The 110,224-nt window shown below is 51.7% G+C and overlaps 9 protein-coding genes and 1 long non-coding RNA gene across 15 annotated transcripts; 6 read left to right on the top strand and 4 right to left on the bottom strand.

Annotated features, from left to right (window-relative positions):
• The first annotated feature begins 7,656 nt into the window (after positions 1 to 7,656).
• Positions 7,657 to 15,220, top strand: NAGLU (N-acetyl-alpha-glucosaminidase). The gene is made up of 6 exons (XM_044247879.1): positions 7,657 to 8,042; positions 10,149 to 10,296; positions 11,182 to 11,328; positions 11,514 to 11,599; positions 12,450 to 12,706; positions 13,778 to 15,220. Exons 1-6 carry the CDS (start codon positions 7,657 to 7,659, stop codon positions 14,986 to 14,988), a joined length of 2,235 nt encoding a protein of 744 aa, XP_044103814.1. The 3' UTR covers positions 14,989 to 15,220.
• Positions 15,221 to 15,290: 70 nt separating this feature from the next.
• On the top strand, positions 15,291 to 17,627 carry HSD17B1 (hydroxysteroid 17-beta dehydrogenase 1). Its single transcript, XM_044247882.1, has 6 exons — positions 15,291 to 15,845; positions 15,951 to 16,118; positions 16,249 to 16,428; positions 16,549 to 16,642; positions 17,105 to 17,282; positions 17,387 to 17,627. Exons 1-6 carry the CDS (start codon positions 15,749 to 15,751, stop codon positions 17,609 to 17,611), a joined length of 942 nt encoding a protein of 313 aa, XP_044103817.1. The 5' UTR covers positions 15,291 to 15,748; the 3' UTR covers positions 17,612 to 17,627.
• A 2,659-nt stretch (positions 17,628 to 20,286) lies between these two features.
• Positions 20,287 to 21,877, bottom strand: LOC122906192. Its single transcript, XR_006384522.1, has 3 exons — positions 21,790 to 21,877; positions 21,026 to 21,156; positions 20,287 to 20,783 (listed from the first exon to the last, which is right to left on the bottom strand). It is a non-coding gene; the product is annotated as an uncharacterized LOC122906192 (long non-coding RNA).
• COASY (Coenzyme A synthase) lies at positions 21,037 to 25,006 on the top strand. Its single transcript, XM_044247880.1, has 10 exons — positions 21,037 to 21,127; positions 21,569 to 22,279; positions 22,904 to 23,118; positions 23,393 to 23,524; positions 23,656 to 23,845; positions 23,930 to 23,994; positions 24,178 to 24,262; positions 24,433 to 24,530; positions 24,625 to 24,771; positions 24,872 to 25,006. The coding sequence occupies exons 2-10, from the start codon at positions 21,580 to 21,582 to the stop codon at positions 24,920 to 24,922; spliced, it is 1,683 nt and encodes a 560-aa protein (XP_044103815.1). The 5' UTR covers positions 21,037 to 21,127; positions 21,569 to 21,579; the 3' UTR covers positions 24,923 to 25,006.
• Positions 25,007 to 25,921: 915 nt separating this feature from the next.
• On the top strand, positions 25,922 to 30,595 carry MLX (MAX dimerization protein MLX). Of its 2 annotated transcripts, XM_044247884.1 has the most exons (8): positions 25,922 to 26,018; positions 26,489 to 26,525; positions 27,014 to 27,103; positions 27,381 to 27,487; positions 27,745 to 27,844; positions 28,045 to 28,144; positions 28,495 to 28,696; positions 29,445 to 30,595. In XM_044247884.1, the coding sequence occupies exons 1-8, from the start codon at positions 25,977 to 25,979 to the stop codon at positions 29,499 to 29,501; spliced, it is 735 nt and encodes a 244-aa protein (XP_044103819.1). In that variant the 5' UTR covers positions 25,922 to 25,976; the 3' UTR covers positions 29,502 to 30,595. The 2 variants fall into 2 exon arrangements, with proteins under 2 accessions (XP_044103819.1, XP_044103818.1); XM_044247883.1 differs by lacking the exon at positions 27,014 to 27,103 and having other exon boundaries at positions 25,944 to 26,018.
• A 225-nt stretch (positions 30,596 to 30,820) lies between these two features.
• Positions 30,821 to 34,581, bottom strand: LOC122906191 (PSMC3 interacting protein). The gene is made up of 8 exons (XM_044247885.1): positions 34,500 to 34,581; positions 34,304 to 34,404; positions 34,039 to 34,128; positions 31,972 to 32,083; positions 31,314 to 31,459; positions 31,157 to 31,210; positions 30,982 to 31,041; positions 30,821 to 30,901 (listed from the first exon to the last, which is right to left on the bottom strand). Exons 1-8 carry the CDS (start codon positions 34,531 to 34,533, stop codon positions 30,845 to 30,847), a joined length of 654 nt encoding a protein of 217 aa, XP_044103820.1. The 5' UTR covers positions 34,534 to 34,581; the 3' UTR covers positions 30,821 to 30,844.
• A 1,634-nt stretch (positions 34,582 to 36,215) lies between these two features.
• On the bottom strand, positions 36,216 to 58,305 carry RETREG3 (reticulophagy regulator family member 3). Its single transcript, XM_044247878.1, has 9 exons — positions 58,037 to 58,305; positions 45,310 to 45,416; positions 43,362 to 43,392; positions 42,302 to 42,428; positions 41,570 to 41,654; positions 40,646 to 40,783; positions 39,503 to 39,585; positions 38,757 to 38,889; positions 36,216 to 38,330 (listed from the first exon to the last, which is right to left on the bottom strand). Exons 1-9 carry the CDS (start codon positions 58,273 to 58,275, stop codon positions 37,873 to 37,875), a joined length of 1,401 nt encoding a protein of 466 aa, XP_044103813.1. The 5' UTR covers positions 58,276 to 58,305; the 3' UTR covers positions 36,216 to 37,872.
• Positions 58,306 to 58,618: 313 nt separating this feature from the next.
• On the top strand, positions 58,619 to 63,505 carry LOC122906184 (tubulin gamma-1 chain). Its single transcript, XM_044247877.1, has 11 exons — positions 58,619 to 58,716; positions 59,035 to 59,147; positions 59,331 to 59,498; positions 60,524 to 60,592; positions 60,866 to 60,945; positions 61,387 to 61,513; positions 61,750 to 61,836; positions 61,956 to 62,105; positions 62,486 to 62,638; positions 62,729 to 62,890; positions 63,079 to 63,505. The coding sequence occupies exons 1-11, from the start codon at positions 58,668 to 58,670 to the stop codon at positions 63,274 to 63,276; spliced, it is 1,356 nt and encodes a 451-aa protein (XP_044103812.1). The 5' UTR covers positions 58,619 to 58,667; the 3' UTR covers positions 63,277 to 63,505.
• Positions 63,506 to 94,026: 30,521 nt separating this feature from the next.
• LOC122906183 (tubulin gamma-2 chain) lies at positions 94,027 to 98,805 on the top strand. Its single transcript, XM_044247876.1, has 11 exons — positions 94,027 to 94,254; positions 94,530 to 94,642; positions 94,826 to 94,993; positions 95,308 to 95,376; positions 95,724 to 95,803; positions 96,210 to 96,336; positions 97,153 to 97,239; positions 97,359 to 97,508; positions 97,889 to 98,041; positions 98,132 to 98,293; positions 98,421 to 98,805. The coding sequence occupies exons 1-11, from the start codon at positions 94,206 to 94,208 to the stop codon at positions 98,616 to 98,618; spliced, it is 1,356 nt and encodes a 451-aa protein (XP_044103811.1). The 5' UTR covers positions 94,027 to 94,205; the 3' UTR covers positions 98,619 to 98,805.
• A 663-nt stretch (positions 98,806 to 99,468) lies between these two features.
• PLEKHH3 (pleckstrin homology, MyTH4 and FERM domain containing H3) lies at positions 99,469 to 108,180 on the bottom strand. Of its 5 annotated transcripts, none has more exons than XM_044247873.1 (13): positions 107,610 to 108,180; positions 105,582 to 105,637; positions 105,142 to 105,221; positions 104,849 to 105,040; positions 104,600 to 104,757; positions 104,369 to 104,489; positions 103,313 to 103,619; positions 102,549 to 102,756; positions 102,200 to 102,336; positions 101,779 to 101,911; positions 101,121 to 101,582; positions 100,634 to 100,825; positions 99,469 to 100,077 (listed from the first exon to the last, which is right to left on the bottom strand). In XM_044247873.1, exons 1-13 carry the CDS (start codon positions 107,769 to 107,771, stop codon positions 99,901 to 99,903), a joined length of 2,385 nt encoding a protein of 794 aa, XP_044103808.1. In that variant the 5' UTR covers positions 107,772 to 108,180; the 3' UTR covers positions 99,469 to 99,900. The 5 variants fall into 5 exon arrangements, 3 of the variants coding, with proteins under 3 accessions (XP_044103808.1, XP_044103809.1, XP_044103810.1); XM_044247874.1 differs by having other exon boundaries at positions 102,209 to 102,336; XR_006384520.1 differs by having other exon boundaries at positions 99,991 to 100,077; positions 101,146 to 101,582; positions 107,610 to 107,834.
• Between the last annotated feature and the right edge of the window lie 2,044 nt (positions 108,181 to 110,224).

Below are 110,224 nucleotides of genomic sequence, written 5' to 3'. Positions count from 1 at the left end.
TGGGCAGGGGAAGAGGGGGCCTGGGCAGCTGCCCACCCGCCTCTGCCTCTTCTGCAAGTGTGCTTTCCAGTACTCAGTAGCCTGGCCCTTCTGATCCCTGATGCCCTTGGCCTTGGTGTAAGTGGAGGCTCTGCGTGGGGTTCCTCAGGGCAGCAGGAGGATGTGAGGTGCTGAAGTCGGCAGGCGGCTGAAGAGGCAGCAGGCGTGGCGGGCAGGGCGGGCGAGGTCTCCCTCCTAACTGCCACGTCAGGCACCCACATTCTTCCTCCCCATTCCTCCTGGGGCCTCCAGGACAGGGCTGCGGAGGAATGTGAGCAGCAGGCAAACAGCTGCTGCTCGGGAGGGGTGAGGCGGGGCGAGGAGGAGCAGGAACACCCTGTTTCATGTTCCCCTTCCTCGAGCCCTCTCCTCCCCGACAGGCCACCTACCCTGGAACAGGCCCGTGAGTGCGGCACCCGCACCTGGCTTCAGGCCCCCTCAGATCGAGCCTTCATGGGGAGGAGTGCTTTCAGCCTCTGCTCCGTTACCGACTCAAAAGGAAAGCGATTTGGAATCAGTGGAATGAGAGTCCAGAAGTAAATAGATTTACTTTGTGGGAGATTGAGCTTCCACAAAGGGGCCAGGACAGTTCAGTGTGGAAAGAACAGTCTTGAACAAGTGGTATTTGTACAACTGGGTATCCTCTTGCGAAAGAACACATTTGGACGGCAGCCCCCACACCATATTTAAAATGAACTCAAAGTAGGCTACATTTTTTTCTCAATGTAGAAGTTAAAAACTAAAATTCCTATGGGGAATTACAGGAGAATGTTTTCGTGAGCTTGCGTTAGGGGATGATTTTTAGATACAACCCTAAAAGCAAAGCGACAAGAGGGGCACCCGGGGGGCCAGTGGGTTAAGTGTCCGACTATTGGTTTCAGCCCAGGTCCTGATCTCCGGGCTGGGAGATCAAGCCTGGCATTGGACTCAGCACTCCCCGCAGCGTCTGCTTGAGTTTATCTCCCACTTTGTCTGCCCCAGCCTCACCTCCCATCTCTCTCTCTCTCTCTCAAATAAATAAATCTTAACAAAAAAGAAAAGATAAGAGCCTTAGGGCCGCCTGGGTGGCTCAGTTGGTTGAGAGTCCCAAATCTTGATTTTGGCTTAGGTCACGATCTTAGAGTCTTGAGATCAAGCCCCACACTGGGTTCTGTGCTCAGCGGAGTCTGCTTCTCCCCTTTCCCCCTCTCCCTCTGCCCCTCCCCACCGCCGCAGTGCACCGGGTCTATCTGTCTCTCTCTCTAAAATAAAATAACTCCTGGGCGCCTGGGTGGCTCAGTGGGTTAAGCCACTGCCTTCGGCTCAGGTCATGATCTCAGGGTCCTGGGATCGAGTCCCGCATCGGGCTCTCTGCTCAGCGGAGAGCCTGCTTCCCTCTCTCTCCGCCTGCCTCTCCGTCTACTTGTGATTTCTCTCTGTTAAATAAATAAAATCTTTAAAAAAATAAAAATAAATAAAATAAAATAACTCCAAAAAAAAAAAAAAAGGATATGGGCCTTAGTCTTAATAAGGTTTTGTACTTTATTTTTTTTTTAAGATTTTGTTTATTTACTTAACAGACACAACCAGAGAGGGAACACAAACAGGGAGTGGGAGAGGGAGAAGCCGGCCTCCCGCTGAGCAGGGAGCCCGATGTGGGGCTCGATCCCAGGACCCTGGGATCAGGACCTGAGCTGAAGGCAGACGTCTAACCACCCAGGCACCCCAAAATAACTTAATTTAAAAGGTAAAATTAGGTGCACCTGGGTGGCTCAGTGGGTTAAAGCCTCTGCCTTCGGCTCAGGTCATGATCCCAGCATCCTAGGATCGAGCCCCACATCGGGCTCTCTGCTCAGCGGCAAGCCTGCTTACTCCTCTCTCTACCTGCCTCTCTGCCTACTTGTGATCTCTGTCTGTCAAATAAAATCTTTTAAAAAAATTTTTTTTAATTAAATTAAAGGTAAAGTTAGAGAAGCCTAGGTGGCTCAGTGGCTTAAATGTCTGCCTTTGGCTCAGGTCATGATCCTAGGGTCCTGGGATGGATCCTAGGCTCCTTGCTAAGCTTGGAATCTCCTTTTCTTTCTCCCTCTTCCTCTGCCCCTCCCCCTGCTTGTGTGCATTCTCTGTCAAATAAATAACAATTTTAAAAAAAAATTTTATAAAAAAAATCTTAAAATAAAAGGTAAAGAAATTAACTTTTTAATTTAAAAAATGAAAGGATTTGAGTAGACATTTCTAGGAAGAAAACTACACAAATGAACAATTAGCCCATGAAAAGATTCTTAGCATCATTAGGGAAACACAAATCAAAACCATAAGAAGATCTGCCACATCAAGTCCGCCATGAAAGGCAGGAATAAAGGGAAAATTGAAATTGTGGACAAGGATGCGGAGGAATTGGAACTGCAGTGTGGGGCGGAGGGATTGGAAATGGTGCAGCTCCTTCAGAAAGCAGCTCCGGCAATTTTTAAAACATTGAATCTAGGGGCTCCTGCGTGACTCAGTTGAGTGGCTGCCTTTGGCTCAGGTCATGATCCCAGGCTCTTGGGATCGAGCCCCATATCGGGCTCCCTGCTCAGCGGGAGGCCTGCTTCTCCCTCTCCCTCTGCTGCTCTCCCTGCTCGTTCTCTCACTCAAATAAATAAATAAAAACTCAAAAAAAAAAAAAAAAAAAGCATCAAGCTAAGAAGCCAGATGCGAGACCAAATAATGTGTGATTCCTTTAATGTGAAATGTCTGGAATGGGTGGCAGATCCGTAGAGACAGAGAGTAGACGGGCAACCGGATGGGGCTGGGGCCCAATTAAAATGACATCAGTGACTGTGAGTAGGTATAGGGTTTCTTTTGGGGAACGATGAAGATGTAAAATTAGATTATAGTGACAGTTGCACAACTCTGAATTTATTAAAAAATTGCTGAATTGAACGTTTATTTTTTTTAAGATTTTTTATTTATTTGACAGCGCACAAGCAGGGGGAGCAGCAGACAAGAGGGAGAGGGAGAAGCAGGCTCCCCGCTGAGCAAGGAGTCTGATGTGGGACTGGATGTGGGCTCAATCCTAGAACCCTGGGATCATGACCTGAGCCAAAGGGAGACACTTAACTGACTGAGCCACCCAGGTGCCCCTGAATTGAACATTTCAGTTGGTAAACTTATGGTATGTATCAATAAAATGGGGCAGGGGGTGAGAGACCTAGGGCTTCCATGGGGAGAAATACCTCCCTTGCCCACTGGAAAAGACCTGGCTTGGCAGGTCATTGCATAAGCGGAACTTCTGGGATCTAGTGGCCTTGGGCTGCCTCCAGCCCAGCCAGCTAAAGATGGACTGAGCAGGCACGGAGCCATGGAAGTGGGGCTGGTGGCGAGTCCCAGGAGCCCTGGCGTATGGGCAGGGAGTAGGATGGAGCCATTGCTCCTATGTTTAAGGGGCACACCATGTATCCTGGTCCCTGATTTTATGGAACCCCTGCACCGCAGACCTCTGCTGAGTGAGTCTGTGCTGTCCAGGGAGTGCCCCACTTTGAGATACTGGAACGAAGGTGGGAGAGGGTGCCTGGGAGTTATAGGAGACAATCCATCAGCATTTTCAGGACCTCCCTCTCATCCTGTCCTTCACTGGGGGCCTGGGTAGGACTGCACCTCTTTCTGCTCCCAGGAGCCCTGGGTAGATGGGGCACTCCTTGGAGCTCCTCTTAGATCTCAGATTCTCCATGACCTGCCTGCTCTCCCAGCTCCTCAGCGGACCCAAGGCATGTCCTGGGTGTGGGCTGTCCCCTGGTGGTGAGACAAGGAAGGAGCCACACATTTCTCCTCACACACAAGGTGGTGGGATCCTACAGGCTCTGATGACAGGCAGAAAGGGGTAAGTGAACCTGAAGGTATTCTGGGGTGTGTAGGCAGAAGGTCAGGCAGGCCAGGAACAAAAGAGGAGACAGGTGGAGAGCAGAGAGCCCAGCTCACTCGTTCCACACATGTTAACTGCAAAAGTGTCATGGTAAAATGATCAGGCAGAACAAAAGGCCCTATTATAAAAGCCCTCCTCCCACCCCGAAAGTCCCAGTGCCCCACCCAGGGCAACCACTGTTTTCATGGCCCTTTAAAAAAAAAAAAAAAGCACAAATGGGAGTTTGCTATACTCACTAGTTTGGCCTTTAAATATAAATATATAGGGGCACCTGGGTGGCTTAGATGTTAATTAAGTGTCTGCCTTCTGCTCAGGTCATGATCCCAGGGTCCTGGGATCAAGCCCTGTATCTGGCTCCCTGCTCTGCAGGAAGCTTGCTGCTTCCTCTCCCACTCCCCCTGCTTGTGTTCTCTCTCTGTCAGGTAAATAAATAAAATCTTAAAACAAAAATTAAAAAATATATAAATATATATATATATAAAATTTGCAGAATATTAACACCACACATTGTCCTCATCCCCCACTTTTTTTAAGCAAATGCTTAAAAATGCTTCATCTAGTTGATGTACCTTAATTTCTTGATCAGCCCCCTACTGTCTGCAGAGAGTTCCCAGCCCGATGGGGAAGATGAGCAGAGACAGTGGGACTTGTCCGGAGTAATCCGCGAAGCTCCTGCCCAAGCATCCATGAGCTCAGGCCTTGAAGGTTCTACCAAACTCGTCCTAATCTTTCGCTGCTGCAGGCAGCCCCCACCACTCTGGATGAAGCCAGATCCCACAGACAGGCCCCCTGAGCCTGACAACCTGCAGCCCAACTCCCCCAACCCTTGTGCACCCTAAAACCCAGAAATGCTGGTCAAGTGTTCCCGGGAGGGAAATCTGACAAGTCTTACTTGGAGCAAAGAGCGTTTGGAGGGGAGACGAGGGGAGTGGAGAGAAGCAGGGGGTGGGGTGGTATAGACTATGGCCCCAGGAGGGCACAGCTCTCTGGGGTAGTCTTGGAGCTGCTCCCAGGGAAACGGTGGGAACCTTCTGGTACCAGAGACTGACAGGGAGCCGGAGCTGCTCACTGACCTGGGAACAAGGCAGAGGGCCTGCAGTTCCTGCCTGTGGCCCGGGAGGGGGCAGAGGAGCAGGGAAAGAGCTCTTTGGACTCCCATGTTCTCTTTGGTTCAGGCTCTGGATTCTCTGCACTGGCAACTCTTCCTCTGACCCCTCCCCTTTCTCTCAGCGGTTCATTCAGGCCCAACACTTTAGAAAAAGCTACATCTGCCTCCAAAAGGACCCAGAATCCTCTTAGGGAGTGTGGTCCTCCCAAAGGGCCCAGCACGCAGCCTGAAAAGTTGCATCATTTGGGAACGGTGGCAAGAATGGTGGGAGTTAGGAGGTCCAGGTTCTAGTCCTAAACATGTTCTCCTACTGGTTAGTGATCTCGGCCACGTCACTTCCTTTCTCTGTCAGTTTCCCAGGAGGTACAATGAAGATATGGGGTCCACCTGTCCTGTTTCGGCTACCCTTTAAGGATCAAACAGAGAGCCTTTAACCACACCCCCCTGGGTGGGTTCCCCCACCCCCCTGCCCTGTCTCACCATAGTCAGTCCAGATTCACATGACCTATCTCCTTCCACTTCCTGATCTTTTAGTTCCTCAAATCTGCCCAGCTCTTTCTTTATCCTTCCCTAGTCTTTTTTAAAAATATTTTATTTATTTATCTGACAGAGAGAAAGATCACAAGTAGGCAGAGAGGCAGGCAGAGAGAGGGGGAAAGCAGGCTCCCCGCTGAGCAGGGATCCCGATTCGGGACTCGATCCCAGGACTCTGAGACCATGACCTGAGCTGAAGGTGGAGGCTTAACCCACTGAGCCCCCCAGGTGCCCCCAGTCTTCATACTGAAAGACTCCGCATATAGACACCCCCCCCCCCCAGCCATTGATTAACTAACTGCTTCTTGGCTTTTCTGTAATCGTTTGGCTTCGCCCTTCCCCTGTTAGACCCTTCCCCCAGTTAATTGTTTAACCGCTCTCTTGCCTTTCTGTAACCGCTTGGCTTTTAGGGGGTGATACTGGTCTCCTGTTTAAACAGGATACCTTATGTGCATAGTCATGTAGGCAAGGGGGGGTCGCCTAAGTATGTGGACCTAGTCACGTAGGCAGGATGTTTCTCTGCTAAGTAATAAGGTCCACTCCCCCTCCTCACTCCGCCTCCCCACCTTTCTCTTCGTGCGCCGGGGTCCTTCAAAGCCAATCTACAAACACCGAGTATGCCTTACATTCAAACCAGCCAATAAGAACCTTGTAACTATGTTTCTGCTTCTGTACGTATGCTTTCGCTTCCCCAAACCCCATAAAAAGGCCCTGAACAAAGGGCTGGCGCGCGAGTCTTCCTAAGACTTGATCGCCCGCAGGTACCTGTGTCAACTCAGTAAACCTCGTGCTGTTTGCATCTGATCAGTGGACTCGGCTTGGTTTTTGGGTCCGGGGGTCTCCTCCTGAGAAGGGGTCCATTCCGGGGTGCTTGGAGCCCCGGGGGGATCTTTCAATACATACATTTTCTCTGCTGGGAATGCTCTCTCCTCCCTCCTTTCCTAGTCAATCCCAATTTAATTCATATTAAATGTTGCTTCCTTTTGGAAGTCTTAGGCCGGGTACCTATTGTGTTTCTTCACAGCATCACAATTTTATTTATGTTACAGTGGCCAGTGTCCAGGGCAAAGAATTGCACAAAGAGCAGAGGAACAGGCAGGACAGAGCTCGTCTATTCTCCCAGGGAGGGAAGGGGCCAGACATCCCAGAGAAGTCACCTGAGTTTCTGACAGGCTGGATCTTTTAAGGGGTTTTGAAGGATGTGAGAGGGTTGCGACACTTGGCCAGGTAGAGCAGGAGATGGCAGTTTCTCTGAGGGGCTCTATCCCGGGCTCATCTAGGATATGGGGAAAGAATATGCTCCGTAGTTGGGGTCTACTTTCCGAGGATGGAAAGCACAGAGAAAAACAAAGAGAGGCAAGTGGACACCTGTGAGTTTTGTCTGTTAGCTTTGCTGGGGTAGGCGGGCAGGCGGACTTTGAATAGATTCCTTTCAATTCTTTTTAGGAGTAAATGTATTTATTTAGAGCACTTGAGCGGAAAGGGGGAGGGGGGCAGAGGGAGAAGGAGAGAGAGAAGCTCAAGCAGACTCCCTACTGAACCCGGTGGGGGGCCAGATCCCACAACCCTGAGATCATGACCTGGGCCAAAATTAAAGAGTCAGAAGCTTAAAGGACTGAACCACCCAGGCGTCCGGATTCCTTTCAATATATGTAAGTATTCAGTTTCTAGGTTTTTCCTAGAGGAGAGTGCCTGTGTCTTGCACAAAATAAAACTCCAAATAAAAATCTGTTGGGCAGTTGCTGGATGGAAGACAGTGTGAAAGCTCTTCAGGTACAACTGTCCCTGAAGGTACAGTTCAGGAACAACTGTACCTGAAGACGCTTCTGAAGGGCACCGGGTCACAGCCCGGGCTTTTGACGACACGGGTCACGAGCTCCCACACCACGAGCCGTCAGGAGACACCAGGAGACACCCCCCGGGACTCGGGTCTGGGACCCGGAAGCGCGGTCTTTCCCCACCAGGCTGGGGCGCTACCTTCTGCGCCACGTGGTCTGAGACCTGCAGCTGATTGGGCGCGGACAGTCCCGCCCCCTAGTCAAGTCGCAATTGATGCCCCGCGGGCCCCGGGCCCGCTCGAGACTGCAGGACCATGGAGGCAGCAGCTGTCGCCGCAGTCCTGGGCTTCCTGGTCCTGGCCGCCGCGGGCGGCTCGGCCGGGGACGAGGCCCGGGAGGCGGCGGCCGTGCGGGAGCTGCTGGCCCGGCTGCTGGGGCCCGGGCCCGCGGCCGCCTTCTCGGTGTCAGTGCAGCGCTCCCTGGCGGCCGAGTCCGGCCTGGACACCTACCGCTTGAGCGGCGGCGGCGCCGGGGCGCGGGTGCGGGTGCTCGGCTCCACCGGCGTGGCCGCCGCCGCGGGGCTGCACCGCTACCTACGCGATTTCTGCGGCTGCCACGTGGCCTGGTCGGGCTCTCAGCTGCGCCTGCCGGAGCCGCTGCCCGCCGTGCCGGAGGAGCTGACCGAGGCCACGCCCAACAGGTACGCGGCGCGCCTGCCCGCCGGGTCCCACACCGCCCCCCGCACGCCCCACCCCCGGCGGCCGCCTGCACCTGCACCTGCCTCCCACCTCCCGCCGCGGGGCGCCCTCCTCTCAGAGGCCCGGCCGCGCCCCGCGCTAGATACGGCACCGAGACGGATCCTAGCGCCGGCCGGCCGTAGGGTCGCTCTGCCTCTAAAAGCCGAGTGTCCTTGAATAAGTCACTTAGCCTCTCAGAGCCTCAGCTGGCTCATCTGAAAAATGGAAACAATTGTTGTTGGTCGTGAGGATCTGCCCCTTGACGGGCGTAGAATGTGTGGTACACAGTTAGTGGCCAGAAAATGCTATTCCTTTCCTTCCCCACCTTCTCTTGGAAGATGCTTACCGAGGAATGGCACCCACCGCCTCACAGCTTCCATGCTGGCGCTTGTCCCACTGCAGGGAGGTGCTCACACTTCTGTCTCCACGTTAGACTGTGGGGAGGGGACCCCTCCCCACAGGGAACAGCGTTGCCCTGGAGCACTTAACCACTATGCAGAGGGGGGGCTCTGGAAGAGTTGACAGGAGATGCAGTGCGCTCTCCCGGACTCCTGCCTGGCTGGGGCTAGGGGCACCTCAGAACAACTGGGTGGCCGAGGCCCTGAATGGGAGGGCGTCAGGCCCCTCATAAGAAAGTTCTTGGCATCTGGGGAGAAAGGTTCAAGAACAAGCCGTTTAGAGAAGGGACAAAGATTTATGAAGTCTAGAAGTCAGAAAGGTGCTACTTCACAAATGAGCCATCTCTCATCCCAGATGAAGCGTTTTTTTTTTCTCAAATTAGCTATCCATGTAGAAAGAGGCTTACTTCTTTTTTTTTTTTTATTTTTTTTATTTTTTATTTATTTATTTTTTTAAAGATTTTATTTATTTATTTGAGAGAGAGAGAGAGACAGTGAGAGAGAGCACGAGCGAGGAGAAGGTCAGAGAGGGAAGCAGACTCCCCATGGAGCTGGGAGCCTGATGCGGGACTCGATCCCGGGACTCCAGGATCACGCCCTGAGCCGAAGGCAGTCGTCCAACCAACTGAGCCACCCAGGCGTCCCCTTTTTTTTTTTTTTAAAGATTTTATTTATTTGTCAGAGAGAGAGAGGGAGAGAGAGCGAGCACAGGCAGACAGAATGGCAGACAGAGGCAGAGGGAGAAGCAGGCTCCCTGCCGAGCAAGGAGCCCGATGTGGGACTCGATCCCAGGATGCTGGGATCATGACCGAGCCAAAGGCAGCTGCTCAACCAACTGAGCCACCCAGGCGTCCCTTGAAAGAGGCTTACTTCTTAACTTTGGGTGTTTTAAAGATTTTATTTATTTGAGAGAGTGACTTGAGTGAGTGTGAGCAAGGGGGCGAGGCAGAGGGAGAGGGAGAAGCAGCCCCCCCCTCCCTGCTGAGCAGGGAGCCCAACATGAGGCTCCATCCCAGGACCCTGAGATCATGACCTGAGCCAAAGACAGATGGTTAGCTGACTGAGCCACCCAGTCGCCCCTAACTTTGGGTTTAACCTTTACTTGGGTGGTTAATTTTTCCATTATTTTAGGGGCACCGGGATGGCTCAGTGGGTTAGAGCCTCTGCCTTTGGCTCAGGTCATGATCCCAGGGTCCTGGGATGGAGCCCCACATCAGGCTCTCTGCTCAGCAGGGGACTTGCACCCCCCCTCTCTCCGCCTGCCTCCTTTGCCTACTTGTGATCTCTGTCTGTCAATTAAATAAAATCTTTTTTAAAAAGGTTGTGATTCGGGTTGTGGAATTACCCATGGGGAGCAATTTTAAGAATGTCCAACTTTCGCACCTTTTACTACTGGAGGGAGTGGGGCGTTGTAGTTTTCCAGAATGGCTTTACTTTGGTCACCTTGTCTCCCGAGCCTCCCATCCCTCCTGCCTCAGTACTGAGTCTCAGTGCCACCCGGGGTGGGTCCCGGAGTGAAGCAGTGGACGGCCACAACTCCTCCCATCTGGGCTCCATCTGGGGTGGGGGGGACTTGTTCTCAGGGCAAGGGACCCTCAGAGGTTGGGGGACCCCCTGCCCTCAGGGTCATGCTGCAGCTCAAACCCACCCTGTCCCCCTCCCCCCTGGCAGGTACCGCTATTACCAGAATGTGTGCACACACAGCTACTCCTTCGTGTGGTGGGACTGGGCCCGCTGGGAGCGGGAGCTGGACTGGATGGCACTGAATGGCATCAACCTGGCACTGGCCTGGAGCGGCCAGGAGGCCATCTGGCAGCGGGTGTGTGTCCCCCTCCCCTCTGTGTCCCTGCCTCCCCACAGCCCAGGGTCTGACACACAGAATAAAGACTTTAGAGGTGTTCGTGGCGTGCGTGATGTCCCGAGCTGTCCAGAAGCAGGTTTCCATCGCTGAGCCGAACACAGAGGAGCACTTGCTCGGGGCTGGACCCCAGCACCCCACTAGAAACGCTAAGGAGTCGGGCTTCCCTCTCTCCCCATCCCCACAGCTGGTCAGGCCGCTGCTTCCATGGGTTCTGTCTTATCAGCAGCCCTTGATCTGACTTATCGTCTTTATCCTTATTCATGGCCCCAGTGCAGGCTGTTGCCCTGTCTCCCTGGATGACCCCCACCCCTAACCCCGCAAGAGCCTCTGAACAGGACTCCTGGCTCTTAAGTTCTACTGGCGTCCTTTCTGAGATGCAAATCTGGGAGAGACCTGCTCCTGTCAATACACGGAGGAGCTCCCCTCCGCTGCAGGCATCCCCCTGGCCTGGGGGCTTCCGTGCCAGGGCCCTGAGGGCTCTGGCTGCAGGCAGTGGGGTCGGGGAGAAGTTGGTGGGTTCTTTAGTCTCCCTGCAGAGCTGGCCTCACCCGTCATTCTGGCCCGCCTCGCTCTGTGAAGGCTTCTAAGACCCCTTCCCCGTTTTGGGGAGAGCCCCTTTGTGCCTCACCTCACTCTTGCAGCAAAACTGACTGATAAGTCAACTCCCCTGTTCACAGGCCTGTTTCTCCTGGACTGTGGACTCCTGGCAAGGGTCACATTTTGTCTTAGTAACTCTAGGGCTCTGCCCAGAGAAGAGATGAGTGAGTGTTGAGCACATGAATTACTGAGCGGAAATGAATGTATTCACCTGTGTTTATGTGCGGGGCTCGTCCTCCTCCTCAGGTGTACCTGGCCTTGGGCCTGACCCAGTCGGAGATTGATGAGTACTTCACTGGCCCTGCCTTCCTGGCCTGGGAGCGCATGGGCAACCTGCACACGTGGAGTGGCCCCCTGCCCCGCTCCTGGCACCTCAAACAGCTGTACCTGCAGGTAAAAGGCCTGGGAAGGAAAGGGGGCAGCATTGGACAGTGCCACGTAGTCCTGGGCCGAGGAGCGGTGGGTATTTGGCCAGCCTTGGGGCTCTTAACTAGGCCTTGGGGACTCAGTGTGCCGTGGGGGAGTGAGGGCCTCCGCCTCAAGGCCATGCCCATCGCCTCCCTCTCCGTTCCCTCCAGCATCGGATCCTGGACCGCATGCGCTCCTTTGGCATGATCCCGGTGTTGCCTGCCTTTGCAGGGCACGTCCCCAAGGCTCTCACCAGGTAATGTCTCCCCCCCACCCTACCCCACCCTTGGACTTGGCTTGAGAGGGAATTTATTTTTTTCCTGCAAAACGTGATTTAAAGAAAACCTGAAGCTCTGGATGTGGGCCTGGGCTTGATTCCTGGCCTTCCTCTCTTGTGGCTGGGAAAAGTCTCTGAGGCCCAGCTGAGACCCCCCCCTTCTTCAGGTAGCCTTGCTGGGGCTCCCAGCCTTGATAGCACCTCCTCCGCGCCCATGAACACCCGCTTCCCACCATTGTTACAGGGCTTAGTGCACTGCTGCCGGCCTGGCTGGCACCTCCCTCCCCTCCCGGCTGGGTAGCAAGAGCCTCATTCTTACATTCAGCAAGTGCTTGTCAGACCAGGCTCTGTGCTGGGTCGTGGGGATGCAGCGATGGAGGTGCATTGAGTTCCACCCCTGCTGTGTGAGAGGTTGGCAGGGGCATACAGTATAGTGATACGGGCATACAGTATAGTGATGTGGGTCCACTTCTCTGTTTAGGCCCCTTCTGCCTGGGGAAGAGGGGCAGCCAGGCCTCAGAGCAGAGGCAGCCCTGGGCCAAGTATTGAAAAATGAGTGTTGCCTGTTTCAGCTGGAGGGAGGGGGAGAGAGAACAGAAGCTTTACAGCTGAGATGAAACTCAAAGGATGTTGAGAAGTAACCAGCTACATAAGCAGGGAGGGAGGAGGAAAGGATTCCAGCCACAGGACACAGTCTGTGCAAAGGCACAGGGGCACGAGAGACTGGGATGTGTTCCAGGAACTGCAGATAAGCCAGGGAGGCTGCTGGTGAAATCTGTATCAGCCTCCAGTAAATGTTTGGATTGCCCCCTGCTCCCTCTCCCACCAGGGTGTTCCCTCAGATCAACATCACCCAGCTGGGCAGCTGGGGACACTTCAACTGCTCGTATTCCTGCTCCTTCCTCTTGGCTCCAGAAGACCCTCTCTTCCCTGTCATTGGGAGCCTCTTCCTGCGCGAGCTGACCAAGGAGTTTGGCACAGATCACATTTATGGGGCCGACACTTTCAACGAGATACTGCCCCCCTCCTCGGAGCCCTCCTACCTTGCCGCAGCCACAGCCTCCGTCTACCAGGCCATGATCACAGGTTCGGTACCAGGGAGAGCCGGGAAGGCGAGCCCCCCACCCCCAACCCTCAGGGACATGGGTGCGGCAGAGGTCAGGGAAAAAAGAGAGCACTTGACCGTTTACCAAGCACTTGCACACATACACCGTCTCAGTTAATCATACTGTGGGTGGGAGATGAGCTCTGGAGCCAGACAGCCTGCTCAAACCTTGGCCTGTGTGACTTGCAACAAGTTATCTCCCACCCAGTGCCTCAGTGGCTTCATCTGTAAAATGGGGCTGCCTCGTAGGCAGAATAATGCCTGGCCCAGAGTGAAGTGCCATTAAGTGCTGGCTATTGCAAATATTTCATTTGGCCTCTGCCTCCGAGCTGAGGTAGGTAGTGCGGGCCAGAGGTTAGGGGATGTGTTCAAAGCCAGTGGGTGCCCTTCCTGGTCCTCCAGGAACCCTCCTTCAGGAACCCAGGGCTCTGTCCTGCCACTTACAGGGTGGGGCAGAGAGGGGTCAGGTCAGCAGTGGCTGGGTGAGGAGGCCTCTGTGTCAGTCAGGAAGGGAGCGCATTGGCTCAGGCTGCCCCAAGAGCACTGTGGTCCAGGCCCCGTGGCCTCAGCCTCGTCCCAGAGCCTGTTGGGTCTGCACATTCTCCTGAATCGGAATGACTTGGGCTTGGGCCCAGGCACCTGTTGTAACTAGCCTTCTGGGTAATTTTTTTTTTAAGATTATTTATTTATTTATTTATTTGACAGAGAGAGAGAGAGAGAGAGAGATCACAAGTAGGCAGAGAGGCAGGCAGAGAGAGAGGGAGAAGCAGGCTCCCTGCTGAGCAGAGAGCCCGATGGAGGGCTGATGCAGGGCTCCATCCCCAGAACCCTGAAATCAGGACCTGAGCTGAGGGCAGAGGCTTAACCCACCGAGCCACCCAGGCGCCCCCTTCTGGTAATTTTGATGCTTCATAAAGCTTGCCAACTGTGATAGAGTCATTTAACTTCTCTGGACCCCGGTCTCCTCATCTATAGAGCGAGGTGAACGGCCCCCTACCCTCTTGCCTCTCATCAGTCCTCTCTCTGTCTCCCTGCCTCTGCCCCAACCACAGTGGACCCTGACGCCGTGTGGCTGCTCCAAGGCTGGCTCTTCCAGCACCAGCCCCAGTTCTGGGGGCCAGCCCAGGTGACAGCCGTGCTGGGGGCCGTGCCCCGGGGCCGCCTCTTGATTCTGGACCTGTTTGCCGAGAGCCAGCCCGTGTACCTCCGCACGGCCTCCTTCCACGGCCAGCCCTTTATCTGGTGCATGTTGCATAACTTTGGGGGTAACCACGGTCTGTTTGGGGCCCTGGAAGCCGTAAACCAGGGCCCTGCCGCAGCCCGCCTCTTCCCCAATTCCACTATGGTAGGCACCGGCATGGCCCCGGAGGGCATCGGCCAGAACGAAGTGGTCTATGCCCTCATGGCAGAGCTGGGCTGGCGGAAGGACCCAGTGGCTGATTTGGAGGCCTGGGTGACTAGCTTTGCGGCACGTCGGTATGGAGTCGACAGCAAGGAGACAGAGGTCGCCTGGAGACTGCTTCTTGGGAGTGTTTACAACTGTTCTGGTGAGGCCTGCACTGGGCACAATCGCAGCCCCCTGGTCAGGAGGCCGTCTCTGCAGATGGTCACCACCGTCTGGTACAACCGATCGGCCGTGTTCGAGGCCTGGCGGCTGCTGCTGGCAGCCGCACCCACCCTAGCCAAGAGCCCCACCTTCCGCTATGATCTGCTGGACGTGACTCGCCAGGCGGCCCAGGAGCTGGTCAGCCTGTACTACACGGAGGCGAGGACCGCCTACCTGAACAAGGAGCTGGTTCCTCTAATGAGGGCGGCCGGCATCCTGGTCTACGAGCTTCTGCCAGCCCTGGATGGAGTGCTGGCTAGTGACAGCCGCTTCCTGCTGGGCACGTGGCTGGAGCAGGCCCGCGCGGTCGCTGTCAGCGAAACCGAGGCCCTTTTCTATGAGCAGAACGGCCGCTACCAGCTGACCCTTTGGGGGCCCGAGGGCAACATCCTAGACTACGCCAACAAGCAGCTGGCGGGGCTGGTGGCTGGTTACTACGCCCCCCGCTGGGAGCTCTTCATGCAGATGCTGGTTGAGAGCCTGGTCCAAGGCCGTCCCTTCCAGCAGCACCATTTTGAAGAGAATGCCTTCCAGCTGGAGCAGAGCTTTGTCTTCAGCACACAGAGGTATCCCAGCCAGCCCCAAGGTGACACTGTGGACCTGGCCAAGAAGCTCTTCCTCAAATATTACCCCCGGTTGGTGGCTGGGACCCTGTGACAGATGAGCCACCCTTGGGTGGTGGTCTTTCCTGAATTCCAGGCCTGGGCAGGCTCCCAGGGCCTGGAGCTAGACGAGCAGGTCCCCAGGCCCCGGCAAAGGAACTCAAAACCTGCCAGAGGATCAGGCATGGGAAGTTGGGGCGGGGGTTGAGCTGCCCTCTTCCTCCTCTCCAAATTTGGGATCAAAGTACTCTTTTAATACAACTTAATAAACTGGTGAGTCCCCTGGGCTTCTCAGAATGTCACTACCATGATGCCTGGGAGGACTTGGGCTATAGGATGGACATTGGCATGAGGCTCTTTCTCCCTGCCCCCTTGCTTTGGCCTCCCCATTTCTGATACTAACACCCGACCTTGGAACCCGGAATGCCCTCCCAAAACGTTTACTTTCACCACTCCCCCTCCCCGCAGCCAACTTTGGAACCTGTAATTGTCTCTATGGGACAGAGGCACACCCAGGGGAAGATGTGCCCAGGGCACTCAGTGCCCACATCTAGTCCCAAAGCTTTGCCTTGCCTCTGACCAGCCACCGAAGAACGGTATTCCCAGCAGGGGCCTCATCTCCACCTTGACCAGGAGCAGGACAAGGAGAGCAGGCCCCATTCCCGAAGGAGGGCTCAGCCTTGAGATTAGGTTGGAGACACAACAAGGGGTGGGGACCCCGAGGGCGGGGGCGGGGCGGAGCAGGTTAGATTAAAGAGCTCAGAGACCCGAGTCTTGAGCGGTGCGCTCCCGGGACCTCTCCCCACGGTCTCCCCATGGACCGCACCGTCGTGCTCATCACCGGCTGTTCCTCCGGCATCGGCCTGCACCTGGCCCTGCGTCTGGCGTCCGACCCCTCCCGGAGCTTCAAAGGTAGTTGAGAGGCTGGGATGCAGAGAAAGGAGCAGCCCCGGGTCCAAGGGGACCAGGTAGCGGTAAGCAGGGAATTTAGAACCTCATCTTCTTCCGAACCTCCAGTGTATGCCACGCTGCGGGACCTGAGGGCGCAGGGCCCGCTGTGGGAGGCAGCCCGGTCCCGAGGGTGCCCTCCTGGCTCCCTGGAGACGTTGCAGCTGGACGTGAGGGACGCGGATTCTGTGGCCGCTGCCCGGGCACGCGTGACCGAGGGCCGCGTGGACGTGCTGGGTGAGCCTCCCCGCAACACGCGTGCAGAAGCCTCCCCCGCACTGTGTCCAAACCAAAATGTCCTGAGGCCCAGGGAGCTGCTGGGTCGGAGGACAGAGAGGCAGGCCTGGTCCTACTTCTCTCCCTTCAGTGTGTAATGCGGGGCGGGGTCTGCTCGGGCCGCTGGAGGCGCATACGGCTGGCGCAGTGGGGTCCGTGCTGGACGTGAACGTAGCCGGGACGGTGCGGACACTGCAGGCCTTCCTGCCCGACATGAAGCGCCGCCGCTCGGGACGCGTGCTGGTGACCGGGAGCATGGGCGGCTTGATGGGTGCGTGGATGGGGCGGGGCCAGCGGGAGGGGCGGGGCCTGTGGCAGTGCCTCGGGCTGCCTGGGGCTCCCGGTGGCGACCCTCCCAGACGCGCCTCGGACGCCTCTTCTCCCCTCCAAGGGCTGCCGTTCAACGCGGTTTACTGCGCCAGCAAGTTCGCGATCGAAGGTCTGTGCGAGAGTCTGGCGGTTCTCCTGCCTCCCTTCGGGGTCCAGTGAGTCAGCGCCCCGCCCCGGGGACCCCTGTCCCCTGACTTTGGGAACTCCAGCCCCCTGTCCTGTTGGAGCCTCTCTCAGGCGTTCTCCCTGGCCCCTCCCCACTGCGGGTCACAATTATCGTGTGCCAGGGCACTTGCCATTCCTTACCGCACCTCTGCTGCCATCCAGCTGGGAAGCCGAAAAGGTTAGGTGACTGGCTCAAGGTCACACAGTAAGGGAGCTTGCCAGGTTCGAATTCCGATGCAAATCTCCCTCACACCCCCGAAATGGCTGTGTGTGGGGGGGGAGGCAGGGGTGCTTTTCGGGCTGTAAGCCGCTTTTCAAAGGCTCTGATTACCTCGGCGGCGCCGGCTCCTGGGCATAGACCGGCATCTCGCTGGTCCTGCCTTGCCCCGCGGCAGGGAGGGGTCCAGCCCGCTGGCTGCGCCCCCCTCCCACTCGCCGCTTTGGACCCACAGCGTGAGCCTCATCGAGTGCGGCCCGGTGCGCACCGCCTTCCTGGAGAAGCTGGAGGGCGTCACGGGCGGTGTGCTGGACGGCGCGGACGCCGAGACCCGCCACCTCTTCTCCCGCTACCAGCGCCATCTGGAGCAGATCTTCCGCGAGGCGGCGCAGGACCCGGAGGAGGTGACCGAGGTAGGGGTCGGGCGCGGTCCCGGGAGAAGGGACGGCGCGGGGCGGCGGTGGGGGGAGGGCGCGGGACCCAGCTCCCGCCAGCGCGCCTCCTCCGGTCGCGGCAGGTCTTCCTCGAGGCACTTCGCGCCCCGCGCCCTGCTCTGCGCTACTTCAGCACCGAGAGCTTCCTGCCACTGGCGCACCTGCGCCTGGCGGACCCCAGCGGCTGCAGCTACGTCGCCGCCATGCACCGCGCGGTGTTCGCCGACGAGCCCGCGGAGGAACCCACCTCCGCGGCCCCGGGCGGCCCCGTGCTCCGCGCTCCTCCCGCCGCCGCCGCCCCGCAATAAAGGCTTGGTCCGCTGCTGTCTGCTGCTCTCTCCTTTGTGCCCCAGGGGCGTGCGGTTCTGCGGGACGGCGCCAGGCTGCCGGCTGCACTGCTCCGGTGGGACAAGTGGCGGGTGCCGCGGGTGGGCGATCTGGAAAGATCCTGGTTAGCCCGGGTTAGCCCGGGTTATAGCTGTGCGGAAACCGAGGCCCAGAAAGAGGAAGAGGCTAGCCCGCGGAAGGGCAGGGCGGCGAGTGGTCCCTGGATTCCCAGGTGGTGTCTACAGCAGGTGTTAGGTGGACCGGGGAAGGGCGAGAGCCAGGTTGTGACTTGGCCCCCCCACTAGTCATGGGAAATCAAGCAAGGGCCTTAACCTTTCTCCGACTGTTCTCTTGCCTCTCCAACCTGTTCTCTTACTCCTATGTCATGGAGTGTATGGGGGATTAATTGAGGTACTGTTTGAAAGTGTTGGGATGGAGATTTGTTGACGTTGTTTTAAGATTTTATTTCTTGGGAATGCCTGAGTGGTTCAGTCAAGTGTCTGCCTTCGGCTCAGGTCATGATCCCAAGGGCCTGGGAGGAAGCCCTGCATCCAGCAGGGAGCCTGCTTCTCCCTCTGCCTGCTGCTCCCCCTGCTTGTGCGCTCGCTTGCTCGCTCTCTCTATCAAATAAATAAAATCTTTTTTTAAAAGGTTTTATTTATTTGTCAGAGAGAGAGAGTGTGTGCACAAGCAGGGGGAGCAGCAGAGGGAGAGGGAGAAACAGGCTACCCCACAAGCAGGGAGCCCAACACTGGGCTCCATCCCAGGGCTCCACTACCCCAGCCTAACGCAGGTGCCAGCTGAGCCACCTGAATGTCCCTGGGATGGAGGTCTTTTTTTTTATTTTTTAAAGATTTTATTTTTTTATTTATTTGACACAGAGAGAGAGAGATCACAAGTAGGCAGAGAGGCAGACTGGGGGTGGGGGAAGCAGGCTCCCTGCTGAGCAGAGAGCCGGATTCGGGGCTCAATCCCAGGACCCAGAAACCATGACCTCAGCCAAAGGCAGAGGCTTAATCCACTGAGCCATCCAGGCACCCCGGGATGGAGGTCTTAATAGCAGGCCCTGATATTCTTTCTACTACTAGTGGTGTTACTATGGTAAAGCAAAGCTAAGTGAGTCAAAAGGATACAGCTCCATTTGTCCTCCTCCTGCCAGGCCCTTGACAAAACACAGCTGGATGGATGCCCACCAGCCCAGAGGCTGCCACTCACTAGGTTCAGCTGAAGCTCCAGACCAAGTGGGTGCCTGAGGGGCTATCCTTCCTGCAGGCGGGGGAAGGCACTGGGGTGGCAGGAACCCGTGAAAGGGCCTGCAGGGTTGTCCAGCCAGTCTCTTTCTAAGGTGCTGGGTGCCAGAGGAGGGTTGGAGGATACATGGAGAATAGGCTGGAGGTTGCAGGCAGAGGAAGGGCAGGGGTGCCCAGAAGATGGGACCAGGGAAGGGACTAGGAGATGCAGAGGGAAATGACCATTTGGAGAGGGCAGGGTCCTGGCTGCAGAGAAATTGGGAAGCTGGAATAGAGAGGAAACTGCTGGGGTTTTGTGTGGAAACTGAGGGGGGCCAGAAGGAGTCACCCCATCTTGGCCTGCTGCTACTTCCAGGTAGTAGTCTTTTTTTTTTTTTTTTAAAGATTTTTATTTATTTGACAGACAGAGACCACAAGTAGGCAGAGGCAGGCAGAGAGAGAGGAGGAAGCAGGCTCCCTGCTGAGCAGAGAGCCCAATGTGGGGCTCGTTCCCAGGACCCTGGGATCATGATCTGAGCCGAAGGCAGAGGCTTTAACCCACTGAGCCACCCAGGTGCCCCTTCCAGGTAGTAGTCTTGCTGGCTGCTTCTGCTCCTAGGACAGGGGACCTCAGCCGGCTCATCCCTATCTATCCCCCTGCCTCGCCGGCCCAGATGGTTCTGCTGTCCCTTCAGGATCCAGGAAGGCCACAGAAGGACCATGCGGCATGAATCTCTGGGACATAGGACCTGCTCTCAGAACCCAGCTTCTGTCCCCCAAGCTGTTCTTTTCTTTTTTTAAAAGATTTTACTTATTTATTTGACAGAGATCACAAGTAGGCAGAGAGGCAGGCAGAGAGAGAGGAAGGGAAACAGGCTCCCTGCTGAGCAGAGAGCCCAACTCAGGACTTGATCCCAGGACCCCGAGACCATGACCCGAGCTGAAGGTGGAGGCTTTAACCCACTGAGCCACCCAGGCACCCCTGGGTTCTCTTTTTAAAAATCCAACCTAAGGGGGCGCCTGGGTGGCTCAGTGGGTTAAGCGTCTGCCTTCAGCTCAAGTCATGATCCCAGGATTCTGGGATCGAGCCCCCATTAGGCTCCCTGCTCTCGGGGAGCCTGCTTCTCCCTCTGCCTTCTGCTCCCCCTGCTTATGCTTTCTATCAATAGGTCCTTACAATTTTTACTTTTTTTAAAAAAAGATTTTATTCACTATTTGACAGAGAGACAGCAAGAGAGGGAACACAAGTAGGGAGAGTGGGAGAGGAAAAAGCAGGCTTCTTGCTGTGCAGGGTGCTCAGTGCTGTGCTGGATCCCAGAACACTGGGATCATGACTCCAGCTGAAGGCCTACGCTTAACAACTGAGCCACCCATGCGCCCTAAATAAATAAAATCTTTTTAAAAAAATACAAAATAAACCCACATAATTATGAAAACAAGCATTGTTTAGTTTGGGAAAATAAACCATAGCACATTACTGGAATCTTGGAAATTGGTTTCCCTCCCTTTTGAGATCTTTATGGACACTTTATCTGAAATATCTCCTGATGGCATCCTAGCTCCCTCCCCCCATGGAGGCTACCAGTTCCAACCTTTCGGGCCCCATTAGCCTCACAGTAAACCCTTTGCACTAGGTCTTCCTCGCTCCTCCCCTTTTCTCCATCCTCTGGCAACCCTACTGAGCTGCCAGGCAGAGCTCTCCTCCTCTCTCTCTCAAACTGGTTCTGGGTGGTGTGGAGAGCTCCGGAGCCACAAGACCTTCCTTATAATGTTCCTGGAACACAGGGTTTCAATTTCCCCAGCTGTGAAATGGGGACTCGGACAGAGTGGTTCTTCCACAGGAGGATCCTCAGACTGGGAGGGCGCCAGGAGGGCTGCGGGGACTCCGAGTCCTGACTTCAGTGCCACCCTGTGACTCCCATCTCTGTAATTTATTAAGAGGAAAGCCAGGTGTTAGTTCTGCCTTTGCCGCTGTCTCCTGGGTAACCTGCCTGAAGCCATTCTCTTCTCTTAATGTCTAAAGAGCATCCACAAAACCCTTTCAGGACCGCCTAGCCCTCCACGGTCCAAACCCCTGGCGGCTGGAATCTGGAAATAAGGCTTCACCGCCTGCCCAACCCCCGAGCCCGGCCCCGCCCCCTCGGCAGGACTCGCCCAACGCCATACAAAGTCTCGCGAGATCCCGAACAGAGCAGACACTTTGGCCTTTTTGCCGTTCCGTAGCTCGGACACGGAGCTGCTGAACTAGTATTTCCGGGTCGCATCCAGGTGAGCCTCCGCGGCGGCGCTCGCGAAACCTAAACCCAGGGGTCTCAGTAAGTAGGGGACCGACCCGAGCCTGAGCGTTTTCCTCTAGTCTCCTCCTTCGAGTCTCTGAAGACCCGGGTACAGCGTGTCAGGAGGGCCCGGGATTTCTGGATCCCCAGCCCTATGACTCAGGGGCTCTTGTCCAGCCTAGTTTCCCCACCCAGGATTTCGATTCAGTTCAGCGACTTCACCGCTGCGTTTGAGAAATGTGGAAAGCGCGGCTTAGCACATAGACCCGAGGCGCCATGTACCAGGCCCCGTGCCTTCCCCGGGTTTCCTCTAGATCAGCACAGACCCCCGTCCCTGCGCCAGGTCCCCTCCCTTGGGTCCAAGGCCCCACTTTTCAGCCTCAGCCACATAACTTCTCAGTCACCCACGCCTCGTCTCCCTGGCTGTCCGCAGGCCTGGGCAGCATGGCCGTATTCCGGTCGGGCCTCCTGGTGCTGACGACGCCCTTGGCCTCCCTGGCCCCTCGCCTGGCCCCCATCCTGACCTCAGCGGCCCGGCTGGTGAATCACACGCTCTATGTACACCTGCAGCCGGGCATGAGTCTGGGGGCCCCAGCTCAGCCCCAATCCAGCCTGGTGCAGGCCACGTTTGAGGTCTTGGATTTCATCACACACCTCTACGCTGGCGCCGACGTCCACAGGCACCTGGACGTCAGAGTCCTGCTGACCAATATCGGAGCCAAGAGCGCCTTTCTACCTCCCCTGTCCGGTTCAGTCCAGAACCTGGCCCACCCACCGGAAGTGGTGCTGACTGACTTCCAGACCCTGGACGGAAGCCAGTACAACCCAGTCAAGCAACAGCTAGAGCGTTATGCCACCAGCTGCTATAGTTGTTGTCCCCAACTGGCTTCAGTGCTGCTATACCCCGATTATGGGCCCGGAGAGCTGCCTGCGGAGTCCCTGGATGTGCCCTTACCCTCCACCATCAGGCCAGCCTCCCCCGTGGCCAGGTCTCCAAAGCAGCCAGTGCGTGGCTACCACCGTGGGGCTGTGGGTGGCACATTTGACCGCCTGCACAATGCTCACAAGGTGTTGCTCAGCGTCGCGTGCATCCTGGCCCAGGAGCAGCTTGTGGTGGGAGTAGCAGACAAAGACCTGTTGAAGAGTGAGTGAGACCGACCCTGGAATAGAGCAGGGAAAGGCCCTCAGAACCCCTTAACCTTGTCCCCAGTTCATAATTGAGGAACAGGGGGGCCCTCCTTTACTTCCCACCCTTCCCAGATGTCACAGTGACTGGCACGCAGTTGGTGCTAAGGAAATTATATTAAATGAGTAAGTGCAGCTTTCTCAGATTGTGGTCTAGTCACCATTCAAATCAGAATTCCCCCAAATGTGGAGCCAAGGAGTCTGCACTTTTAAGAAGTTCTCTGGGTGATGAACCCTACAAGTGGAGACCCTTGCAATAAATGGATGAGTGGGTTGTAGGTAGTTGTGCCGGAGACACAGTAAGAGGGGACTTGTGGTTGGGTGGGTCTTGGAATTCACCATCTGACTCTGATGCTGGCACTGCTGGTTCTCTGGGAACAGGTGCCTGCCATGACTATTGTGCTTGGCGGCTGCCCCCTCTTGGTAGCTCCCCTGACACAGACCACTTCCCAGCTTAGCCCTTTGCTCCTGCCATCCACCTCTATCTGGAGATTGGATGCTTGGGGACAGTTTTCCCCAAACTTGCTTATACTTTTCTTCCCCAATAAAAAGATCTCCCTGTTCTTTTGGGCTCCTTCCCCAGGCAAGTTGCTCCCTGAGCTGCTCCAACCCTACGCAGAGCGTGTGGAACATCTGAGTGAGTTCCTGGTGGACATCAAGCCCTCCTTGACTTTTGATATCATCCCCCTGCTGGACCCCTATGGGCCCGCTGGCTCTGACCCCTCCTTGGAGTTCCTGGTGGTCAGCGAGGAGACCTATCGTGGGGGGATGGCCGTCAACCGCTTCCGCCTTGAGAATGTAACCCCTGGGAGAGACTGGCAGAGGGAGTGGATGGGGATGGGGATGGGGAAGGCCACATGGGGGACTGCTGGAAGTACCACAACCCTAGAGGAGGGAAGAGAGGGTTTAGGGTGGTGAGGAAGAAGCAAGAAGGAACCGGTTCCCAGCTTGCCCTTGGACTCAGGCTCAACCTCTGGAATATGTAGGGGAGGATAAGGGTGGGGGGACAGCTCGATTGTCACTGTCCTCCTGTCCCTCCTTCCCTCTCCTCACCCCTCCTCTTTTACTGCAGGACCTGGAGGAGCTTGCCTTATACCAGATACAGCTGCTGAAGGACCAAAGCCACAAGGAAAATGAAGAAGATAAAGTCAGCTCTTCTAGCTTCCGCCATCGAATGCTGGGAAAATTGCTTCGGCCTCCATATGTATGCCTGCCCTCCCACTCTCTCCCCTCTTGGGTGGGCTGGAAATGCTGGAGAGTCAAGACTGAATAATTCAGTCCCAAGAATGAGTCTGAAGACCCTAGTAACTGGGGTTCCCTCTCCTCCACCTCCAGAAGAGGCCAGAGCTCCCCACACAACTCTACGTGATTGGGCTGACGGGCATCAGTGGCTCTGGGAAAAGCTCAGTAGCTCAACGGCTTAAGGGCCTGGGGGCATATGTCATCGACAGTGACCAGCTGGGCCATCGGGCCTATGCCCCAGGTGGTCCTGCCTACCAGCCTGTTGTGGAGGCCTTTGGAACAGGTAATACCTGGGGAGGGCTGCAAGTGGCCTGAAGGGAGGAGTCAGCCTGGCCTCCTTGCCCAGTCCCCTGTCTCTGTTGTCCAGATATTCTCCATAAAGATGGCATTATCAACAGGAAGGTCCTAGGCAGCCGGGTGTTTGGGAACAAGGTAAACACTCTTCTTCAAGGGTTTGTCAGCTAGTACTAGACGCAGAGGTTGGGACCCAGTGGACCTCTCTGCTCTGGTCCAGAGTGCCACTTTCCACTCATCTGTTCCCACTCCCCTCCTCCCTCAGGCTGGCTCCATCACTGAGGGAAGGTAAACCGTCTACTTCCTCTGTTCTCTCCTCAGAAGCAGCTGAAGATACTCACGGATATCATGTGGCCAGTTATCGCAAGGCTGGCGCGAGAGGAGATGGAGCACGCTATGGCTGAGGGTGAGTGGGAGGGATAAGGGGAACAGCCAAGGGGGACATCAAGCCAGTTCTCCTCCTGGGAGCTTCCCCACCCCAAGGCAGACCCTCCACTTTCCTTGGGACTAGGCCTCACTGGCTCTCTGTTGGTAAGTGGTGGTATGCTGCCACCGGTGACTGCGGTCTCCCCACAGGAAAGCACGTGTGTGTGATCGATGCTGCTATGCTGCTTGAAGCCGGCTGGCAGGACATGGTGCATGAGGTGTGGACCGTTGTCATTCCTGAGACTGAGGTATCCGGACCCCACCTCCCACCCTGTCCCCTCTGCAGATCGCAGCCTGCTCTGAGCCAGTGGGCTGACCTATATAGGCCTTGTCTGTGTCAAGGCCATACGACGCATCGTGGAGAGGGATGGCCTAAGTGAGGCTGCAGCTCAAAGCCGGTTGCAGAGCCAGATGAGTGGGCAGCAGCTCGTGGACCAGAGCCACGTGGTGCTGAGCACCTTATGGGAACCACATGTCACCCAACGCCAGGTTGGTGCTGAGGGAAGGGCTGGGTTGGGGGAAGTGGTCTCCGCTGGGTGCCTGCCTGACCCTGTCCTCTCTTCCTCCAAACTTTCTGGCCTGCTCAAAGGTGGAGAAAGCCTGGGCCCTCCTGCAGAAGCGCATCCCCCAGACGCTGTGAGGCCTGTGGCTGACATTGAGTTCTCTGTGGGGCCAGAGTGGCCCTTGGAGCTGCCCAGAGATTCAATGGTGAGGAGGAATGGGGGCCTCCGTGCTCATCCTGGTTGGGCCTAGAGGGCTCTGAGCCAAACTGGGGAGCGCAGGGCCGGGTCTGGTGGACATGCGGAGCCTTATGGAGCTTGTTGGCTGGCCTTTGGCCATCACTGAGGTTGTGGCACTTGGGGAAGCAGGCCTCTCTGGCATTCTGTGCCTACTCTTGCCCACAGCGTGTGATATCTACAGCCGTCTGTGGCCAGGGCAAACACTGGAACTTGTAACAGAATTAAAGATGAATGTTACCGGGTGCTGCCTGTATGGTGTCTGCTTCCTGCCCCAATGCCTCTGGGTATCTTGGGGAGCCTTGAGCTGGAACCTTGGAGTGCAGTGGTTAAGAGCTTGGCTTTCGAAGCTAGCCAGGCAGAGGTCAGCCTTGGTTCTAACACTGATCGCTGTCTGATTTGCAAGAAGCTACAGATATTCGAGGTTCCTCGGTTTCCCTGTCTGTAAAGTAGCATAACTTGGCAGACTCTCTGACAGTGTTTCTTCCACTGGTCTCCTGCCAGATGTCTGGCTGGTTTTTGAAAACGGGACTTTTAAGAACCCCGGCGGGGTGTCTGCCCTCACGGGACTGGAGCTGGCAGCCACGCAGGGTCGGCCCAGGTGGCCAAGTCTGCACCTTCCCGGCCGCCTGCAGGGCGGGGCTGGGACACGCGCTCCGAGAGCCGCCTGGGCTCGCACAGCCCGTGCACACGACTGTCGGTGACACTGTTCGAGCCTTTTGAGGGGACCCCATTTTACAGAATGATTCACGTCGCGGCAGCAGGAACGCTACCCGTTCCCGCTCCGACGCCACCGTCTGGTCCACCGGTTCGGTGTTTCTAGGCTGCGCATGCGCTCGCTCCGCCCTCCGCCTCCCGTTCTTGGGTTGGTGGGTTTGGGTCACGTGGGTGCGCCTCGCCTCTTCCTCGCAGCGGGGGGCCCGCCCGTGGGCTGGTTTCCGGTTTGGTGGGTCGGAGATGACGGAGCCGGGCGCCTCTCCGGACGACCCCTGGGTCAAGGCAAGCCCCGCGGGCGCGCACGCCGGCGAGGGGAGGGCGGGTCGGGCTCGTGCACGTGGGGGGGCCGGAAGACGAGGGGATTCCTTGCAGTCCCCAAAGGTCCCCCCGCCCTCCGGGCCCCGGGGCTGCAGAGAAGACAGCTCTCACCCCGCGCGTGCCAAGGTGGGGAGACAAGTGACGCGTGTGTACACGAGTGTGGGGGGGCAGGGTTTGGGGGCTGGGGAGGTGCTGGAGCGTGGGTAGGGGCAGACGGGGTCCTGCGGAGGGGAGGCGCTCCCGGGGCAGTCCTGCAGTGGCCTGCGCACCCCAGGGGGAAGAGTGCGTGTGTGTGTGTGTGTGTGTGTGTGTGTGTGTGCGTGCGTGCGTGCGTGCGTGCGTGTGTGTGTATGTATGTGTGCGCGCGCGCGCAGTAGAAGGAGGTGTGGACCCTGGGCCGAGGTCTGATGAGCTTCCTTTGCTTGGTGCTGCAGGTGGAATACGCCTACAGCGACAACAGTCTGGACCCCGGTGAGTGCCTCCCCACTGTCTCCAGTTCCCTCATGACGCTCCCGCTGCAGCCCTATAGATTCCCGTGGTCTTGCCAGCCACACCTGAGCACAGTCCACTGTCCCTGAGCCGAGTTTCTGCCCTGAGACAGGGAGGAGCTGCAGGACCGGGGCAGGAAGCATAAGGGTACACCTGGTTCCCTCTGCTCTGAAGCAGGGAGGTGATGACAGTAGTGATAGCTGGCCGCTCTCTCACCCTCATTGTGCCCAGGTGCCATTTTGTGAACCAGTGGTACCATTACAGGCCCATGGAGCAGTGTGGGCATCAGGGACAGGAGCATTGCAGCATGGCACAAACAGGAAATGGGTGCCCCAGTATGAGTGGCTTTTGGGTTGAAAGGGAGAGGTCAGATTTAAGGATCAGGAAGCCACTGTACCCACAGGTTTCTCAGGGTCTAATATAGTGTTCCCCTGCCTTACCCCTTAGTGATTGGGACCTCTCTTTTCCAGGGCTTTTTGTAGAAAGTACCCGAAAGGGGAGTGTAGTGTCCAGAGCTAATAGCATCGGTTCCACCAGTGCCTCTTCTGTCCCCAATACAGGTAGGCAGCAACATGCCCCAACCTGGGGGGACTCAGTTACACCATCATTTTAGTGTATTTCCCAGACAGGAAGCTCCAGTCACCCACATGGGGGTGCTGGAGGCCTAGTGATAGACACAGGCTCTCACTGTCTCTCACCCCATCTAGGACCTTAGGTTGTTCTGTCCATTTGCTGTCTCTAGGCACCAGTTTTTTCTTACCCACTGGGACATGGTTGGTGAGCTGGGCCCCACTGGGCCTCAAAATGACCTCTTCCCGCCCCCAACTTTGAGCGTAGATGACGAGGACAGCGATTACCACCAGGAGTCCTACAAGGAGTCCTACAAGGACCGGCGGCGGCGAGCACACACACAGGCTGAGCAGAAGAGGAGAGACGCCATCAAGGTGACTGGGGGGCCTGCAGCTCAGCCAGCGCGGGAAGGCCCGTTACATTTGATTTGCTCTGCCCCGACCACATCAGACAGCCCCAGGCATCCTTGCGGGCAGCTAATCTAGTCTCTGGATGAGAACACTCTCCTTCCAGCACCCCCACCTGTTTGAGTTTCGAGCATGGAACTCAGTTCTTGAAGAGAAAGCTTGGTGCGAGTTTGCCTTAATCTGCAGAGTTAAAGGAAGCCTTGTTTCCCCTGATGTCTCCACAGAGAGGCTATGATGACCTTCAGACTATCGTCCCCACTTGCCAGCAGCAGGACTTCTCCATTGGTTCCCAGAAGCTCAGCAAAGCCATCGTTCTACAGAAGAGTAGGACCAGGGAGAGCCCTGGGAGTGGTTGGGGCCAGCAGGGCAGTGAAGAGGCCAGAGCCTTCTACCCACTCTCGGCCTGGCCCTGGTGGGGTGGTGGTTGTGGGGCAGGTGGGGAGTGGGACCGGGGTGGGGGAGAGACAAAGGCAGCCTTGTCCTTCTGGTTGAGACTTCCTCTGTGCCCACCCACCCCACCCCAGCCATTGACTACATCCAGTTTTTGCACAAGGAGAAGAAAAAGCAGGAGGAGGAAGTGTCCATGCTACGCAAGGATGTCACAGCCCTGAAGATCATGAAAGTGTAAGGGCGACACTGAGCTGGGGGAACCAGGGCTTCTGAGGGGACTTGGGCAGACCTCAGTTCATACCTTCCTCTCAAAGGCCACATCAGATACTACAGGCCAGATAATCCTCTCACTCCCTTAGGTGGCTGCTTGGAGGCCGGACTCTGTACCCCCTTGTCCCTAACGCACAGCACGTTCTCCAAGTGCCTGTGGGCTTCATGAAGGGAAGGGTGGGAAGAGGGGGGGGTCACCATTTCTGTCCCAGAGCAGTGTCTGGCTGATGTGAACTACCTCGCAGCAGCTCTCCAGCAGCCCCTTCCTGGGGGAAACCTCGGGCACCTGAGCCCTGTCCACTTCCCGATTTCAGGAACTACGAGCAGATTGTGAAGGCACACCAGGACAACCCCCATGAGGGGGAAGACCAGGTCTCTGACCAGGTCAAGTTCAATGTGTTTCAAGGCATCATGGACTCCCTATTCCAGTCCTTCAATGCCTCCATCTCCGTGGCCAGCTTCCAGGAGCTGTCAGCCTGTGTCTTCAGCTGGATTGAGGAGCACTGTAAGCCTCAGGTACGGGGTAGCCGTGATCAGGGCGGGGCGGGGGTGGGGGTACACTCCTCCGGGCAAAGTGGCCCAAGTGCGAATTTGTCCAGAGGAGGAGGGCAGCAGCTTTCGGGTTTCTTGGGGGTGTCTCCCTCTTCTGCTTCTTAGCCCAGATTTTCCTATAAGGTTTCATTTGGCAGGACTGATCGGGCACTTAAGTCCCATGGGCCTAACCCTGGCTCTTCTCAGCCGGTGTGTGGCTGCATAGTGTGTTGCCCTCACTGCGGCAGCAGATTCACTCGGCCCACGTGGAAGATTGCTGGCCGTCACCCCCAGGCCCACGAGAGTAGTCTGCCCCGGGGCTTGTGTTCTTTGTAAAGGGGCAGCGTGTGATTGCTGTCGCCGGAGGCTTGTGCTCCTGAGGCCTGGTTGCCTTTTCTGAGGCTTGACTTGCATCCTCAGAGTCCCACTCTTTTGTTTCCTGACATTTTCTGGGAACACTTGAAGCATAGTATGTCCCGAACACTCCCAAGCCCACACCTAAATGCTGCCGTTTCCATTTCTTGGATTTGCTTTTCCACATAGCCAGCCATGCCTCCGTCCCTTTCCCTGTGCTCTCGCAGGGACATTTCAGAGTAAATTGCAGATAGCAGTGTGGCCCAGGGGCTTTTTCTGTTGCATTCTAAAGAGCGTGCCTTGTGTAGGCACAGGTCACGAGCCCGTGCTCTGTCCTTGCCTGAGCGTCACCCATGTCTCCCTCTCCTGCCCCCACCAGACCCTCCGGGAGATAGTGATTGGTGTCCTGCACCAGCTGAAGAACCAGCTCTACTGACCAGTGCCCCGAACCCACAGAAGAGCCAGTGAGAGGCCCAGTCTCCTGCTTGGCCACAGAGCCGCTGGCCCTCTGAGATCAGACTCGATGCTGCACACAGGTCCCCTGGTTCCCGGCGTTTGGTTCCCCGACACCCCTCATCCTCAGTGGGGCTGGGGTGTTTATTTTGTGAAAGCTTTAATTTATTATATTGACCACAAAACTCGAGCCTCTTGTCTTTCCCCGCTCCCCGTAAAAATCCTCAGGGTGGGGGTCTGCTCTGGGCATCCCCAAGAGCTCCCGTCCTCTCCCCTTCTAAGCCTCAGATTTTTGCTCCAGATCTACACGTATCTGGGAGCTACTATTTGCATTTGGTTTGGTCTCTTGGACCAGATTTGGGCAACACCTGGCCCGATTTGGCCATTTTGGCAGTAGTTGGACAGAAAGAAAGGAACATGAGGAAATACTCTCACAGCCATGAAGTGTGACAGGCTGCCTTATACCTGGGCTAGGGCTCCCTGGTGGGCCCAAGGTGGGACCCGGGCTCTGCTGGCCAGCTCTGGGCAGGGCTGCCAGGATCCTGCCCTCACCTGCTACTCCATCGCCTCTCTTACCTGCTCCGGGTGCTAGAGGGAAGCAGCCTTCCTGTGTGCTCCTGCTCCCTCTGTGCCCACAGGCAGGAGCACAGCACAGAGAAGTCAAGTGTGACACACAGCACTACGTGGTAATAGTTTTGTTTTGTTTTTAATTTTCTAAATAAACACCAACAGTGCAGTTTTGCTAAACTTACAATTTTGGAAAACAAACTGGGCCTCAGAACCACTCCCACCCTTCCTGTCAAGTATCTGGGTCTCCATCCCGTGCTGCCTGCATCTCTCCCAGGACTTGAGGTCAGAGTGAAGGGATAGAGAAGGTATTTAAAGGCCTCCTGGGGTACAGAGCTCCAAGAAGTCCTGGGTAAGGCCTTGGGCTCCTTGAATGCTATATACAGTTTCCTGTCTCTACTCTGTAGCCTTCTGCAGGGTTATACCTGGGAGGTTTGGTTATCCAAAGGAAATTTAAGTATTTTTATATCAAATTGTATTACAATAAATACTGCCAAATGCTTTCCTTTAGCGTTGTTTCCAGTTGGAGCGTTCAGTTCAAGCAACTGGAATGTAGCCAGTAACACGAACCTGAGCCTGACCATTGGCTGTGGGCTCGCTCACTCCCCGCGCCCCATACTCTGGCTCCTGCCCCTCTCCCAGCTGCTCTGCCCAAAGACAGCAGCAGGAACAAACACAGAAGCCAACCAGGAGGAGCCAACCAGTGCTGGACCTCTCTTTCCATCCCCCCCCCCCCCCCGGCTCTTGCCGGGGGACCCCTCAAGGGTCTGGGAGCTTCACGTTGTGATCCTCGTCTGTCTCTATCCCGACTTCCTCCTGGGGCAGGGAGACAAGTGAGTGAGCGCTCCCTGGACCCAGCACCCAGGGGAGCGGGGACGGGAGAGAGAATCACTTACAAAGAACTGCTTCTTGCTCTTGGGGTATCCTTCCAGAATGGCATCAGACAGCTCTGTTGCCTGACAGGAAACAAAACCACCCCTTTTCAGGCGGGCAGCACCGCCTGGAGGGGCCGCGCTGTTGGGTTCTCCTGCCGTTTCTCCGGCCTGCCCTGCCCGGCGCACGCTCACTCACCATCCTCTTCCGCTTCCTCCACTCCTTGCAGTACTTCTGCCTCTCCCTGTACACCTGGGCGGGGAAACAGCTGCCTCAGGGAAACCCCTCAGCCCCACCGAGGCTGCGAGGCTGCACCGCCTCACCCGGCCCACGACTGCCCGCGCTCCCAGCTCACCTGCTCTTTCTCTTCTGGAGTCACGTGGTTGGTGGCTGCTTTAATATTCTTCAGTCTCTCTCTGTAGCCAGCACACTCCTTCTTCAACTCCTGGATCTCTTTCTGCATCTCCGGTGTGGTCAGGGCACTAGTTAACTCCTTCAGCTCTGAAACCACAGCTCCCCCGGGTCACTCCCCACCCCGAGGCCGGGGCTTTGGAAAGCCCCCAGCGGGTGCTCCCTGAGGTAGTGACTGGGCCCCTACCTTGCTCTCTTGTTCTACACAAGGGGTCCAGAATGAGTTCCACATTCTGGAACTGCTCAGCAGAGATGAAGGCTTACAGAATTACCAGTTTATTCCTGTTTTCTCTCCTCCTCCATCTACCAGCAGTGGGAAAGTGAGGTTGCACAGACTGTTCTTGTAGCCAGTCAGAGCAGCCGGCACCGAGGGAGTGTGGGCCCAGGGCGCTGATGGTGTTAGGGAAAGCAGACGCATGTGCTGCCCACTCACATTCAAAGGCCACTAGCCGTTCTCTCTTTTGATACGATGCCTGTGGCAGCCCAGCAGAGAGCCACTGTCGTGGGACAACACTGCAGCCAGCAAACCGTTCACTCCATAATCCCTGACCTCTAGACCGACCCTGACCCTAGGGGCACCGTTGGGGGCTGCTCAGTCCTACCAGCCTCCATGTGGCGACAGCTCTGCTGTAAGCTCTGCACCTTAGCAGTGAGGGCCACGATTTTGGCATCCAGGCCTTGGAGGTCAGCGTCACTCACCATGGCAAACTGGTCCTGCCAGAGGTGAGGAAAAACAAGGGGGCTGATGTGAGGCACAGGAGGGGAGCCTCACTTGGGGTGGGGGCAGCATCACATACATGCAAGACTGTGGGGTTCCCCAGCCCTCCAGAGGGCCTGTGAGAAACCACTCAGTTTAGTACTGGTCCCAGCTAACAACAAGGTATGATCGAGAAGTGAAACCTCGCGCCTGTCCTCAAGGGGCATCAAGGCTGGCAGGATACTAACAGGGCAGAGATCTCAGTTAGTGCTAAGACCGCTCATTGGGCTAAAGGAGTAAAGGAACATTCTCACCAAGGTAGGTATACCTGAAGTACACGTTCTCACAACAGGAAGAACAGGGATGGGGACAGAGGCGGGGGCAGTACTGAAGGGACAAGCCTGAGCAGCCAGCCCGGAGGGACCAGCTGCTACCATCCTCGGGGATGGGCTCTGTGGGGGGTCTTGTCGGCGACAATGGGGAGCACATTAGGGAGAAGAGGAACGCCAGCCTGCGCGCTGTGGCCTCTACATTAAGGCAAGGCAAAGCCTTAGAGCCGCAGGCAGCAAACTACAGCCTGCACGCCAGATCCTGCCAAACCTGGAGTTCTGAAAACACACACCGACTGAAACACAGCCATGCCTGTGCCTTCACACGGTCTCGGGCGGCTTTTGCTCTCCAGTGGCAGTCACGAGGGCTTGTGACAGCTGTGTACCTGGGACAAGAGACCATCTGGCCCGCAAAACCCTGAAATACTAAGGGTTTGGCTCTTTACAGAAGAAAATCTGCAGAATTCTCCCTTAAGGAATCTAGAGTTATCACATAATGAAACCGGTTTTAGGAAAATTAGCCTTGGTGGTGGTTCGGTTCAGTGGAACTAGTATTCGGTGTCTACTAGATGTTAGCTTCTGAGGTGGGGCTGCTGAGCAAAGGAATATGGGTGAGAACTGGGGCCTGCCCTTGGAAGAGCTGCGGTCCAGCGAGGAGACGCGTAAGACAAGCGCGTCCCTCAAAGAAGCGAGCGCCTGCAGAAGAGGCGATCAGAGAATTCAGGGAAGGTCTCTGGAGGTGATCCCTGAGGGGAATCCTACAGGATGAGCAAGAGTAAGCTGAGCAAAGAGGCAGAAGAGGAAGAAGGGTTTTTTAAACTCCAGGCAAAAGAAGGACACAGGAGTAAAACTCATCTACATGTTCTAGTCCTTGTAAGTGGACCGAGAAGGGACAGTGAGGCACGGGGGCCGGGTCTCCCTAGTACCTTTTCCCTACTCTAGGGAGCGCGAGTTTGAAGTCGGGCAATGGCACTTGCTGGGCACCCAGGCAGACCACTCTGGCTGCAGTGCTGAAGACATCTGAGGCCAGCAGAAGCTTAGGAGGGTATCAGGACATGCAGATGGGAAGGACAGGCCGAGTCAGGAAGGGGGAAAACCAACAGGGCACTGGGGGAGAGAGAAGAGGGGCTCCCCAGTCTCTAGGTTGGGTGAAGCATGACTCCACTGAGGGAGAAGCAGGAAGAGGTGCCCATTTGGGGGGATGAGGCAATCTACCTTAGCAGTAATAATACTGACTCAGAAAGGTCTAGAAGGCATCCAAAGGGTGGGCTGGCCCAGAGATACAAAATCAGCGTTACCTGTGTTGGGAGTGAGGGGTGGGGGCAGAAAGTGAATCGTGTGGCAGATGGTGGTTTCTAATCTAGATGACTGGGAAAAAGAAAACTTCCAAGAGGGAATGGATCTCGGCAGCAGCAATTCAGGATCTTCTGTCATCTATCCTGTCCCGAATATGGAAGTCTCCCTGAGTCTGGGTCACAGCAAGGGGAGTACCCACTCTGATTTAAAGGGTGCCTGAGGCCCTTTTCATGACCCCATGAGTTTCATGGGGTGCCCCAAATTCCCCAGAAGAGAGTTCATTCTAGAGACTGGCTGACCTAATGTCGGGGTGTCACACGGGTGATAATCTACACAGGTTCCCTCACCTGGTCCGCAAAATAGATCTTCTGCTTGCCGTACATCTTCTCTTTGATTTTGCCTTGCTGGGCCAGCTGCTCCAGCGCCTTCACCACCGCCTGGCGGGGGAGGGCGGCGGGCAGTCAGAGCAAGGACTTCGGGGGCCCACGCGGCGGGATTTTCGGCCCGACAAGCCTTAGGAAGCCCGCGGCTGGAATGGCAGCCCCGAGAGGGCAGCACCCCGGACTGATTCGAGGGGCCCCAAAGGGAGGAGTCCCAGGAGAGGGTCCTCACCGCCTTGCCCAGTCCGTGTTCCCGCTGCAGGTTCCCGAACACGTCCTGGGCGCTGTAGGGTCTGTTCTGCTCCTGCAGGTACCTCAGGAGGATCCCAGGGGCTACGAAGACACGCGGCAGGGGTGGGAGTCACCCAGCCAACGCCTCTCCCGTTCCCCTCGCCCACGTCTCCCCCGCGCCCACCGCCCCCGCTCACCTCCCGCCGCAGCCTCCGCCCGTCCTTTACTCATGGCCTTTCCCGCCGCCAACTCGGAAAGCCGGACGTTGTTGTCGCTCGAGGCAACGGCTACTTCCGGCGACGAGAGGGGCGGGCCGCAAGCGGTGATTGGCGGAAGGGGACGTCTTCGCGAGGCACGGAACGACCTTCCCGGGCGCCGTAGTTGGGTCCGACCCGAATAGGGCGTCTGCCCCCGGGGTCGCAGCGGCGGGGACCGGACGCTGGCTCGGGCCCGCTCCTCCCCGCGCCCTCGGGCTCTGGGGGCAGGTCGGGCCAACCACTGCTTGGGGTCTGGAAACCCACTTCCAGGGGCGGCTGAGCTCTCGTGACCGTGAGCTGGGACGCTGTTCCAAGGGGGAGAGAACTTAGGCTCAGCTCCCGCCGGGCTAGCGACTTGCTCAATGTCACAGGGTCAGTTACCCACAGGGACGTGTCCTGTCCCACGGCCCGGTGTTCTTTTCGACCGCCAGTCTCATTTGTAAAACAGGAACAAGAGGTACTAGCAGGAGGGCGGTTGGGAAGACAATGCCTGGGAGCCCTGCGAGCACAGCGCTGCCCACACTTGCCGGCTCCCGAGCCTCGCGCGCAGGGGGCGCTCCACACGCGCTGAGGCTTGGGCTCCCGAGCCTCGCGCGCAGGGGGCGCTCCACACGCGCTGAGGCTTGGACGCCGAGGGAAAGCAGGGTTGGGAGGGGGCTATACTGTTAAGCCGCAAAGCTTGTAGAAAAGTTTCCTGTTGGCGGAGTGGATCTTATGGCAACACCTGGCAGGTGTTTTCCACTCCTGCCCACAGTGGCCAGTGGGACAAAGCCTGAAATAAGTGTTTCTAGTTTCTGAGGTCAGCCGAAGGCCAAAGAGCAGCTGTCCCTGCGGCTCACTCCAGAGGAGGAGCATGGTGCTACTTTAAAAAACCTGTTACCTAAATAAATAAATATTTTAAAAAGGGGGCGCCTGGGAGGCTCAGTGGGTTAAAAGCCTCTGCCTTCGGCTCAGGTCACGATCCCAGGGTCCTGGGTTCTAGCCCCACATCTGGCTCTCTGCTCTGCAGGGATCCTGCTTCCTCTCTCTGCCTGCCTCTCTGCCTACTTGTGATGTCAAATAAATAAAATCTTTTTAAAGAATTAAAAAATAAAATAAAACCTGTTACCTAAAGTCTCATTAGCCTTTGAAGCACCTACTTGTCTTCACACGGCTAGGGAACAATATTAAGAATTAAAAATGGGGATGCCTGGGTGGTCGGTTGGCTGGGTTTCTGCCTTTGGCTCAGGGCCTCAGGCCCAGCTCCTTGTTCAGCAGGGAGCCTGCTTCTCTCCCTCTTGTTTGCCACTCCCTGCTTGTGCACTCTCTTCCCCTCTCTGACAAATACATAAATACAATCTTTAAAAAAAAATTTAAAATGATGGGAGTGCAGGCTAGATGCTAGTCGAGAATGCCAGTTGTGCTGCCTGGGCTCTCCTGGGGAGGGGAAGTGGCCTCGTATGTGGTGATTGTTCTGACCATCACAAAAGTCACAAATAGGGACAGGCAGGTGGGTCCCTCACACCCGGGTTTACTCTTCTGAGGCTGTCACCTCAGATTAATCCCATCTCGGATTACCCAGCTGTCCTTACCAAGGGCAAGACACCATTCAATACCAGTCTCTTAAAGACTGTTCTCATACAAGATTTATTCCCCAGCACCACTCCCCCCCTCCCCCCCGCCGCCCATCCCCACCCCAGTTCACAGTGGAGGACTAAGGAGATTCAGAGCCGGATCCCCCGGGTACAAGAAACACCTTCTGAAGATTTTGCTCTCCTTCCTCCCTCCCTCTTGCCAACTTCCAAGGCCTGAAGCTACCCACACTCCTGCAAACACACCCAAACCCACTCCTCTTCCACACTTCCCGTTTTTTCCCACATCAGAGCTCACCTGTGAGACATCTGGGCTCTGTCCAAAGTCTGAGAACCATAAAGCAGGGAGATGCCATTTACCCCTAAACTTCACACACACAAGTGATTATGAAACAGGCACCTAGCTCTTCTCCCTTAATTTTCACTCCTGGCCTCTACCTTTTCCGTCAACCAAGAGCAAACATGTTAGCACACTCCCACCTGCAGCACACAAAAATGGGCTCTGTCCAACATCCCTTGCCCAGGTATGGGGGTGTTGGGGGAGTGGTCCCTGAGGATCAGCAAAGGGTTAATGCACAGGGCAAAAGGACAGAACAGTTTGGCCTGAGCTCTGACTGGGGAGCCAAAGAGAGGCTGTAGGCTGGCACAGGTCTAGAATGATCATTTTTCGTTTTTGTCTCACATGATTTTTCTAGGGGCAGTAGAACAGAAACCCCTTAGAGAAGTCTCTACTGACTGCAGACACATTCGTGCTAACTGGGTTCTCCTTAAAGGAGGCCCCGCCAAGTTGGGAAGCAGTTAAAAATGAAAGTATTAAAGGAAGGGAACAGGGAGCAGGAAGAGCTGGTGCAGGAAGAGCTGCGCCCTGCGCGAATGCCGGCGGGCCACTGGTAAAGTGCTCCCTGACACGCCGCGCAAGCACTGCCGCTCCAGCCGAGGAGCCGGGGAGGCCACAGGAACACGGATGCGGACGCGGTGTGGTATTGCTTTGCTCGTTGCTCAGGCTGATGGTCAAATGGAGCCGGGGGTAGCAGCACCAGAAGTAACCAGGCAGCTTCAGAAAATTCCATGAGACCAGGAGATACAGAGCACTCGCCTTCTCAGCCAGCTGACCCCACAGCCCAAGGTAATGTTGAAGAAGCCCGCCCCCACAACATGTTCACAGTTCTGAACTTTCACAAGCACTACTTTGGAGCACTGGAGGTTAGGCCTCAAGAAATGAGGATGGGCTGGGGCAGAAGGAACAGGCCTGCTCTGCCCAACCAAAAAACTTGCTTAGAAAAAGACAAATCAAATCATGGCTTCACAAAAGAGGAGGATGGCAGCTGCTGCCTGACTTGGAGCTCCAAGGAGGTGATGGAGGGAGGGAGGAAGGAAAGGGTGCTTCGGTCACAGAGGGCCCCCGAGCACCCATACCTAGAAGCAAACAGCAGCACCCCCTCAAAGGGGAACCAATACCCCTGATTACTCTGTTCCCCAAAAGTGCCATTCTGACGGAGAGACGCCTCCCTCAGGGGAGCACTCTCATTGCAGCGACTGAGCTCAGAACCAGGTGTCCAGCGGGTAGCAGGGGCGTGAGCATCCATCCTCTCGGCAGGCCTGAGCTTCAGCCAGGCCACCAAGCACACATATGTAATTCAGCGGATGGGACCTGGGTTCTTCCCTTGCCCCTTCACCTTAAGTGGGATAAGGAGAAAAAAAAAAAACCTAAACCACAGTGACCCCTAAAAGGAGTCTCTGCTTCAGTGGCTCCTGGAACTGGCAGGGTCCAGCTGATTCAGCTCCGACTGGTCCAGAAGTTCAAAGTCATCCCCCTCAGCATCAGTGTCCAGGTCTGAACTGGGGGCCCGGAGGAAGCCTCTTGTTGTTCTCCGGGGAGGCAGGCCAGAAGGGCCTGGCTGGGAGGTCCCTGACAGGGCCAGATGGATCATGCCCTGGGAGACCAGGCTGGCGAGGTTGCTGGTGAGGTGGGACCCTGCAGGCAGGGCACTGAGCAGGAGCTCCGGCAGCACAGCCTCCTCCTGGCTGGCAGGGGGGTTCTGGAGCTCCTCAGCCCCTGGTGGGGAACGGTACATCAAGCTAGGCATCCCAATGCTGGTATCGTCCTCATCATCCAGGCCAGCGGGATCCACATTAATGGAAGGGAAGTCTGGAAGGTCTCTGGCAAAGGATTCTTCTGGATCACTGTGACCATCTAGGTCTGGGAGAAGAGGGGAGTGTCTGAGACATGGCAACAGTCTGGCACTCCTGTGCCCTAGCCCCCACAAAGCACCATGCCACCAGATTTTTTTTACCTGGAATTTCTCAGGGTAAAGCAAAACCTGGAGCACTGGTGGGTGTTTCCCCTCCACTTATATACTGCTGTGATCTCTGCTGGCCAAAGAATTCCCTCCCCTTCCTCCCTTATGCTCTACAGGAGCCTAGAACCGAGACTACTGAGGATTTTAAGGAGAGCAGCAGCGCAATCCCAGCTGCAGCCATACCCCCCCAACCCCACCCAAGCTGCTCTGCCACCTGTTCCACACCTCTGAAAATAGGGGAGGAGGGGGCAGTATCCTCTCTTCCCAGGGAAGTTGAGCAGCGACAGTCAGAGCCATTATGAATTCACATCCATGGTCCCCCTCACCTTCAGAGCCTTCTGTTAGAGGTGTCTGGCCCCGTGAAAGATTGAACGTGCCATTGTCTGTACAAGAGACCTCAGCATCTGAGTGCTCAGAGTCTGTGATGGCCAATTCCCTGGCAACAGTAGAATCATCCAGCTTAGGAGAGAAAAGATCAACAAGCCTGAAGAACGGATGCCATTAGGAACAGGTGCAGTTCCCCAGTTATAGCTCTACTAATTAGCTGGCCCTAAAGGCTAGCCTATGGCCAGCACTGCAATCAGACACGACTGGGGACTTCAGTCAGTACTTTGATCCTTCTAGGCTGCTCCCCCCAAGAAAAATACCCTTACTTATCGATCTCGAACAGGAAGGAAAGCAGTCGGGGAAGCCAACCAGCCACTTACTCTAAAGCAAGTAGCTGATGCAGAGATTACTTTTCTTGGGGGCTGGGAAGATACACTGCCCAACAAAAGGTGAGCTGGGCTGTTTAAAAGACAATCACACTAGTCCCAGAAGTCCTGCCAAGATGGCAGGGGTTAAAAGGAGACACGGAAGAGGGTGTGCTGGTCACCAGGCTCAAACTGAGATCCACACACACAGTCCCAGTATAACATGAACTGCTTTCCTCACTGTTCGTGGGGCAAGGGGAGGGTGGGGCCCTGGAGCACCGCAAGTTTGAAAGCCTAGTAACAGCCTAAATGTGAGGCGCCATATGGTTAAAGGGAGCTAAAAGAAAACTAGCCAGTGGTGTACTTCCCATCCAAGATACCTGAGGACAGAAGGCCGCGAGCTCCTCTTCACTGTCACTGTGGCTGTCCAAGGCGCGCTCTGGGTGCAAAGCTCTGCGACGCACTGTGTGCAAAGAGCAGAAGGCCTCAGCACCTTCCTTTGAAGGAAAAACCCCACCCACCGGACTTCAAAGGCATAAGATCAGAACACAAGAGAATGAACCCTCTAAATACAGCCAAAACCAAAATTACAATGCCTGAAAAAAAACAACCAAAACAACAATGCCTGGTAGGGGGGTGGCTGCTGACCCTCAGCGGGAAGATAAGCTGATAATAAGCACAGAAAGACTCTCTCCCAGCGCCTCTCCTCCACCAGCCCCTCTCCGGTTTTGTTCTGGTCGGAGGATCAGCAGCTCGCAGGCTACGCTGGGGGCAAACAGGATGTCAAGCAGAAAGGAGATGCCAAGCAGAAAGGAGATGCCACTGCAGAGAAGGCAAGGGAGATGCCCCACCCTGGTTCAATCAGGCTTCTGAGGACTGATAGTATTTGGCTGGTCAAGCTGGGGAGCTGGGCCCACGTGACCACAGGCAAAGTGCTGGGCCTTCATGAAACAGCCCATCTGACCAGCCCACAGAAGGGGGTGGAATGTTCACACGACTGTCATTCCTATGTTGGAGGGTATGGGGCTAGTACCCTTCTGGCTTCTCAGGCAGTATCAAACTATCACCTTTGGAAAGCAGCTTTTAGTGGTGAAAAGAGGCATGGCTTAGTTAAGAGGTACTATTTATAAAGTTCAATTTCTTTTCTCAAGGTTGTCAGGGTTAAATAAGATACACATGAATAAAATAAAAATAGACAATAAAATAAATAAAAATACGCAGAGCTGCCACCACAGTGCTTGGGTATATGGAAAGTGCTTCATAGAAAGCAGCAAACTCTAGGGATAGAGATCTTCACTGTCTGACTTTTATTCAACTTGGGAGTGTCCAAAACTGCAAATGCAAAAACACGTAAGCCTGCACAGATTTCCCTCGAATAAGATTCACTTTTACCTACCATCCTCCTGCACACCACATCCCCCCACTCCCGCTTTTGAGGACCTACCCATTATGTCAGGCCTATGGGCTTTTTCTTCTCTTCCCCAAACTGCCCAAGTGGAAGGAAGCTTCCCCTTGACACTTACACTGTCTCTCTCTCTGCTTGGACATCATGTAGCCACGGACACTAAAGTCTAGCCGCTGCAGAGCTGGCTTCAGCCGTACGTAGGCTCGATCCCACAGTCGGTGGTACACGGCTAGGGGCCACATCAGGACAGTGACAACTGAAAGGAGGAGTAGGAAATAGTCACAAGGGAGAAGCTGGACTGTCCCTCTTCTACTGTGTCCTCTGACCAGAGAGTTGGTGGGCCATAGTTCTGCTTCATTCTCCCGGTAACCTTTACTCGTCTCCCATGCCACATGAGGGGGTTCTGGAGGGCAGAGACTTCTGTGGCCACCGATGTGGCCGCGCATAGCAGAGTGTGCTGCTGATATATCAAGGACAGAACCAGGTGTGGTCACTTGCATCTGGGTGTCGCTGAGCCATAAATAAGGCTAGACCGGCAAGGACTCAGGAACGACTCAACAAATCACGGCAGCTGCTGGCCACAGCCGTAACTGCTCAGTTTCCCGGCCCCACACAAAGTTCATGCCAAAAGGAAGTAATGGAATTTAAAACCTTGCACTCCAGAAGAAAAAGAAGTGCTCTAGGATAAGCAGAATCTAGTAGAGTAACCCCTAAAACTTATGTTCTGCTGTTATACAACATACTGACTCTAAAACTTTCCTCCGAAATAGGGACAGACAGTCCTGTATGACTGGTAATACAATATATGTTAATGGACCGTCATCAATTTCTAAAGCTCGCTTGGTAAGAAAAGGACTTGATGTTGGGGAGCCTGTTATAGGCAAAAGAAAGATATTTTCATGACACTAAACAGGTTACAGAAATATAAAAAGGTTATTTCCTGGTGAACCAAAATATAAAAGTCCTCTCCCTAGACCCAGAGTTAGCTCTGGCTAGAAAAGCTAGGAGGGGGGAAGCGTGGGGAGGTACATGCCATACGTACGTATCAAGTAGGACAGCAGGAGCCCAGGGATGTAGCGGCCCAAGACGGCCAAAAATGTCAGGATCCCACAGCTCAGCAAGCAGAACTAGAGGAGTCAGGAAACAGTATTAAGTTTCTGTTACATGGCAGGAGACTGGGGTGCAGACAAGGGATAAGGTGGAAACGTGGCTGAAATGATTCTTTATGAGTGGGCAGGTCAGAATGAGAGCTGTGTCTAGCCACCGGTGCACCCCGTGGTGATTCTGTTTGAGATGAAAAGGAGCATGTCCATTCTATTCACATTCCTTCTCCCTTGCTAACTCAACAGGGCTGCACTCTTTCCACTGGAAAATTGGTTTGCATAGGCTTAGCCAAAAATTCTCTCTGAAAGCAAGTGTTGGTGGTGGGGTTTTTAAATTTTAAAAAAAAGTAAAAAAAAAAAAAATTTTAAAAACCCAACAACCTACCATATGTTTAATATGACACAGATTACACATAAGCAAGCTCTCTTTCCCATCTTAGGGCAGGAAGATGGCTCAATCTAACAGACAAGCACCCAAAGGAGTCATCAATCAAGCTCTTCCCTTAGTTCTAGTGGCTGGTCAGAAGACCCTTCCCATAACTTCCCTTTTGTCTCCACAATCATCACTGTCTTTCCTTTCTTGAATGAGGCTATGTAGTCAAAGGACTATTTCAGTTAGCATGAACTGAACTAAGAAGCCAGAAATGAAAATGAAAAGGGAAGAGTCTTACCTTGCCTGGGTTTTGCTTTTTGAAAAGCACAAGATTCCTTATGAAAATGGTCCCACTAACCCAGACTTCAGCTACGTGGTGGCAGAGCTCGGGCACGCTGAGCAACCGAGGGTGCACAAAGCCCCAGCTATAGAAGAGAGAAGGGGGAGCTGTGAAAGGAGGGTGTTGAGGGACTCCCCCCATCTTGCTGTGTAGGCAGCCAATGCTTCCAGGTTTCAACTGGAGCTGGGGAGTGGCTGGTTGTAGGTGCTTTGGAGGTGAAGCGGGACTTTTTTCTTGTCTCACCAGGTTGAAACTTGAATTTAGGGACTAGGAGGGCACACTGGTTCTGACAACTCCACCCTATGAGCAAGCCGCCCAATCCACGTGTATAAACCTGCCACCAGCTCCAAGGCACTCCGTGCTGAGAAACATCTTCCCTGCCCTCGGACCATTGCAATTCACTGTGATTGCAATTCAGGGATAAAAGGAGAGCACAGTCTGACACTGCTGCTGCTGAAGGGCAGGCAATGGTAGGTGTGTCCCTCAGAGAGAAAATAAATTCGGCAAAAGCAAAATAAACCATAGCAGAGGAAATTCCTTGGATCCAACATATGGGATGAATGAACTGAGAAATAAAGCAGGAGCTGTAAGACACAAGAGGAATCTTTGGCTTGCTGATGCCAGGAACCAATGTGTTTTCTGACCGGGGACCTTTTAAAAAGCCAGAGGTCACAGAAAACACTAAATGACCTGGTATAAAATCCAGGAGACAAATGAAGTAAGCTTCTTTTACGTTTTTACAGTAGGGCTAAAAAATGCAACTCACTCCCTGGCATACCAGGTCATGGCACTATAATGCTTCTTTTTCAGAAACTTTTCTTGTTAATAGCAGAGGACACTAGCCATCTCAACATACTGCTGCCTAAACTTTAGGACTCGTTAAGACGATTATTTGGAACTGACTAGGTTCTCAGTCATACTCTGTATCCATAACACGGGGTTAACAACATGTAACCAGAATATTACAACAAGAGAATCAATCAGAGCAACAAAAAGGGATTTAATTAGTGTTCCATACCTCTCATTGTCTAATGCGTCGGGTCTTGGCACTACAATATTAAAACAAACACCAGCATTAGTTGGTAGGGAAAACTAAACATAAAAATGTTAGGCTGTTGGTCTGACAGCTCGAGTTTTAATAGGTTTGGGGGGAAAGAAAATAGTAATAGCCAATAAAAAGGAGACACAATGTTACACTGACAGAGTTAGGGAAGTGCAGACACGGGGAGGATGGCTGATGCCTGCTCATTTCTCTGGGAGGGCGGGGCGATAAGGGGATCCAGATGGAGCATCAGGGCCCCTTCTACTTACTACAATCAAGAGCCAAGGTGCACATGAAAAAAATGACCCATCCCGCCCCTCAAGTGTGTCCTGGTTGCTCATACACATCAACGTGCACCAGGTTACCGAGGCAAGTTACAACCACTCCAACCCCGGAAATCTGCCTTTTCTCTTTGAAAAAGTTCCATTAACTACAATGAATGACGTCAAGTCTTTTGACATTCACCAGCCATAAGACCTATGAATGAACTACATGATTGCCTAAAGTCTCTGCAAAATAGGATGGGAATGTATTTAAAAACTGTATACTCTGGTGTAAATATCCTGCCAACACTTCAAAATTAATGTCAAAAACATACGTCAATTTTCCTTGCTCTCAACCCCCACCCCCCTGCCTGACACTATGGATCTGGTACCTGAAGGCCATTCCCCCCACCCTCCTAGCGCTGAACTCCCACAGCTGGCTTTTATTCCTTACCCTCCTTAACCCCCTATTTATCAGTCTTCACGTGTCTTCCTTCTTCCCAGCTAAGTCACCCATGGTTTATTTCCAGGAACACCTCTCTGACTGCTTCTCACACAGATACAGCCATAGTTTCCTACCAGGTCTCCCTCCTTCCCCTTTTTATCCTTCCCTGGGATCCTATAAAATGCTACTGAATTAATCTGTAATATATAGCTCTAATAAAAAAATGTTCAATGACCACAGACTATATATGGGATAAAGTCTAAACTTCTAGATCTAACTTGAAAGGCTTATAAAATCTAATCCCGAAACATTTTCAGTTTTATCTCTTCTAGCACTCCTTTTATAATGACCTCTTCCTCCTGGTAAAAGTGACTAATTCCCTGCTTTCAGGAGATGCTTGGCAGCTTCTGGTTTCTCAGACTAATCAAACTACTCGCCCCTCCAGAAACACACTTTTCACTTCACCTGTTCAAAACTCTTGTTTCATCAAGGCCTGAGCCAGGGCCAAAATACATGACAAACACACCGACCACACGCTGCACAGTAACATCTCCAGTACCATTCTGTTGTCTATGTGTGTATCATCTTTGAGAAAAGGAACCATATCTTAGAAAATACTTTATGTAAGTCACAATGCTTAGCTTAGTGCTTTGCAAATAAACAATTCATAAGAAATCCCTGGGAGGCAAACTGACACTGCCTCAGTAAAGATGCAGGATACAGGGGCGCCTGGGGTGGCTCAGTGGGTTAAAGCCTCTGCCTTCAGCTTGGGTCGTGATCCCAGGGTCCTGGGATGGAGCCCCGCATCGGGCTCTCTGCTCAGCAGGGAGCCTGCTTCCTCCTCTCTCTCTGCCTGCCTCTCTGCCTACTTGTGATCTCTGTCTGTCCCCCCCCCAAAAAAAAGATGCAGTATCCAAAGATAATTTTTTTTTTTTAACTTGAGGACTACTTATACCTCCGGCCAGTTATGAGGTCAAGAATATCTCAGGTGGTGGATACAGATTTCCTGAGCCTGGTAACAGTGGGAAGGGTGGAACAAAGCTCTAAGGAACTACAGATGGGGCCCCAGTTCTTCAAGTGTCTCCTAAAGCAACAATTCAGACATGAAAGGATATCCCAGTTCTAGGTACACCCTCATAAACCCCAAAAACTAATGGTAAAAATTAAAGGAAAAACCATTTCCAGTTCAGATTCTTCTAAATGCTACCAAACTCACCTTTTATTTCAGGCCAGATTTTGTTCTTCCACTGATCTATACATACGATGATCATGGAGCTGAATGCAAGCAGAAACACAAGACGAAGGGATGTCAGCGCAAAGAACCTACAGAGAGGGAAAAACAGATTATTATCCAATTAGCTAATTTCAGAAGGGACCATCTGTGTAGTTCAGGCTCCTGTAAACAGACTTAAGGCCTAGTTATATACCTTAGGAAAATCAATTAAACTTTCTGAATATCAGCTATTTCACCTATGGGACAGAGATAACAATTTGCTTCTGTAAAGGCAGAGGGCTAAATCAAATGACCTCTTAAAGCCCCTTTCGACTTTCAAGTCTGCAATTCTATTAATTTCAGGGAGAAATTCATTCCTGATAACTCATTATGATGAAAGCAAACACCTTTCTACCAAATTAGACTTTAGTGGAGGGCAACAAACTGATAGAGATGTGTTAAAAAGCACAAAATTCAGCTATCTTTTTACAGATGAAGGAACTCAGATCCAAAAAGTACAATGATTTGGTCAAGGTCAACAGAAAGCACTGAAGCTACATCTTAAAATCTTAAAAGGCAACTCTTCAGAATTAACACAAGTATTTCTTAAACAATTCCAAAAAACTGAAAAGGGAATACCTCTTGATTGATTTTTGTGAGGCCAGCATTACTCAGATACCAAAGCCAGACAAAGACACTAGAAGAAAACTACAGCCCTGCATTCCTTATAAACATAGAGGCAAAAATCCTTAATAAAACACTACCAGGGGCGCCTGGGTGGCTCAGTGGGTTAAGCCGCTGCCTTCGGCTCGGGTCATGATCTCAGGGTCCTGGGATCGAGTCCCGCATCGGGCTCTCTGCTCAGCAGGGAGCCTGCTTCCTCCTCTATCTCTGCCTGCCTCTCTGCCTACTTGTGATCTGTCTGTCAAATAAATAAATAAAATCTTTAAAAAAAAAAAAAAAAACACTACCAAACTCGGGGCGCCTGGGTGGCTCAGTGGGTTAAGCCTCTGCCTTCCGCTCAAGTCATGATCTCAGGGTCCTGGGATTGAGCCCCACATTGGGCTCTCTGCTCAGCGGAGAGCCTGCTTCCCTCTCTCTCTGCCTGCCTCTCTGCCTACTTGTGATCTCTCTCTCTGTCAAATAAATAAATAAAATCTTAAAAAAAAAAAACCCACCAAACTGAATTTAGCAGCATAGTCAAAGGATTAATTTCAGGACTACAAGGGTAGTTTACTATATAAAAACCAGTAAATGTAATACATCACAATAAAAGAATGAAGGAAAAGATTGTTCTTTTTTTTTTTTTTTTAAAGATTTTATTTATCTATTTGAGAGACAGAATAAGAGAGCACGAGAGAGGAGGTCAGAGAAAGAAGCAGACTCCCCGTGGAGCTGGGAGCCTGATGAGGAACTCGATCCCACAACTCCCAGATCATGACTTGAGCCGAGTCACCCAAGTGCCCGAAAAGTTAGTTTTTATTTGAAGGAATCAAGCACAAATAGATATTTACAAAAAATCTGGGAAATCTGAATACATACTGAAGGTATTAGGGAGCCATTGCTTATTTTTTAGGTGTGATAATGTTATGGAAAATATGTTGGTAGAGTCCCTATTTTTAAAAGATACATAAAAGATACATACATAATATTCATGAAAAAATGATGAGATAGCTGGGATTTATGTCAAAATAATATTGTCTGGCAAGGGAAAGAATATGAAAGATGAAACAAGGGGCACCTGAATGGCTCAGTCGGTTTAGCATCTGACTTTGCCTCAGGTCACGATTTCAGGGTCTTGGGATCAAGCCCATATGAGGCTCCCTGCTCAGCAGGAGCCTGGGAGCCTGCTTCTCCCTCTGCCTCTGCCTTTCCCCCTGCTCCTGCTCTCTCTCACTGTCAAATAAATCAACAGAATCTTAAAAAAAAAAAAAAAAAGTAAAACCAGACTGACGAGTTGATAAATTCTAATATTTAAAATCTTCCACAAAAAGTGAAAAAAAAAGTAGTTGTTTTTTTTCCCTTAAAGATCTGATTTATTTGTCAGAGAGAAAGCTCTCAAGAAGGGGGAGCAGCAGGCAGAGAAGCAGGCTCCCTGCTGAGCAAGGACTACCCACCCCCCAACATAGGACTGGACCCCAGGACCCTGGGATCATGATCTGAGCTGAAGGCAGAAGTTTAAACAACTGAGCCACCGAGGCGTCCCTAAAAAAACTAGTTCTATGAGTCCTTCTACTACAGCAGCCTACAGCTCTAAAGCAGTGCCTCTCAGTATCTGTAGGCCAGTGCAGGGCCACAAGTTGACGCTGCCCGTCTGCAAGGAAGTCAGTATTAAATTTAGAGTAAACACTGAGAAATTTTTATAGCAATCTGACCAAGTAATTTTGAATCTAAAAACACATTTGGGTTTGTATATTCTGTCCCTTTTTAAACTTTATTTTTCTAGTAAGTCATTTACATTGTATTTTACAAAAGTACTAATTTGCAACATATCCGGGAAAACACCACCACTAGCCTTCCCCACAGACTGGTAAGCAGGGCAGGAAGGATGGCTTTTAAAGTCAGACTTGCTTCAATCTGATTCTCTGAACACCCACTCTTAGTTAGTTATGTGTCCTTGAATGAATTAGCTTAACCTCTTCAGTTTCTTCATCTATTTATAGTGGTAACAATAACAAAACTTGCAGGACTGTTTGTAGTTTTAGATACAACATACTTAATTGCCTATAAAAATATCATACTTTATCTTGCTAGAAAGACAAGAAAATACAAGCCTACCACACAGTTCTATTCAACTTTACAATGTACAAGTGTTACCAGCTATTATCACAGGAACTGATCAAACAAGGGTAAGGATGACCAAGGTTTGGTTACAAATGACCTGTCTCTTCTCCTTTTTTTTTTTTTTTTTTTAAAGATTTTATTTATTTATTTGACAGAGAGAAATCACAAGTAGGCAGAGAGGCAGGCAGAGAGAGAGAGGAGGAAGCAGGCTCCCTGCTGAGCAGAGAGCCCGATGCGGGACTCGATCCTGTCTCTTCTCAACTCAACAGACGACCAAATGGCTTGGTATAACACAATACCAGAACAATACCAATACCAGAGTATGATCCTTATAAAGGAAAAAAAAAGGCTTTGTCTATGTGTATATATCAATACATATACATATGCAGGACTGGCAGAGGAACTTCAATTTTTGCTCCTAGATATTTTTGGACTTGTTTTCTTTTCTTTTCTTTTTTTTTTTTTTAAAGATTTTATTTTTTTATTTGACAGAGAGAAATCACAAGTAGATGGAGAGGCAGGCAGAGAGAGAGAGAGGGAAGCAGGCTCCCTGCTGAGCAGAGAGCCCGATGCGGGACTCGATCCCGTAACCCTGAGATCATGACCTGAGCCGAAGGCAGCGGCTTAACCCACTGAGCCACCCAGGCGCCCCTGGACTTGTTTTCAATAAACATGAATTCATGTTATGTAATTTTAAAAAACTACGCGAAGAATGAAGGATGAAGGAAATAAGAACTTAAAAATCTAGTCACCAAATGATAACCCTATTCCGATTTTTCCACCCCACCACTTAAAGGACACTGTAATTATACATGAGATTAAAGAATGAAAGCAGCTTAGCAAAAATAAGCCTCTAGAGCTGCCTCAGGTCATTAATCTTTTCTCCAAGGCCAGTTCATCATCCCAACAAATAAGCAAATTTAACAAGGCCAAGGATAAGGGCCCTAGAGCTTCCTGCTCCCTAGCACTGCTACTTCTCTGTCCCAGCTGCAGGAGGATAAGGCAGGACCACTGCTCCCTCCAGAGTTCTTGAAAGGGCTCCCCGGGGAGGCAATCCAGACTGTCTGCAATTTCCACTTCCCAGATCATGATTACTAACACCCATATAAAGTGGGGTAGGGAAGGGATATTAAGCTTTCCTAAGAAAGGCCGATTTTACAAAAATGATGGCAGGAAGAATACTGTTTCTCCAAGACCTGAACTACTTTATATTTTGGTAGCCTGTTATAGTCCCCGTCTATGCTTCAATTCAATCCAGCAAATACTTACTGAGTGCCCATTTTATGTGGAGGCTGGAGATACGCAGCCCAGTTACAGAAAACAGTGAGACATGGACCTTACTCTCAAGTGTATTTATGCGTCTATCTGTGTTTGCAATATTAACATGTCAGGGTAAGGATAACAAAGAGGAGGACATCAAGCTGGAATTTAAAAGATGAATGGTAAGAATGGGGTGCCTGGCTGGTTCAGTCAATGGAGCATGTGACTCTTGATCTTGGGTTGTGGGTTTGAGCCCCAAGCTGGGTGTAGAGAGAACTGGGAGGAAAAAAAAAAAAAAAAGATAAATGGAAAGAAAACAAGACAAAAGGGTGTGGGGAAGGAGGAGAGGACACTCCGATAGGGAGAAGCACTAGCTGGCATAACGTATTTAAAGAACGACAAGCAGTTTTGATAGAACTGAAACAAGGAGGAGATGAGTATGGGGAGAGAGGCAGGAGTCAGATGATGAAGGGCCTTTTATCATAAGCATATTAGATTTTACCCTGCAGATAAAGGTGATAAAGTGTTTTACAAAGGCTGAATTTTTTGGATCATGAAGGCTAAAAGTGTGAACATCTTCTTGAACAAGATTAATCCTGGTCCATAAATTAATTTTAGGAAGAGATTTATCTTTTTTCTTGAATAAGCCCATATAGGAACCTCAGAAGAAGTTTTTCTGTGTGGTGTAAAAGAACATTTCTTGGGAAATCAGTTTCTTCCATATAGCTAAAAACTTTCTTTTTTTAAAAGATTTTATTTATTTATTTGGCAGACAGAGATCACAAGTAGGCAGAGAGGCAGGAAGAGAGAGACGGAGAAGCAGGCTCCCTGATGAGCAGAGAGCCCGATGCTGGCTCAATCCCAGGACCCTGGGATCATGACCTGAGCCGAAGGCAGAGGCTTGAACCCACTGAGCCACCCAGGCGCCCCCATATAAGTAAAAACTTAATTAATGTAAAGATCACCTCAGTACATTGCAGTTGACCCCTCCAAGGTAACCAGACAATAGCGTCAGTGTTCTCTTAGAGGGCTGACCAACAAACATAAAATATGGATAAGGGTGTGCTTCTTTTCTTCTGGGCCTCAATGTTAAAACCCTAAACAAAAAGGGAGTATCAATCTCAGATGAGTGTTTTTTCTTAAAAAAAAAGCTCAGAAAGAGTAAGACATGGACCATGTGAAAAGAAGTCACATCGATGCTTATCATTTTACAGATGTAACCTGGAAGCCTACCTGTAAGAAAACTCTGCAACTATGTGCAAAGATAAGACATAAATGGGGGTGCCTGGGTGGCTCAGTCGGTTAAGCATCTGCCTACAGCGCAGGTCATCATCCCAGAGTCCTGGGATGGAGCCCCACATTGGGCTCCCTGCTCAGTGGGGAGCCTGCTTCTCCCTCCCCCCACAACTCCCACGCTCATGCTCACTCTCACGATCTCTCTCTCTCACAAATACAATACATACATAAATAAAATAAAATCTAAAAAAAAATACAAGTCATAACTGAAGATAAAGTATTTCTGAGATTGGTACAGGCAAGGGATGGATGAAAAATCAGGACTCTCCTGGACTTGGTCAAGTCCTGCAATGTCTATTCATCTGGCCAAAAATCCAAAGGCAGATTTAACAGCATAGGAGTTTAATAAGACAATACGCAAAACATTTTTCAGCAACTAAAATCAGCATGAAAACTTCCCAACTTAACAAAAACAAGTCAATTCTGAATCTTCACCTGTGAGTGCTTCAATCTGGGGATTGCCCATAGCCCATTACTCATTTTACCCACTGTGGGCTCACAATCTATTCTTTCTTAATGACGTATTTTTTTCTTATTCGTAAAGGCAACCATGTTTATTGGAGAAAGTTTAGAAAATGAAAGTGATAGGGCGCCTGGGTGGCTCGGTGGGTTAAGCCTCTGCCTTCGGCTCAGGTCATGGTATCAGGGTCCTGGGATTGAGCCCCGCATCAGGCTCTCTGCTCAGCGGGGAACCTGCTTCCTCCTCTCTCTCTCTGCCTGCCTCTCTGACTACTTGTAATCTCTATCAAATAAATAAATAAAATCTTAAAAAAAAAGAAAAAGAAAATGTAAGTGATAATTAGAGATGAAATTAAAAATTGAATTAGTACATCATCTATAAAACAGTCTTACCCGCCCCCTCCCCCAAAATTCTTGAACCTGAATCTAATCAAGTCTCTCGATCCAGCTATCGATGCAGAGGAAATATAGAGCGTGGGGTATTGCACACGGATGCAATAAGAGAAATCCAGTCTGTGGAATACTTTATAGGACAAACTGGTTTCTTCAACCAACAAATGGTAGAGGAAAGAAGACTGAAAAGGAACCAACAAAGTAAAAGAGATGTAAAAAACAGAATGATCAGTCACAATATATGGACTTCATTTGGATCCTACCCAAACAATTTTTTTTTAATTTTTTTTTATTTGACAGAGAGAGATCACAAGTAGGCAGAAAGGCAGGCAGAGAGAGAGAGAGAGAGAGAGAGAAAGAGAGAGGAGGAAGCAGGCTCCCTGCTGAGCAGAGAGCCCGAAGCTGGACTCGATCCCAGGACCCTGAAATCATGACCTGAGCTGAAGGCAGAGGCTTAACCCACTGAGCCACCCAGGCGCCCTCAAACTATTTTATTTTTCATTTTATTTATTTTTTGGGGGGGGTAGAGGGGCAGAGAGAGAGGGATTCCCACGCAGGCTCCACACCCCCCAGCACAAAGCCCAACACAGGGCTTGAACCCATGACCCTGAGATCATAATGTGAACCAAAATCAAGAGTTGGACGCCTGACTGAACCACCCAGGTGCCCCCCAAACAATTTTAAAAAAACAAATAATATTTAAAAATTTTTTTACAGTAAGCTCTACACCCAATGTGGGGCTTGAACTCACCAACCTGAGATCAAGAGTCATATGCTCTGTCGACTAAGCCAGCCAACTCCCCCAAAACACAAATAATATTTATGAAAAAACTGGATATTTGAACACTAACTAGAATCATTAATTTTTTACCTGTGATAATGGCACTGGTATTTTTTTTTTGAAGTCTTTATTTTTCAGAGACTCACATTCTAAAATACTTACAGATTACATTGTAAGATACCTGGCATTTGCCTCAAAACAATAAAAGAAGAAGTAAAAAAAAAAAAAAAAAAGAACTGAGGTACAGAAGACACAAAATTGGCCATGAACTGAAGAATTTTAAAGCTGGGTACATGGTGGCACATATTATTATTCTGTCTACTTATGTACTTATGTGTTTATGTTTTAAACTTTCCATAAGAAAATGTTTTTTTTTAAAATGGCCTTTTGAGGGCGCCTGCGTGGCTCAGTCGTTAAGCATCTGCCTTCAGTTCAGGTCATGATCCCAGGGTTCTGGGATCGAGTCTCACGTCTGGCTCCCTGCTCGGCAAGAAGTCTGCTTCTCCCTGTCCCACTCCCCCTGCTTGTATTCCCTCTCTTGCTCTCTCTCTCTCTCTCTCATAAATAAATAATCTTTTTTTTTTTTAAAATGGCCTTTTGAGGCGCCAGGGTGGCTCTGTTGGTTGAGCGTCCAACTCTTGGTTTCGGCTCAGATCATGATCTCAGGATGGTGAGATCAAGCCCCAACCCAACACCCAGTGTCGGGTTCCACACTCATCGTGGAGTCTGCTTGAGATTCTCTCTCTTCCTCTCCCCGCTGTTCTCTCTCAAAAAACCTGAGATCATGAACTGAGCCGAAGGCAGAGGCTTAACCCACTAAGCCACCAAAGCGCCCCTGAAATAAGTAATCTTTTTTTTTTTTTAAAGATTTTATTTATTTATTTGACAGACAGAGATCACAAGTAGGCAGAGAGGCAGGCAGAGAGAGAGAGAGGAGGAAGCAGGCTCCCTGCAGAGCAGAGAGCCTGATGTGGGGCTCGATCCCAGGACCCTGGCTGGGATCATGACCTGAGCTGAAGGCAGAGGCTTTAACCCACTGAGCCACCCATGCGCCCCTCAAATAAGTAATCTTAAAAAAATAATTTTTCTAAAGATTTTTTATTTGACAGAGAAATGACACAGTAGGAGAGGGAACACAAACAAGAGGAGTAGGAGAGGGAGAAGCAGGTTTCCTACCGAGCAGGGAGCCTGATACGGGGCTCAACCCCAGGACCCTGGGATCACGACCCAAGCCAAAGGCAGAGGCTTTAACTCACTGAACCACCCAGGCACTCCTCAAAACGTTTTTAAATAAATAAAAAATAAATGAATAAGCAGAAATTAGTAACTCATTGCCATTTACTTTAAAATCATTTACTACTACTGAGAGTGAAATATTATATATCCATCAATTCATTATTTTCTTTTTTTCTTCCCCTGTTTTTTTCCCTGTCCTTTTGTAAACCTTCCATCCCCTTTATTAGGGGTTAAAATCCAATTATCAGTCTAAATAAAATATTCCTTGAAAAAACTGGTTTCCTGCAAAGTCACCAGAAAGTCCAAAACTAAGCAATTTTTTTGAGGTTAACTATACCATGGATCCTCATTATTAGTACAGGTAAATTAGAGTTTGCTATAATCATAAAGTTTATGCTACAATCATAAAAAAAAAAGGTCATATGTTTATCTTCAATCAAAGAAGATACTATTTCTGGGTTCCTTTGTTACTACAGAGTAAGCCTGTCTCACTGGCACTTCAGAACAAAGCCTCCCATCCTATAGGGACAAAAAGCCCATTATTGTACAGCACTTGTGGTCGTCTGGTTAATGAGCCAGTCACTGGTAAATGAGAATGAAAAAAATTAACCCAACCCACATAATGTAGTGATCATTGTTGCTTACACAAAACCAGAAATGAAACCAGCTAGCTGCTAAACACCTACTTTATGTTAATGATTGTCCATTAACATAAAGCACCCAACCTTGCAATTAGGATAGATAAAAGTTGACGGCAAAGGGAGACAAAAAAAAGTAAGCCAAGGCATTCTTGGGAGTCTCCCTGGCTACTAAAACCAACAAGAACCTTCCAGAGACTAGCATTAGAAACATGTGCTCAAAAGACTGCACCTGCAAGTTGATTGTAAATTTTTCTCATAGAACAAATGTCTTTACTTAAACAGGCCCTGCCTTCCATCTCTTGTTCCTCACTATTGTTTTTCACTCATATTCTAACTGTTTAAATCAGAATTGCTGTACTCTTAATCACTTCTCACTCATTTTTTAAAAAAAATTTTTATTTATTTATTTGACGGACAGAGATCACAAGTAGGCAGAGAGGCGGGCAGAGAGAGAGAGATGGGGAAGCAGGCTCCCCGCTGAGCAGAGTCTGACATGGGGCTTGATCCCAGGACCCGGAGATGGAGATCATGACCCAAGCTGAAGACAGAGGCTTAACCCACTGAGCTACTCAGGCGCCCCTCTCGGTCATTTTTTTATTTGGGGGGCTTTGTGGGAGAGGGAACACCTGTATTTTTTTAATCATGGAAACAACAGATTCCATAATATCCCCTAGGGTATAGGATGGTTAATTCAGACAAGTGACAGTTAAAGCAGATCTCAACCGGGAATCAGCTTGTGATTGCTCTAAAGCAGTATCCCTAATAGAGACTGTCTAGAATCCTAGAATGTTAAGAAGTGTAAAGGAGCTCCAGAGTCATCTAGCCCTCCTTGAACCACGCGCTACTCTTAAGAGAAGAGGAAGGGCTTAGAATGCATACACATTTCCAGGGCTCCTTGCTGCTCCCCTGATCTGCTAGGTCAGAGTTAAACCAGCAGGTTACTCTAACCTGTTCTTTTCTGATCCTGTGAGGATACACTCTTGCGGACTCAGATATTCTCCCCCCAAATCACTCATTTACAGGTGGCGTAGAGGCTAATGAAAACACAAGCTACTGGAAAGGAAGGGCTAACATTTCTGTTAATATCCTAGAGATAATAACATATCAGTGACCAGAAGCAATACAGATTGGAAGATTTCTGACCTAATAGCTATAATTGCTCTGGAATCTGAAGGGAAAAAGAAAACAGAACAAAACGTGAATGAAAGCCCTGAAATACTATATAGCAAGGCTATACATCTCTTTCTTTTTGGTGTTGTTGTTGCTGGTTTTAATTAAGATATGAGGGCACATTCACAGGCACAGAAAAACCGAGTGAGAATGCATATCAATGAAAGTTAAGAGCTACCTACCTGAACTCTGTTTTTTTATACTCCCATTATATCTTCTAATACCTCAAAATGTATAAAACATCTCAGTTAATGACGTATCATTATTCAGAACAAAAAAAGAAAAAAACGCCAATGATCCTCTTACATTTTCTAAAACATTTATAAAGTCTGAGAACTAAACAGTTACTAACTGAAATGTCGATACATATATAAAATATGATGTTACTAGAATGTTAAGTCTAGTCTTCAATTTGAACCTCCAAATGCCTCCCAAGGGGGCTCATTTCCTAAAACAACAATCCTGTGAATTGCCATACCAAGCTACCTTAGCTGTCACTCTGTAACCTTCATGGGTATGAGTCCTCTCTCCATAAAGTACCGGAGTCTCCAGTCACACCTTCCTTCTGCTGTAGCTCCTCACCTACATTATGGAGAGGGATGGGAATGTAACAAGTAACCACGTTCTGGATACACAGTAGGCAAGCTACCAGGAAATGGCAGAGATAAAGACCAATCACAAGGCTTTAAGAGAGGAAGATGTAAGAAAACAGGAGCTGAGTGCGATTCTAAACTTAGCCTATTAGTAAACTTGAGCATACACTGCTGAGGGCCAAAATTAAAGCTAACTCCAACAGTAGGAGCAGCCATGTTCAGATCTCAACTCCACAACCTACTTCTAAAGTTTCTCATGCAAGAGGCACAGGGAAAGTCCCCTGAGAAATAACAACAGACGTGCTACTGATTCATTTGTATTAACACACCCTTGGTTTCATTATTCATTTAAATCCTGATGGAGTTTTTATGTATCAGCCAATCATACTTGGATCCAAACTGGTTTAATGAGGACCAACTTTTTTTTCCCCAGGAGGACAATCTCAGTGGTAAAAAATGAAGTTCTGACTGGATGGTTTGGGGTTTAGGGCTGTGACGGGGAAGGTGGGGAAAGGAAGAGAAGATCATTTCAGAAAATGCTCTTGACCAATGGTGCTACAGTTAAAGGTTTCTGACAGAGTTAGAACAGGAAAAGAAGTAAGTACCTGGGGATCAAAGAAGCACTACCAAAAATAAATGAAGAATGCTGTAGGAAAACTTTATCACCAAGTTTGCTTAAGTCTCTGGAAGCAACTAATGTCAGAGACTGCTGCAACACCTTTAATCTGAGTCTTCTTCAAACTGTGAGGAGTAATAGCTGAACATTGTATCTTTCTGTCAAAGAATTTGAAATTGTGCTCCAGTTCACTAAAAATCTTTCAGACAAAAAATAATAAATGTGCTGGTTTTAAGACCAAGAATTTTAAGAGAAAAAAGTATTTTCAGCAAAAACATATTGCTGTCTGGGATGCCTGGGTGTCTCAGTCGTTAAGCGTCTGCGTTCTGCTCAGGTCTTGACCTCAGGGTCCTGGGATCGAGCCCCACATTGGGCTCCCTGCTCACTGGGAAGCCTGCTTCTCCCTCTCCCACTCCCTCTGCTTGTGTTCCTGCTCTTGCTGTCTCTCTCTCTCTCTCTGTGTGTGTGTGTCAAATAAATAAAATCTTAAAAACAAAACAAGACATATTTTCTTTGGAAATGTTCCATTTCAGACTTATCCAGAATAGGTTTTTCATTCAGCTGTAGACCCCCTCCCCAATACTGCAGTTCCCTTGGAATTTGGTGGATAATCCTTTCTTAGTTATGAATAATTCCGAAGTATGCTCAGCAGATTGTATGAAGACCTATGTCCACCTTAGGTCACGACAACCAAGAAGCAGCAGTTCCATTTCACATAGCATGATACACAGACTCTTAGAGCACATACACAGTCTCACTTCTCCAGCTGAGGAAAACTCACACACGCTCTTAGGCATCCTCAATTTCCCTGCCTATAAACCATGCCTAAGGATGGATCTCTAATTCTTTGGGAGGAGTTGCAATCATAAGTGGCTTTGAAACGGGTGAAACCTCACTATCACTATTTCATAACTGTTCTTCAAAAGCTTTTAATTTTCTTTCAACTTGCAGCTTTGGAGGCTCTCACTGACGCTCAGACTTCACAAACTTCCTTGAGCAGGAGAAAGAACACCTAACGTGCTAATTCTAATTCAGATCACTCTTATTCTATCACACCTATGGATACCTTTGCAACATCTCAAGTCTCACGCATCTACCCCCAGTAACAACTACTAAAATCAGAGCTCGGGGGGTGGTCTTCAAACCACATTTGAGCAAACAAGAGACGGGAAGTGATAGCCTTAAGTGACACAGCTTTCCCTAGCCAAAATGAGGCGCCCTCGCTCACTGCGAGCGGCTCAAGATGTTACCAGAAGCTCCTGCCATATGTACGGGGTGAAGCTGCGGGACAAGTAAAGCAGGGACGATAACTGGAAGGCCCTAGGGAGAACTGCGGTGCAAAGCCTGCAGGCGGAATGGAGTGGAAGGAGACGAGGCAAAATTAGACAGCTACTGTAAGGAGCCAATGCAGCGAAGAAAACAGGAGAGGCGAGAGGTAGAGCCCTAGAAAAACCTGACGAATTCGCGCCTGGAAGGGTTTCCGAGGGCCCAGTTCTCTCACCAGAAAGCCGCGTTCAGCCCCAGGCACCACAGGGCGCTCCTGGCTGGCCGCTCCCACACCAGGGCTGCCTGCACCCGGCTCAGCAGAGGCTCGTAAGGCCCCAGCACCTCCACCAGGGCCCGCTGCGCCGCCTCAACCTGCTGGTCTCGCTCCCAGGAGCCTGACAGAGCGCGGCGGCCCCTGAAAGTCGGCCCCGAGGCTGGGCCTGGGGCCGCGGCCACCCCCTCTGCCTCCGCCATCTCCCCCCCGGCAGCCACAACATCCGGGGCCGCGGCCCGACGGTCACAATAAACACCAACTGCGCAGATGCGCGATTCGGCGGGGGAGGCCGCGTTTTCCACAGTGCGCCTGCGCGCGGGCTCTAGCTCCCGTCCACCCAGAGGAAAGAACACTACATCAAAGTACGACCTCCGCGCCCAGGCGCAGAGCGCGACCCGGAGCTGCGCACGCGCAGTCTGCTCGACTGAAGCCGAATGAATAAGGACCTGCCATCGCCAGAACTCAGTTCTCATTGGAGCAGAGAAAGTTTGTGGGAGGAACAGGTTGTTTGGCGCCTGCGTCGTGCGGCTAGCGGCTTGAGAGCCGCGGCTTGGCTGGCGGGAGCGTGTGCAGCGCCGGTGCCTGAGGAGCGATGCCGAGGGAAATCATCACCCTACAGTTGGGCCAGTGCGGCAATCAGAGTGAGCGAACCTCCGGCCCCTCCACTACTTAGGTTCCTTAGATTCTGTGGGATCTCGCTGTGTGATCCTGGATTCCATCTGCCCTTCCCAGAATCGTAGTTTTCCGAAGGCGGGACATGCCTGACCCAGTGTCCAGTTGCCCAACCCCGAGGGGCCCTCCTCTCCCAGTCGCTGGCATACAGCCTTTTCTCCTACATGGGAGACTCCCGAAGCTTGACTTCCTGCCTTCAGACCCAGACGCTCAGTCCCTCAGTTCCTAGCTGGAATCTGCCCAGACCCAGATACCCTCTTTCTCCCCCGTCCGCCCGCCTCCCCCAGTTGGGTTCGAGTTCTGGAAACAGCTGTGCGCCGAGCATGGTATCAGCCCCGAGGGCATCGTGGAGGAGTTCGCCACCGAGGGCACTGACCGCAAGGACGTCTTTTTCTACCAGGTGCCCCCAGCGACTTGGCCAGGGGTTCTGAGGGAAGGGCAGGGGCCTGGTACCGGGAGACCCGCTGGGCAGAGGAACCAGGGCGGGAGGCTTGAGGAGGGAGGGCAGGCAGGAGCCAGAACTGGGAGGATGGAGGGCTGGGCCTTAGCTGATTGTGCCCCCTTGCTGGATGCCCCTTGGCAGGCAGACGATGAGCACTACATCCCCAGGGCGGTGCTGCTGGACTTGGAGCCCCGGGTGATCCACTCCATCCTCAACTCCCCCTATGCGAAGCTCTACAACCCAGAGAACATCTACCTGTCGGAGCATGGAGGAGGAGCTGGCAACAACTGGGCCAGTGGATTCTCGCAGGTCATTTGCTATTCTCTGGCAGGACCCACAACTCCCTTCCTGTGTGAGGACAGGTTGTATGACTTGTCGGAGAGAGAAGAAACCAGATCAAGGATGTATGCGTAGTGGAGAGGGAGAGAGAGATGGCTGAGCAGAGTTCTTTTTTTAAAGTCTACTACATAATATGGTTAAGACTGCACTTGCCAATGCTATGTGCCAGGCTATACTAAATGCTTTACATATAACTTACTTAAACCTCCCCACAACTGTAGAGGTAGATATTATAGGTTCATGGCCTCTTAACTGCTTTTTCAGATTCCAGAAAGCTGTGAAACCAAAAGATGATTTATAACTTATTTAGTAGCAAAACAAAATATTGGGTGCCTGGGTGGCTCATTCAGTAGAGCATGTGACTCTTGATCTTGGGGATTGTGAGTTCGAGACCCACGTTGGGTGTAGAAATTATTTAAAAATAAAATCTTTAAAAATAAACAACAAATCTCAGTGGAGATCAGCTATTTTAGCTTCTATCCAACTTGTCATTACTCATATGTGTCATTGCAGAAATATTCTGAGGGAAGAATAATAATTAATATTAATTATTAATTAATTAATCATTAATATATTACAATATTTGATTAACACACATTAGACACCCACTGGCGTTTTACTTAACATACATCATAAATACCATAGTATCTTACTTGAACGGGAAATATTTGAATCCCAAAACGTACCTGGCCCCAAGAATTTTAAATAAGGCATTGAAGAGTTGTATTATTCCCTTCTTTATACAGATGAGGAAACTGAGTAATGTGCCCAGAGTCACTTGGTTAAATAAAACTAGAACTAATACATGACCCGGATGTACCGTCTGCTCATACCCACTGTGCTTTACTGCCTCTCAATACAAATGAAAAGCAGGGCTACTATGCTCCACAAAAGGACTTCTGTGGTTCTGTAAAGAAAATCCAGGGTGGCTCTTCTGAGGTCAGAGTCCTTGTCCATGGTCCTGTCCCACTCTGACACTCCCCATGTCTGTACAGGGAGAGAAGATCCATGAGGACATTTTCGACATCATAGATCGGGAGGCAGATGGCAGTGACAGTCTAGAGGTGAGTGTCTTAGGAATGCTGGTGGGAGTTGTCATAGGAAAGGCTTGACGACACCCTTTAGAAGCCACCTGTTAGGTATAAGACCTCCCCATGTGCCCTTTCCACTGAACAAGCCACTGGGCTTTGTTGGACACAAAGCAGGGTCTCCTAAGCTGTAGGTGTGGGGGAGGGAAGTGGAGGAGAGGCCTCGGGAAAATAGGAGTCCTAGAAGTTGTAGGATGGGTCCAGTTTGCAATGCAATACCTAGACACTGACTGCCCCTTCCCCATGCAGGGCTTCGTGCTGTGTCACTCCATCGCTGGGGGGACAGGCTCTGGCCTGGGCTCCTACCTCTTAGAAAGGCTGAATGACAGGTAAGCCTGTGTTTCATGAGGCTGGAAAACTTGGCTTCCCAAGAAGCTGGGAGGACTTTCAGATATGCCTTCCTATTTGCTGGAACAGAGAAAGAATCCTTCTGTTCAGTCCTGTGGTTAGGAAAGGGAAGGTACTATAACCAAGAACCTGATCACACTCTGGGAGTTGGATCCGCAGCTTAGAATCTAGGCCCTAGATGAAGAGATGAAGGTTCAGGGAGCATGGCTGGTTTAGAGTTAGAACCCTAGGTCTGAAGATGTGTCTCTGCCATTCCTCCTTTGGGCTTGCAGACTTCCAAAAGTCAAGTTTCCTTTCTCTGTTGATCCTGTGTCCCACCCCAGTTTCCCCATCTAGGTTCAGCCACTTTCTGACTATCATGACCCCCATGTTTACCAAGTCTCCAGTCTCTTACCCTGACCCTCTTCTCTCAACCCCATTAGGTACCCCAAGAAGCTGGTGCAGACGTACTCAGTGTTTCCCAACCAGGACGAGATGAGCGATGTGGTGGTCCAGCCCTACAACTCACTGCTCACACTCAAGAGGCTGACCCAGAATGCAGACTGTGTGGTGCGTCCTGGATTCTGCCATTCTCCACTCCAGCACCTCTGTCTGCTTTCATCATCTTCCTGCACTTAAAAAGTCCATATTGAGCCCTTTTGTTCCTCAGTCCTGTGCCAGTGCCTTTTGGATGGGTCTTTTTGGCCATGAGGCACCAAAGAAATTAAGTTTCAGAGCCCAGACGCAGGCAGAACTCCTGTTCTTTCTGTCTCCATAAATTTGTCGTTCTCTTCTGCCCCCCCCAGGTGGTGTTGGACAACACAGCCCTGAACCGGATCGCCACAGACCGCCTGCACATCCAGAACCCGTCCTTCTCCCAGATCAACCAGCTGGTGAGCCCCCACTCCCGAACTCTCTGGGCCGGAACCCCTCCTTGCTGGGGTCCGCCTTGGGAAGGGAACCCCCATCCCTCCATGGGGCCAAGGCCCATGCCACGCACTCCTGTCCCCAGGTGTCCACCATCATGTCAGCCAGCACCACCACCCTGCGCTACCCCGGCTACATGAACAACGACCTCATCGGCCTCATCGCCTCGCTCATTCCCACTCCTCGACTCCACTTCCTCATGACGGGCTACACCCCGCTCACCACGGACCAGTCGGTAGGAGCGGTCGCGGCAGGCCCTGCCCTCGCCTTTCTGTCCCCCTGCTGCCCCAGGAGCTGCCCCTTGCGGCCCCCAGAGGCTCTGTGCTCCAGGACGGGCATAGACCGTCCAACTCCACGCTGACCCGCTCTCCTCTCCCCTGTGCCTCTGGCTCCCTCCCCGCAGGGCCCAGGCTCTGTGGGGTCTGCAGACGCTCCCACACAGGGCCATGACCTTGCCGAGCTAAGGAGGACTCAGTCCCACAGCAGAGGCTCAGTATAGACCTGGATCTTGAGACCCTTCCCCAAGAAACCACACTAGCTCAAGTCGGACAGGGCTGAGGCATTGGACGGTGGCCTGAGTGCGGGCCCGGGCCCTGTGGCCCACTGTCCCCTCAGGTGGCCAGCGTGCGGAAGACCACGGTCCTGGATGTCATGAGGCGACTGCTGCAGCCCAAGAACGTGATGGTGTCCACGGGCCGGGATCGCCAGACCAACCACTGCTACATCGCCATCCTCAACATCATCCAGGGGGAGGTGGACCCCACCCAGGTAGGTGAGGCCCCTTCGTGCCACCCCCGGGCCCCGCAGGGGTAGAGGAGAGGCTACCACCACCACTGCTGCTTGCACCCCTCCCCTCAGGTCCACAAGAGTCTGCAGAGGATCCGGGAACGGAAGCTGGCCAACTTCATCCCCTGGGGCCCTGCCAGCATCCAGGTGGCCCTGTCAAGGAAGTCTCCCTACCTGCCTTCAGCCCACCGGGTCAGTGGGCTCATGATGGCCAACCACACCAGCATCTCCTCGGTGAGGCTCACTGTTTACACGTGTCTTCCCATATTTGCTTCCCTGGTTGGGCCTCACCTGTCCACATCCCTGCTGCCCCTGCTTCTGGCTCTCTTAACGTACGGATTGCCCAGCCTTGCTTCCCTAGCTTTCTGGGCCATACTGCTGCTCTAAGTTCTTTGTGACCCCTGCTCTCTGCACACACCAAGCTCTTCGAGCGGACCTGTCGCCAGTATGACAAGCTGCGGAAACGGGAGGCCTTCCTGGAGCAGTTCCGCAAGGAGGACATCTTCAAGGAGAACTTCGACGAGCTGGACACGTCCAGGGAGGTGGTGCAGCAGCTCATCGATGAGTACCACGCAGCCACGCGGCCAGACTACATCTCCTGGGGTGCCCAGGAGCAGTGAGGACCCCAGGACAGGGACCTCATCTGCCTTACTGATTGGCCCAGGCCCTGCCTGACCAGCCACCCCCTCAGAGTACCGATCAGGGACCTCACGTATCTCTTCTTCATAAACACACACACACACATATATATACACACACACACGTACTCTGTACTGGCCTGGGGACATGTTTATGTCTCCTCTTATGAGACTATTTATGTTAAATAAAGCACTGGACATAATAAATCAAGTCACTGGTCTCTTAAAGGCTTGTAGATGTGTGGAAGGGGGATGCCTGTTCTCTCTCCATCACAGTGAAAAGGTCTTCCCCAACTTCCAGCCTCTTCAATGCTGAGCAAATGCCTCCCCTCGCTTTTGCTTCCCCTTCCTCATTTTGGAGAACATGGGTGGGGTCCACTCATGGGAGACATTTCTTTTCAGGGTAAAAAGGCCAACGGATACTGCCTTACTCTCTCATGGCATTCTGGGCCCCAGGTTCCCCACCCCCGCCAAGCCCTCTGTGGATCAGGTGACCCTTCCACCAGTTTTATGTTCCCACATCAGAGTGTCCTGTTAGTCCTCCCAGGAGTAGGCCTGCAGCCACCATCCCTACCGCCAGGCCCTGAGCAAGCAAGAGAGTTGGTCCAAGTGCCTTTCATCTTGTAAGCAGAGTGTGCCAGAGAGCCAGTCCAAGAAAGCCACTGGTCAGGCAGCTGGAGTCCAGGACAAGCAGCTCAGGAGACCAAAGCCAAAGCCTGGACTACATGCAGGGCCAGAGTGGGCCCATAGCTAAGGGTCCATGATTCTGTGAACAGGGGAATCTCCAGTTAAAGGGCCAGTGGCCTCCAGTTAAAGGGCCAGTGGCCTCCACTTCTGGTGGAAGATCGCAAGGAAGTAGTAAATATGTAGTGATCTAAATTCTCAGAATCACAAGAGCAAAGTAGGTTGTCCCTAGGTCATGGTGGATTGTCAGGGCCCCTCTTAGGCACTTATGCCCCCCAAAGGTGAGGTTTGGGGGTAAGAACAACCACGTATGTGGACATTATGCTAGGGTACTTAACATTATTTTGTTCAGTTCTATGAAGTGGTAGATTTTATAAATAAATAGATTTTATAAAGAAACTAAGACTAATTGTGACTAATTTACCAGGTCTCAGACCTAGTAAATGACAGAGTAGGAGTCAAATCCTGATTGGACTGACTGGTATCAGTATTCCTTTGCATTCCAATGCATTCCATTCCATTGCATGTTCTGCCTTTTGGGGTATCTCGTGGGTTAGTGTAGAATCATCCCATTCCTGAGGTCTTCTGGAGCCATTGGATGAGCCCGTGGTTGTCAGAGTGTGTGAGGACCTTGAACAGCTGTGCAGATAGGACAGGTGCAGTCCGCGGGTTGGAGGGAGGGTCAGCCACAACTGGCTTCAGGTAAGCCTGCAAAGTGTCCCCATCCCCCAGGTCAGGGTAGCTGGGGACCTGTGCCTGCCTTCTCATTAGTGTCACCACCAGGATGTCAGGTGCCAAAGCCGGAGGGTCAGCCCAATGGATCAGGATTGGGGCTGGCGGAGCTTAGCACACAGGTGAGGGACCAGCTCCAGAAGGTGTCTGTGAGTCCCTACGGAGGCTGAAAAGTACCCAGGAACTTTGGGCCAACTACGATTTTTTTCTCCTGCTTCATTGTTGACCTGAGGACATCTTTTTCCTTCCATGGACCTACTTATCTTTAATAAAGCCTTGAATATTAACAGTGAAAAGCATTGAGGCCCAACCAAAGGGACTGACAGGCAGAGAATGGGCAGTCAGAGGCTGGGCCCTGGGCTTCCTGAGGGGTGGCAGAGAGGCCATTAGCCTGTCACCACCGCAGTCAAAGCACGAACTTGTCACCTTCAGTTGCCAGGCCCGCAGGAGGCTGACTCAGGAGAGCCGGCCTGGTTGGTGTCAAGCAGCCGCCTGTCGTCTCAGTGCAGAGGACGACTTCAGGGGGAACCAGCGTGCACCTGGGGCCTTCAGGGCTCCACCTCTGGCCCCAGCACCACTGGGCACCTTGCCTGGCTCCTCTCCCTTGACTGCCTCTGCCCCGATGACCAGCCTTTCATCACCTGGGGTAGCCGCGTGAGCAACTGGTGCTGAGTGGGGGTCATGAGCACTGGCAGATGTGGCCACAAGCCCAGGGCCTTCTTTGCCAGACCCAGTTCTAGGGTGAGGAGCCCTAGGGGGAGGAAGCACCAGGCAGTCCAGAGGCAAAGTTGTGTGTGGCTAGGACTCCAGCCACCAATCCAAGCGGGGGATACCCCTGGGCAGATAGGCCTCTCCGGAAAGGCGGGCTGGGTCTGCAAAGACGCCTCTCTTTTCCCCACTGCTGAGGGCCAGGCGCTAGAAACACAGACACACACCTCAGAGCCAGCTTCAAGGCCAGGCCCCTCCCCCAGGTCTATTTCCAGATCACCCATCACCCCAGGCTGGTGCGGCCCCTCCCAGTTCTTGGCCAGTGGCAAACCCCTAGCGTGTCAACTAGAGGGCAGCGAGGAGGCCAGGTGGACAGGGAGGAGGTCCTCTGGGAATCAGGGCAGCAGATGGTGTTGGTGGTGAAAAATCCCTGGTTCCAGAGACTGCAGGCCAGTAAAGTAACTGTCCTGATGAGAGGCGAGGGCAGCTGCAGAGAAAGACGGCTCACGCCCAGAACAGGAACCTCGCTGACTAAACAAATAAGAAAATCAGCCACTTCAGGGTCATATTCCCAGGACCCCCGTGTGATGTGACCCAGGGACAGAGCTCTGGTATCAGGAAGCGCTTTGTAATAGAGAGTGGTGTAAGCGATCTGGAACTCACGAATGTCACTTTGGCAAGCATACCGGCACAAGGAGAAGAGGCGACCACCCCAAGGGTGGGTCGGGAGCTCACGGTCAGTGCAGATGCCAGGCGGGGGTGGTGAGTCAGTCCACTTAGACTCATCCGTGGTCTCCACTGCTCACTCATATGCTCCACCTCCCTAGAAAGGGGCTTGCTGCAGTGGAGAGTCAAATCCACCATCAGGACACCTTCCAGGAAGGCCTATCTCCACCACCTGCTCACCTTCCATCCCTCTTAGGTATCTTAAGCAGATAAGGGGTTGCTCTAAGAAAGTAACGGGAACATTTTAAATTGACAGTCTGATTTTCTAATCCATCATTTATAAGTTTTAATGGAATGCCCTAGGGCCTGATCGCTGCCGTGTGAATTGGTAAAATTGAGTTTCTTGCAAAGCTGCAGGCTCCGTCAATCTCAGCTCTGTGAGACCCAGTGGGAAATGCCCTCCTTGTATCTCTGGCATTGCGATAGTAGTGACCTTGGCCATGGACTCCAGAGGTCCATGCCCTCAAATCCATTATAAATTATGAATAGGGTGACTGAAAGCTCTGAGTCTCGAGAACCCTTCAGATCTGGTTTTAACTAAAATTCCCACATTCCCTAAGTCCTAGAAAACCGGGATAGCTGGTTACCATAAATGAAGAAGAGAACAATGAGAAAATCTTGAAGCAGTAAATATGAATGATCAGGGCTCAATTAAGGTCTGACAGACAGTTGTTCATTTTGCTCATTAATTAAGCAAACATTCATTAAAAATAGAGACCAGGGGGCACCTGGGTGGCTCAGTCAGTTAAGCATCTGCCTTCAGCTCAGGTCATGATCCCAGGGTCCTGGGATCGAGCCCCGCTTTGAGCTCCCTGCTCATGGGGAAGCCTGCTTCTCCCTCTCCCACTCCCCCTGCCTGTGTTCCCTCTCTTGCTGTGTCTCTCTCTGTCAAATAAATAAAATCTTAAAAAAAAAAAAAAGACCAAGTTGCCCATCAAGCTTCATAATGAACCCCACCTAAGGAGTTTTCCAATTTTATTGGGGGTAGGGAATATATATACTACAATTAACTTAAATGAAATAGGTATAATATATTAATATAACTTTTGCATGTGATCATATATTATTCTGCTTTTGTTTTTAAACTCTGTAAGCTGCCCACCCAACATGGGGCTTGAACTCATGACCCTGAGATCAAGAGTCTTATACTCTACCGAGCAGCCCCCATTATTCTGTTTTCTTAATTAAATGTCTCAAAATATAGGTTGCAAAATTTTAAGTGCTACAAGTAAAATAGTACATGAAATAATATTGAAATAATTACTGAACATTTAATATATACCAACTACTGTTCTAAGCACTTTACATATATGAGCTCATTTGACAGTAACTACATAGATAGACACTGTCTCATCTGGATGTTTACAAACAAGGACACTGAAGCTCAGAGTCACAAAGGCTGGGCAATAGTCTTACCTCCCCTGGGAAGAGAAAACTTAGGGGTACCTTGGTGGCTCAGTTAAGCATCTGCCTTTGGCTCAGGTCATGATACCAGAGTCCTGGGATGGAGTCCTGAGTCAGGCTCCCTATGCAGCGGGAAGCCCGCTTCTTCCTCTGCCTGCTGCTCCCCCTGCTTGTGCTCTCTCTCTATCTCTCTGAAAAATAAGTAAAATCTTAAAAAAGAAAGAAAGAAAGAAAGAAACTTAGGAAGAGATGCAGTAACTGTCACATATATGGTGGGGTGTGGGCTGCAGGAGGGAAGGGCCTCTACCATGACCCTCTAGGGAGCAGAACGGGGCCGGTGGAGGGAACTAAGAAGGGGCAGGTTGCAGCTCTGTGGGAGGAAGAACATCTACACGCTCACTGCTGTCTTCAGGTGGCAGGAGCGACCACAGGGACTGTGAGTACCCCCTTCACTGAACTCGGTCAAGCAAGTTCTGCGTGATGACTAGCCCAGAACGGTCAAGTCCTAGGACACAGATGAGGCAACCTTCAATGTGTCTTCCAGCCTTGGGATTTAGGAATTTCTTGGAAACCAATTTTGTTTATAATAAAGCATATTCCTTTTTAATTTGTATTTATATTTCTTTTTTAACAAGGCTCCACGCCCAGCGTGAAGCCCAATGCGGGGCTTGAACTCATGACCCTGAGATCAAGACCTGAGCTGTGTGATCAACAGGCGGACACACTCAACCAACAGAGCCATCCAGGCCTCCCCAGGAGTTCATTTTTAAAACAAATATATTAAGGCCTACTGTGTGCCTGAACCCTTTGCAGGAACTGGGGATCTTAGGTGCATAAGCTCAGGTCCCGAATGTCAAGAAATTCTCACCCTGAGACACCCACGCGGCAAAGTGACAGTTAAGGTGGTAGGCGCACACCAGCAGGATGGCCGCAGTGTGTTCTTGGTAAATATTTACTGAGTGTTAGCAAGAACGAAAGGCTATGCAAGGCCTGTGTGGGAGTCACAGGGGAACGATCAGTTGACAGGGTCTTGAATTCTGAGGGAAGCTCTCCAAGCGGAGACGTACAGGAAGGTTGGGGGGGCTCGCATGTGCCCCTCGCAGGGGGCTCTGCTGGCAGGGAAGCTGAGAGATGGAATTTACTTCTCCTCTGGGGGCTCAGCCACCCCCTTCCTGTCAGCTGGGAAGGGGAAGCTCACACCAGGCAAATGAGGCCACCAGAGCCCACCTGGGGCTGAGGAAAGGCCAAAGGCAGAGAAAAGGAGTCATGGCCCAACCCAGGTATGATGGAAGGTTTCCCACAGAGAAGTCAACAGGGCCTTGTGTGTAGGGGGAGCGGTTAATGTGTTGACATCCAGAGGGAAAAACATGGTGGGCAAAGGGAAAAAAGGACCTGAGGGGGCTGGGAGGCCTAGAAACAGGGCAGGGGGTTCCAGAAACTGCAAAAGCCCAGAGGTGCATTTGGGGGCACAGCAGGAGACAAGGTCCAGTTGATATTCCAAGACCAGACAGGCTGTGCAGGGTCTTCTATGCCATGTGGAGCTTGGACTTGATTGTCCGAGCAAAGGGGAATCCTTGAAGACCAGCTGGGAAGCCATAGCCACCAGCCTGCTCTTTCTGGACTTTTCACCTAAAAGAACACAGCACCCCTGCATTCTCTGCCCTCCTGTTCCCCTAACTCTTCCTGCAAACGGTGTTTGGCAGACTCTGATATCAGAACTCTAGCCTATGTCCTGTTGCTCCTTCCTAAAGGTGAATTCTTAGATACCGCTGCCCACGCCCATGCTTCTCATCATTTTGTTCTCCAGCGCCACGGCCTGCCCTGCCCTGATCTGAGCTGCCCCAGACCAGCTCTGCCCAGCAGACTGCCCCACTTTCTTCCCTCCCCCAAAGCCCTCACAGATCATTTCTGACCAGGCACACCCGGGGCCTCCTGCCACACTCGACCGCAAAAATCCCCTTTCTGTCTTCAGTCCACCCCACACATAATTTCACATTATTTTGTTAGTCTTATAATCATATTTTTGTCATGTAATTTCTTTTTCTAATACTCGCAAATACAACCCCATGTGTTCTATAGAATGTGCAGGCATTCTGGCATGAATTAAGTTCCAATAAATACTAGATTTTAAAATATGTACCCTCAAAAAATTTTTGTTAAGGGGCACCTGGGTGGCTCAGTTAGTGAAGCGGCTGCCTTTGCATCAGATCATGATCCCAGGATCCTGGGATTGAGCCCCTGGGATCGGGCTCCCTGTTCATCGGGGAGCCTGCTTCTCCCTCTCTCTCTGTCCTCTCCCTGAACTCATGCTCTCACTTGCCCTGCACACAAGGCCCCGTTGGCTTCTCTGTGGGAAACCTTCCATCATACCTGGGTTGGGCCATGACTCCTTTTCTTTGCCTTTGGCCTTTCCTCAGCCCCAGGTGGGCTCTGGTGGCCTCAAATAAATAAATAAAATCTTAAAAAGAAAATTTTTAAAAAAGATTTTATTTATTTATTTGACAGAGAGACACAGTGGAGAGAGGAAACACAAGCAGGGGGAGTGAGAGAGGGAGAAGCAGGCTTCCTGCTGAGCAAGGAGCCTGATTCGGGGCTTGATCCGGGCTCAGTCGGGACTCGATCCTAGGACCCTGGGATCACGACCTGAGCCCAAGGCAGAAACTTAATGACTGAGCTACCCAGGCGCCCCCCAAAATTTTTTAATGAATACATTTCTTTGTTTTCTCAAAGCACTTAGGCAAATAAAACTTAAGATCCCTGGGAATTTGGGGGCTCCAATGTTTCAACAGATCTTGAGCCTAGAGTAGTTTCTCAGACACCTGACAGGATGCGTCTTCCCCCACCTGGAAGATGCTCTCTCGGGGAGAACATCGGGGAGAACTGGTCCCAATCCAACTCTGTGCCACACCTCCCCTGGCTCCCACCACCCCAGGTCCTTCCCCAGGTCCTTCAACCACCCACACTCTGGCTTCCCAGCCTTCTCCACCTGTCTCCTCCTCTGGGGTGTCTCCTCCTCACTCCACTTCCTTCATCGGGCTGGCTCCTTACTCATTCTCCACATCGCCTGTCACTTCCAGCGAAGGTTTCTGTTTGTGTTTTTTTTTTTAAGATTTTTTAGATTTTTTTAAAAAGATTTTTAAAGATTTTATTTATTTATTTGACAGGCAGAGATCACAAGTAGGCAGAGAGGCAGGCAGAGAGAGAGAGGGAAGCAGGCTCCCTGCTGAGCAGAGAGCCCGATGCGGGACCCGATCCCAGGACCCTGAGATCATGACCTGAGCCGAAGGCAGCAGCTTAACCCACTGAGCCACCCAGGCGCCCCAGGTTTCTGGTTTTTCCATAGACATTCCACCAGCACCCTCTACATTCTTTGCCATAAATGTCACCACGCTTTATTATTTTATGGTTTTGGTTTTGTTTTTTTCTCCTTGAGGGCAAGGACTGACCTGTTCATCACCATATCTCTAGAGTCTGATAGAGGGAGGGAATTCAGAAACATTCCTCAAAAGAGTGTAAATATAAAGTAGAAAGAAAATGATAAAGAGGGCGCTCTGGATAGCCATGTTCACATGCTCAAGATTAGGTGCTCTAGGGGCACCTGGGTGGCTCAGGGGCTTAAGCCTCTGCCTTCAGCTCAGGTCATGATCTCAGGGTCCTGGGATGGAGCCCCACATTGGGCTCTCTGCTCAGCAGGGAGCCTGCTTCCCCCTCTCTCTCTGCCTGCTTGTGATCTCTCTCTCTCTGTCAAATAAATAAATAAAATCTTAAAAAAAAAAAAAAAAGACTAGGTACTTTACCCATAGGTGAGCCTGTCAAGTCTTGACTCATAGTCTACTCACTCTTATTTTTTTTTTATTTTTAAAGATTTTCGTTAATTTACTTGAGAGAGTGAGTGAGAGCACAGGGGGTGGGAGGCGCCGAGGGAGAGGGATAAGCAGACTCCCTGATGAGCAGGGAGCCCAATGCAGGGACTCAACTGGGTGCTTGATCCCAGGACCCTAAGATCACAGCCTGAGCCAAAGGCAGTCTGTTCAACCAACTGAGCCACCCAGGAGCCTCTACCCACTTTTATTTTAAACAAAATTCTCACCTATTTAGATGTATGAATTCCTAGACTAACACAAATTTGCAAAGAGAAAGGAGAAGGGCTACTAGGGAATTTTTTAGAGTTTGGTTTTTTTTTAAGATTTTATTTATTTACTTACTGGAGAGAGAGAGAGCTCAAGCAGGAGGAGGTACAGAGGGAAAGGGAAAAGCAGACTCCCTGTTGAGCAGGGAGCCCGGTGCAGGGTTCGATATGGGGCCCAATCCAGGACCCCAAGATCATGGTCTGAGCCGAAGGCACATGCTAAACCAACTGGGCCACCCAGACACCCCTAAGTGTACTAGGGACTTTACATTAAAAGCAGTTAGGACCTGGGCTATCACCTTGATAAGGAGAAAAGAGACAGAAAAATGACAAAAAGGCGTAAGGAAGGGACCATCTGACTTAAGGGTGAACATGCCTCCAAAGGCGTCTCTGGGCAGCTTAGCCAGATGCCAAGGCTGGTGTTCACGTCTATTCCTGAGTCAACAAAAAAAGGTTGAATTTCATTCAGTATATTCCACTTAAAGAAAAAGAGGGGTAAAGAATACATTTTATAAATATTCCCGCCAAAAATAATTTTTAAAGGTTTTTTAAAAATATTTTAAGTAGGGCGCCTGGGTGGCTCAGTGGGTTGAGCCGCTGCCTTCGGCTCTGGTCATGATCTCAGGGTCCTGGGATCGAGTCCCGCATCGGGCTCTCTGCTCAGCAGGGGGCCTGCTTCCTCCTCTCTCTCTGCCTGCCTCTCTGCCTGCTTGTGATCTCTCTCTGTCAAATAAATAAATAAAATCTTTAAAAAAAAAGTCTGTTATTAAAAAATATATATATATTTTAAGTAATCTCTACACCCATTGTGGGGCTCGAACTCACAACCCTAATAGCAGAAGTCACATGCCCTACCAACCGAGCCAGCCAGTCACCCCCAAAGTGATTTTTTAAATGTTTTAAGTTATGGGACCTACAGAGATAAGCCTGGTTTTCTGGGAAATTCACTTATCTACGTGGAAAAAAATTTTTTTTTTTTTTAGTCTGAAAAAAATGTAACAATGGTTGAAAACAATAGTAAAACAATGAGGGGCTACTGCTTTTCCACTGAAAGAAGCAGTGACCTTCCTCAGGGATGCCTGCACTGCTCTCTTAGCGATTACCCCTCTATATTCCAATCAATGGTCCACTTCCCTGCCTTCCCCACTGGCCGATGCATTTCTCATGGGCTGGGACAGTGTTTTTCATCTTAATATCCCTGATAACTACCACAGGTCCTAGGACATTGGAATTGTTCAACAAATGAGAGAATGAGATCAAGGTTATAGCTTCTCTTCCCTGCCTCTCCTTTAACAAGAAGACATTAAAAGACTTGCCGCATGTGGGACACCTGCCTGGCTCAGTCTGTAGAGCATGTGACTCTTGATCTTGGGACCATACGTTCGAGCCCCATGTTGGGTGTAGAGATTACTTAATAACAAAATCTTTAAAAATAAATAAAAACAAACTAAATAAATAAATAAAAGACTTGCCACACAATCTGATCATAGTGTACCCCAGGATAAATTCATTGTTCACTACATTGGCCTCTACATCAGGCCTCTACATTGTTCACTACATCAGGAATATTGTGAGTTTAATCCTAATCAGTTTTCCAAAAAAGGGGAAAGGTGAGGATATTGGGGGGAAGACGTCATTTCTGCACCTTTAGAAATGAATTTTTCTTTTTTTTTTTTTAAGATTTTATTTATTTATTTGACAGACAGAGATCACAAGTAGGTAGAGACGCAGGCAGAGAGAGGAAGGGAAGCAGGCTCCCCGCGGAGCAGAGAGCCCGATGCGGGGCTCAATCCCAGGACCCTGAGATCATGACCTGAGCTAAAGGCAGAGGCTTAACCCACTAGCCACCCAAGCACCCCTAGAAATGAATTTTATCAATTCCTTTTATACACAACATAAGAAAAGATATCCCAAGATTCTTACACAGAGTAGCTACATGTCAAGGAACTAAATGGCCTGATGTTGCTGATTTTCTGATATTTGATCCTTTGGAAATATTCTGAATGGATACATTATACAATATGTCATTAGCACCTGAATGGAAACACACTAGTGACAACAAGTATCTTCCTTCCTATAATATCAAATAATCGCCATGAATCATGAACTGATCTGTAGACAGCTGCACCAGAATGTGGAATCAGCGGAAGACGGGGCAGTTTCAAGTCCTGACCGGCAAAGTGAGCTGGGAAGAGGGAGCACTCAGAACCCACACGGCTGGAAGGTCATCCATGGGATAAAACAAGTTGCCCCACGGAGGAGCTCCTTTAAAACTATCTTGTAGTAGCTTGTCTTGGTCCAAGAGCACGGTCACTGTCAAAAGATGGCTGGGGGGCGCCTGGGTGGTTCAGTGGGTTAAAGCCTCCACCTTCGGCTCAGGTCATGATCCCAGGGTCCTGGGATTGAGCCCCACATTGGGCTCTCTGCTCCTCAGGGAGCCTGCTTCCCTCTCTCTCTCTGCCTGCCTCTTTGCCTACTTGTAATCTCTGTCTGTCAAATAAATAAAATCTTTAAAAAAAAAAAAGGTGAAATTCCCTTAAAAAAAAAAAAAAGATGGTTGGGAGGGGGTGGTGAGGACTGAGAGGGAGCCTCAGGGTACCGCAAAACTATAGCTGGACCAAGGAGGAAAACACTGGGCCAAATGCCCCCAAATCTTGCCCAAGGCTTGAAAATGATCCATCTTCCTTTCCCTACCCCACAATTCTCTCTGAGGACTCCCACTCTCTTTATGACCCGTCCTTGCTTAGGACTCCTGAACCTAGAGGCAACTGTTCCCCAAGACCTTTCCTTGCCCACCTAGATTCTGGTTCTGGAAAAGGCGCTATTCTGAGTATCCCCTCAGCCTGGACCCCAAGGATGGAAATGAGTCACAGAGACCACTGTCTGAGAGGGATGGTATGAAAAAAATACCAGGTTCTCTGAGGTTCATGAACAGGGTGAGTGGGGACAGACATAATAGTGTTTAGGGGCCCATGAAGGCAAGACTATTACTTCGGCTTCTAGGTCATAAACATAGGCAATACAGTTAAGGGGGGGGTCCCCCCACCCAGAGCCAGGGAACAACCTTAACAGAAGCTTCCTGTGTCCCCTGGAAATCCTTGTGATCTGGCTCTCTTCTATAAACTGAATCAATCCTAAAAGCACAGTAATATTCTGTCTGCTCTGGTGTCCAGTTGTGTTCAAGGATCTCCCCACAGTGATGAGTCTATTCCAACCAGCTGTGTTCCTTTGGACCCACAGTATTCATTTCCCCGTAGGTATTGCAGGGGTCCCCTGTTCATTCAGCAGGTTTCTGACCACTACCCTCTAACCCATGTGTGTGGAGAGGCCTCCAGATAACTACTATTGTCAGGTGATACAACAGCTGTTAATTCAAAGCCCTGAGCCACCAAACTGATAATTACTGCACGGTCATACTCCATTCATTTATATCCCTCCCACGTGAATAAGGACCTTATAAATGTGTGCATTCCTTCTGCTGTCCCCTACACCAATGGTCCTCCTCCTCCTCCTCCTTCTCCTTCTTCTTTTTAAGATTTTATTTATTTGACAGAGAGAGAGAGAGAGACACACACACACACACACATAGCAAGAGAGAAAACACAAGCAGGGGGAGTAGGAGAAGGAGAAGCAGGCTTCCTGCTGAACAAGGAGCCCAGTGGGGCACCCCATCCCAGGACCCTGCAATCATGACCTGAGCCTAAGGCAGACACTTAATGACTGAGCCAGCCAGGCGCCCCTACACCAATGGTTCTTAACCTTTGCTGATTCATGGAGCTTTCTGAGAATCTGCTATGAACCTCCCCCAGAAAAAGAGTAGACATAGGGACTTGAAAACAATTTCACAGACTTCTTGATTCGTAAAGCCCATCCTTCAGACCCCAAGCCAATGCTAACAATTCTTGATGGCAAGAAATGATGACATTTCTTTCTTTTTTTTTTAAGATTTTATTTATTTATTTGACAGGGATCACAAGTAGGCAGAGAGGCAGGCAGAGAGAGAGGAGGAAGCAGGATCTCCGCTGAGCAGAGAGCCCAATGCAGGGCTCAACCCCAGGACTCTGGGATCATGACCTGAGCCGAAGGCAGAGGCTTTAACCCACTGAGCCACCCAGGTGCCCCAAAATGATGACATTTCTAAAGAGAGGTAGTTAGAAGGGGAGAGCTGCAGCCTAATTCTTCCCACTTGTTTTTCATAGGCATGAAGGCCTGCAAAGGATGTGGGAACTTGGTCAACCTGATCTGGGAGGTGCAGCCAGGTGCTGTCCTCACCTGTCCACCTCGCCAAGGCAGCAGGCTCATAATGACCAACTAAGGCAGCAGCTCCTGTCTGAGACTGACGCAGGTCTCTCCCTTGTCCACACCAATACACTCCCACCTGTGTCTAGCCCAGACCTTACACACCTTTCCCTATCGCCATCCAGGCAAGCCAGGTGACTCTTATGCCTACCTTGTCACCTAGGAACAGTGGATGAAAAGGACCTCTATGGGGTCTGCTGCGCTACACCTTCTCTACACTTCCTTCTTCTCCCTTCATCTCTCTCTCTCACATGTACACACAGGCACATACACGCACTCTAGCCATCACTCAGAAGAGCCAGAGTCAGCATCTCGAAGGCTCCCTGTAGCAGAGCTCCCCAAGCATGCCTTCAGGTTGGACTCAGCCAAGTTGAAGGGTGACTGCTACCCAGCCACTGGCCAGATTACATTTTCTGGGTCACCCTAACCTCCTCAAAGGACAAGTATTGTCATCTGATATCTCATCTGATACTCCAAACCTTTATGCCTCAAAAATAACAACAACAACAACAACAAAATACCCTTGATCGTCCCTTGATCTTGGGCACCTGGGTGGCTCAGTGGGTTAAAGCCTCTGCCTTCAGCTCAGGTCATGATCCCAGAGTCCTGGGATCAAGCCTTGCATCGGGCTCTCTGCTCAGCTGCTCTGCTCAGCTTCCCCCTCTCTCTGTCTCTGCCTACTTGTAATCTCTGTCAAGTAAATAAATAAAATCTTTAAAAAAATAATAACACCCTTGATCTGATGCAAAACTAAGTGTTTACCACACACACACACACACACACACACACACACACACTCAGTGTTGCCACCAGCCTTCCCCAACTTCTGCCAAAAATGATTACATATTTCTAACAAAGATTGACTATGAATATAAACAAGAGTTTGTGGACCCCAGAGATGGGAAGAGGTATCCCTGCCCTTCCACAGACTGGAGACCTCTCCCACTCTAGCCTTTCCCAATCATGGGAAAGACAACCAAGGTGGCTTCCTCCTTACCACAAACATGTGCCCATCATTCTAACTGAGAGTATTAGCAAGAAAAGCAAAACTCTAAGGTACCAAAAACACCTCTTGATGGGGCACCTGGGTGGCTCAGTGGGTCAAGCCTCTGCCTTCAGCTCAGGTCATGTTCCCAGGGTCCTGGGATCCAGCCCCACATCGGGCTCTCTGCTCAGTGGGGAGCCTGCTTCCTCGCTCTCTCTCTCTGCCTACGTGTGATCTCTATTTGTCAGATAAATAAGTAAAATCTTAAAAAAAAACACCTCTTGAGATGGACCTCAGAGTCAACTCTTGATGCTGTGGACTATCAGATGAATTTCCAGTTCTGTGAATAACCAGTCACCAGAGTTTTATTCCAAGACCCAGCCCAATTTTGGCCTCTCACTATGTGCTTTCAAGTAATGCAATGTGATTCAAGTGTTATCAGAACCTACCTCTCAGAACATGACTAACTAGACTTGTTATCTTAGGCAGGTCACTTCCTGTCCCTGGGCCTTGGTTTCATCATTCATTCACTCAACAAATATTTATTTGTTGAGAAGCTCGTAAGTTCTAGGCACTGTGCTAAGTGCTCAAGACAACAAAGATGAGTGAGATACGGTCCAGCCGGCTGTGGTCTCACTCTATTGTTGATGTGTTAGTGTCAATGACTCCTTATTTGCTGCATGATCAGGACAATAATGGAGGTTGGACAAGGTAGGAGAGGAAATCTGGGAGGGGAGCACCTGTGTCTGATTAGGGGCATGGAGGTTTGTGAAAATAAGGGAGTTGGACTTTTTAATCAAAGAGTCTGTTATTCTTAGATGGTGGTGCATTCCAAAAGGACACAGAAGCCATTTGGATATTCTTCTCCGGGGCCGTGTGTGCAATCCCAGGCCTCCGCTAGCGCAGATAAGGAGTTCACCATTGGCATTTGACCAGCTGGCCCTAACACCTCTTTCAGAGTTAGTAGAAGCCAGATTCTCTTTATCAGACTTCTGCACTATCCAATTCTAATGATCACCCTAGAAGGGTGATCTTTGACACTTTGTCAAATCAAGTCCCTTCTAATTCAAAGGTCAGTGAAGACATTAGGCGTTCTTGTGCCATACATTTGCTTAACCAGCTGATGAAACAAACACGTCATTTGGGAGGGGAATATCCAAACCCAGACATGCACAGAATGAATCCCTCATAAGGTTTTCTTTCAAACAAAGCCAGAAATAAAACCTACTGATCTCTAATTGCCAGAAACTCAATGGTCACCCCAAGATGCTGTTAAACAGAGCTAATTGTGGCTTCTAATTAACTCATGCATCAGCTAATATTATTGAAGTCCTCAAATACTGAAAGGAACAGCGTTATGAATTTCTAAAAAGTCAATATCAGTAATAACCAAAATAACCTTCTGGGTTATTTTTTCTTCTGCCTAACTATATTTTCTGTATTTAGTACAAAAAAATGTGTTTTGATGTTGTAACGTTTGAACCGGCTAGAGGTTATTATTTTACAGAGAATAAAATGTGTTCTCTCCCATTAAAATATTTATTAGTGTTTTTCCTTTCTTGCCAAGATGGTGGGAATCTGATATTGCCACATGCAAACTGCCTAGTAAGTTCATTATACTTATAATTCAGTTCTTACATTTTGTTCTCTCTTGAAGTAGAAATGCAGGCAAAACACACCGGTTCCCCATTGCACTTTGAATTCATATATGCGTCATCTATATATTGGTCAAAAATGTTATGTGTTGAGAAGCCATCTTGATGGTTGTACGTCAGTGTGAATGTACTTAATGTCACTTAACTGTTCATTTAAAAATGATTAAAATGAGGGGCACATGGTGGCTCAGTCATTAAGTGGCTGTCTTGGGCTCAGGTCATGATCCCAGGGTCCTGAGATGGAGTCCCACATCAGGCTCCCTGCTCAGCGGGAAGCCTGCTTCTCCCTCTTACACACCCCCTGCTTATGTTCCCTCTCCCACTGTGTCTCTCTCTGTCAAATAAATAAAATCTCTTTTTTAAAATTTTTAAAAAGATTTTATTTATTTATTTGAGAGAGAGAGAGTGAGAGAGAGCATGAGAGGGAGAGGTCAGAGGGAGAAGCAGACTCCCTGTGGAGCTGGGAGCCTGATGCGGGACTCGATCCCAGGACCCTGAGATCATGACCTGAGCTAAAAGCAGAGGCTTAACCTACTGAGCCACCCAGGAGCCCCAACATAGAAATTTCTCTTTTTTAAAAAATTTTAAAATTTTTTTTAATTTTTATTTTTTTATTAACATAAAATGTATTATTAGCCCCAGGGGTACAGGTCTGTGAATCACCAGGTTTACACACTTCACAGCACTCACCATAGCCTAACACAGAGATTTCTTAAAAATAAAATCTTTAAAAAAAAAAGGAAAAAGGCCTCTCTACATTAACAAAGTGAAGGCTACCAGAGTCTAAGGTTTTTCCTCTGTACCCTCAGACGCTTCATTAATACACCAGGGAGGAAGAAACCTGTCACACAGATGTCAACTCAGATTAGGGAAGATAAGATTTAAATTACTTGGATTCCAACATGAGAACAGTTTGAGAATGACTTGGCTTCAATCTGTGATTAACAGAAAACCACCTTAAGCCACACACGGTTTCTGAGCTGCGGAGGAGAGGTGGCCCAGGGAGGTGGACACAGGTGGTTTCCAGGGCTCCTTGGTTCATTGGCTCCTTATTTGAGGACAGGGTGACTCAACTGGGGAGAATTCACTGCTTCAGCCTGTTTGGTCTTGATCAATTCAGAAAACACACTCGCTGACGTCCTTCTATCACTAAGTCGTAGGCAGCGACAAAGCAAGTAGGGGAAGGGACTTTTCACTCGGGAAAGCTCAGAACCGTCACAGGACTGCCTTGAGAACCTGCACAAAGGGACGGTTTGAGACCCGCAGGCCCTCGGGTCAACAGCCAGTCTTGAACTGGAGAGGTGAGGAGCCAGAGGGGCGGGCCGGCCAGGACTAAGAATACAGGAGCTCAGAAACAAGCAAACAAAAACTATTCATAAGAAGTCCCAGGAAACAAACTGAGGGTTACAGAGGGAAGGGGGGTGGAGGGAGGGGGTAGCCAGGTGATGGGCGCTAAGGAGGGCATGTGTTGTGATGAGCACTGGGTGTTACACACAACTAACGAGTCGCTGAATACTGCATCAGAAACTAATGATGTTACTATATGCTGGCGAACTGAACATAGTAAAAAAAAGTTAAAAAAAAAAAAAAGAAAACTGTTCATAAGAAGCACTAAAAGGTGAGAGGGTGCCTGGCTGGTGGAACAGTCACCTCTTGATTTCGGGGTTGTGGGTTCAAGCCACAAGAGATTGGGGTAGAGATTATACGCACGGGGTGTATAAACCTTGAAACAAAAAAAGTCCTAAAAGGTGAACACAGGCCTGGACCTTCCAGATTGCAATTAGACTGCTAAGTAGCTATCCTTAGAACTTTGTCATATTGATTTAACAAACCAACATAGAAAGCAGCAGACGAAAACCATGTCGAAAGTTAATTTTTAGGGGCCCCCGGGGTGGCTCAGTCGGTTAAGCATCCAACTCTTGATTTCGGCTCAGGTCATGATCTCAGGGTCTTGGGATAGAGTCCTGTGTCGGGTTCCCTGCTCAGCAGGGAGTCTCCTTCTCCCTCTACTGCACCAATCCCCAGCCCACTCATGCTCTCTCTCTCTCTCTCAAGTAATAAAATCCCTTTTTAAAAAGTTAATTGTTAATAACCTTCTAAATAGTCTTACTTAAAATTTTTTTAAAATTTGAACATAGTTGAAACAGTGTTCCATTAGTTTCAGGTTTATGACTTAGTATGATCGCTCTGCATGTCATGCTGTGTCTAAAAAGCTTTTTTGGGGTTTTCTTTTAAGGTTTTTCTTTTTAAGATTTTTATTTATTTATTTGACAGAGAGAGAGAATCAGTGAGAGAAGGAACATAAACAGGGGGAGCGGGAGAGGGAGAAGCAGGCTTCCTGCCGAGCAGGGAGCCCAACGCAGGGCTCGATTCCAGGACCCTGGGATCATGACCTGTGCCGAAGGCAGACCCTTAATACCCAGGCACCCCCTAAATAGTTTTAATTAGCCAAATACTGTAGCCCGACATAGCTGGAGGGATGTATTGATAGCACAGAGAACATTAGTAGAGACAAAATGGATCAAAAATTTCAACATACACTGAACCACTGCGGTCAAGGAAAGGCTATTAGACTGTGAGAGAGTAAACAAGGGTTTAGCCTCAGTTGTTGCTAACTGGCCCTATGACTCTATCAGACAGAAATACATTCAGTGGCAGTTAACAGAACATTCAGTTAGCAGTAAGCTAAATAAATAATATAGTTTGTTTTTCTCAGTTGATAAGTCCAGAGGTGGGCCGTCCAGGGTTGGGGCATCTGTTAGGAAGGCACCCAGAACATCTGACCCGTCTATCTTTGTGTCCCACCATCACCCATGTGTGGCCTTGGTGCTCATGGGTACAAGATGGCGGCTGGACCAAGTTCCAAGCAGAAGACTAGGGGCAGAGCAAAAGAGGCTGCGGCCTCCAGCTGCACTTGCCTTTTTGAAAAAGTTGCCCCAGGAGTCTTTCATTGAGCGGTGACTAGGGTGAGGGAGCCGGATTTGCCAACCAACATTAATTACAACAGTGACCTCAGACATAAACACAGATCTTAATACAATATCAAGACTAGGGAAGGGGCACCTGGGTGGCTCAGTGGGTTAAAGCCTCTGCCTTCGGCTCCAGTCATGATCCCAGGGTCCTGGGATCGAGCCCCACATCGGGCTCTCTGCTCTGTGGAGAGCCTGTTTCCTCCTCTCTCTCTCTCTGCCTGCCTCTCTGCCTACTTGTGATCTCTTTCTGTCAAATAAATAAAATCTTAAAAAAAAAAAAAAAGACTAGGGAAGCTTCAGAACCTACGTATACATCTCAGCTCTCTGAATCCTAGCCTCCTCATCCGTAGAGTGTATGGGATGCACTATGGGCATTCTGGGCAGGACGGTTTGTTACTGTGGGGCTCTCCTGCAGACGGCAGGACACTACACATCTCTGATCTCCAGGTACCAAGTGCCAGGATCCCCCCGCCCCCACAATTGTGATGAAACCAGATAGGCCTCTGCTGGTTTGCAGATGCCTCTGGGTTGAGGTGAGGCATGGGAGGGGACTATCTTGTGGGATTGGAAGCCACTGTCCTAGATCAGGTCCGGTCTACACCTGTCTGATTCTCTCTAGCCTTTTTCATAAAAGCGAGTTAGTTTTTGTCTTTTTTTTTTTTTTAAGATTTTATTTATTTATTTGACAGAGAGAGATCACAAGCAGGCAGAGAGGCAGGCAGAGAGAGAGAAGGAAGCAGGCTCCCGGCTGAGCAGAGAGCCCGATGCGGGGCTTGATCCCAGGACCCTGCGATCATGACCCAAGCCGAAGGCAGCGGCTTAACCCACTGAGCCACCCAGGCGCCCCTGCGAGTTAGTTTTTGAAGACGCGGTTACCGAGCAGGAGCATAGATCCCTATTCGCTACCTCATGGTAGGCTGGTATTCCTTTATCTCCTCACTGCTACCTTTATTATTTTCCTTTTTTAAAAAATTAATATATAATGTATTATTGGCTTTGGGGGTACAGGTCTGTGATTTATTAGTCTTACGCAATTCACAGAGCTCACCACAGCACATACTCTCCCCAATGTCTATCACCCAATCACCCCAACCCTCGCACCACCCTCCTGTCCAGCAACCCACAGTTTGTTTCCTGAGATTAAGAATCTCTTACGGTTTGTCTCCCTCTCTGGTTTCATCCCATTTCGTTTTTTCCTCTCTTCCCCTATGATCCTCTGCCTTGTTTCTCAAATTCCACATATCAGCGAGATCATATGATAATTGTCCTTCTCTGATTGACTTATTTTGCTTAGCATAATACCCTCTAGTTCCATCCATGTTGATGCAAGCAGCAAGAATTCATTTTCTGATGGCCGCATAATATTCCATTGTGTGTGTGTGCATATGTATATCTATATCTCTATGGATATAGATATAGATATATCTCATATATCTATATATGTGCATATACATATATATCTAGAGATATATATGTATAGATATATAGATATATAGACATACATATATATCTACCACATTTTCTTTGTCCATTCTTCTGTCGATGGACATCTAGGCTCTTTTCATAGTTTGGCTACTGTGGACATTGCTTCTCTAAATCCTTATTGCTACTTTTAGACAATTACATTTTACCTTGCTGAAAGGCCCTCCTCCTCCTCTGAGGCCCATGTTATCCACCACCATCAGATTCTTCTCCTACTTGCTCCAATGATCCTTCTATTTCCAGATCACTCCTCCACGTCCTCTAGACCTTCCACTCCAAGCTTTGCCTTCCTCCCAGGTGACTTTTAGATCCATATGGATGGTCTTGCCTGGACTTGACCTCCTGACTTCTAATGCCCTGTACTCTTTCTTTCCTTGTCACCCACACAATGGATGGACCTCAGCACTTGCCATCCTGTGAACTACTTAAACTTAACCTTAAACTTGACCAGCTCCCTCTTGGACCACCACTTTCAGTACCTCCATGTTCTCATTCCCTTTGTCCCATTCTTCCTCCTAATGTTCCTATGTGGCTTTTACTCCAAGGTAGCACCCCCTTCCTAGCTGCACACCCTTCTCCACACAGCTTCTGGACAAGCTGGTCCATCCCTCCTGTATTCCTCTGATCTTCACCTCATGCTCCTGGTAAAACCCCAGCCCCAGCTCTAGCTGCCTTTCTGCCCTCTGACTCCTACACTTGAGCAGCTGAACACCCACACCGAAGAAGTGTTTCCATGACAACCGGGTGGTGAGCCGCTGGTCCCTCTACTCGTCCTTGTCAGCCCTCTTCTGTTCCCTACCTTATCACCTCGCCTGTCATCCTCACTCTCAGCAGATAACTTCACTCCTACTTGACAGTGAAAATAGAAACCATCAGTCAGAAGCCCCCTCAAACTTCCTGTCCCCCACTGCCACCCCACTAAAACACTTATTTTTATCTGCACTCATCCTTTCCTCCCTTTTATTGTGGGAAAAGTTTCCTTCCTGTGGTTAATCCCTCCACCTGAGCCCTGCATCCCGATAGCTCCAGCCTCCTCAGGGACCTCGGCTCTCAAAGTTCCCTCTCTGCTCCTACAGCATCGCCACATGGAAGGCTCTCCCATGTTCTCAAACACAGTGTTCGCCAGACCCCACGTTCCCCTCTCCACTGTGTAAACTTCCCCTTCCCTCTTTTCCTTTGCAGTCGGAGTTCTCGGCCTTTTTCACACCATGGATGCCTTTGGCTGTCTGGTGGATAATGTTCTTGAAAGCCTGAAATATGCATGGAACTTACCGTGAATACCAATGACTGCAAATGCAGTTGTTACAATGGATTTTAAAAATCTGTGACACCGTTATACATGCGCTGCTTTCTTTTGTTCTTGGCTATCCTTTGTTAATGCATTAAATAGCAAAATCTTGAAGTGGGTCTAAAAGAACTCCTGTATTTTTATGTAGTGATGATTATAAACACTATTTTGCAACATCTGTGTCAACTGTAATGTGAATTAAAAACAGCTGTGATTTTTACAGGTGACAAAGTCACAGTTACTACTAATACTACTGAAGATTGATGCCTGCAGTCATAATTGAAGATGAGATGATAGTTTAATTAGAGGTAGGTGAAAAATCAAGGTGTAATTTCTTTCCCATCCAAGTTTGTGGGTCACATGAATTCTTTTTGCTTTATTTTTTTAAGATTTTTATTTATTTATTTGACAGACAGAGATCACAAGTAGTCAGAGAGAGAGGAAGGGAAGCAGGCTCCCCGATGAGCACAGAACCTGATACAGGGCTCAATCCCAGGACTCTGGAATCATGACCTGAGCCGAAGGTAGAGGCTTTAACCCACTGAGCCACCCAGATGCCCTGTTCCTATGAATTTTTTCCAGAGATGCCTTGGAGGGGACCTGTCGGCACCAGATTAAAATGCTTGTTTCAGGGGCGCAGGGAGCCTGCTTCCTCCTCTCTCTCTCTGCTTGCCTCTCTGCCTACTTGTGATCTCTGTCTGTCAAATAAATAAATAAAATCTTTAAAAACAAATAAATAAATAAATGCTTGTTTTAAAGCCCATCTTCTCTGCTCACCTCCTTATCTTCCATTTGTGTCTCAGTTTTGTGATTCTCCAAATGTCCATTAGTGCCAACTACATATAACAGTAAGTAAGCTTTTGCAATCTGGTTTTCATGGCACAGGGTCATGGCCTCATGGCCCGGGGTCAATATCCTCACCAAAGTCACCAATGGTCCCCTGAATATGAAGGTACCTTTTCCATCTCCATGTTACTCCAAATCATTTCCTTCTTGGAATTGTCTCCTTCCCTATGGCTGCACCTTGAGGTGCAATTAAAAAACAGAATCCAGGGGCGCCTGGATGGCTCAGTGTGTTAAAGCCTCTGCCTTCGGCTCAGGTCATGATCCCAGGGTTCTGGGATTGAGCCCCGCATCGGGCTCTCTACTCAGCAGGGAGCCTGCTTCCCCCTCTCTCTCTGCCTGCCTCCTGCCTGCTTGTGATCTCTGTCAAATAAATAAATAAAATAAAATAAAAAACAGAATCCAAATCAGATAGCTTAAACCATAAGGAAAAATATATTCTACATTTTTAAAAAAATTATTTATTTATTTATTTATTTGGGCCACAAAACAAGGTTTTATTGAGCAATAGGAAAGTATATTGAATGATAGTACAAAGCTCCAAAAGACAGAAGGGACCCGAGAGGGTTACCTATTTATTTATTTTAAAAAAGAGAGAGAGTTCATGCTTCTTTGAGCAGGGGGAGGGGCAGAAGGAGAGGGAGAGGAGAAGAAGAGGGAGAGAATCTCAAACAGGCTCTTGTGCTGAGTGAGGAGCCTGATGAGGGTCTCGATGAGTAGCTGGATCTCACGACCCTGAGATCATGACCTGAGCTGAAACCAAGAATCTGACATTTAAGTGACTGAGCCACCTAGGCGCCCCCAAATAAATCCTACCTTTTAAGAAGTCCAGCTACAAAGCTGCTCCAGGGCTGATCAATTTCATGGCTTAGCAATGTCATCCGGGACCCAGGTGCCTTCCGTCTTTTTGCTCTACCACCTCACCATGATGGCTTATCCTCAAAGATGTTCTCCTCTACACCTTAAAGAACAACTGTAGCAGTTCCAGGTGCCATGCCCAAATGGGATAACACGCCGCTAAAGAACAGGGTGTGTCTCTTCATGTATGTCTATTTCTAAGCCGGGAGGAGACCTTCCCCAGGAGCCCCCAGAAGTCTTTCCTCACATCACATTGGCCTGGATTGCATCATATGTCCCTTCCTAAATCAGTCCCTGGCAAGGAAACTGTGATGACCATAACTGGCTTGGATTAATCAGGATTCACTGCCAAACCACTGGGAAGAAGGGTGGAATGCAGAACAAAACCAGGGCTCTGCCAGAAGTGAACAGGCAATCCAACCTCATTGATACACACTAGTTTTTCTTCTGCTTTCTGCTGGCTCCTTCCTTTTGTCTTTGCAATGCACTCCTCCTTCCCACCCCGTTAAGTGTTGTATTGTGTCAGGCTCTCTTCCTGTCCTTTTCCAGTCTGGGACCATCCCACTCCACAAATTCTTGCTAAACGACCCTATTTACCCCTATGGCTCGAACTGCCACTTGGGTATGCCTCACTCTCCACCTAGAATTTGCTCCTTAGCTCGAGACCCGTGAATTCTCTGTCACCTCCTGGGACCCTAGCTCCATCTGGATATTCCCAGGCCTCTCAAACTCAACCTATGCATCCACGTTCTTCCTGAATTCCCTGTGTTTCGGTCATCACCCTGGGACTGAAATCTGTCTGCTCATACTCTTTTCTCTCCTTTACCCCCATTGCAGAATCCATCATCTTAAACTCCTACAGAGTCTCCCCACTCAGTGTCTCTAGAACCGATCCCCTCTTTTCTAAACTTGGGCAGAGACCTGCTCCTTTCAGGGCTGCGTGGTAACCTTGCCCCTTGCTTTATTCTAGCATACCTGTGTCACTGATGCTGGAGGAATCCTTCTCTAGCCCAATTCAGCAACCTTCATCAGCTTCCCATTTTGCAAGGCACATCTCGTCTGGTCCTGGCTGACTTCTCCATTTCACTACCTGACACTTTTCTCCTTCACCCTAAACTCAACATGCCACCTCTCACATCCAGCCCGCACACATGCTGCTGCTTCCCCACCATCGGACCCCCCTCAACTCGTGCACATGCGCGTACACACACACACACACACATATCTTTTTTTCTTCCGCGTGCACTCCAAAATACTTTCATTTTTTTTGACAAAACTTATTTTTGTCACCTACCATGTGTTAGCCACCTTACCATGCTGATGGCAGCTCTATCTTATCTTTCTTAAAAATGGCTCCTTTGGGGTGTGTGGGTGGCTTAGTTGGTTAAGCAACCGCCTTTGGCTCAGGTCATGATCCTGGAGTCCCGCCATCGAGTCCCACATGCGGCTCCCTGCTTGGCGGGAGTCTGCTTCTCCCTCGACCTCTCCCCTCTCAGGCTCTCTCTTTCAAATAAATAAATAAAATCTTTTTAGAAAATGACTCCTTTGTGTTCCTTAATAAGGATCGCTGTAAGTTTATTTAAACCCACCCCTCTGGATGGATACATAGACAGCCAGGTTGCTTTCCAGCATTATAAACCCCTTGTAGCCCCCATCCCTATACATACATCTTTGTGCATATGTCCCAGCATGCGTGCCTAACTATCAGGGACTCGGGTGATTCCTGGAAGTAGAATTGCCAGTCAAAAGTCATGTGATTTTACATATCAAGAGAATAGCCAGTTTACCCTCCAGAATGTATCCATTTAAACTACCACCAATATAAAAATACTGTATTAAAGCATCCATTTCTCAGAACCTTTATCAACACTAAATATCTTTAAATTTTTGCTTATCTAATATTTTGCCTTAAATTTGAATTTTTCTGATTACTAGTGAGACTGAGTATCATTTTACATTTTTATTTATCATGAACCATTTATTTCTTTTACCTATTCTTTTTGACTATTCATTCTCCTCCCTCTCCTCCTTCTCCTCCTTCCCCTCCCCCTCCCCCCATCCTCCTCCTCTGCCTTCTTCTCTTCTTTTTTATTAAGAAACCCTCCCCCAGGATGCCTGGGTGGCTTACTCGGTTACCTTTGGCTCAGGTCATGAATTTCACGTAACTCCATACAAAAAGCTTCAGCTCTTCACCTTCATTGTTTTAATTTTCTCTTGGCTTCCTTTTGAAGATTATCCCCCCTGGGGTAATGGGATCCCAGTCTCAGGGCTCTAACTAGCTGTCTTCCTCCTCGACCCTAACACACCTTCCTTTCCCCACCTCATACCTCTGCCTCTTCGCTTCCCCAACATACCTGTGCTCCTGGAGGCCAAGTGTCCAGGAAAGGCCAGAAAGGAAGGTGCAGCCAAAGTAATGTTTTAGTCAACCTGGAATATCAAATACAAGCTTAGGACATTTAACAGACTTGGTAGTTTACAAATGTTGCATTTATTATCCGAGGCAAACCAAAGCCTCAAAGGAATGCCACATCCCACATCATCAGAGAACATGGAGCCAAGCAAACTGAACTCATTACTCAATGATCAAGCCATGGGTGATGACCTTGAGACCCTGAATCTGAAACTCTGAACCTGGTCCTTTTGCTCAACCTCAGTAGAAGGGAGATCGGAAACCGAATCTATAGGATGGTGACAAATAATCCAGGTTTTAATTTTTTGAAATTTATCCGAAGCAACTACTCATTTCGCTTTTACCCTGAATAAGATCTTTCATCTGTAGCAACAGCTAAGCTATCCTTCAGTTCTGACTGTGCCTAGGGGTGATCATAACAGCAGCTGGTGCATGTTGAATGTTTTCTATTGGCACTGTGGTAGATGCTCCTGTATCATTTCTTGGAACCAACAACGTGCATGGGTCAGTTCTCAGCAGAAATGGGAATACCCTGCTCATAACTGGGAAGATTTACGTTCAGCTTTGCCCACACGCGTGTCTCCAACCCATTTCTACAGGTAAGAAGGAGCCTCTGGCTGGCCAGAGATGGCTTCTTCGAGGAAACCCACCTTTGCAATTTCCCCAACTCAGATCAAGTCACGCATTCTAACCTGTTTTCCTGTAAACTAGGATTTGAAGGAAATTTTCCCACTTCTGGGAGACTAGCAGGAGGAGCCAGGCACTGTTGTTAATCATAAGAAAAGGTTGACATTAAACTCCCTCATTTCACAAGTGTCATAAACTGCTTGCAGCTTATTATTTATTATTTTTTTAATTATTAAACAAGATTTTATTTCTTGTTTTGACAGAGAGAGGTAGAGCAAGAATGGGAACAAAGCAGGGGGAGCAGCAGAGGGAGAGGGAGAAGCAGGCTTCCCACTGAGCAGGGAGTCCCGTGCAGGGCTCGATCCCAGGACCCTGGCTGAGCAACCCAGGCGTCCTGACAGCTTATTATGTTAAAGAAAGCAGACAGCCGTGCCAGACTCACAAGGCGGGAGGGCTGGCAAGTTTGCTCTTATCCTTAAAGCCTTCCTCTTCACCTGGGCACTTTGGGAGTGCCTAGCAGAGCCTCTGAAGACAGCCAGCCCTTAGGAACAGCTCTGACAGGGGAAGGGAGCTCCATGGAGGAGCTCAGACTTCAAAGGGAGCATCTAGACCCTCCCTGAAAGGGTGAGGCTGCCAGTCCGCCTGGGGGACACCCTAACAGCCCAAACAGAGAAAGTGGGCTGGGAGGCTGGGGTAAGGTGAGGGGAGGGAAAGTGAGCAGAGGCCTGGGAGGGGACGGGCATGGGGCAAGCCAGAGTCTTCTAAAGAAGCCCAGAGGATTCTTGGCAGCCAGGGCTGGAAGGTGGCCGAGTTCTCATAAAAAAAGAGAAAGTGAGAGAGAAAGGAAAACAAAAAACTTCGTCTGAGCATGACTCTTGGCCGTGGTGCCTTTGCCAGCGCCTCTGCAGCAGCTCCCAGAGAGAGCCTGCCAGACAAGGACAGACGGACAGCCCAGTGGAGCAGAAGAACAGCCAGAAGCCAGCCCCGCACCAGAGTGGGGACTTAGAAAGTTCTGGGGGTGAGGGGCGCTGCACCCACTCTTCAGCAATTGGCTTGGAGACCACTGGCCATCCATATGGAAAAGATAAAGTGGATCCCTATCTTACAGCAGGCCTCTAAATAAGTTCCAGATGAGCTAAAGACCTACAGGGTGTTTTGTTCAGGACAAATTATGCTCAGAGACTAAGTTTGTCTTTGCCAATAATTTATTTAACACAGGTCCACTGTAATAATTATAACTTATAGTAATAATATTTCACAAGCCAAGCATACAGGATATTGTCTCTTAATACACCAATAAAGAAATAACATATTCCAAACCAATGATGGATTAGTTACATTATTTTTCCAGGCAAAGGGGATATGAAAGCAATAAAGACCAATATTAATTGGGGTATACCTTTCTACGAGTTGGTTCTGGGTAGTGTCAGTCCTTCCAACTAAAAGCTGGATATCAGCTGCCTGCTTAGGTCCCTCGTTGCTGGGGCACGTAGCTAGCGGGAGACGGTGCCAGTGTTGGCAGGCAAAGTGGCTGCTCTAAAGACTGTTACTGCAGGGTCTGCCACACAGCTTGTACCACCACTGCCTAGGAAGGATAGCCTCACTAAGGCAGAAGCAGATGTCCCTTCTCTTCCTGAGACCGCCGTGTGGTTTAACACCACTGCTGACCAAGATAGCCTGGTCACACAGGAGTAAGTATCTCACGATCTCCATAGAACTATTTACATCAGCAAAGAGTAGCCTTGTCTAGACCAAACACTTCTGAATGGCTGGCCATATCTCTTGGTTTTTAAAGTTTAAATGACCATGTGGTGGACTGCCCATTACTATGGGCTGCCCGTTACTATGGTGTCTAGAGTTCGATAAGAAAGTGCTAATAGGGGCGCCTGGGTGGCTCAGGGGGTTAATCCTCTGCCTTTAGCTCAGGTCATGATCTCAGGGTCCTCGGATCGAGCCTCACATTGGGCTCTCTGTACAGCAGTGAGTCTGCTTCCCCCTCTCTCTCTGCCTGCCTTGCTACCTATTTGTGATCTCTCTCTCTCTGTTACATGAAGAAATAAAAAATCTTAAAAAAAAAAAAAGAAAGCGCTAATATCCAGCTTCAAAACAATTTCACGAAAACAAGTTCAAACCACAAACAACTTTGTCCAGAGCAAGTTTTCAAAAACATGGATTTGAAATCACAAGTCAGTACACAACACAAGGAAGAAACAAAACTACTATGGGGCATTTGGAAGAAAACATAAAAGGACAGATTTATGATACTAGGAAAGGGGAAGATTTCTTTAACAAGGTATAAAACGCACCAAGCAGAAAGGAATAGTAGAATAACTGTCTACATTAAAATCTTCTCTATCCCAAAAGACACCAGATGCAAAATATAAAGACAAGCCCTAGGGGCACCTAGGTGCCTCAGTTGGCTAATTGTCTGCTTTTGGCTTGGGTCATGACCCTGGGGTCCTGGGATCAAGCCCCATATCAGACTGCTTGGTTGGTGGGGAGCTTGCTTCTCCCTCTCCCTCTGCCTGCTGCTCCCCCTGCTTGTGCTCTCTCTCTTGCTATCTTTCTCCATGTCAAATAAATAAAATCTTAAAAAAAAAAAAGACAAGCCATATCTGTGACGCATACAACCAAGAAAAAAAAAAAGTAGAGTATCTTATTATGTCTTTTTAAAAAAAAAAAAGCCCAATAGAAAAATGGGCAAAGGACATGAATAGGCAATTCTGAAAGGTCTAACAACCATAACAAATCAAACCAACCTCCCTTGTGACCAGATTGTGTGGAAATTACAGTCATGAGGTCCCACTGAGAAGCCATGGGATGGACAAAAATTAAGATCTGATAACCCAAATGTGGATGCAGGTATAAGGAAATGGAAACTCCTTCGCTGGTAAGAGTGTAAACTGGTACATCCATCTAGGAAAAAATATGTGAAAATGTGTAAAGCCTTCTAAAGAAGATGCATATGCCAGTGGTAGAGATAGTCTCCTTCATGTTCAGAAGTGAACATGTATTCATTCTATGTTAACAGGGGATATGTAGAATCAATCTAATCACCCCTGTGTGGGAAAGCCATTTCATTCATCCAATGAAATACTATAAAGCAGTTAAAAACGATGAAAAAAAATCTACATGTATCAACATTGCTGAATCACAAAAATCTAACATAGGGTGAAAAAAGCAAGTTACCAAAAAAGGCTAGTATACTCTGATAGCATTTACATACAATTTTAAAACGAAAAAGTATACAATAAAAATATAAAATCATGCTTGTATGTTTTAAACTTTAATATTTTATTTATTTATTTGTTGGAGACAGAGAGAGCACATAAGCAGGGGGAGCAGCAGACTGAGGGAGAAGCAGCCTCCCTGCTGAGCAAGGAGTCTCATGCAGGGCTCAATCCCAGGATGCTGGGATCATGACCTGAGCCAAAGGCAGACGTTTAATGGACTGAGCCACACAGGCCTTCCAAAACTTATCTGTAACTTAAAATAAAACAGAGGGGCACCTGGATGGCTCAGTTGGTTTAGCGTTCAGCTCTTGATTTCGGCTGAGGTCTTGATCTCAGGGCCATGGGATCCAGCCCTATTTTGGGCTCTGCACTCATTAGGGAGTCTGCTTGAGATTCTCTCTCTCCCTTGCTCTGTGCTCCTCCCTGTCTCGCTCTCTCTCTCTCTCACATAAAATAATCTTTAAGAGAATAAAAAAAAATAAAACCACAATGAGATACCACTTCACACTCGTTAAGATAGCTATTATAAAGCAAAACAAAACAAAAAAATAGAAAGTAACAAGTGTTGGTGAGGATGTGGAGAAATTAGAACCTTATGCACTGCCGGTGGGAATGCAAAATAGTGCTGCCACTATAGAAAATGGTGCAGCAATTCCTCAAAAACTTGAACATACAATTACCATATCATCCAGCAATTCTGCTCTTGGGTGTCTTCTCAGAATAATGAACAACTGAAAGCAGGGACTCAAACTTATTTGCACAACCATGTTCATGGCAGAGTTATTCACAATAGCCAATAGGTGGAAGCAACCCTGGGGCTTCTACATTCATCTACAGATAAATGGATAAACACAAAATGTGGTATATACATGCGATGAAATATTATACATCCCTAAAAAGGAATGAAATTCTGCCACTGCTACAACGCGAAGTTACCCCGAGAACATTATGCTAAGTGAAATAAGCTAGATACGAAATGGCAAATATTATATAATACCACTTATAAAAGATGCCTGGTCAAAATCACAGAGACAGGGCGCCTGGGTGGCTCAGTGGGTTAAGCCGCTGCCTTCGGCTCAGGTCATGATCTCGGGGTCCTGGGATCGAGGCCCGCATCGGGCTCTCTGCTCAGCAGGGAGCCTGCTTCCTCCTCCTTCTCTCTCTACCTGCCTCTCTGCCTACTTGTAATCTCTCTCTGTCAAATAAATAAATAAAATCTTAAAAAAAAAATCACAGAGACAGAAAGTAGGTTGTTGATGGCAATGAGGATGGAAAGTTACTATTTAATGGTACAGAATTTCAGTTTGGGAGGGTGACAAAGTTCTGGGAATAAATGACAGTGACGGTGGCAGAACAGTCGTTATGCCACAGAACTGTACACTTGAAAATGAGTAAAATAAATTTTGTGTTAGGTATATTTAACTTAAAAATAGACATTGAAAAAAGACTGGATTGAATCCAGCCCCTCTGTCCAAAAGAGCCACCAGCCGACTCACCCACCCGCAACGCCCAGCTGACGGGGGTCGTCCTGGACCGCCCCTCCCCGCCCCCACACCCGGGTCTCTGCCCCCGGCTGCCCCAGCGAGTCTCACCGCGCAGGCGCGGAGCTGGGGTGGGCGAGCAGAAGGGGGCGTGGCCTCACACTGCGCCTGTGCCGAATTCCAGCTGTAAGTGCTGTGGGGGAAATGATGTCCAGGTGGGGCTCCCCTGCCCGGCGGCAGCGGGGAGGCCTGCACTGCACACGCGCAGACCGAGCAGTCACGTCAAAAGGCGAAGCGAGCGAGCGCTCCGTACGTCCCGCGAGCCCGGCTGCCAGGCGTTCGTCTCCGCCGTGACTCCCGCGGGGCAGGGCTGGCGCGCCCACGTCTGAAGAGCGATGCCCCGGGAGATCATCACCTTGCAGCTAGGCCAGTGCGGCAACCAGAGTGAGCGAGCGAGCGCCGGGACCCTCCAGTTTCCGGTTTTGCCCCTTTGGGTCCTTCCCAGTGCTTGGCATCCTCCAGTCCCCCTTTCCCTGCCATGAACCGCCTGCCCTATTGCGCATGACAAACACGCCCAGCTGGAGAGCCGCACCTGGGCTGTGACAGCTCCCAGACCAGGTGTCTTGGGTGCAGCCTCTGAGTGTGACAGCCTCTGAGCCTGACTCTGGGCGCCTGAGGCCTTACGACTAGAGACCCAGGCATCTCTCCCCATCCCCCAGTTGGGTTCGAGTTCTGGAAACAGCTGTGCGCGGAGCATGGTATCAGCCCCGAGGGCATCGTGGAGGAGTTCGCCACCGAGGGCACTGACCGCAAGGACGTCTTTTTCTACCAGGTGCCCCCAGCGACTTGGCCAGGGGTTCTGAGGGAAGGGCAGGGGCCTGGTACCGGGAGACCCGCTGGGTAGAGGAACCAGGGCGGGAGGCTTGAGGAGGGAGGGCAGGCAGGAGCCAGAGCTGGGAGGATGGAGGGCTGGGCCTTAGCTGATTGTGCCCCCTTGCTGGATGCCCCTTGGCAGGCAGACGATGAGCACTACATCCCCAGGGCGGTGCTGCTGGACTTGGAGCCCCGGGTGATCCACTCCATCCTCAACTCCCCCTATGCGAAGCTCTACAACCCAGAGAACATCTACCTGTCGGAGCATGGAGGAGGAGCTGGCAACAACTGGGCCAGTGGATTCTCGCAGGTATCCGAGTGACCATCCCCAAAACCCCTGATGTTCCCTCCCCAGGGCAAGGCAGGCTCAGGCATCCTGGGGATTTGACTAGGCTAGACTGACAATAAATTAGAGACAACGGAATAACCTGACAAGAGGGATAGCCAGGGAGAGGTTTAGGCAGATTGCAAATCGTTTGCAAAGTAGCTTTTTTGGGGTTGAGGGTCGTGGCGGAGACTCTGCTTGAGGGTGGCAGTGGTGTCTCAGGGTAGAGTTCTTGGTGCTGAAAAGAGATACTCCCCAGAACCCTCATCCTCACCCTCCCTCTTATTCTTTCTCTACAGGGTGAGAAAATCCATGAAGACATTTTTGACATCATAGACCGAGAAGCAGATGGAAGTGACAGCTTAGAGGTGAGGCTCCACCCCCGCTGAATGGAAAACAAGACTGAAAAGTGCTGGGAAAGGTCAGGATGTTCCTGAACACGTGGTGTGATGGGGGCAATTCTATTAAAAACTAACCTTTTGAGTATCCTATGTGAGGTATCGAGGTAAATAAGGTACAGTACTTGTCCTCAAGGAGATCCTCATCTGGATGGCATCAGCTCCTTAAGCATGAGTTTTCCTTCCCAAGGAGTGTCAGCCTGGATAGACACAGAAGAAGCCTTGAGACATGAGTGTGTTGGGAGTGGGGAATGAGACAAGCCTGGAGCCTCTGCCCCACATCCCTGGAGACTGCCTCTCCATCCCTCCCCATGCAGGGCTTTGTGCTGTGTCACTCCATTGCTGGGGGGACGGGTTCTGGCCTGGGATCCTACCTTCTTGAACGACTGAATGATAGGTAAGCCTGTGTTGGGGGAGAGGGCATTAGCCCTGGTTCCGTGGGTAGGGTCTTTGCTTTTTATTGATTTTTTTTTTCTCTTGGACTGGAAGGTCTGGCACTGTCATTTTGAGTCATTGGTAGGAACGGAGCCTGGCCATCCAGGGAACGTCTTGGAAGCAAGAACTCTCAGGATGGGGTTTGCCTAGGGAGAAGAGGGACCTTAAGGGTTTGATGCTTTAGGTTTATTCTTTTTGGCTCCTGGGCTCTGACCACTCAGTTCTGTCCTTGCCCCCCTTTTGTACCAAGGGCTTGGTGGCACTTGGAAAGGAATGGTCATGTAAGGTCTAGAGAAGACCAAGATGGGCAGTGATGGGAGTCCTTCCAGTTCACTGTGTCACATTCCCCTTTTCCTCTTCACCCCCAGGTACCCCAAGAAGCTGGTGCAAACGTATTCAGTGTTTCCCAACCAAGATGAGATGAGCGATGTGGTGGTCCAGCCCTACAACTCACTGCTCACACTCAAGAGGTTGACCCAGAATGCAGATTGTGTGGTGAGCACTGGAAAAGAGAGTAGGGGGCTCTGGTCCACCTCCTCAAACCTGTGAGACATAGACACCCTGCCCTTCCCAAGTGTTTGCCTAGAGAACAGAGGACCAACAAAGCCATTCCCAGTGGCCCAAATTATGAAATGAGTTGACTCCAAGTTGGTTATAGTCCCTTTAGGCAGCAGGACTCTGAGGAACATGTATACTGCCTGATATATGTCCCCATTTAGCCTGTTTAATGCCTACTCATGCTTAAATTCTCAGCCCAAGGGTCACTTTGAGAGTCAGACTTCCCCTGACCACCCATTCAAGGTCAAATTCCTTTGTGCATATTTCAGGCTGTAACCATACTTTTCTGTGAGGGGGACAGACCATGCCTGTTTCATCCCCCATGGTATCTACAGAGATAGGCACGTGCATGGCACGTGGGGATAATCACATTTGTTTACTGGATGAGAGAAAAGTGTCTGGTGATGCCCCTGAGACAGTAGTTTCCTTTTTTATGTTAACACACCTACACCCTGGTTTTGGAGTTTAGAGGGGGCTAAGCTAATAACTTTTTTTTAAAGATTTTATTTATTTATTTGACAGAGAGAGATCACAAGTAGGCAGAGAGGCAGGCAGAGAGAGAAGGGAGAAGCAGGCTCCCCGCTGAGCAGAGAGCCTGATGTGGGGCTCGATCCCAGGACCCTGAGATCATGACCTGAGCTGAAGGCAGAGGCTTAACCCACTGAGCCACCCAGGCACCCCGCTAAGCTAATAACTTATCTCTCTGCCCTTTCTCCTCAAAAAGGTGCCGTGACCCTCTTCTGTCCCCCCCAGGTGGTGTTGGACAACACAGCCCTGAACCGGATCGCCACAGACCGCCTGCACATCCAGAACCCGTCCTTCTCCCAGATCAACCAGCTGGTGAGCCCCCACTCCCGAACTCTCTGGGCCGGAACCCCTCCTTGCTGGGGTCCGCCTTGGGAAGGGAACCCCCATCCCTCCATGGGGCCAAGGCCCACGCCACGCACTCCTGTCCCCAGGTGTCCACCATCATGTCAGCCAGCACCACCACCCTGCGCTACCCCGGCTACATGAACAACGACCTCATCGGCCTCATCGCCTCGCTCATTCCCACTCCTCGACTCCACTTCCTCATGACGGGCTACACCCCGCTCACCACGGACCAGTCGGTAGGATCGGTCGCGGCAGGCCCTGCCCTCGCCTTTCTGTCCCCCTGCTGCCCCAGGAGCTGCCCCTTGCGGCCCCCAGAAGCTCGGTGCTCCAGGACGGGCATAGACCGTCCAACTCCACGCTGACCCGCTCTCCTCTCCCCTGTGCCTCTGGCTCCCTCCCCGCAGGGCCCAGGCTCTGTGGGGTCTGCAGACGCTCCCACACAGGGCCATGACCTTGCCGAGCTAAGGAGGACTCAGTCCCACAGCAGAGGCTCAGTATAGACCTGGATCTTGAGACCCTTCCCCAAGAAACCACACTAGCTCAAGTCGGACAGGGCTGAGGCATTGGACGGTGGCCTGAGTGCGGGCCCGGGCCCTGTGGCCCACTGTCCCCTCAGGTGGCCAGCGTGCGGAAGACCACGGTCCTGGATGTCATGAGGCGACTGCTGCAGCCCAAGAACGTGATGGTGTCCACGGGCCGGGATCGCCAGACCAACCACTGCTACATCGCCATCCTCAACATCATCCAGGGGGAGGTGGACCCCACCCAGGTAGGTGAGGCCCCTTCGTGCCACCCCCGGGCCCCGCAGGGGTAGAGGAGAGGCTACCACCACCACTGCTGCTTGCACCCCTCCCCTCAGGTCCACAAGAGTCTGCAGAGGATCCGGGAACGGAAGCTGGCCAACTTCATCCCCTGGGGCCCTGCCAGCATCCAGGTGGCCCTGTCAAGGAAGTCTCCCTACCTGCCTTCAGCCCACCGGGTCAGTGGGCTCATGATGGCCAACCACACCAGCATCTCCTCGGTGAGCCTAATCTCCTGGGCTTCACTGACCAGTCTGTTCCACTAGCCATTCTTATCATTATGCCCCATTCCATTCCAGCCCCTTATCTTGCACGGGTTCCCATCCTGGAGATTTCTATCTCTTTCAGCTCTTTGAAAGTTCCTGCCAGCAGTATGACAAGCTGCGGAAACGGGAGGCCTTCCTGGAGCAGTTCCGCAAGGAGGACATCTTCAAGGAGAACTTCGACGAGCTGGACACGTCCAGGGAGGTGGTGCAGGAACTCATCGACGAGTACCATGCAGCCACGCGGCCAGACTACATCTCCTGGGGCACTCAGGAGCAGTGAATTCCTTGCCACCACTTCCCCTGGACAGTAAGCACAGTCCCCATAATGCCTGGTCCCTGTGACATGGATTCTTCTCACCAAAAAACCTTTGTAGAATCATCTCCATCCCAGGCACTGGTCCTCTTTCCTCCCTTCTCTGCCCTGACCCTTAATATGCTTGGTATCTCTAATAAAGTGATAAAGCTTTGTTGTGCATATAGTCAGAATATGGGGTGGGGGTGACCCATGTTCCCTCCCAGTTCCCAGGCATGTGTCCTTTACCTGCTGTAGCTTCTTACCACTAATCCGGGTGTCAGTGTGGTCACTGTTTCCATTGGCATACCTTGCCTAGAACCAGGCCACTCTACCTGAGTCAGCCCTGAGGGTTACTGAGAGGTCTGCCCTGTCCTCAGTGCCTGAGCTTCTGGCCCCGGGGTGGATCACTGCCCCAGACTCTTCCACTCAGGGAGTAGGCTGTGTGGGCTAGTGAAGGAGGGCCTGCAGCATACTGAGCAGGTCAGGAAACCTGGGACTCTGGATTCCCAGCGCCCAAGGCTATCAGATCCCTAGGAACACAACCCAATTCAACCTAGCTTGATAAAGCAGGAACAGAACTCAGGAGTAGGGCTGAGCCTATCCTGATAAGGCGTTTATCTGTGCCAGAGAAGCTCTTGGGTCTGATCCCATCCCAAGCTTCTCTCCATTCCAAACCCAAAGCAGTAGGCACACCGACATGGACCCAACAAAGGCCCAGATGCTGGACACCAGGGTAGGAACTGGGTAGTGCCAGTCTTGATGACTCACTGCCTTCGGGCCTCAGGGACGCCAGGAGGCCACCCCTGTGCTGCTCAATGGAGAAGTGAGTGTGAGTAATTGCCAGCTTCCCAAACTGCCCTGTTGCCTGCCCCACCCAGCACCCTGTGGCAGCCTGCTGGCTAGGAGGAGGTTAAATCCAGAAGGTCAAGGAGGGTGGAGCTCTGTGGTGTCCAGACTCCCCTCAGTGCTGGTAAAAGCTCAGAGTGTGGGCGTCCCCAGGGGTGGAGCGCTGAGCTATGGGGCTCTAACTGGTCCCACCGACAACACTCCCACAGGAAGGGTTTGTGTAAATAAGGATTTTTTTTCCGCTTCTCTTCTACAAATAAATTAAGAAACAAACTAGAAAATCATCGGCACCCATTACAGCCCTTGGGTGTGGGGTGTGCCCTGTCCCTGCAGGGCCAAAAGGGTCCATGGTTCCCTCAAATCTCAGAGCAGTCCAGGTCCAGGCTGGAGGCAGAAGGGAGGTCGTGACCTCTTGGCAAGCTCAGTCCTGCAGCTGCCCCAAACAGCCAGACTGTCCCTGGGGCTCGTCCAGGCCCGGGTGCTGGCTGGGAGGGGAGGTGTCTGGCAGGTCTTGGCATGGAGGAGAAGGGCTGCTGCAAGGCCTCTCAGGGGAGGGATTGGGCAAGTAGGCATTCACCAGCTGCATGATCTCTTCCACCTAAGAGAGGGCAGAGGTCAAAGGGCGATAGGGGTCACTGCATTCTCCTTTGTCTCATCCTTTGCCCAGGCTCCTCACCAGGCCTTCTGAGAACTGCCCCCTCCCCGCAACCTTTCCCTCCTCACCACCACGCTCTTCCTCACTCATTAGGTGCCAGTCACACTTGTGTCTTTCTGCTTCTCTAAATGCGGTTGTCCTCTCAGAGCCTTTCCACCCGTGATATCCTCTACCTGGGATGCCGTTTCCCCAGATCTTCCTGTGGCTAGCCTAAATGTCACTTCCAATATCCCTTCCTGACTGTCCTACCTAATGCTATGACCCCTTCCAGTCACTTCATGTCACACCACCCTTCCCTTGGTAGCATCTATTACTGTCTTAGATAGTTTCTGATTCCTTATTTAGTGTCTGACCTCCTGCCCTAACGTAAGCGCCTTGAGCTTATCTTTGATCACTGCTGGATCCCCAGTGACTAGACCTGTACCTGGCTCAGCATTAATAAAATGTTTCTTAACATCCTTTCCCTTCCTTCCTCCTTCCACACCCTCTTCCCACTCACCTGGGGACTCTGCAGGACGAGCTGGCTCTCTCCCACCCTCAGTGCCAGGGTGTGGGGGCCCATTAGCTGGCAGGCGGCCACGTGGCCATAGCTGACACTGTGGATGGGCTCTGTCTCACCCGGCCGGGAGAAGGACATGGCCTTGGCTCCCAAGCCCAGGCATAGCTTCTGTGGAGTGCCCCCACCAGGCTCCTAGGGAGAGATGGGTAGAGTCAGGGTGGACATAGGGGACCCCGCCACATTATTTTTGGTGTGGGGAGACAGCTGTGAGCAGGAGTGTCCCAGTCCCCTCTGTGATTCACACGGCATGTGTGGAAGGGCTGATGCCTCTGGAGAGGGGAGAGCCCAAGGGCCAGTGACTCCTGGGGTTGAGAGGGTCAGCTGTGCTGGGTGTGGGGAGTGAGATGACCCACAGTGGGGCCTGTGGCTCTGGGGCAGAGGTGTAGGGCTTGGGCCGCCAGAGTCCCCTCTCCCTTCTCCCCCTCACCGTGCTCAGCTCCAGAACGTCATACCGAGCAGCGCCGAACCCTGGACACTGCGCCGCCAGGGCCAGGTAGGCAGCCATGGCCTCAGCTCGGCCCATGCCCCGTAGCCGCTTCCAGCCGCCCAGCACAGCAGCCGCCGTGCCCGCGCCACCTCCTCCCTCGCGGGCCGCGCTTCCCGCCGGGCCGCCCGCCCCGCCGCCGCGTCGGGTCCGCTCCGCCCGCCTCTTGGCCAGGCCCGGGCTCCAGATCGCCCCGGCCAGCAGGGCAGCGGAGGGTGGAGGCCGAGGGACGGGGCGGGGAGGGTCGTCCCGCGGCGGGGCGGAGGGCGGCAACAGGCGGTCCAGGCGCGGCAGGGGCGCCCTCGGGGAGAAGTCTCGGTGCAGGCTCTGCAGACGCAGCGCCGCCAGGGCGCGCAGAGTGTCGTCGGGCGGGGGCGGCCGGCCGCGCAGTAGCAGAGCGTGAGCCTAGGAGGAGGCACCAGGTGTCAGCGCGGAAGTGGCGGCGAGCACACCTAGGGGTGCAAAGTCTGACGTCTGGGTTCGAGTAAAGCCTCCCGCGAGGTTGCCATAACAGTTAAATGTGACGGCCCGGAAAGCGAGGGGTCCAGACTGGGGGCGGGGGGTGTCTTTTGCGGGGGCAATGAACGCTGGAGATGCTCACCTGCTCAAAGAGGAAAGGCAGTTCGTGACCGTCTGGGGACAGCCCCTCAGGGTGCAGGGGCCCGTGAAGACGCAGACACAGTCTCCAACCAGAGTCCGGGGAGTCGTCCAGCCCGGCTTCCTCCACCGCCAAACTGCAGAAGAGAGGAGGACTCGATGCCGGGCAGAAGAGAGACCCCCTCGAAGGCGTCGGCCACCGCGGGCGGGGGTGGGGGGGCGGGGCCATGCTGGGGGCGGGGCCAGATGTTTGGGACTCTTGGAAATCTGACAGCAAACCGCCAGCGGTCAGGGCCCCTCGGTGCATCGGCAAACGTGACCGTGCAGGGCCAGTGGCCCGCGCTCGATAAATGTTTGCACAGGGATTGACCGGAGCTGAGAGGCAGATGGGTTACCGGAGAGCGGGGCTGGGGCTGGACATTTACTTCTCAAACCTGGTGAGCACGTCGGCCACGAGAGTACCCCCGGCCAGGGCTCGCTCCTGGGCTCCTCGCTGCTCATACAGCGCGAAAGCGTTGCGGCTCCGGGCCAAGCCCAGCCGTCCCACCAGCTCTCGAGCAACCTGGAGGGGAGGAGGCATGAGGGGAAAATCAGACCACGCTGGGGTCTTGCCAACTGACGAACTCTTTCAGGTCTCCCGGTCCCGCCACACACACGCCTTACGCAAATGATAGATCTTAGACGTGGGCACACCTAGGGCCCAGGCACCAGGAAGGCCGGGCATGGGAAGCTGGGAGGACGGGTTGAGGTTTCAGAGGTCTTTTCTAGCCATACCTCGCCCGCCGTGGTGTGGGAGTCTATGGCCACAGGACAGGCACCAGCCCCGGGACAATGCACGGTGCATAAGAGCTCCTGCCGTTGGCTCAGCGCCGAAATCTCTGCCAGCGAAGGCACCAGCTCGCGGCCGCGCGTCCGGCCCAGCGCTTTCCTGATGAAGCGCGCGTACTCCGCCAGTTCCGTGTCCGGGAGCGCCTGCTCCGTCCTGGGTTAGAGAAAACCCGAGGTTTAGTGCTCAGAGGGCTTTCCCTCTCCCCATCCCTCTCGCCTTCTTATTGTACCATTTCTTTACTCTCACGGATTCCCACCCTTCCAACTCTAAGTTGCTTGGATCTAGCGACCGGTTCTCTACTCTTGGAGCACTGCGTGGAGCTCAATTACTTTCTAAGGCTCCCACAGCTCTCTCCTAACCGCGCCCTCCCGCTTGCCAAAGTCTCTCCATGATCTTCCGCGCTGAAATCCAAAATCCAGCCCCATTCCGCTCTGCAACTTAGAAGCGCTGGCTAGACTGACTCAGCCCAGAGGAAAAGCAGCCCTTAGCAATTCCTCTGCCTCAAGGGGGGCACCTTTTGCAATCCTTCTGCCGGAAAGTGGGATATGATCTGGTAATTCCCACAAAGACCCTGAGCATATTAGCAGCCCTCAAGTCTCTTCCTCTCTCTGGGTCTAAGTTCTCCGACCCTCAGTTTGCCAAGGCCTGCCATTCTCTCCCGGGCCTGCAGCTCCCTTGCCTTGTCCTTACCCCAGCCCTCCCCTCTCACCTCTCCAGATGCCCCAGGAGGTGCCCGCGGACAGCTCCCCCCGGCCGGAAGGTGCAGCTCATACAGGTGAGAAGCTGCCAGTACCGAAGGGCCGCAGGGTCTTGGGTAGCTGGGGGCCCGGGGGGGCCTGCGGGGCCCGAGGTCTGCTTAGCCAGCTGCAGGAAGAGCTCGTCGCGGAGCGCGGGCAGGTCCCGGCAGGTTTGGAGCACACCCTGCATCAGGGGCCCGGGGCGCCGCGCCCCCTCCAGCGCCTGCAGCGCCAGGAACAGCCGCACCGCCTCCTCGCGCAAGGGTGCGTAGCCCGGACCTGCGGGAGGGTGGGGGCGGAGGGACGGTTTGGAGAGGGGACACAGAGCTGGGCCCTGAAAGGAAGGCATGAACCAGGGAAAGGTCAGAGGGAGTGTAAAGGGACAGGGGGTGGCAAGGAGGGGAGAGTACGAACGACAGGAAGAGTGAAGGGAAAGCAGTGGTCCCCACAGAGCCTCCCAGGCACCTCCCCAGGGGGAGCCACTGGGGATGTTCTCTGAGTTAGTGAGCTCCAGAGGTTGACTAAAGGACACAGGTTCAAACCCCAGATTCCGCAACTGGGCACTGAAAGCCCACCACCATGGGCCAGAAAGCAGGCTGGACTGGGAGTCAGGAAACAAGGGTTCTTCTCCCAGCTCCCCTTAATCTTCTACTTTTAGGACCCGGACTCTCACTATTCCTTTTAGGGAAGAGGTATAGCCAGATGAGGCCAGCCCATTCCCCACAGTGCTGGCTTTTCCAGCAGTTGAAAACATAGCATGCGGGGTCTAAAGAGCATAAAGAAAAATAGAGTGTAAAAACTCATGAAGGAATACCAGTAGTCAGAACGAGACCCATAGACAGGTGGTCAAAGGGGGCATTTTTTCCTGTGCTGGCTTCCCTCTCCTCCAACCTAGGTATCAATCCAGCCAGCGTCCATTCTCAGCCCTTTGAAAAGTGAGAGGCTCGGCCTCCTTTGGACTTCTAAGTCCCTGTCAAGTGAGGCATTCAGATTCCCTATCCAAAGGACTGGGCCATGCCACCACTCACCTGGGGCACTGACACCGTAGGGCAGGGGCAGGAGTGGAGCATACAAGGCCCCACTGGTGTGCCTCAGGATTGGATTCCGTCGGTAAATAAGGGCCACGGCTTCCGGGTCCCCACAACTTTCCTAGAATCAGGGAAGGAGTCACAAGGATGGAAAAAGGGGCTCCCCACAAACTCAGGAGGCTTCTGGGTCCGCCACCCTCCTCTTTCTCCTTGAAGTCCTCTCTGTCACACCTGAATGTCCCTCAGCAGCAGCTGTGTAGGGGTCTCCAGGGGCGCCTTGGAGGCGATCACTTCTCGCAGCGCCAGACCCCAGCGTTCCGCCTCTGCCTGGCGCGGGGAGCAGAGCCGGACGCTGTGCTTCCGGCCAGACACGGTGACTGACCACAGACCTGGGGAAAGAGAGGCCATGGAGGGCAATCAGAGCCGGACGGGGAGGTACAAGATAGCAGGGAGGTACAAGAGCCCCCTACGAATCCTCACCGGTCTCCTTGGGACGGCGCTCCGGGCCGGTCACCGAGCACAAGCTGGTGAGCACGAGGCTCCTGAGGCGGCGCGCCCCCTTCCCGCTGCTACTGAATTGGTCTAGGGAGTCCCGGGTGAGCACGAACCAGGCCCGGCGCGGGGGCAACCAGGGCCGAGCCCCTCCTCCGCGGGGCTCTCCGTACAGCCAACCTGGGGGGAGGGGTGGGAGAAAAAGGGGATGAGCAAGAGAAGACGTTATCGCCTGGAGGGTTGGGATTGGGACTTCCAGAGTGCTTGAGGTGGGTCCACACCTTTCACGACGACGTCCGGGTCCTCCTCGGGCGGCCCCTTCTCCGGGATGAGGCTCCGCGTCTCCTCCCAGCTCTGCAGCCTGGGCCAGAGGGGAGGGAGGATTGGGCGAGGCTGTCGGTCCAGCACCCCGCCTCCAGGGGGCTCCTCTGTCGGGGCTCCCCAGACCGCGAGGGGAGCCTGCTCCGGGTCTGGACACCCCTCCCCCAGGCTGTGGGAACCGCTGGGCCGTTCTGACCTCGCACCAGAAATAGCCCAGACCCCCCCTTTCTCCCCGCGCCCCCAGTCGGACCGCCCCCCCGGGACCCCGGCCAAACCACAGCGTCCGGCGTAAGGCCTCTCCCTTATTGCACAACTGCGGGAGGGCAGACTGCGAGGATTGGGGTCCCGGGAGCAGGCTTGGGGGGGGCTTCATACCCTAAGACGCAGGGGCCGAGCTCACCTGTCTGAGACCTGCGCACTCCTCACCGGCTGAGTCAGCGTCACGTCCAGGGGGCCCTGGGGAAACAGGGAAGCAGCCCTCAGGATCAGAGGCGTCATCGCGGGATGCCCGTGGCTTCTGCCCCCAGGAGAGCGCTGCTCGGGGAATTGAGGGATCAAGGAGCGGGGTCGTGATCATGAGGGAGAGAGCTGATGCCAAGAGGAAGCCCCTTCTGTCAGTCTCTACAGAATAGCCCCAGCTAAGAAGTCAAGGCTCCCGCGTTGTCTCTGTTTCCCTTTGAAGATTTAAATCAGGGCGGCACATGCTGGAAAGAGCACTGTGCAGGGAGTCCAGTGGGGAGACCTGGATTCTAGTAACAGTCTGACCACTAACTCGAATCACTGGCTTGGGACCTTCACAGATCCTCTCAGTCTTTGGGCCTTAGCTTCCCAATCTTTGAAAAGGAAGAGGTGGACGAAACTCCTTTTTGTTGGAAGTCACCCCCTCCTCCTCATTTCCCCTTCATTGGCTGGCACACAGGCAGGTGGTGGGCACAGGGCTGGATGAAGGGAAGTGGAACTTTTTCAGTATAGGGCTTTCTTCAAGAACTTCTTATGTCCTCCCATAGACACTCCTGAGACTTAATGGTAAGCAGAGACCCTCCCCCTTTGCTGGGGCTCTGGAAGAGCACGCAGAAAAATGGCACACGCTCTCCAGGAGAGGTACAGTTCAGGATTTTGCCCTTCTACCTCCTGCCCTGGAACTTCAACAGAAGAATGGGGCCTGAGAGAGGCCAAAATCCCGTCCAGGAGCCAGGTCAGGCAGGAACTGTGCCATCGTCCCATTGCGCCCAGACTGCTAAAGCCAGGAGGGGGAGGTGGGGGAGGGGGGCAGGGACACCTGTCCCCAAGCTCGGGGGAGGGGAGTGGAGGTGGAGCATGAGGGAGGCAATGGCGTGGTTCACAGAGCCGTGGTTCACAGAACTGACCCAGCCCAGGCTGTAAGCTTGGGGACGCCTGGGTCCTATGCCTTCCTGGGACGTAGACCCACCTTTCTGGAGGGGCCAAGAGGAGTTCTTAGCCACAGCACCGCGGGGGCAGGTGCTGACCACTCTCTTAGTCCAACTCTCCTAATCGCAGTCCCCTGCTTCCCTCCCTCCACCCCCCTCTATATTTATCCGCCCTCCGCCTCCGCCAGGTGCTGGCGCCGGCCCCAGCGGCGCAGCCCGCCCCACCCGGGCACCGAGCCACCCGGCCTGCCGGGGACCCCTGAGCGGGGGATGGGAGCCTGACCCAAGCCATAGCACAAGGGAGTCTGGTTGCCGGTGTGCAGGGGAATCCGGAGGGGACCTCAGGGTATGGAGGTCTTCCAGACCAATCGAGCCTCAGTTTCCCCACGGGGAGAGTCCACAAAACCAAGGAGCCAAGTGTCCCTCACCATCCCCTCAGGGATTCCCCAGGAGCCTCACCAGGGAGGGCCGAGAGTTCTGTCTTGAGTGGCAGGGTAATGACGAGGGGTCCTCGAAGAGTTGTGGCCCCCAGCTCCCTCTCCGTGGGGTCCCTGCCACGGACCCCAATCTGAGGATGCCTTCTCCCCCTCTCCCAGGTCCCCGCGGCGGGAGCTCCGGCATCTGGCCCCAGCACTCAGCGCTCACGAACTGGGAGCGGAGCGGACCCAGGCGTCCGAGCCGCCCAGCCGGCCTCGCCACATTCCTCGGCGCTGGCGGAGGCGGAAGGAGACGGGATGGGACGCGGGCCCGGCGGGGAAGGGAGAGGCAGAGCCAGGTCGGGCCACGCGTGACGCCTCCCCTGCCTCAGGGCCCCTAGCAGGTGGACAGCGCCCAGCATGCGGCGCGAGGCCCACAGGCACATCCCGAGTAGGGCTGCTCCTTGAGCTCCTAGGGGCTCTTGGCCCCCCAGGCAAAAACCTCTCCCACGTCCCCGTCTGCCTAGAGCACGGCGTTTGGCTGGAGTCTGGAGCACGATCAGACGTGACGGCCGCTTGTAGTGAGAGGGATTGAGACAAGGCTCCAACCCCCCAGGGACTTACCCTCCCGCCGCCCGCTGGACTCGGGGTCCGCAGCTCAAAGGTCTCCTCGTCCTCGTCCTCGTCCCCGTCCCCGCTAAGCTCGCCGTCCCCGTAGTCCCGGTGCAGAAGAGTAAAACCTCGACGGCAGCAGAGGAGCCACCACAATCCCCCGGGGAGAGGCATCCGGGCGAGCAGCCGGGGGATGGGGGCGCGGGCAGCCGGGCCGAGCTGCAGGGGGTCGGAGAAACTGGCGGGGCTCCGACCCCAGCGGGGGAATGATGCGGCGGGAGGAGGGGAAGGGAGAGGGGGACTAGGAGGAGTCAGTGTCTGGCGCTGGGCTGCAAGGGGTCGCTTGCTGAGCCTGCGGGGGGCTCGGTGTCTGGGCCCCCGGAGGGGGAGGGGGAAAGCGTCCAAGGCTGGGTGGGGGGGAGCAATGTCCGGAGCTGGGAAGTAGTGTCCGTTGTAGTGTCCAGCCCTGTGGGGGGCAGTGTCCGGTGCAATGTCCGAGGTGGGCAGTTGTCCAAGCTCCAGGGAGGGTCGTGTCCGGTAGGGTGTCCGGTGGCCGGGGCCCGGGCCGCGCGCGCTGCGCTCCCTGCAGCCCCGGGACTGGCGCGCTAGGGGCGCGAGCACAGCGCCGGGACCCCGCCTCCCCAGCCCCCTCCCCTCCGAGGGCCCCCCCTTTCCCTCTCTTTCTCTCCTCCCTTCTTTACAGGGCAGGGTACAGTTTTCGTCACAGTCTCCCCTGCCCAATCCCTGTGCCTGGCGCCGGGCGCGGCCACCAATCAGGCCACTGAAACCGCGGCGGGTTGCATCATGTGCCCCTGGCTTGGTGACAGCGGGGAGGAGCTGAGGAATAAAGAGGGAGGGGGCGGTGCGATGTCAGCCACGCCCCCGTCCCCGAGGTCGGACGCGGAGTGCTGGTGATGTCACGGAAGCCCGCCTTCATGCCCTTGTTTTAACTCTTGGCTCACCAACCAGCAGATTAAAAACCCTCTCGAGAGGGAGCCTTGGAGAACGAAGGGCATGGGGCATAGAGGATGGCCCCGTCTGCTGCTCTCTGAACCCCTGTCTCGTCTCAGGGTCCCTGAGAAAGGAACGATCTTTAGCTACCTGCGCCAGGCCCAGCCCTGGAGGCGGCCCTCCGCCCCTGGATGGAGTAGTCCAATTCTTTGGTCTGAGTCACCTCCTTTTTAAGGTGCAGAAGCTGAGGCAGAGTCGGGGAAGTGCAGACCCAGGTCGGAAATTAAACCTAATTTCGAGCGCACAGCTCACTGAACTTCAGTGGGGAGAGTGATTTAAAACTCAAGGGGATTCTACGGTCTTCGAAGAGAGTGGAGGCCTCTCGGGGAATATAGCCCGAGGTCCTGTGTCTGAAGGGGTTAAGCGAGGCGCTAAACGGACCGGGCGGGGCGGGGCCGCGGACGGGGCGGGGCCAGGGCGACAGCGGGCGCGCGCGTGCGTTGCTGACTCAGCGGCGATTCCCGCGGTCTTCGGTGGAGGGTTCCAGGTTGGCCCCCAGTGGCTGGCTTGTAGGACCTTCGGAGGATCGACGCCATCTCCGGGCCTTCCCTGGATTCTGTCCCCTGGTGGCGGTGGCTTTCGGTCTCTGCCGCCGGAGGCTCTGGGAAGGAAAGCTAGCCAGCGCTGGGCGGGGCGGGACAGGGCGGGGACGTCGGGCCAGCGCCTCCCTTGAGACCTCCCCGCCACGCCACGCCCTTCTTGCTCCTGGTCCCCTGACTCCAGGCTGGAGTGGTCCGGGCAGCTTTGCTGACCGGATATTAAACTGCAAGAGTTGTCGCACGTGAACACCATCCTGCCTACCGTGCTTGTGTAAAACAAAGACCAGGAATCCATGCGACCGTCAGAGGCCGTCCCGGCCTTGCCCTCGCCCCAGATGACAGTGGGCAGCACTGAGATTTCCTCGAGACGGAGACATTCGAACCATATACTCTCTTCCCTGTCTGGATCCCAGGCCCTTGCCTGCAGGAAAGTTCTTTCCGATGTCTAACCTCTCTCTTTCCGGCAGGCTCAGCACATTTCCTCTGACCCTTTCCCCAGGGAAGATGGAGAACAGCAGTCACCCCCACCCCCACTACGCCCATGATAACGACTCTGGAAATTTTCAAATTGGCATTCTCTCCTTGATTTTTCTCCAAGGTGAAAAACTCCGACTCAACTTTTTAAATTACCTTTTTTCCTTTTTTTTTTTTCCCCCGCCACAGAATTTTAGAAGAGATTGTAAAGTGATAATCTAATTCAAGACCCTACCCAAAACTGGAATCTCCTGGGCACTGTCAATACCTACCACCACACCATGCACAGGCACGCACAGTCCCCAACAGCCTTGGCCTGAACATTCTGGAGGCCAGGAACTCCGTACTTGCTAAGGCAGCCATTACTGGATAGCACCGTAGTTGTTAGAAAGCTCTTCCTTGTGCTACTTTAAGAGGAACCCCAGCCCTCCCCCCTTGGCAGCTTTCCCGCCTCACATCTTGTTCGAAGAGACCAGGTGAAGGTGGAGGGAGGGACAGTGCCTAGAGCTTCAGCAGGCTCAACAGCTCTGCACACCCCCACCCAGACTCACAGCGCCTTCCACTCGGAACCCAGCGAGTTGAAAGGGGAGGGGGAACGCACCA

The sequence above is a fragment of the Neovison vison genome, chromosome 5, assembly GCF_020171115.1.
Source record: "Neovison vison isolate M4711 chromosome 5, ASM_NN_V1, whole genome shotgun sequence".
Classification (NCBI taxonomy): Eukaryota; Metazoa; Chordata; class Mammalia; order Carnivora; family Mustelidae; genus Neogale; species Neogale vison.
Note: the sequence above shows the minus strand (reverse complement) of the source record. Positions and strands in the feature narration are given on the sequence as shown.

Excerpts from the sequence above, each read along its gene's own strand:
- NAGLU (XM_044247879.1), top strand. The coding sequence starts at position 7,657 with ATGGAGGCAGCAGCTGTCGCCGCAGTCCTGGGCTTCCTGGTCCTGGCC. Across the intron at positions 10,297-11,181 it reads AGGAGGCCATCTGGCAGCGG|GTGTACCTGGCCTTGGGCCT; the intron begins GTGTGTGTCCCC and ends CCTCCTCCTCAG. Across the intron at positions 11,329-11,513 it reads TCAAACAGCTGTACCTGCAG|CATCGGATCCTGGACCGCAT; the intron begins GTAAAAGGCCTG and ends CGTTCCCTCCAG.
- MLX (XM_044247884.1), top strand. The coding sequence starts at position 25,977 with ATGACGGAGCCGGGCGCCTCTCCGGACGACCCCTGGGTCAAG. Across the intron at positions 26,526-27,013 it reads CGACAACAGTCTGGACCCCG|GGCTTTTTGTAGAAAGTACC; the intron begins GTGAGTGCCTCC and ends TCTCTTTTCCAG. Across the intron at positions 27,488-27,744 it reads AGAGGAGAGACGCCATCAAG|AGAGGCTATGATGACCTTCA; the intron begins GTGACTGGGGGG and ends ATGTCTCCACAG.
- PLEKHH3 (XM_044247873.1), bottom strand. The coding sequence starts at position 107,771 with ATGCCTCTCCCCGGGGGATTGTGGTGGCTCCTCTGCTGCCGTCGAGGT. Across the intron at positions 103,620-104,368 it reads CTACGGTGTCAGTGCCCCAG|GTCCGGGCTACGCACCCTTG; the intron begins GTGAGTGGTGGC and ends ACCCTCCCGCAG. Across the intron at positions 101,912-102,199 it reads GTGCTCACCAGGTTTGAGAA|TTTGGCGGTGGAGGAAGCCG; the intron begins GTAAATGTCCAG and ends TCTCTTCTGCAG.
- LOC122906184 (XM_044247877.1), top strand. The coding sequence starts at position 58,668 with ATGCCGAGGGAAATCATCACCCTACAGTTGGGCCAGTGCGGCAATCAG. Across the intron at positions 61,514-61,749 it reads CCCAGAATGCAGACTGTGTG|GTGGTGTTGGACAACACAGC; the intron begins GTGCGTCCTGGA and ends TGCCCCCCCCAG. Across the intron at positions 62,106-62,485 it reads CGCTCACCACGGACCAGTCG|GTGGCCAGCGTGCGGAAGAC; the intron begins GTAGGAGCGGTC and ends CTGTCCCCTCAG.
- LOC122906183 (XM_044247876.1), top strand. The coding sequence starts at position 94,206 with ATGCCCCGGGAGATCATCACCTTGCAGCTAGGCCAGTGCGGCAACCAG. Across the intron at positions 96,337-97,152 it reads CCCAGAATGCAGATTGTGTG|GTGGTGTTGGACAACACAGC; the intron begins GTGAGCACTGGA and ends TGTCCCCCCCAG. Across the intron at positions 97,509-97,888 it reads CGCTCACCACGGACCAGTCG|GTGGCCAGCGTGCGGAAGAC; the intron begins GTAGGATCGGTC and ends CTGTCCCCTCAG.
- RETREG3 (XM_044247878.1), bottom strand. The coding sequence starts at position 58,275 with ATGGCGGAGGCAGAGGGGGTGGCCGCGGCCCCAGGCCCAGCCTCGGGG. Across the intron at positions 43,393-45,309 it reads AATCTGGCCTGAAATAAAAG|TGCCAAGACCCGACGCATTA; the intron begins GTGAGTTTGGTA and ends TTAATATTGTAG. Across the intron at positions 38,331-38,756 it reads TCTAACAGAAGGCTCTGAAG|ACCTAGATGGTCACAGTGAT; the intron begins GTGAGGGGGACC and ends CTCTTCTCCCAG.
- HSD17B1 (XM_044247882.1), top strand. The coding sequence starts at position 15,749 with ATGGACCGCACCGTCGTGCTCATCACCGGCTGTTCCTCCGGCATCGGC. Across the intron at positions 16,119-16,248 it reads GGGCCGCGTGGACGTGCTGG|TGTGTAATGCGGGGCGGGGT; the intron begins GTGAGCCTCCCC and ends CTCTCCCTTCAG. Across the intron at positions 17,283-17,386 it reads ACCCGGAGGAGGTGACCGAG|GTCTTCCTCGAGGCACTTCG; the intron begins GTAGGGGTCGGG and ends CGGTCGCGGCAG.
- LOC122906191 (XM_044247885.1), bottom strand. The coding sequence starts at position 34,533 with ATGAGTAAAGGACGGGCGGAGGCTGCGGCGGGAG. Across the intron at positions 31,211-31,313 it reads CTCCAGAAGAGAAAGAGCAG|GTGTACAGGGAGAGGCAGAA; the intron begins GTGAGCTGGGAG and ends TTCCCCGCCCAG. Across the intron at positions 31,042-31,156 it reads GGAGGAAGCGGAAGAGGATG|GCAACAGAGCTGTCTGATGC; the intron begins GTGAGTGAGCGT and ends GTTTCCTGTCAG.
- COASY (XM_044247880.1), top strand. The coding sequence starts at position 21,580 with ATGGCCGTATTCCGGTCGGGCCTCCTGGTGCTGACGACGCCCTTGGCC. Across the intron at positions 23,525-23,655 it reads AATTGCTTCGGCCTCCATAT|AAGAGGCCAGAGCTCCCCAC; the intron begins GTATGCCTGCCC and ends CTCCACCTCCAG. Across the intron at positions 24,263-24,432 it reads GGAGCACGCTATGGCTGAGG|GAAAGCACGTGTGTGTGATC; the intron begins GTGAGTGGGAGG and ends GTCTCCCCACAG.